This window comes from Notamacropus eugenii, chromosome 1 (genome assembly GCF_028372415.1).
Source record: "Notamacropus eugenii isolate mMacEug1 chromosome 1, mMacEug1.pri_v2, whole genome shotgun sequence".
NCBI lineage: Eukaryota > Metazoa > Chordata > Mammalia > Diprotodontia > Macropodidae > Notamacropus > Notamacropus eugenii.
In genome coordinates, this window is record NC_092872.1 from 722,153,481 (window position 1) to 722,297,659 (window position 144,179).

A 144,179-nucleotide genomic window follows, 5' to 3' on the forward strand; every position below is an offset into this window, starting at 1 on the left:
CAGAAGAGTTAAAATAGCACCTTAGGGCAAACAAAGTGTAGGTGGAGGTAAATAAGAATAGGGGCACAACTAGGGTCTTCCAGGGACAATTTGAGAAGATCAGAAGGAAAATTCCGGGATGAGGTTTGGTCCCTCTGAAGAGTAAACACCTCCAGGCTAGGCTCCCTTTTAAAAACAAGTGGCAAGCCCTGGGCATATTTGGTTTGGGAGGCTGCACTCGCCCCAGCCACAGGAACTTTTACCCCCCAGATAGTGGGGGGAGTTGGGCATTTTAGGCCCGGAAGATTGAGGGAAACTACAGATAAGAAACGCCAAACCCAGATGTACTGCAAAGAGTGGCAGGGGAGAGAAGGAACCAGCACACCCCTGGGAAATACAGAAGCAGTGGGGCAGAAAGCCTCTGGTTGAAAGCACTTGGAGATTTGGCTTTGGTTCTAAGCTAGAAGGGAGAACTGAAGATCTGGAGCAAGAGGTACCATTTTCCATACCCCAGGGCTAGAGATGATTACAAAAATTAAGCTATTACATCACGCAAAAAAAATGCACAAAGGAGAAAGAATCCAACCATATTATGGGAATAAGGATGACCTGGGATCATTTCAAAGGAGGATATTGAAGCAAAGAAACCCCTAACGAGTAGTGCCAAAAGGTTACCTGTCCAAAAAGAATTTACAGAAGACCTTTAAAAAAAAGACTTTAAAAAGCAAACGACAGATGGAGGAAAAACTAAAAATAAATAAATAATAATCCAAGAAAAACAAGAAGGTTATGAAAGGAACGTCAACTAATTAAAAAAGCAGATCTAGAATCTTAAGGAAGAAATTGACACCTTGAAAATTAGAATTGGGCAAAGTGAAGCCAGTGAAATCATAAAAGATCAAGAAATAATTAAACAAAGTATGAAGAATGAAAAAACAGAAGAAAAAGTGAAACATAAGAAAAACAACAGATTTGGAGAATAGATCGAGAACAGTAAATATAAAAAATAATCAGACTAACTGAAAGTTATGATCAAAAAAAGAATCTTGTTACAATAATACAACAAATAATTAAAGAAAATTCACCTGAAGAATTAGAACAAAGGGAGAAAGTAGAAATAGAAAAAAAATCTATCGATCACCACTTTAAAGAGATTCTATGAGGAAATCTCATAGGAATACCATAGTCAAATTCCAAAACCCCCAGCTCAAGCATAAAATATTAAAAGCATCAAGATTAAAACAAGTCAAATATGGTGGTGCCACAATTAGACTCACACAAGACCTAGTAGCAGAGACATTAAAGGATCACAGGTTTTGGAATGTAATGTATCAAAGAGCAAAAGAACTGGGGATCCAGCCAAAAGTATCATATCCTGCAAGGCTAAGTATTATCCTGAATGAAAAAATTAAAATTTGATAAACACTCAGACTTTCAAGAGTTTGTTTAAAAAAATTCTGAACTTAACAGATTTGACATACAAGAATCAAGAGAAATATAAGGTACATACCAAAGACTGATTATAAGGGATTCATAAGGACAGACTGTTTACTTTTTACTTTTCACATATATATATATATGTATATATATATATGTACATATGTATGCATGGTATATGTATGTGTGTATGTATACATATATATGAAACATATATATAATGTATGTCTAAGATTCATATTAATAATTAGTTAGGTCAGAAATAAGATTGGGGAAAACCTGAGTTTAAAAAGTAAAAACCATTTAGGAATAGCTAAAAAGAGTTATTAATACTGTTGACCTGAAAACTTGTTAAGAAAAGGCAATAGGCAAAATGCTTATATTTTATGATTTAATTAATTAATTAATCAATTCCCTATTAAAGACAACAGTAACATAATGCATTATGGAGCCAGAAATGTTCTGGCTACCCAGTGCAGAAATCTTCTGGCTGATATACATTTTGCCGTGAGCAAGGAACTCTCCTAATTGAGCAAATCGTAAATTCAGTAAGACAGGACAATTAACAAAGCAATGTTGGTCAGGCCTTGGGATTCCAGGCTGGATAAACATATGTCTCGGTGATAAGGAAATCCCACCAGTAGTGAGTGGCAGGCTTCCTGCCCTAAACAGATAACTGACATAGTAAAGGGTAAACAAAGTTCAATAGAAATTATGACCTAAGATGTCTATATTTTCTTTACCATTAATATGCCATAACATAGTATATGTCTATAAATATTAAGATATGGAAAACGTCCCATTATTCAAGATAGTGTCTTAGGTTAAAGGTCTCTTAAGGAATGTAGAGTCAGCCTTGGCTGGCTTTGTTGACATAGGAGAGGCATTCTTATTCCAAAATTTTATATTAAACGTTATCAATACAAATAAGGTGCAAGAGGAAGAATCAATACAGAGGAATTATCTGGGGGAGAAAGGCTAGTAGTTATGGTAACCTACTTTCATCAGAAATGGGTTTAAGAGGGAACAATACACACACACATATATTATATATACATAAATGTATGTATTTAGAAAAATATAAAAAGTCTTCTAAATTCAGAAGAAATAAAATGGTAGGAGCATAAGTGGGGGGAGTGGACAAGGGAGGGATCTTTAGAGGGTAGGGGGAGGGAATAGGTAAACAGGGACTGTAGAAGGATGTTTAGATTTATGTGAATGGGAGGATAGGGAAGGGATCCTTGGAGAGGGGTAGGCAAGTAATGAGGGCAAGGTAGAAGTAAAATAGAAAAGGCAGGAGGGATAGGAAACAAGAGATATGCACAAAAATAAAAAACAAAGATCAGGTATAGAATAGGTTTGGGAAAGTATATGTCTATATATGTATGTATATATGAATGTGTGTGTATATATATCTATAGCTATAGAGAAACATAGATAAACTTTATTGCAGTCTTCTGAGGGGGAGGGAGGGGAAAAAAGAGCAAAGTAAAAAAGTATACAGCAGAGTACAAAGCTCACAAGGAAGCAAAGAAAAGATGGACAATTTTCAACACAAGTATTATTTATCATACAGGCTTTCTAGAAATGAAAATTTATTGTTACATAATTTGAATCCTCTCTTATGTTCTGCTACGCACATGACATGCTTTTCTTTTTCTTTTTAACTTTGTTTTTAAGTTCCAATATTTAAGTTTATGAAACATTTTTTTTTCTTTTCTCTATTCTGTATTTGTGTTCTGATGTTTGAGTATAAAATAAAATTTTTAAAAAGTAAATAAAATAAACTGAGATCGAATTGCAAAATTAACAGAATGCCATCTGTCCAAATCCAAGGAAAATCATTCATCCATGCTGCAACCACTGATGCCAAAGGGGTCAAAACTGATCAATTTTGTGAAGATCTACAATATCTTCTAGAAGTAACATTCAAAAAGATGTCACATTCATCATGGGGGATTGGAATACTAAAAAGTAGGAAATCAAAAGATAATCAGAACAACAAGGAAATTTGGCCTTGCAGGGCAAAATGATGCAGGGCAGAGACTAACAGAGTTTAGTCAAGATAATTCACTGGTCATAACAAACACTTTTTATCAACAACCCAGAAAAATGATTCTGCACATGGACCTCACCAGGTGGTCAACATGGAAAGCAATTTGATTATATACTATACAGCCAAGGGTGGGGAAGCTCTATGTGGTCACTTAAAATAACACCTAAAGTTGGCTGTGGCTTAGATCATGAGCACCTTAATGCAAAATTCAGACTTGAAGAAAGAGGAAAAACCATTAGACCATACAGGAGTGACCTAAATAACTTCTCTTGGGAATATGAAGTGAAAGTGACATTGATTTAAAGGATTAGATCTGGTACATAGAGTACCCAGAGAACCATGGACAGAGGTACACAATATTGAACAGGAGGCATCAACAAATACGTACCAAGGGGGACAAAAGAGCAAAAACAGAATGGCCATCTGATGGACTTTTATGAGTATCTGTGGAATGAAGTCAAACAAAAGGGAAGGGAGAAAGGGAACAATATACTCCATTGAAGGGAGAATTCCAGAGAATAGCAAGGACAGAAAAAAATATTTTCTTAAATAAGCAATGCAAAGAAATAGCAGAAAACAATAAAATGGAAAAGATATCTCTTCAAGAAAATTAGAGATATCAAGGGAAATTTTCACACAAAACTGGGCATGATAAAAGCCAAAAGATGGTAGATACTTAACAGAAGCGGAAGATACTAAGAAGAAGTTGTAAGAATATACAAAAGAACTATACAAGAAAGATCTTAATATCATTGACAAACTCAGGAACTATATGAACACAGTAACAAAACACTTTTCACACAACTAAAGTCAGATCTTAATAACTGGAAAAATATCACTTGCTCATGGTTAGACCAAGCCCATGGTCTTGGTTCACAGAGCTAGAAAAAATAATAATAAAATTCATCTGGAAGAACAAAAGGTCAAGAATATCAAGAAAATTAATTAAAAGAAATGCAAGGGAAAGTGGCCCAGCCATACCAGATTGAAAACCATTATAAAGCAGCAACCGTTAAAACTATTTGATATCAGCTAAGAAATAAAGTGGTAGATCAGGGGAATAGGTTAGGTACACAAGACATACTAGTCAATGACTACAATAATCTACTGTTATAATAAACTCAAAGACTCCGGCTTCTCGGTTAAGAGGTCAGTATTTGACAAAAATTGCTGGGAAAACTGGAAAACAGTAAGGGAGAAACTAGGCATAGATCAATGTCTCATGCCACATACCATGAAAAAGTCAATATGAGTACGTTTCAAGCATAAGGATCACACTATAAGCTAATTAAGAGAGCAAGTAATAGTTTACCTGTTAGATCTATGAAGAAAGAAAGTATTTATGACCAAACAAGACAGAGAACATTATGAAATGCAAAATGGATAATTGTGATTATATTAAATTGAAAAGTTTTTGCACAAAGCCAATGTAACCAAGATTAGAAAGGAAGCAGAAAGCTAGAAAACAATTTTTACAGACAGTGTCTCTGATAAAGGCCTCATTTCTAAAATATATAGAGAACTAAGTCAAATTGATAGGAATACAAATCATTCCCCAATTGACAAATGGCCAAAAGATATGAACAGGCAGTTTTCAAATGAAGAAATTAAAGCTACTTACAGTCACGTGAAAAAATGCTCTAAATCACTATTGATTAGATAAATGCTGATTAAAACAATTGTGAAGTACCACATCACACCTATCAGATTGGCTAAGATGACAAAACAGGAAAATGATAAATGTTGGAGAAGATATGGGAAAATTGGAACACTAATGCATTGTTGGAGGAGTTGTGAACTGTTCCAATCACTCTGGAAACTATGGAGACTTTGGAACTGTGCCCAAAGGGCTATAAAATTGTGCATACACTTTGATCCAGCAATACCACTACTAGGTCTGTATCCCAAAGAGATCATAAGAAAAGGAAAAGGATTCACATGTACAAAAATATTAGAAAAGCTCCTTTTGTGGTGACAAAGAATTGGAAATTGAGGGGATGTCCATTAATTGGAGAATGGCTGAAGAAATTGTGGTACATGAATTCAGTGGAATACAATTTTTCAACAAGAATGATGAGCAGGTGGATTTCAGAAAAACCTGGAAAGATTTATATGAATTGATGCTGAGTGAAGTGAGCAGGACCAGGAAACCATTGTATACAATAGCAGCAACATTGTGTGATGACTGATTTTGATAGACTTAACTCTTCTCAGCAATACAATGATCTAAGACAATTTCAAAAGACTCACAATGGAAAATACTATCCATATCCAGAGAAAGAACTATGAAATTTGAATGCAGATCAAAGCACACTATTTTCTGGGAGGGTTTTTCTTTCTAGTGGTTTTTTCCTTTTGTTCTAATTCTTCCTTCACAACATGACTAACGTGAAATTATGTCTTATAGGATTGTATAATGTATAGCCTATATCAAATTGAATGTTGTCTTGGGAAGGGAAGAGGGAGAAAAAACCTGAGAACTCAAAATTTTATAAAAGTGAATGTTGAAAACTATTTTTACATGCAATTAGAAAAAATAAAATATTATTAAGTGGAAAAAGTAAAAACAAAATGCTTTTTAAAAAAACATTATTTTTCCTTCCTTTGGTGTATTTTGAGATTTGTTCTCTAAATGTGTTTTACAAAGAAAAGAGTCAAACAGATAAAAGTGCTGGGCTTGAGGCAGGAAGACAGGATCCAATCACAGCTTCTACATTTAGTAACTTAAAAAATTTTTTTTGAGAAAATAATTCAACTTATTTGAAACCCAATCAGGATTAGGTGGAAAATTATCAAGGTGTAAGTTGTGGCAGGTGGAGGAAGCCACCATACCAGGAGTTTCCTATCCTGTCACTGATACTACACGTGTCAATAGAAAATAGCATGTCTTACACACACACACACACACACACACACACACACACAGAGTATTTTTCATCAGCATATTACATCCCTGTGTCCCCAAATGCAGAGCCTCTGAAACTTTCCTATGAACTCCCCAACTCTTTCCCTGGTTCAGTGCATCACTTCTTTCCTACTCATTCTCAGCTTTGCAGGGATGGGGAAGGGTGGACAATTGATTAACAAATTATTGTTGAGTAGTTTCAATTGTCTCCAACTCTTCAGAACCCCACTTGGGGTTTTCTTGACAGAGATACTGGAGTGGTTTGCCATTTTCTTCTCCAGCTAATTTTACAAATGAGGAAACTGAGGCAAACAGGGTTAACTGACTTGTCCAGTGTCAAATAGCTATTTAGTGTCCACGGCTGGATTTGAACTCAGGTCTTCGTGATTCCAGGCCCAACATTCCCTTAATGCATATGTAATGTGTACCTATTTCTTCTCTAGATAAAAATGGTCCACTGGAAAGAGCACTGTCACTAAAGCTACAGGATCTGAATTCAAATTCCATCTCAGTTTTACTATTTGTGTGACCCTAGGCAAGTCTCTTCTCCATTTCCTCATCTATAAAATAAGGGACTAAGATGACTTTTATATCCCTTCAACTTTATATCTATTATCCTATAATTTCTGACCCTAACTGTTGTTTTACATGTTTTAGGTATAGGTCCCATAATGAAGAGGCTTAACTATTTCTCCTTAGTTCCTTTACCTGGGATTAGGGTAAGTGGCTATGAGAAGGCAGTGATAATTCCATTGGATGGTCCATGGTCCATTCCAACAGTAGGGTTCATGATGAATTAAGCCCAAAACATAATATCCTCTATATTTTATGGAATGTATTTTGTAAATAAGTAAATAACTTGATTGAAATAGTCAAACATAGCAACCTTACATGGTGTTACTAAACAATTTACCAAAAAAATAACCTATTTAGAGGAAGATGTAGACAAATACAATGTATTGCCTTTCTCATCATTCTTTATTATTCTAGTTTAATCTTGCCCTTTTTTTTCCATTTAGGCTTGAGAGAAACAAACCCTTACCTCCTGCTCTCACCTGCTTGCTTCTCTTCTAAAATACAAGACTTTTAAATGCAGGTACTTAGCCAAGATACTTGCCAGTCAGGCATGATTTAAGGGGTACCCAGAAGGTTGCCATTCCCACAAAATGGCAACCCCACTCTGCTGGCAATCATTTACTTCGTAACTTATTGATGCCTTTTCATCCTTCTGTCAGTCTTACCCAAACTTTTCCATGAATCCTTCATAGATGATCCAACCAATGTGCAGACCTTCCTCTAGTCTTCTTTGGATCTTGTGAGTCCCCATGCACCACCTGAGTTATCCATCTGTTTTTTCATCCTTTACTACAAGAGGAGACTACATCCATTTCTGGGCTGGTCCCTACTTCAGTGCCTTTGGAGCCACATCTTATGCACAAGCCATCACTGGTAGTATGCTACAAACAATTCACTACTGCCATGCATCTTTCCTTTGTCCATTAGGTTTCTTTAACTGAGTCTTCTGAGAATGTGGTAGGTATTCCATGATCAGCAGCCTTATAATGTCACCGGAAAAATTGGGTTTTCACAACAGTGTAGTTTGGGATCACTAAAAGTGACATATTGCACAATTTACCATATGCAATTCAACCTAATCTCTTCCCATGAAATTCTAGGTATAGTACCTTATCCATAAAACATATATCAACAGGTTAGTTGGACTGTCCTTCTAGCACCATGACAGAATTTAGAGAATGTTCATTTTTTACCCACTTTGTTCTTCAATATTGGATACAATAAGCTCTTTCACATTCCTGGATATTTCAATGTCAGTCAGTCAACAAGCATTCAAGTGCTTACTAGATGCCAGGTGGAGGTCATCTCCAGTCATCCTGTTCTATGTCTTGCCAACGAACTCAACTTTGGAGGAGAGAGGGGGGCTGGTGACTTTGCACAGCCTGGCCTCACTTAAATCCAATCCACTTACAAGTCAAGACATCATCTTCTTGATGTCATTGGTGGTCCTCAAGAACAAAGGACAAACATTCTGTGAGCAGCAGTAGCTGATCCCCTGGGGACCCAACTGGTCAAGTCTAGTTGGGCAATGCTGCTCCCTTCCTCCTTCCCTCCCTCCCTTCTTTCCTCTCTCCCTTCCTTTTTTTCCTTCCTTTCTTTTTCTGTTCACATAGGGAATCATGCACTTACATGTGGGTGCTCTGCCTAAAGGAAAGTGGATTTCTTGAAATACAGTTCTGGAGTGATAATGTTTAATATAAAATTTTGGAATAATCTCTTTGTTCTCTCTGAAGCAAACTCAGAGAGTGCCTCTTCCTATGTCAGCAAAAGCCAGCCAAGGCTGACTCTACATTCCTTAAGGAGACCTTTAACCTAAGACACTATCTTGAATAATGGGACGTTTTCCATATCTTAATATTTGTAGACCTACACTATGTTATGGCATGTTAATGGTAAAGAAAACACAGACATCTTAGGTCGTAATTTCTATTGAACTTTGTTTACCCTTTCCTATGTCAGTTATCTGTTTAGGGCAGGAAGCCCACCACTTACATTTCCGAGACATATGTTTACCCAGCTTGGAATCCCAAGGCCTGACCAATATTGCTTTGTTAATTGTCCTGTCTTACTGAATTTATGGTTTGTTCAACTAGGAGAGTTCTTTTCTCATGGCAAAATGTATATAGGCCAGAAGATTTCTGCACTGGGTAGCCAGAACATTTCTGGCTCCATAGTGCATTATGTAACTGTTTTCTTTATGGGGAATTGATCAATTAATTAATTAAATCATAAAATGTATGCATTTAGCCATGTTGCCTTTTCTTCAACAAGTTTTCAGGTCAACAGGAGCAATTTGGTATAAAACTGTGAACACCCTTTGACTGTTACTACCAGGTCTGTATCCAAAAGAGATCATAAAAAAGAGAAAAGGACCCAAATGTGCAAAAACATTTAGAAAAGCTCTTTTTGTAGTGGGAAAGAATTGGAAATTGAGGGGATGTCCATCAATTGGGGAATGGCTGAACAAGTTGTGTTACATGAATGCAATGAATACAATTTTTCCATAAGAAATGATGAGCAGGAAGATTTCAAAAACCTGGAAAGACTTACACGAACTGATGCTGAATGAAGTGAGCATAACCAAGAGAACACTGTACACAGTAACAGCAACATTTTGTGATGACCAACTCTGATAGGTTTAGCTGTTCTCAGCGATACAATGATCTACGACAAATTCAAAAGACTCATGACTGAAAATGCTAACCACATCCAAAGAACTATGGGGTCTGAATACAGATCAAGGCACACTATTTTCTTTTTTTTCTTTCTTGTGGTTTTTCCCTTTTGCTCTGATTCTTCCTTCACAACATGACTAATTTGGAAATATGTCTCATAGGATTGTACATGTATAGCCTATATCAGATTGTATACTATCTTGGGGAGGGGGAAGAGCAAGGAGAGAGAAAAAATTTGAAACTAAAAATTTTGTAAAAATGAATGTTGAGGACTATCTTTGCATGTAATTGGAAAAAATAAAATACTATTAAGTGGAAAATTTTTAATAAATTAAAGATTAAACTCAATAGAATCTAAAAAGAAAAAAAAGAAATAGAGCTCTGGAAAAAACAGGCTTTGGCAAAAACCCATCGGAATTAAAATGGAGCTACTTAATTATGCTTTAAACCCAAATCACTCTGGCTCTCACGGATTGGCCAAGAATAAGTCCCAGTCCAAGCCTCTGTTAGCCATTGTTTAGATTTTGGTGGCTCAGAGCAAGTGTAAATAGCAATTGTTTCTGTTCTGACCAGAAACTCTCAGGGTCTTTCCCTCCCTGACTGAATCTTTTGTAAAGGCAAAGCAGATCATCTTTTACCTCAATTCTTACTTTGCCTTTAACTACTGCATGGGTGTTGCCTCAGACAAACTGTTACCTGGAAAAGACCTTAGCTTAAAAAGGCCAAGGTCTCTTTATGCATCTGAGGCTATCTCCAATCATTCTGAACTATATCTTGCCACTGGACCCAAATGGCTCTGGAGGAGACAGACTGATGACTTTGCACAGGCTGCCTCACTTAAATCCAACTCACTTATATCTTAGTAGTAAGGGAGAGAGGAAGAAGCCTGGGGGTTCTCACCTAGCCCTGGTAAGCAGAGTCGAGCTTCTGATTCATGTTACTGATAGATCTAATGAACTTTATGTAATGGAATTCAAAATTAGAACAGTAGCATCTCTCTGAATGAAGGAATAGAAGTTCAATGACACCTCTTTGTCAAAGTTCCTTAACTATTTCTGATATTCATTTATTTTAGTTTTGAGTTCCAAACTCTCTCCTTCTCTCCATCCACCCCTTGAGAAGGCAAGCAATATGATATCCATCATACATTGTTTACAGAGCACTAGCACTGGACTCAGGAACACCTGCATTCAAATTTGGCTTCTGAGACTTCCTAGCTATGTGACGCTGGATAAGTCACTTAACTTCTGTCTGCTTCAGTTTCCTCAACTATAAGATGGAGGTAAAAATAGCACCCACCTGGCTCGCTTGTTATGAGAATCAAATGAGATAATATTTGTAAAATGCTTAGCACAGTGCCTAGCACATAGCAGATAGCTTAATAAATGTGCATGTCAATTAGGAGACCAAGGAAGAGCTTAACTGTCCAATCTATGGAGAAAAGAATTTATGAAGAAACAAGAGAAAGAGGACATTATAAAACGCAAAATGGATAATTTTGATTAAATTTAAAAGGTTTTGCACAAACAAAGCCAATGCAACCAAGATTAGGAGGAAAGCAGAAAGATGAAAAACAATTTTTATAGCCAGTGTTTCTGACAAAGGTCTCATTTCTAAAATATATAAGAGAACTGAGTCAAATTTTTAAGAATACAAGTCATTCCCCAATTGATAAATGGTCAAAGGATATGAACAGGCAGTTTTCAGATGAAGAAATTAAAGTTATATGTAGATACATGAAAATGTTCTAAATCACTATTGATTAGAGAAATGCAAATTAGAACAACTATGAGGTACCACCTCATAGCTATTAGATTGGCTAATATGACAAAAAAAAAAGAAACTGATAACTGTTGGAGACGTGGGAAAATTGGAACACTAATGCATTTTTGGTGGAGTTGTGAACTGATCCAATCATTCTGGAGAGCAATTTGGAACTATCAAATGTCAAAAGGGCTATAAAAATGGTGTATACACTTTGATCCAGCAATACCATTACTAGGTATGTATTCCAAAGAGATCATTAAAAATGGCAGGACCCATATGCACAAAAATATTTAGAAAAGCTCTTTTTGTGGTGGCAAAGAATTGGAAATTGAAGGGATACCCATCAATTGGCGAATAGCTGAACAAGTTGTGATACATGAATGCAATGGAATACTACTGTTCCATAAGGAATGATGAACAGGTGGATTTCAGAGAATCCTGGAAAGACTTACATGAACTGATGGTGAGTGAAGGGAGCGGATCCAGGAAACCATTGTACACAGTAACAGCAAAATTCTGTGACGATCAGTTATGATAGACTTATCTCTTCTCAGCAATACAATGTTCCAAGACAATTCTAAGACTCATGATGGAAAATGCTTTCCACATCTAGAGAAAGAACTAGGAAGTCTGAATGCAGATCAAAACATACTATTTTCACTTTTTTGTTTTTCATGGCTTTTCCCTTTTATTCTGCTTCTTCTTCACAACATGAATAAAGCAGAAATATGTTCAACATGATTGCACTTATAACCTATATCAGATTGCTTACAGTCTTGAGGAGGGAGGATGGAAAGGAGAGAGCAACTCAAAATTTTGGAACTCCAAATATTATTTTAAAAAGAATGTTGTAAACTTTATAGGTAATTGGAAAAAATAAAATACTATTTCCTAAAAAAAAAAATGCTTTTGTCATTCCACTTCAGACACAGTGAAGGTCAGAACATAGACTAGAGGACTTTTATTCTCCTGGTTGCTCTCTTCTGGACACCATCTACCTTATCAATACCTTTCTTCACAACTGAGATCAGTACTCTAGATGGGATCTGAGGAAGACAGAACACAATAGCAATTACATCCCTATTCCTAAAAGCCATGTTTCTCTCCATGCATTCCAAGATCCCTCAGATAGATATGGCTGCCATATCACTCTGCTGACTCATATAGAGCATACAGTCCACAAAGGTACCTGTCTGTTTGGCAAAACAGCTGCTCTCTAACCATGCCCCCCCATCTCAAACTTGTGAAAATGTTTTTTGTACCCAAGTCTAAAACTGTACATTTCTATCTCTTGAATTTCATCTCAAAAGATTCAGTACCATACTCTAGCCCTGGGCTAGGCAAAGTCTAGGCCATGTGTCATATCCAGCCAACGGCCTTTAATTTATAGCCCAAAAGCTAAGAATGTTTTTTGCATTTTAAAGTAACTAAATGGCCTCCAAGGTCCAGCTCAGTAGGTCCAGGGTTCCACATGTCTGAGCCTATGAGGAGAGGGGCAGTCAGCATTTGAACTCTCTGATCCTGAATCCCCCTCTCCATGTGTATATATTTGGGTGTGCCCAAGAGAAGTCCTGGATAGACATCCCTGTGTATAAGAATGAGTCTAAGTCCCCTCTAGGACACCTGCTATAAGCACTATATTCCATTTAGGGGAAAAGCACCATTTTTGTAATTTTTCTAGACTTACCTAAAGAGCCAACTTCTGTGGCCTGATACTACCAACCACATATACACATGCGTCCTGCTTTGTAAACAACAGTCTGGACAATAATCCTTCATTTTTTCTATGCTCAACACAGGCACTGGCATACAGTAGGGACTTAATAAATGCTTGTTGACTTTGGTTGACCGATGAAAAAAAGTTGTTAGGGAAGAAGGTTTTGGAGCTGTCATGGGGTAAAGTATCTGAAGGGCAGCGAGGAGACAGGCACAGAGATCAAGAGACAAAAAAGTGCAGAGGGGGAATCTGGAGGCTGCTAAGAAAAGCAATCGATGGGTCTGGCCTTGGAGTTCACAATAATTCACAAGTTACAATCCTCTCTGGTGCCTACTTTCACAAGCAAACGTCAGGTCTTTTTAGAGGTAAAGTGTCACATTTATTATGTATCTGTATTATGGTAGGAGCTGTAAGTGGAGAAGGGCTGCTCCATGCCACCTTCAGCCCCACCTCCACCTTTCTCCCATTATGGCCTGCAGCTATGTCATCACTTGTTTGTGCATATCTGGGAGTAAGCCAAACAGCTACCCAAAGCCATGAATAAGGCCACCATCCTAGATAGAAATAAGCAATTTAAACAAGATTCTATTTTCTGTCTTTAAGTGCCAAGGCTAACAGGTAAACCACATAATATTTATGGTCCCTCCTATTTCTAGTCTTCTAGGATTCTATTTCAGACTAAGTGGGAAAATATGCATAATTTCAACCTATTTAGGCCTAAGGGTAATTAATTTATACCTTAGAGGAATGTCCACATAGGTACTTCCCATACTAAACATCATCCTTCCACATGGGGAAAAACTATCATAGTATATTTATCTACATCTTTTAGTAAAATTAGTAGCTTTGATAAACATTTAAAAAAAAATCCTTTCCAGGTAGTATATTAAATCTTGTATTGACACATCAACTAATCAAGGCATTTATTAAATATCTACCATTTGTCTGGTACTGTATTAGGCACTGGGGACCCACTAAGAATGAAACAGTCCCTACTCGGAGGGCTTACATTCTGTCATCTCAACTGTCACTTAAAGAGCAGAAAGTGTCAGGACCAACAAGAACATGAAAGAGAATATAATTTCCTCTCAATGTAACAATTTAGTTGACAAAAAAAATCTCACATCTTGACCTTCCAGTATTTAACAGAGGATGAAATTTTACAAAGAATTCTCCCAAATATTAGCAGTTATTCTCCAGGAAAAAATCTGTTTAGTAAATTGTCTATACTTCAAAGGTTTGTTCCCAGAATAATTATATCTATAGGGTGTTTCTTCAGCATTAATTATTTTGATACTTCCTAAAGTTCTGAGGGCTTATCCATGTTCATTATAACATGGTATAGTGCATGGGGAAATGAACTTGGAATCAGGAATGCCTGGTTTTGATTCCTACCTCAGGCACTCACTGGCTATAGTCCAGTACCTTAATGTCTCTAGGCCTATTTCCTGATGTAAAATAAGGAAGTTGGATTCAGTCTCTTCTAGCATAACCCTAGGAAGTAAAAGATATTTTATAGATTTTTTTTAGGTCACTTCCCAATTACTAAATCATATTCATAAATTCTTTCTTCCATACGTGTGTGTGTCTACATCTGGCAAAGCTTTATTTCAGACTGAAAGATTGCTATTATTTCTTACAAAGAATTTCTCTTCAGTATGAACCAACTCATATTCTTTAATGTTTTGTTTTCAGTGATTGCTATTGGTGTTTTGTTTTTACATTTAACACATTTACAGATGACTCCCTCCAGCTTCAAGGAGGTCTCTTGTAACATGGTAAAACAATTTAGGAAAATTAATGAGTGGCCTCATCTGAAAGTGAATACAATATTCCGCATCTGTAGCATCACCCAAATTCCTATTATTTTCAATTTTTTTTAAATCAAGAAAAATCTATTTTCTCTTTTCTACCTCCCACCTAGCCCAAAAGAAAAAAAAAAACCTTAAGACAAAAATTCATAATTAAGCAAAACAAATTCCCCCATTGTCTGCATTACAAAAACAAGTCACATTCTGCAGCCTAAATCCATCACCTCTCTGTCTGAAGGGTGGCAGCACGTTTCATTGTATGTCTTTTGGAATCATGAATGGTCAGGTATTGACATGGTTCTTACAGTTTTTAAAGTTGTCTTCACAATGTGGATACTGTATTAACTTCTTGTTCTGCTTATTTCATTCTTCAATACTTTACAAAAATCTTCAAAATTGCTCATTTTTATAATAGTGATGTTAAAGCATAAATTATTCTGGTCCTGTTTACTTCAGTCTGCATTAGTTCACGTAAGCCTTTCCATGTCTCTTTGAAATCATCAATTTCCTCATTTCTTACAGCATAACAGCATTGTATCACATTCCTGTACCACAACTCATTCAACATGCATCAATTTATGAGCATCCCCTTAGTTACCTATTTTTACCATGCCAAAAAAATTTAAAAGGTGTTATAAACATTTTTATACAAAGGATTTTTTTTTCCTTTCTTTGAACTTTTCCATATAGGCATAACAATGGTATAGCTGTATAAAAAGGCACACACCATTTAGTAACATCTTGTGTATAAATTAAAAATTGCTTTCCAAGTAGTTGTACCCACTCACAGGCCCAGAAATATTGTATCAATATTTGTCTTCTCAGAGCCCCTCCAATATTTATCATTTCTCTATTTTTTTCATCTTTTCCTCTTTGATGGGTATGAGGTAGAATCTCAAAATTGCTTTAATTTCTATTTCTCTAATTAATAATGATTTGGAGCATTTTGTTTTCAAATGGCAAAAGACAGCTTGGTTGTCTTTTTTTGAGAAATGCCTATCCATATCCTTAGACCATTTATCAATTGGGGAATGGCTGCTATCCTTATAAATTTGAGTAAGTTTCTTATATTTTGGAAAAGATACCTTTGTCAGAGAAATTTAATGTAAAGATTTTCTTTTCTCCAGTTAAGTGTTTCCCTTTCAATCTTAACTTTGGGGGATCTGCTTGTGCAAAAACTTTTTTAATGTAATCAGAAATTCATATTTTATCATCTGTGATCCTCTATTCCACATGTGATCGTGAACTTTTTTATAGATCTGGTAATTGTTTTCATGTTTCTCTTGTTTATGGTGACTTTTTACACTGGACCATGAATCCATTTGAAATTTACCTTTCCATAAGTTGTGAGGCATTGTTCCAAATTTAATTTCTTCCATACTGCTGTCCAATTTTCTGAGTAATTTTTGTCAGGTGAGTCCCTTTTCCCAGTAGCTGGGGTCTTCGTGTTTATCAAACATGAGAATATTAGATAACTTGTTTCTGTACGTTGTGCATGTAATCTGTGCCACTGTTTGGTCTATTTTTTTTTTTTTCTAAATTCTGAGAACTATTACTTTGCAGTATTCATTTGAGACCTGACACTGCTAAGCCTCCTTCATTCCCATTTCTTTATTTCTTCTGAAATTCTTGACCTTTTTTGCCTCAATATGAATTTTATTATTTTTCTAACTAGTTCTATAAAATAATCCTTTGTTTGATTGGTATGGCACGGAATACTCAAATTAATTAACGAATAAAACCACTTATGACTAATTACTACTTCAGTTCACAATTTTTCCAGTCATTATTCAGAAAAGCTTTCTCTTCAGTATGGTTCCTGTTTGTTTATGGTGAGATATGCCTGAATTTTCCCACATATTCTTGGTTGTCAATGGTTTTCTCCACCACAAATGTTATTATGTGCAATAAAGCTAGATCTTCCACCTTCATGATAGTCAAAAGGTTTCTCTGTGGTATCCGTTCCCTAATATTGCATGAAGTTTTCACTCCATTTGAAAGCTTTCTCACACTGATTACACTGAAAAGGCTTCTATTCCATGGAATTAGCCTATGTTCAAAGTATTCTCCTGACTTAAAGCTTTCTCACATGCATTACACCAAAGGTGTTTCTCTTGAGCATAAATTATCTGATGTCATTAAGTCTGGACTATTGGCAAACACTTTCCTCACATTTATTAAATTCAAATGGCAACTCACTTGTGTGAATTCTCTTATGTGTTTTAAGGTTTCCCTTCTGGCTGAAGGCTTTTCCACATTCATTACATTTAAAGGGTTTCTCTCCAGTATGAATTCTCTTATGTGCAGTAAGGCCTCCCCTCTGCCTGAAGGTTTTTCCACATTCACTACATGTATAGGGTTTCTCTCCAGTATGAATTCTTTTATGTGTATCAAGCCCTCCTCTCTGGCTGAAGGCTTTTTCACATTCATTACATTTATAGGGTTTCTCTCCAGTATGAATTCTAATATGTTTATTAAGATCTCCCTTCATGCTGAGGGCTTTTCCACATTCACTGCACTTAAAGAGTTTCTCACTATGATGAATTGTTTGATGTGTTCTAAGGCGTCTCTTCTGACTGAAGGTTTTCCCACATTCATTGCATCTATAGGGCGTTTCATCAGTATGAACTTTCTGATGTTCCACCAGGAATACACTGTACTTGAAGCTTTTGCTACATTCCTTACATGCAAAGGGTTTCTCTCCGGTGTGAGTTATTTTACTTCTATTTAGGTTTCCCTTTCTGTTGAGAAATTTTTCACATTCCTTCTTTTCAGAAGGTGTCTCACCCATATGAATTTTCTTGTGTGTTTTAAGGTTTCCCTTCTGGCTAAAGGCTTTTCCACATTCATTACATTTAAAAGGTTTTTCTCCAGTGTGAATTCTCTTGTGTGCACTAAGACCTCCCCCCTGCCTGAAGGCTTTCCCACATTCACTACATTTATAGGGTTTCTCTCCAGTGTGAATTCTCTTATGTGCCCTAAGACATCCCCTCAGGCTAAAGGTTTTTTCACATTCACTACATTTATAGGGTTTTTCTCCAGTATGAATTCTCATATGTTTAATAAGATCTCCCTTCAGGATAAAGGCTTTTCTACATTCACTGCATTTAAACGGTTTCTCACCAGGATGAATTATTTCATGTATTTTAAGGCTTTGCCTTTGGCTGAAGGTTTCTCCACATTCATTGCATTTATAGGGTGTCTCACCAGTATGAATTCTCTGATGTTGTACAAGGAAGGATCTATACCTGAAACCTTCTCCACATACATTACATTCAAAGTATTTCTTTCCAGTATGAGTCATTTTATGTCTACTTAGGCTTCCTTTCCGGTTGAATGCTTTGCCACATTGATTACATATATAGGGTTTCTCTCCAGTATGGATTATTTGATGCTGTGTAAGATATGAATGGTATCTGAACCCTCTTCCACATGCATTACACTGAAAGTGTTTCTCTCCAGCATGAGTTTCTTTATGAGCACTAAAGTTTCCTTTCTGGCTGAAGTTTTCCCCACATTCGTTACATCTATATGATTTTTCTCTTGTATGACTGTTTCGATGTATAGGAAAGCATGAGATATTCCTAAAAGTTTTGCCAGATTCATTATACTTATTATTATGAGTATTTGTTCTATGGTAATAAATAAGTTTTGACTGATAACTGAAAGGCTTCCTGTATTTACTATGCTTACAAAGGTTTTTCCCTAAGGCAGTTCCATTATGTTTAATTAGGTCTGAAAACTGTTTGAAATTCTTTCCAACTCTATCAGATTTAGGGAGACTTTCTCCTATAGGAACTCTCTGATTTTCAAGAAGGATTGCCCCCAAAACAAGCTGTCTCCCAAATATATTCCATTTATGAGTTGTCGCTACCTGCCTAGATTGTCTCTCTTGTTTTTCCCTTTCCCTCTCTAATGAGACATCATGATCCCATGCTTCTCCCAACCTGGAATCCCAAGGCCCATCCTTTGTAAGTTTCTCTTTGAAAGATCCTCCTATACAAATACCCTGCTTTGGAGTTGACTTCTTGGTTTCAGATCCTGTCTTCTGAATAAGGGAATCTGAAATCAACAAAAAAGTATTATTATCTATTGTCTCCTGTGCTAGGAGAAATCAAAGTGATTTACTCTAGATTCTATCTTCTCTTTCAAAATGTACAGTGATCCGGAAAAGATAAAATGTTAAGAAAGGTTTGAAGGTTAACATGGGTAAAGAAACAATAACAGAACTAGGTATTCAGGACCTAATGAATTACGTTCCAAGGGATTAAAAACATTTGTAGATGTCATCAGAGTAGCAATTCCTAGGCAATTCTTAGGAAAAGGTCACATTGACCAGAAGGGGGAAACAGATTAATTCTGGAAATTATAGCATGAAAAGCTTAAAGATAACATCTATCCAAATTCATGAACATATAAATTAATTGCAAATACTTAGAAAACAAAGTACTGATCTCTAAAACCCAGTATCAATTCCATAAAAAGAGATGATATAAAACCAATCTCATTTTCTTTATTTATAAGATTTCTGGACTGGTGTTTGAGGATGCTATAGACCTGAATATCTAGTTTTTAAAAAGTTGTTTGACAAAGACTCTTAAGTTGTCTTTGTCATTAAGATGAACAAATAAAAATTGGAGTGTATATGACAGCAAATTTATAAAAGTTTAAGTAACCTTATCCCAAGAGAACTGAATAAGGAATTATCAACCTTGAGAATATTCTCTAGTTGTATATTTCTGAGTTTTGTATTTGGCCCTGTCCTATTCAATATGTTTATACATGGTTTTGATGAAATCATAAACGGCACTTTTCCCAATACTGCTGATGAAGTATGTGGGATAACTAATATATTGGATGAACAAATCAGAAGCTTTTTTTAAAAAAGGATAGAAGAATGGGCAGGAATAAACAACATGCAATTTAATAAGTATAAATGTAATTCCTGCAATTAGAACATCCACTGTACAAATACGGAACTGGAGAAACTTTGGCTGGGTATTAGATCATGTTCAAAGACCTGGGGACTTTAATTGACCACAAATTTAATTTGGACCAAAAATAAGAATTTGTTCCTGGTATTCTCACATCATCTGTGTGGATGAGGAGAGATAATGATTAAATAATAGTACAGTAAGGCAGACTTGGAACTGGTTAAATGACTGGAACCAAAGAGAAGTCATTAATATATTAATATCAACTTGGAGAGTGTTTTCTATTGGACTGTCCTAGGATCTATCCTTGGTCCTCTGTTGCTTAACATTTCAATCAGTCCCATGAATGAAAGCATAAGTGACATGTTTATCAAATATGGAGATAAGAAAAAGCTAGGAGGAATGCCTAACATGATAAATTACAGTTAAGATCCCAAAGGGTCATGACAGGTTGGAACCCTGAGCTCAGCTGAAGGAGTTTAAATTCATTAGAAATAAATGTAAATTCCTGGTTTCAACATCAAGAGTCAACTATAAACTGAAAGAGGCATGGAGAATCTGTAGAATTTCACTGAAAAAGACCTATGAGTTTTGATGGACCCAGTGGGAGACAACAGAGTATTATGATAGAATGTGATCTTAGGCTGCTCAATATTCTAAGGGAGGTGATTATTTCAAGGAACACCACCCTGCCAAAACCATATCTGGAACATTGCTGGGAAGACTTATGAGCTGATACAAAGCGAAACAAATAAAGCCAGAGAACAATTTACCCAGTTACAGTACTGTAAAGATAATCAACTGTGAAAGACTTACTAACTTTGATAAACACAACCACCCACCACAATCTCAAAGGACTTAAGATGAAAAGTGCTGTCTACCTCCAGATACAGAACAGAGGGACTCAAAATGCTGAATGAAACACTTTTTTCCTATTTCTTTTTCTTCTTTTTTTTCTTGGAAACAAGGTTAATGCAGAAATTTATTTTGCATAACTATACATATTTATAACAGGTTTTGCTCTTGAGTGAGAGAATTTGGAACTAAAATAAAATAAAATTGAATTTTAAAAAAAGATATGAAATGAGTAGTATCAGTAGAGAATTGGGAGAAGTAAATCCTGCAAGTTATAACAAAGAAAGAATTAAAAAAGATTTAATGTATTGGATATAGGGAGGAAAAGCTTAAAAGAATAGCAGTCCCATTGTCAGAGAGGGAGAAAGTGAAGAGGAAAGAATGATATTTTCGGAAAAGATAATTATTGCAATTGTGGAAATATTGACTTTAAAGTGAAAGTCAAAAGAACATACCCTCCTATATGCAAGTGCAGTTACAGAAGTGATGGGTCAGTGAACACATAGGACAAGAGATGTGGATTTAAAATTTTAATTAACACTATTGTTCTTTAAGAAATGATGAGCAGGTGGATTTCAGAAAAATCTGGAAAGACCTACATGAACTCATGCTTAGTGAAGTGAGCAGAACCAGGAGATCACTGCACATGGTAACAGCAATATTGTGTGATGATCAACTTGGATAGACTTATCTCTCCTCAGTATTATAATAGTCTAAGATAATTCCAAGAGACTCATGATGGAAAATGCTGTCCACATCCAGAGAAAAAACTATGGATGGAATCTGAATGCAGATCAGAGCATACTATTTTCTCTTTTTTCTGTCATGTTGTTTTTTCTTTCTCGTGGTTTTTTCCTTTTTGTTCTGATTCTTCTTTTACAACATGACTAATGTGGAAATATGTTTAATATGATTACATATGTATGCCCTATATCAGATTGCATGCTGTCTTGGGGAGGGGGAGAAGGAGGAAGGGAGAAAAAAATTTGAAACTCAAAATCTTGTAAAAGTGAATTTTGAAAACTACTTTGCATGTAATTAGAAAAAACCTATTAAACAGAAAAAATAAAAGTACTTAGAAAAATACATTAAAAAAAGAAATTTAATTCTCTTACAGTAGTCCACCTACTCCATACAAGGCACTGAAGTAGGAGCAAGACAATACAAAGATAAAAATGAAAGTATCTTCCCATAAGGATCTACCATTCTACTAGGGAGAATGTAACACCCATACAGATAAATAAATAAAAGACAATTTGAGAAGGAAGAGAGAACCTGAACATCTGAAGTGACTCAGGAAAGCTTCAGAGAGAAGGTGGCTTCTGAGCTTTGAAGGAAGATAACAATTCTGAGAGGCAGAAATGATAAGGGAGTGTATTCCAAGCAAGGGGGATGACGCAAGGCTTGTGTGAATGCCAAGAGGCCAGAGATGGCTTACAGACTTCATCATCTTTTCCCCTTCCCACTCTCTCCCTTTCTTACCATGAGACTACTATTCTTTTAAGTCTTTTCCCCTATATTCAATACATTACTAAGTCCTTTTGGCTCTTCCTTGGTTGTAAATATTTTGGATTTACTTCTTTTTCCAATTCTCTATTGATACCACTCATTTCATATCTTTTTTAAAAACCCAATTTTACTTTATTTTCAGTTTCAAATTCTCTCCCTCCCCCATTGAGGAAACAAGAAGAACAAAACCTATTATAAATATATATAGTCATGCAAAACAAGTTTCTGCATTAGCCCTATTTCCAGAAGAAAAAAGAAGGAGGAGGAGGAGGACAATGAGAAGAAGAAGGAGACGATGGAGAAGAAGAAGAAGAAGGAAATAAAGGAGAAGAAGAAGGAAGGGAAGGAGAAGAATAAAAAGGACGAGGAGAAGAAGAAATAAGAAAAAATGCTTCATTTTGCTTCATTCATGGGAAGAGCAAGCCATCCACTCTTGCTGGAACATAAAGTCAGATAAGGAATAATGTGTGATAAAGCTTGAAAGGTAGTTTAGAGTTAGACTGTGGAGAACTGTAAATGCCAGGCTGAGAAGCTTATAGGGAGCCACGTAGGTTTTTGTCCAGGGAAGTGACATGATCAGAAATCTCCCTTAGGAAGATCTACTTGTAGCACATGGATGAGAGTGGGGACAGCCTGGACACAGAAGAGTAGTTAGGAGAGTAGCACAATAATCCAGACAAGAAGTGATGGGACCTCAAGTAAAGTGGTAGTGATAGGAATGAAAAGAAGAAGGCAGATGGTAAAAATGTGGAGGATAACTGACAAGACTGGGCAATTGACTAAATGTGGTGGGGGGAGAGAAACATGAAGAATGACTCTAAGGTTACTTACCTAGTCATCTGGGAGGAGGTGGACAAACCCAGGGAATTTTGGAGGAAGGGTCATTTCAGAGGAAAAGAGTATTAATTCTATACTGGTGAGCTGAGATGTCCATGGACAACCAAGAGATGTCCACAAGGCAGTTGGCAATGTAGGAACTGGACTCAGGGGAAAGATTTAGCCTGGATGTACAATTCTGGGAAATCATCTCTAAAGAGATGATTACAGAATTCATAGGAACTGATGAGGTTATGAAAGGAAAAAGTAGAGAGTAAAAAGAGAAGAGAAAGCCTCACAATAGAAAACCTGTCTGAAGCTGTGTAGAGAGAGGAGCAGAAGGTTGAAAACAGCACTAATGAGACACGGAGAACTAGCTGAGAACTAGGGTTTGGGAGACAGAGAAGACAATTCAGGGGACAGAGATAGAACAGCTCAAGAGACAGAAGGAGAACTACGAGTAACCCATCAAGAGGATCACCACAGTAACTGCAGGTGTCAGGGACCATCAGGGTCGGCAGGTCTAACTTGTACTTGAAAATACTTTCTTTTCCAACTCTACTGACAAGTTGGTCAGCTGATTTCTATTTGAAGACTTCTAGTGAGGGATAATCAAGAATCAAGGCAAGTTATTCCTCAGCTATTACCAGAAGCTGACAGTATTTAACAGGCTTGATAAATCTTGAGATATTCTCAACCACAGCCAGGTTAAATGATGCAGGAAGACTGGAGATCTCCATATTCTTTATGGGTCTGCACTCTGAGGTCAAGCACACTGACTTTCACATAATAAGCCTTCAAATATTTGGAGAGCTGTCCTTCCACTTCTAAAATCTTCTCTTCTCCAAGCTAGACATTGCCATTTTCTTCAATCAATCCTTGTATCATATTTTGGCAGGTCAAAATTCTGGAAGGTTTGGTTTTAGGGTTTTTGTTTGGGGGGGAGGGGAGGAGGAGGATTGGAGAATGCTATCTTTCTTGCAGCAGGCTCTTTGCTTTAGCTATGTCCCCTCCTCCTGCCTGGCAAGCTCTCCCTTTTCTAAAATGATCAATATCTGGAATTTCCTTGTTGGAAGCTACCCATGACACAAAAAGTCAGTTCGGTTGCACCTGAACAAGAGCCCACCTCTTCCTGTAAAACCCTAATTTACACCACTGAGCTGCGCTAATGTATGAAAATGGGTCTCAGACAGTCCTACATTGAAAGGGGAGTGAAGAGAGCCTGGTATATCCTGCAAGTGCAAGGATGCAGAGACACCTGTCACAGAATTATGAATGCCATCTGCTGTCTTAAAAGCACTGAAATTAATCCCTGATGACAACCTTCTGTTGAGCATACCAGTGTGTCCAGTGACTGTGATCCTTATACATGCTGTCCCTTCCATTGTGACAGTTACCGCCTTATCTCTCTTGACTATAATTCAGATGTAGCTTCTGCCTTGATCCCTCTTCACTCGTCCCCCACCTCAGCCCAATGCCTTGGCCTCCCAACGCCCCTGAATATTTCCAGACAGGCCTTATGCCTTCTCTTGGGCACACTAAAATGTACACATTAGAATCACTGGCCTGTCTGCCACTTCTATGAAGACCTTGAAGGAGCTACAGCACATTGGGACAAACATGGTCTCCAATCCTCCCACATCTGATTTCCTGGTTTCCTTCCTCTGACTATGCTCCACCTTGTCCATGTCCTTCCTACAATGAGATGCCCAGAATGAAATACAATATTCCAGTTGTGGCCTGACCAAGGTAGAGTCCAGTGAGACTCTCACAGAATCTCAGAGTCAGAAGGGACCCCAGAGACCAAAAAGGCCAACCTAAGCCAGATTGAGGATCTTGAGTGAAGCCTCTTCAAGGAGTGTCATGAATGAAATGCTGCAGAGGCGAGCCAAGAGGAGGATGTGAGAGAAAGCCTTTGGAAGAGAGAAGAAGAGAAGTGCAACATCAGGAGTGGGAAAAGCCATGGACTGAGACTAGAGGGAGCTTCAGTCTGCAGCCTTGTCATGATTCTAACCAGCCAGGGGCCCACAGACAAGACAAAGCCCCTGAACCTCAGCTTCTTCTGCTGCAAAATGGGAAGGTCAATGCATGATTCACCTTACAAGGTGTGTGTGTGTGCATCCTTTGTTGTTGAAGAAGACCATGCCATCAGAGAAATGATGACATGACTTGCACTTGACTTTGTTTTGAGTGAGGAAGGGCTGTGCAGGTCACCAACCTCACTTCTCCTCCAAAGCCATCTGAATCCAGTGACCAGATATTCATCAGGATGACTGGAGATGACCCAGGATGAGGCAATTGGGGTTAAGTGACTTGCCCAAGGTCACACAGCTAGTGAGTGTTGAGTATCTGAGGTGAGATTTGAATTCAGGTCCTCCTGACTCCTGCACTGGTGTTTTATCCACTGCACCACCTGGCTGCCCCTTACAAGGTGTAAAAGCATGATGGAAGATATAAAGTTCTATATGCATGCAAACTGTCACTACCATCATGGAACTCCATAGTGACCACAAAGATCCAAAGAGCAGTGACAGACTGTAGCACTTCAAGTAGGGAAAGAGATCAGAGACATTAAAATACAGCATAGATGACATTTTGGGAGGTGGAGACTGAAGTTTGGCCTTGAAAGGAATGACGGAAAAGAAATATCAAGTTAAATAAGACAGGAAACAAAGTTAAGGAAAGGGTCTTTTTTGTTATTTTAACCATAGGGTAAATTTACCTACACCTGAGAGCCATAAGAAAGAGAGATTAAAGATGCAAGGAGGGGAGATAATAAACACAGAAAGAAGTAGGAAAGGATGCAATCTGGAGCATAAGGAGAGGCATGAGTTTCAGACTAAAGAAATGGCACTCTCTCTCTCTGAGACTGGAGGAAAATATGAAGAGAGGGAGATCAGAAGTACTTTATTTAGACAAAAGTGGAGAATACAGGACAGGACTCATGTAGGTCAGCCCCAACAGTCTTCCACAGGCCTAGGATCCTTTTAGGAGAGTTCCCTGTCTACCAGCTGTCTGACCAGATAAGCTGCTGCTTCAGAATAATCCCTATCTTTCTCCTCTTCACTCACTCACCTTCAAAAGAAAAAGTGGCTTCTTCCTCTCGTGTCCATGGTGTTTCTCTTCTTTCCAGTTTGGAGATCATCCTGGATTTGAAAACTGGAAATCCTACTAATGGGGAAATAAATGGGTAAATGCTGAATTCAGAGAGATATTCCATGAACCTTATCCACTTTCTTTTTAAGATAGAGGTCATGCTTGCAAGACCCAGATGGTGGTAGAAAGGACATCTAAGGAATGAAACCAAAGAAAATCAGTTCATCTTAACACATCTTTGACTCAAAGGCCAGAGACCTTTCTGGTCTTCAGTTACCTACAGTGTGGATCTTTAGAGGAGAACCTTTGACTGGAATGAACATTTGAGGTAGCACAATAAAGCTGCTGATTTTTAATTGTGCAAAAGGAAGATCTTTCCATTTAGAAGAGAGAGAAACATTGTGTCCCTGGGAGTCCAGAAATTTAGGAATCTCTCCCCATCATCTGTATTTGTGAGACTTTCCCTGCACAAGTCAAAAAACAGCCTGGCACTTCAGGAATCCCCCAGTCAATGGGAAATGAGAATGCAAAGACAACCCAAGAGAAGATCATAATCCATGGAGAGAAAGCTGTCCTTACCCAAGAAGACAAAATTCTCATAGTTCTCCTGCATCACTTTCCTAAACAGGTCCTTCTGAGCAGGGCCCAACAGCCTCCATTCCTCCTTGGTGAAGTCCACAGTCACATCTTGGAAAGTCAGTATCTAAAAATAGCAAAACATGTTCCTGCTCACCTCAGGACCAACTCTCAAAGGAAACATAAGGAAGACATAAAGATGTCAAAAGGAAAAGGGGAAGGTTCTCATGGCTTTCAGGGTTCTGGGTATCCAAGTCAAATATTTCTTGAGGACTTCCTGTGTACCACACTTCATATTAGGTTGGGTATAATTGAGAAAATCTAGCTTTACTGCTCAATAAACCTTACAAATCACCTCCCACTCTGAGAGAACAGTTAATCATGTACTTTACTCCTGGGTTTTCTACTTCTCCCTCTCTAGTCAGTCAATAAATAAATTTAAATATTTCTTGTGCCAGGCACTGCACCAAGTGCTGGGAATAAAGAGAGACAAAAGACAGCCTGCCCTCAAGGAGCTCATAATCTAATCGGGGAGACCACAAGCAAACAAATATATACAAACAAGCTAAGGACAGGACAAGTGAGGAACGATTAGGAGAGGGAAGGCACTGGAATTAAGTGAATGTAAATACACACTTCTCTGCTGAATCAATCAATCAAACGTATAAAATAAGTAGAAACAAGTCTTCAATTTGGGAGGAATGAAGTGCTTTAATCATTCATGAAAGCAGGATGACTCCAGATAGGAAAAATGTCGTGACTGATGGAAGAGAAGTAATCATTCTCCATGGGGCTGGAGATAAAACATGAGTCCAGGGCTTAGATTTGTCCATTGGTGAAGCCATCCATTGTCAGCAGTTTACAGGTTCAGGAGGACTCTGAGGTAGACCCTTGCACATGAACCAGAGGGCAGCAAGGAAGAGGAAATGTTCCCAGGAGTGTGGCATTACCCCACTCTGCTCCTCAGTACTCTGCCTCCCCAAAGGATGATCCATAGACTTTGATTATTACATGGCTGTGCTGACTTTTGGTACAGAACACATTCTACAGACCCAGATAAGAACATACCTCTCTTGTGGTAAGATTAAAAGAATTTAGCAGCCATGTTTTAGCATTTTACTTTTCACCTAAAATCCAGCCAGTTGTCCTCATGTCACATGAACTTCACTAAGATGTGTAAATTGTACATGGTTGGATTTTTTTAATTCCTCTGGGGTGACAGAAGACTTACTACAGAAGAACCTCATTTAGAGAACATTTGCTACTAAGTAGTGGAGAATGAAGCAGAGAGGTTTTCTATCTTCCCCACTTTTAAACTTTCTCTGTTATTAGAATCTGGAATTCAAAATCTAAAAAGAATGTTAAAATTGTTTTTATATGTAATTGGGGGCAAAAATAAAACATTACATTTAAACTGCCTGTTTTCACTTGGTCTAACCTAGCTACTTTTCCTTATAATTATTCTCTTCAGTAACAGTTCCAGCAACTGTACAAGTATATCTTGGACTGTAATGATGAAGGTCCAAGTATGGGGATTCTAGTACCCTGGATGATGAAAATGTTTGTTATAAAACTTTTTGCAGAGCTTTTCCATTTCTTCTTTGATTTGTCCTCCTTCTAATTTAGCCTTTAAATGTTCCCCAAATGATTTTTCTTAGAAGGGTTTCTTGTTAAGTTTTCAAAAACTTTTTTTCCCCATTATTGTTTCATAAGGAAATCGTGTTCATCATCATTCAGCATCCTGCCCTGTGATATTTTACAAATGAGTTTATAGTCTAGGAAATTAAGTGACACAGAGGATAATAGAGTGCTGGATTTGTACTCAAGACCTGAGTTCAAATCCTACCTCAGACTCTTACTAGATATATGACCCTGGGAAAGTCATGTAACCATTCATCGAGGAAAAACTTAAAAAATTAATTGATAGCAAGTTAAATAACCAGAACCAACCAAACAATATGCACAATGTCGTCCACAGTCAAAAGAGAAAGAGCAACAGAAACAATAAACAGATGTGATTCCTGGTTTTCACGCAGGCAGCCCAGGTGGCACCTAGGAAGCTGGGACACAGAGCTGCACTTGGGCATCAGAAAGACCTCAGCTTGAATCCCACCTCAGAACCTTACTACACAAGTCACTGACCTTCTCTGTATCTCAGTATCCTCAATTGTGAAATGAAGACATTGGGCCCCAAGACCTCTAAGTTCCCCTCCCATTCTAAATCTAATGAATGCTGCACAATAATCACCAAACTTGGTCCCATGAAAGAGCTCCAATTCAATTCTGCTCAATTAAATGAACACTTATCATGAGCCCACTCTGTGCCAGACGCTGTGCTAAGCACAGAGGATACAAATAAGGAAAAGAGACAGTCTGTGTCTTCAAGGAGCTTACAACCTAATGGGGAAGCAAAAATTGGGGGGAGAGGGGGAGGACTGGGAACAAGGAGGCGCATTGTTCTATGGAGTGGAAGCCAGGCAGCTGTTGATGGAGAATGGAGGTACCAGAAGTTGGTGGGCCTTCTACAAAGCAAGTTTTTGGAAGGAGTTTGGTGTTCTGCCCTCCAGCTCTCTGATCAGATGGAAGAGGCCACGGAGGGCAAGCTGAGAAGGGACAGAAAGGGGCAAATGCATCTTTGCAGAAGTGAGAGACTATGAGTGCAAAACATTGTACACACTGTCAGAATGAGCTGACCTGTCGTTTGGATTTCCTAAAATGCTTTTGTCTTCATCCTTTTTTTATTCTTTGTGACAAGGGTTGGTTCTCTGAGTAGGAGAGTAGAAACGGACTAATTTAGGAAGGTGGTGTAGCCACAAAATATGAAAATGAAATTAAAAAGAAAAGATAAAAAAGAAATTGGATGCCACAAATAAAAAGTAATCAGACACAGAATGTTCCTAAAGCACACTCCTCTCAGCTATGCAAAGAATGATTTAAAAAAAAGTTTACGTAAAAGTAAAATCCTGAAATTTTTGTTTGGTGTGGGAAGGGGCAACTTAACACACATTTATTAAAAGTCTACTATGAATAAGGCACTGATGTAGTCTCCAAAATATGAAGACAAAACCAATATGTCCCTCAAGGAGCTCCCATTTTACTGAGAAATCATATATATGCATGTATATATGTGTGTATACATACATGTATATATGTACATGCATATATGTGCATATATACATATACCTGTGTGTATGTGTATGTATATATACATACATATATACATATATCTCTGTGTGTATATATGCATATATACATATATCTGTGTGTATATATGTAATATATACATATATATGTATATGCAAAATTATAAGTAATTCTGAGACAGTGAGAACTGTCAGTTCAGGAGATTAGAAAAGGATGGTTACATGTAGTAAGTGGCAACTTCCTAAAAGTGGGAGGGAATATTTTGAAGAATTTAAGTACAATATGAGACAGAGGTGAGGCAGTTAACCATTCTGGACATGTGAGACCACCAATAACAAAGGCAGAAATCATGATGAAATGCCATATTCAGGCAGCACTAGGTCAATATGACAGGAAGGCAGTGGGTGAAATAAGACTATAAAGTAGAATGGAGCTAGCCATGAAGCAATCTAAGTGCCAGGCTGGATATTTCATATTTTATCTTGAGAGCAACAGGGAACAACTGGGAGCCACTGAAAGTTTTTGAGTCAAGAAGTGACATAGTTAGATCTGTCATTAAGATTAAAATTGTTATACAACAAGATAAATTTTGTCTGTATTTGAAGTGGAAGGAATGGCTGTGTGTTATGACAAGGAATAAGACTAGTCTGTTAAAAACAAAATAAAAATAACAAGTGTGATGATTTTTTTTATCAGATGAGGAAGAAAAAATACAGTTGGCAACAAAATTTTGGGAAAACTGAGTTGCTAGATTTTATGGAGACTTCTGAATGGGAATCATAAGGAATATATTTGTTTCTCAAGCTCTCATGGGATGTGCACAAAAACTGATCATGTCCTATATAATAAGGAACTCATAACAAATGCAAACAGGCAGAGACTTGAAATATAGCATTTATCAACCATAATGCAACAGAATTGTAATCAATAAAGGAAATGTGAACAAAAAACACAGACTTAAATGAAGACTGAAAAAGTATCACACTAAATAATTAACGAGTTAAAGACATAAGTCACAGAAACAAGAAAAAAAATGAAAGGGAACGATAACCAAACAACATAGCAAAATACCTAAAAGAGTGTTCAGAGGAAAATTCATAACCCTGGATCTTTATTAACAAAAGAGAAAAAGAGAAAAATAATGAGCTGAATGTATAGTTTTAAAAACTAGAAAACTCACAAATTAATAATGTCAAAACAAAGAAAATACTTTGAAACTATGAGGCAACAAATGCAGACCTGAAAAAATAACTTACCTAATACACAAAACCAAGAAACATTTCTAAAAAGAGTAACCAAAACTGAATAATCATATAAATGACAGTTATTAATAATGACTAATAAATTATTATTGTTAGAGATGGCCTTTATCTGGTGCTTTATAGTAAGTTAACAAAATCAAAAGTGAAAATTTGTAACAAATGGAAAGATATTAAGGAAAATCATCAGAAACTGTCATACTTACACTGCAAAAATACTGAACACTTAAATGAAATCAACAACTAAGAAAATGTAAATAAAGAAAGTAGGAAACAGACAACCTAAATAAACCAGTCAGAGAAACTGAACAGTAAGAAACGAACTCCCACAGGAAAAAATAAAAAACCTCCAGGTCCAAGTGAATTTTTACCAAACATTTAATGACTGCTATTCTAAACAAACATCATTATAGGCACCATAACAAATTCTATGCAGCAAACATGGTCCTGATTACTAAAGAAAAAAGGGATAAAGTAAGAGAGAGAGAGAGAGAGAGAGAGAGAGAGAGAGAGAGAGAGAGAGAGAGAGAGAGAGAGAGAGAGAGAGGGGGAGAGAGGGAGGGAGGGAGGGAGGGAGAGAGAGAGAGATGAAATTCTAACTCACCTGGGATCTAGCCATTAAGGTTCTAGAAGCCATTTCCTCTTTCTCCTGGCTTCTTCCTTCTTGGGGAAGGGCAGAATCTTAAGAACTGAAGGACAAGAAAGAAGTCAGGAAGGAGACTATTTCTGCCTTGTAGCTCCCAAACCCACTAGGATGGAATTTCCCACACATCACTTGGGTGAGATCCCCAGTATCCTCACAGAAAGGTCAAAAGGAAGCCAAGATTACGTCTACCTTCTATTAGAATGAAAGGGAAAGGCTATGGCCATCAGTTCTTAAGGTCAGAATAAAAATGACATACATGAAAAGTCAAGACATAGTAAGAAAGTGCCTAACTATCTTGGGTGACCTAAAATCCCAAGGTCTAAAGAAACTACATCCTTCTGGTACAGGAGGGTTAAATCAGAAACTTAAGCTATTAACAAACCTTAGCATGTTTTTCTCTTTAGATGGGTACACCTGTGAAGGGGAGAGTTTCTTAGAAGTCTGAGCAAGACCATAAAGAATAGGTTTTTAACACCATAAGAAATAGTCGAGGCAGCCATGAAGGCAGGGACTGTCTTTCTTTTCCTTATTTGAATTCCCAGCACTCGGCAAAGCATCTGGCATACAGCAGCTTTTAATCAACATGTATGGATCTTTCTCTAAGTGGATACCTAATATCTTTCTAAACCCAAGGGCCAGCATTATTTGTAATGGGAATAAACTAGAGGCCTTTTCAGTAATATCAAGGGTTAATCAAAGCAGTCCATTGTCATATTAGTTATAACAATATGACTTTTTTTTAAAAAAAAGAAACTGAGGGAATAAACATAGGCAAGAGTAAATAAAACAATTTACTTATTGCAGATGATATGACAGTTTACTTAGGGAACCCTAGATGATTAACTTTTAAAAACTGAAATGAAAAACTTCACCAAAATTTTAGGTTATAGAATAAACCCACCTACACCATGAGCATAATTTCTGCATATTACCAAAAAAATCTACCAAGAAATAATAAACAGAGAGATTTCATCACAAGCAACTACGGAAAGTATTAAATACTCAGTAGACTACTTGCCTAACAGGAATCATATGAATGCAACTACAAAACAAGCTTTATAGAAATAGAGATCAAAATAATTAGAGAAATATTAACTCATCAAGGATGGCAATATAATGAAAATGGCAATCATTTACTTACTCAGTACCGTATGAATCTCATTGCCAAAGGATTACTTTATACATATATGAAAAATAGTAACAAAATCCATCTGGAGAAACAAAAGGTATCTGAAAGATAATAATGAAAAAAAGTTGGAAAGAAGGGGACCTAATCAAACAATACTAAACATCAGTAAGCATCAAAATAATTGAGTACTAGGTAAGAAATGAAGAGGTCAATCAGTAGAACAGATCAGGTATGCAATAAACAGAAGCAAACACAGTAGTGTAGTGTTTCGTAACACCAAAGATTCCAGTTATTAAGAACTCAAAATTCAAGAAAAACTGTTGGGGAAGCTGGAAAGCAGTCTGGAAAAAAACTAGGTATCTCACATCTCACAAAATATGCCAAGAAAATCTCCAAATGGAAACAGGACAAATATAAAAGGTAATATCACAAATTAAAGGAGAAAAAAAATTATCTTTTAGATCAATGGATTAAGGAAGAGTTCATAATGAAACAAGAAATAGAATCAGAGGAAGTAAAATATATGATTTTGATTAATTTTTTTAAAAAATTTTTTGCACAAACAAAGCGAATGCAGCCAAAATTAAAAGAGAAGGTAAATTTGGGGGGTGGGGGAGTATGTTGCAGCAAGTTTCTCTAAGAAACATTTAATTTCTTAGATATATAAGGAACTGATTCAAATTTATAAGAATAAGAGTCATTCTCCAATCAGTACATAGTCAAAGGATATGGATAGGTTGCTTTTCAGAGCCAGAAATAAAAGCTAACAAATAGCCACATGATGCTCTAACTCATTAACAATGAAAGGAATACAAATTGAAACAACTCTAAAGTTCTGCCTCAAACCCATCAGAATGGCAAAGTTGACACAATGGAAAATGACAAATGCTGGTGGTATATTAATGTTCTGTTGTTGTTACTATGTTACTGGTCCAGCTGTTCTGAAGGCAATTTAGAACATGCCAAAAAATTATTTAACTGGGCATACCCTTTGTCACCACGATGCCAGTATCAGTTCTATACCTAAAGATTAGTTCTATATCTAAAGAGCTCAAAGAAAGTTGGAAAAGGACTTCTATGAACCAAAATAATTAAAGCAGCTTTTTGGAGCACCTCACTTTAGGGAGGCAGGCTCAAGGTTGTTTTCTTCTCCCTATTTGCCCCCAACGACACTGTTTGGGGACTTCTTTGGCACTCTCCACCATGCAAGGTCCTTTTTCTTCCCCCTCTTCTGCTTCCTTTAGTATAGTAGTCTCTTCATTCCAGGGTAAGCTCCTTGGAGGCAGGGGCTGTCCGTCTTTACGTGTGTCTGCATCCCCAGAGCTTGCCACAGTGCCCAGCACACAGGAGGCGCTTAGTAAATGTTCATTGATGGTGGCAATTAAGGCCAGGAAACTGAGGAGGTACCCCTGAATGGGGCAGGCTGTGGTCTCTGACTGATGCAGAGTTACAGCGCTGTAAGAGGAGAAGGGGGCTCAGCCACCTAAGAAGCCCTGGATGGGTTGATGCGGATCAGGGTGGCAGAACCCTGGGTCCAGCGGCACCACGCCCACCTGGAAAGCCAGACCCCCGGGAAAGCCTTCGTTGACAAGGTCCCAGCACGCTAAGAGAGGTCTCAGGGGTACAGGCTCCCATGGGGTGACCTCAGGGCACGCTGGGGGATTTTGAGGGCACGGCCAGGGGGGATTTGGGGTTTTTTTCCATCTCTGGTTTTAGCAGTTTTGTTTTCCTTTCTTTCTCGGCGGTGAGGAGGGGAAGGGAGAGCTGGGAAGGGAAAATGTAGATTTTTTTTGTAGTTTGAATAAAAATAAAAAGTTAATTTAGAAAAGAAAGACCTTTCCGACCGAGCTCAACTCCCATCACGTTAAAGAAAAGGAAACTGGGTCCTAGGGAGGTCAGGAGTTTTGGTCAAGGGGACAGCTGGGAAGCAGGGGAGGATTTGAACCCAGGTCCCGGCGGCACTATAGCGGGCAGGCGATTCCACATCGTCTATTAATATTGCCCCTCCTCCTTTTCCTTACATCTCCCTCGCCAGCCACAGACCCATGGGTCGGCAGTCCGGTAGCGCCCCCTCACACGGCTACACACAGTCCCGTCCACACTCACCTGGACCGCTGGGGACCCAGCAAGAATGAAAGGCGGAAACCTTCAGGCTGCATACCCAGGACTGCGCTTGCGCAAACGGAAAGCTGAACTACGACTCCCAGAATCCAGCGGGCTCCGGATCATCCTCGTCCGAACGAGGGCGGGGAAGGCCGCAGCACGTGCCTAGAATGTTTATTTCCCTCAGGGCTGGGTTCTTCGGTCTCATGGGAAATGTAGTGCGGGGCTATTTCTGCGCAGGCGCACTACCCAGTTCCTCCGACAATGGCTCGAGAGCCTTTCATTCTTGGCCAGCTGAGTGCCCAGCCCCGCAGCGCAGGGGAAGGAGAAAGGCGGGAAGGGGAGAGTTTCTGGGTCTGGACTGACCCCCGCCGGGAGTGAGCGTGCCGGCCTCTGCTGCCGCGTCCACCAGCCTCTGCCGAGATACTCTGGGGTGCACGTCTGCCCCGCGGGGGGGTTTCCACCCCTCCCATCCCCGCCCCCGCGATCCCTTCCCAGAAAGAGAAGAGAGTGTCGGGGGGAGGGGGAGGGGGTCGTGGTTTGGACCCGATCAGGCCTCAGTGTGCGTCCGAGCCACCTCCGAGGATTGGGGGGAAGGGACGGGTGAGCAGAGGGGGGACCAACGCAGCCTGGGGACCCCAGGACCCTCAGGCAGTTCCACGGTCTCTGGTTGTACTAATGAGATCCTCAAGATGAGGGGCTCACCTTGTAGTCATCGCCTGCAGGACCCTGGAAGATACCCGAATAAGGGGCGGTGGGGTCCATCTAGCAGTGGCTCCGTTCTGGGAGGTCGGGGGCACCGGAGCTCATAGAGGGCTGGAGGCTGCAAAGGGATCAAGACAACCGAAAGGCTTGGGCAAACTTGTTACCTCTCTAATAGGGAAAAAAAGAATCCGAGCGTGAGCAAGATCAGGGCTCTGGGTGGAGAGATCAGTGCCAGGGGATGCCAGAAGCCAGAGGTGCCCAGGAGGGTGAGGACTGGAGAGAACAGAACAGATCAGAGACGGCTGATAGATTCCAACCCATGATACGTGGGAAGTAGAGAGCTGGTCTCCTTGAGTTCTGGTCACCAAGCTCAGATGAATGACCTGTCCAGGTCCTGAAGCTATCAGTCTGCGTAACTTAACTTGCGTATGTTTGCGTAACCACTGTTGATTTTGAGAGATCACAAAAACAGGCATTTCTGCAACCCAAATTAGTTTTCTAATGCGGCTGTGTTCAAGTCACTCTTGCCTAAGAATCTTTAATCCTTCCAAAACATTCCTTACCAAATAAAATTTAAACTCATTAAATTGGCATTCTAGGGGCTTCATAATCTGGTTCCAACCTACCCTTTCAGCTTTATCCCACACCATTCTTCATTTACCCTAGATGCTAGTCAAATTGACCTCTCCTCTGCTTTGCTTTATTTTACCTACCTGAGAATTTCTTCTCAAAGTTTCTTTTGCCACTGCTCCCATCCACTAATTATGAGTATCTGCCAAAGCTCTGCCCTAGGTCCAAAACTGTTATATCTAGCCCTAATCTCTCTACTAAAATCTAGACAAATTCCCAATGATCTGCTGGGCATCACCCATAAACATCTCAAACTTTACAGGCAAACTCACTATATTTTCTTCCAATCATTTCCCACTTCCAAACTTCATTATTTCTGTTGAAAGCACCACCATCCTTCTTATCACTGGGGTTCACAATAAATTATCCTTTATTAACCTATTTGTATATGTTTGCCTCCACTGTAATGAAATCTCCCCAAGGGCAAAGAACATTTTGTTTTTGGCTCCCCGATCTCAGTTCCCAGGTGAGCACCTTGCATTGAAAACAGTTAGGAAGCACTTACTGAGTGGGGTTGATAGCACTGAAGTAACTGTGAATTCTACCTCCATGAAATCTCACCTGTTCCATTCTTTTACTCATAAAGCCTCTATTCTGGTTTGCCATCTCTTACCTGGACAGCTTTAGTCTCCCTATTATCATTTTTCCCCACTCTGCATTCCACACTACTGCCAAAATGATATTCTTAAAACAGATTATTTCACTCCCATACTCTGAAAATTTTAGTGTTTTTCTGTTGCCTCTAGGATGAATACAAAAAAGTCTAGTATTTATCAAAGCCTTCTACAATCTTGCTTCCACTTAACCTTCCAGACTTGTTTCAAGTTATTTCTTTCCATACATTGTGACCTTCTAATCATTACCTGTTAATGACAAGCACAGGTATGTTCCCCATGTCTCCTCCCCACTCTTCTCTTCTTAGAATCCCTAGCACCCTTTAATGTACAACTCTGATCCTACCTCCTATGCAAAGCTGTTGGGATGCTTGGGGGAATGTGCTTGGGCCCCAATTCTAAAATCACATTTCTCTTTAAAAATCACATTTCTTCCTAGCCTCAAAATACTATCCCAGGCAGTTTCTCCCCAGCCCAAGGACACAGCCTGCCCCAGTAGCAACAATTATCTCCCTTCCTGATACAGCAGCCAGCTGCACCTACAGAACTTATTAGTTTGAACCAGCGGTGTACTGGCTGAACAGGCTGTGCACTCAGTCATAATGACATTTGCCACTCACTGACCAATCATATGTATCCTAGACTTAGACGTACCTATACTCCCTTACATTTATCTTGTCTAACACAACATTGATGAGAGCAACCTGGTATTTCTGAGCCAGCCCTGACCGTTGGTTGACTTAGTGACATTTCAGGCCTAAAACTGCATCTCCAGGTAGCCCCCCCTTTGGGCTATTTCCCGATGAACTTTAGGTAAACTACCTATGCAGTAAATACCAAAAGTGCATGTTCCTTTAAGAACTGACCACTCCTTTAGTCACTCCCTAATCCCACCCCAAACCACCTAGTTAGCATATTTGGCACATGTTTCACTGTAGAATATCCTATATAAATTTTTATCTATACTCCTCTAAGGTTGCAGGTTCCCTAAAAACTCTTACCTGATGAAAAGTGTAATAAATTTTTACCTTGACTTCAACAATGCTTGAAGAGTCTGTGAATTCTTCTCCAGGCGACCTGCCCCTGGTACCCCCATCTTTGTGGGAATCTCACCACACCCCCCTTCCAGGCCTTATTAAAGCCTTTCCTGATCTCTCCCCAAGCCCCTCACCTTTGTGGGTCATTCTCTTTCCCTCTTCTGTATACTCTGTATTTATTTATCAGAACATATGTCATAACTCTGTCCAACACCATCCCATGTCAGTCAATCAAACATTTATTCAGTGTCTACTATGTGTCGGCTATACTAAGCATATTTTCTTCTATTCTTTGTGGATGATTACTTTGTCACTTACTAATATTGTGTGAACTTAACTAATGCAATTAGAGATACATTTGAACCCAGAATGTCACCCTGACTTCAATAACTCTGTAACTCCAGGCATGCTGGAAATAGCTACAAGGTATCTTTGGTTCCCCCAGGTCCTACTAGCTTAACACTGAAAAGTAACAAGGAAAACTTATTACAGCTGATCTCAGAGGAATTGAACGCCTTGACCGAAAGCAGTCTCCACTCCTCTTCAGGAGGAGGGAGTACCGAATGCAGAAGGGAGATCAGTTTTATACTACTAGTTCAGGACAGATTCTCCAATTGGAGGACAGATTGGTCCATTCTCTTTTGGGTCACAATCTCTTTGACACACCTACTGTATGTTTTCCCCTAAGCATGTATAGTCACGTACCCCTCCCTCATCATAGGTCCCATGATTACAAAGTGAAGGGATAATTTTATGTGGGGTGTGTCTGCTTATATGCATGAGGTTTATTAAGAAATCACAATGAAGGAAAGCTTTCATCCAGTCATTGACCCCAACTGGTCCAGGCTGATTTCAGGCTTGGTCTCCTTTATCAAGAACTTTGTGGTTTTCTGAAGGCCACTGTCTTCTGATTAGTTGGGCCTAACTGCTGCCTGCTAGCCCCCTTTTATAACTTGTTTTAGTAACTCTAGCAACTATTAATTCTTTGGAAACTTAACTCTTTGCTGTCTCTCACAGGTCCACACACCCAGGTCTTGTTGGGTGTTCCTTTGTGTTTGGCTTTGCCCCAAATTTATTAGATGTTAATATTTACTCATATTCATCTCAATTTATCTTGCCTTCAAGTTGTCCTGTATATGGGGTTTGTGTGTGGGGACCTTCCAGAACCTGGAGGAGGGAGCCACTCCACTCCTTCTTTCTTGTTCCATTCTCTACCAAATGGCCTAATACATTTATTTCTAAAACTATATGGGGATTTGTTCCCAGAAATGTCTTCTACATTTTCTCTCCATAAACATCCATTTGATTATCAGCGCCCCCCTCACCCCCACAACAACGATCATCTCTTTTTCCCTCTTCAATTTTCATGGCCACCACACTGGTACAGAACCTAATTATTGCCCTGCTGAAGTAGGAGCCTCCGGACTGGTCTTCTTGTATCCAGTCTCTCCTCTCATCCTTTCTAAGGTTCCAAGATCAGTCTTCCTCTGGATTATGTTACTCTCCTTCTCCAAAATCCAAAGCAGCCCGTCTTGGATACTGAGTAAACCCCAGGAGAAAGTAAACGGACAATAAAAATCAGAGCTCGGACAAAGGGTATTAGCATCAGTGAGAATGCAGGAATCACTCAGGAGAAATTGGCGTCAAGACTAAGTTCATGGTGAACAATCCCACGTGTTTTAATAGGAGGCCTCACCTGAGAAGAGTCCAGGAAAGCTACACACTGTGTAGGTTACTTTGTGTATCTGCTCCCTACAGGGGAGGGCAAGGCTCGTGAGCAGCTCAGACCTGCCTCTTCCAGGTCCCTGGAGCGAAAGAGAAGGGGGAAGGAAAGGTAGAGAGAAATCGAGGGAGAAAGAGAGAAGGAAGGAGAGAGAGAGAGGGAGGGAGGGAGGGAGGGAGGGGGAGGAGAAGAGGGTACAAAGAGAGGGAAAGCGAGATGGAGAGAGGAGGGAGAAAGGGGAGAGAAAGAAAGGGGGAGTGGGGACAGAAATAGAGAAAGAGAAGAGTACACAGGGAGAGAGACAGAAAGGCGGAGGGAAAGCGGGGAGGGAATGAGAAGGGAGAGAACCCTCCCCGGGTCCAGGAGAGCCCCGCCCCGTGGGCCTCCCCCTTCCTCTACGGGGCGGCGGGGGGATCCCTAGATCGAATCTTGCTCTGCCTCTGAGGGGATGTGACCAGCGCAAGTGATTCTCCTTCTTTGGGACTCAGTTTCCCCTTTCTGTAGAAAGAGAGGGATGGACTCTAGGGCTTCTAAGGTCTTGTTTCCGATTACGTACGAACCTTCTCCATTACGCACTTAGCGGGAGCTTAACAAATGCTAGACTAAAGACTCGATTGAGTAACTGCTTAGTGCACCTGCGTAGAGACCTCAGACTACATGTCCCAGAATCCTACTGGTTCCGGACCTCGTGTTTCTCTAAGACTTCATTTCCCAGAAGCCATCGGCAAGCCAACAGTGTCACGTGCATGGGGTTAGGCCCAATCAAATTCTTCCTGGCCAGTTCTTCAACTTTCCCGAAGGATTCCGGGAAGCGTAGTTCAGGGCTTCTGCGTCGGCGCGGCCCCAGGCGGGGCGGGCTTTTCTCCCTTCCTCCCCATGCGTAGAGCTGCGTTTGGCGGTCAGCAGGTGAGTGAGGGTGAGGGTGCGTCCGTGGGGGAGGGGCTCCCCCGTTCCTTCACTTCCTGCTGGGTGGGGGCGGGGGCGGGGACCTGACCTCAGAACCCGGATGCGGTGGCTGTGGGTTCGAATCCCTTCCATTCTGTTTCCTGGCTTCACATTCCTGGGTGGATCTCGTAATTTCTCCGGGCCTCAGTTTCCTGATCTGTCAAAGAAGGCATAAACCGAGCGGTTGGAACAGAGATGGACTCCAAGGGTTCTTTGGTCCTGGCTCAGCTGGACCCTGGCGGGGTCTGGACCTGGGGGACAATGGGTGAGGCAGCCCTCTGGGCCGCAGAGAGGAAAGGCACAGGCAGTGGGCTCCTAGGGTACAGGGGGATGCTTTTTGCCAGGCAGCCAGCATTTATTAAGCACCTACTGGGTGCTGGGCATCGTACTGAACACTGGGGATAGAAGGAAAGTTTAAAGAGAGAGGGAGCCGTAGACAGGCAGAAGGAACGTTGGGGCCAGATGGGTGAGGGCGGGGCAAGGACGGGGCGCCGCTGCCCATGCCCCTCCGGCCACCCGACCCCACCCCCTTCATGGGGTGGTCACCTTGGCATCTCACTCTGGCAGACTGCTCTGTGGGAGACACAGCCAGCCAGCTCTGAGTCAGCCTTGTGATGAGAGCCAAGCCCCTTCTCTCAGCTGCATTTTCCTGTATCTAAAATGGGAATCATGACCCCGGCTCCACCTGCCTGGCCAGGTTTATGTAAGGGAAGCATTTTGCAAACCTGAAGATGCTGATAGGTCTCATCCTTGTGGGAAAATTCTCAGTAATATCAATTATTATTAGGACCAACTAGCTCATAAGGTTGTTAGAATCAAAGGAGATTTTTGTCTGTATAGAAGTGATTGCACCAGTATAGAGAGCTCATAGTGAGGAAACTGCTGATTAAGATCAGCAATGGTTGTGCAATGTATGGTCTTAAAGAACTGCCTAGGTCACTTAGAGATGTTAAAACCCAGGATCACACAGAGGCTGGACTTGAACCCAGGTCCTGAGGCCTGCTTTATCCACTACACCACCCTGCCTCTTAAATTAGATGGGGTGTATAAAGTGCTTTGTAGAGCTTCAAGTATTGTTTAAACGTCATCTTTGGTCCTGAGAAACTTTTCTTTGACTCAGACCCTTCTTCCAATTAATCATCTTAGCCTTTGTCCCCTTCATGATGGTCCAGAGGAGCAAGCCCTGGATTTGGAATCCCAATTCCACTGTTTATTCTTTCCCTGGTCTTTGAATCTTTGTGTGATTTGGAGCAAATCATTTCCTTTTCTGTGCCATATTTTCCTCACCTCCAAAATAAAAGAGTCAGATAACACTATTTCTCCTTTCCTCTCCATCCTGTTTGATCTCGGGCCAAGTTTTTTTTTTCCACCCCTGCCTTTTTCTTCCTCTTTTTCCAACTGACATTCTCTCTTTTTGTCTTTCTCCTTCAGGTCCTTGAAGATGAGGTTGGACAAATTTGTGTGTGTGTGTGTGTATGTGTATTTATAGTGGATAGATGTTGGCCGTGAAGTTAGGAAGACCTAACTATTCCTGCCTCTGATAAATACTAGCCCTGTGACCACTGACAAGTTATTTACCGCCTTGGTGCTCTAGGCGGCCATCTGATAACTAGTAACTGACCAAGTCTGGCTTGTTTGTACTTGTTGGTCGGGTTGTCCACCCCCATCCACCACATTAAAAAAAAAAAAAAAAGGCAGCCACACAGGGGGAGACCCAAGAAAGCAGATTTATGAAAAGCAAGAGCATATACAGGAGGAGGAGGTGGTCACCTGTATCAGATGCTACAGAGTCCATGAGGATGAGGACTGAGAAAAGGCCAAAAGATTTGGCAAATAAGAGGTCTCTGGTAACTGAGAACCCCTCAGGTGGATTGATGAGGTCAGAAGCCACATTGAAGAGGGGCCAGACCTATGATCTTATTGGCATGTGGAGGCAGGGGAGAGTTGCCTGGGGTAGAATGAAGTTAATTGACTTAAGCAGGGTCACACAGCCAGGATGTTATCTAAGGCAAGACTTGAAATTAGGGCCCCTTGCCTGATGCTGGCTCTCTGTCCGCCATGTGGAACTGACTCCATCTGTTATTCACATTTCAAAAGGCACTCTAATATCTCCTGAGAGGGTCCCAGTGTTTTCTTGTGGGTTCTTGAAGGCTGAGCTACCTGGACACAGGGTCTGGAATATCCTCCCCATCTGAAAATAGTCCAGTATGGACTAGATTGAGCTGGTGAGTGAAGGACTCACCTGGTTGGTAACAGCACCCCCAGGATGTGTGCTGCTTCCCCAGAGGGTACACTGTGACAGGTCCTTGAAGGGTTGACAAAGCCTGGAAAGTGTCTGTCATTCTGGAGCAGTTGTTTGCTGATCTCCCCTTATTTATATCCTCTAAGGAGCATGAGTTTGAATGAATATGAGTTGAATAAATGTGGAATCAGTGAAACACTACAGATGCTTATTCGTAATCTCCAGGAAGTCTGGCCATCTGTGTAGGACTATCAGTGTGACTGAGGGTAAAGTTTCTTCCGTGTGGCTCAATCTGGTCTCTGTCTCCAGTGGTCTAGAGGAGCCTACTTTGGTGTACTTGGCCACTGACTCTTCAGGGAGATGAAGGCGTTAAGGGATAACCCTGAAAAGCAAGACACCTCAGACGTGGTAGATACTAAAATGCTCAACTGAATTGTCAATATCAAGAAAAAGTACCCGGCCGGAAACCTTACTTACCTAGAGCTTCAGTGCAAATGAGTTACTGGTGTTACAGCAGTTTTCCCATCCTTGCTGAGTATACTATACTTCTGACTTTTGTCGGGACATCAAGGAGAACGTGAAAAAGGGAGTCACTCTCCAGTTTTTGGACCTGATGCTTTCAGAGGGAGGTTAGGGTTGAGAAGGTTTAGGTGGGAGGAGTCAGTGGGGGAACTGGGCAGATTGAGAAAGAGAACACAGCTAAAGGGAAGGGATGTGTGAGAATGAACCTGATGCTTGATGGCACCATCACCTCCCTCAAACACACACCCCTTTCTCTGGCCCTCTTCCACCTGGGCTTTGAGCTGCTCAGTCCCCTGGCTACCACCATCCTGGACTAAAGGGTCACTGCCCATGATGGAGAAAAAGCTCCTTTCTTGTGTCCAGAACGATGCTGTATAGTTTTGGTTTTTGTTTTTTTACTAAGAAAGAGGAACACGGAAATAAAAATGCAGATACTTCCAAACACAGAAGGGGACAAAGAAACTTTTATATTGACCATCCACAGTTCTTAGTCTGCTAGGAGTCCCATAAAATGACAAGGGGTTTTTTCACTATGAACCTGTCATTCTTCCCCAACTTATGTAGTTGATTTTTTGAACCCTAAAGTAGGGATTGATATTTATTTCTATATAATTTCAAATTCCTAGATTTGGCCTCGGGTTCTAGGCTGGCAAAATCCTTTGAGGATATAAATCTCCCCATCTAGTATATCCAATTTAATCTACCTCTTTACGTTATTGAATCTTGTTCCTGGATTTGCCTTTGGAGCAAAGGAGAGAAAGACCAGCCCTGTTCCACTGTTCACTGTTCCCTCTTTCTCTGTTCCATTGAGCAGTCCTTTGGATGCTTGAAAGAAAGCTATTCACTCCACCCCTTCCTACAAGTCTTTTTTTTTTTTTTGTATGTAATCTAGAGGCCCATCCCCATATCAAAATCTCTGATTTTAAGGGACCTCAGTAGCCTCCTCATCCAATCTTTATCTAAAAGGAAGCTTGGCTTTTCTCCAACTTACGGATGTTGTCCCTAACTTGATGTCCAGAACTAGACCTAGTAGTTCAAATTAAATATACCCATCTAGGGGTAAAAAACCATAGGACTCTTGTCTCTCTCATTCTGGGTAGTTTCCTTCTCTTTCAGCAACCTGAACTTCAACTATTTTGGAAAGGGGAACAATGAGGGTGGTGCCATTCCACACAAGTTAGGAGCTTGTGGCCCGCTAAAATACCTAATTTTTTTTATAGTTGCTGTCTAGCTATACTTCCCCTTTGTTTTACTTGTAAAGTTGGTTTTTGAACCCAAGTATTAGACTTTATTCTAATCCCTATTACATTTAATCTTTTTATAATCAGCCTAATGTTCAACCTGTCAGGATCTTTTTGCATCATGACCTATCATCCAGAGCCTTAGCAATCCTTCCCAGACTTGTTCCGCCTGAATATTAAATAAGCCATCTGGCTGTGCCTTTGAGTTATTGATGAAAGTATTAAATGGCCAAAGGATAGCTCCATAGGGCCTCTCAATTCCAAATGGACTTACTCTTCCTCCCCCCGCCCCATCTTGGTGCTTCCACAGAACCTTTCTCTGTAACTTGGAAAAACAGTTAAGCAAAATCAGATAGTACAGCAGCTACACCTGGCAGATTATGAAATATTTTGCCTCGTGGTTCTCTAATAAAAGAACTGAGAAGGATGTTTCATAATCTGTTCTTCAGGACCCAGATTGGTCATTGAATCTAATGGCAACGAAGGACGAACACACACAGATCAGCTGTATTTGAAAGGTGTTTATTTGCATTATTGTAGTCATGCTTTTTTCTGCATCTGTTCATATGCATCTTGTGTTTCTCAAATTCTTCATATTTTTTATTTCATAATATGCAACTTTATTCTGCCACATTTTGTTGGCCATTCCCAAGGGCGTGGAAAGACTTTTCCACATTTTTCTCTCCAGAGTTTGGCTACCACAGATAATACTCTTAATGGGATTCTGATATCTCTAGGTACTTGATTTCTGCCCACCTTGATTTGTATGCCCACTGTTATTTTGGTGACTCAACAAACATAAACGGTTTACTTACTTTTCTTGCATGATTCCAAACTGTTTATAAGAACACTAGGATGAAGTCACCCCAAAAGCATCAGGGTATTAGTGTTCCTGTCTTCCCACATCTCTGGCATTCATTCATTCATTTAATTCATTCAGCATTGATTAAATACCTCCTACGGTCCAGGGTCTGCGTTAGGCTCTGGGGACAAAGAGATGAAAACCAGATGTCCCTTCCCCCAGCCTGTTCTGGGTTGGGGCTGATGCTGCTTCTCTGTGACTTTTCTTTGGTGCTTTCCTGGTTGTAGGATGAAACGATAGGTGATAATGATTTTTTATGTTGTTGATAGCCCTTTTTTTAACATAAATGTTTATTGGGAGCCTTTGGTTTTATGTCACCCACGTTTCCCAACATAGTCTTTTCTCTCCCTGGCCATAAAGCTGTCCCATGTACAAAGAATTTAAAAAGGCAATTCAGCAAAACTGGCACAGCAAAATGTATTTTTGTTCTTTTAAAAAACTGCCACTGCTTTTTTTTTCCGGTTGTTCCCTGATTATCCCTTCAATAATGTTCTAAAGTTTTGCCAAGTATCACAGTAGAATTCATTGACTTAGTTTGCAGGCTATAGTCTATCCTTCCCACCTTTTTTTTTTTTAATTGATCCAGCCTTTGCCCTTTTCCATCACTGAGCCCTTTCCATTCTTCAGGATCTTTCAGAAATTAATAGCATCAGTGGTTGACCTAGGTAGTTCTTGTAGCTTGAACTTTGCTAAAACAACTAATTAGGTGTTTTCTTACTATGTTCATACTTAGCTTCAGTTTTGACTTGCTCTTAACCATTATTCCTGTCCTTTCACCAAGCTTACCCCCAAATAATTCAGCAAATTGATTTCTCACATATGCAGCAAGCCAAGTAGGAGATAAGAGGGCAACTGAGTTGCATACTCAATATCATATAGCACATAATGAGAAATGCTGAGCATTCAACCCATGTCTCTTGATTCCCCTAAGAAAGTTCTGGCCTTTGGAACTTGCTTTGTAAGAGATAGAATCACTGTCTTAGTAAGTAATATCCATGGTCCTTCCCTCTGATTCTAGGATGAGGTCAGATTGTTACTGGCTTCCTTGAGACTTCTCTCTCCATAAAGGACCATGGAATTACACCCAGATAATGTGGAGTTAATTTCATCTTGGTGAGTTTGTGAGCAACAAGGCAGAGTTGGATTCTTTAATAATGTATTTTTTCTTCCTCAGTTCTAGCTTCTCAAGACTCTTGTCTTCCCTGCCAAAGGAGAGTGAAGTAGGAATAGGACGAAATGACATCTGTGCTTCTGACAGCTGGGTCCCATGTGAGTTCGCATTTCTTTTCATTCCTGATATGCTTAATCATTCCTCAGAGTGAGAGTACATTTCTTTGCCTTTCCTTTCATTTCTGTGCTCAACCAAGTCATATCCAAGGACTAGAGACTTAGTGTTCTCTCTCAGAAGACTGGAGCTGATTGTATGGTGCTATTGGGTTCCTGGAGTCCATAGATTATTAGATCTAGAGTCTCAGGAATCTTGTGATCCAAGCCTGATCTGATACATGAGTAATCTGAAGTCAAAAAGGGTGAATGTCATACCATGGAAAGTTTGTGGGATTTAGAATCTTCCAACCGTGTCATTTAGTCCCTGCATGACTTTGGGTAAATCACTTAAGCTTTTGTCCTTAGTTTCTTCTTCTGTAAAATGAGGGAGTTAGCCTAGATGATTTCTAGGGCCTTCTCCACCTCTAAGTCTAGTCGCCTGTGTTCTTACTCAAGTTCGCCAGTTGCAGAACCTTGACTAGAACCACCTGGTCCACTCCTCTTTCCTTTAGGGAGAGAGCCTAACTTGATCCATCATGATTCTCTTGAGGCCTCGAAGTCTGGATCAAGGTGTTTTTCTTTTAATTAACCTGTCACTGATACAGTTCTGAATTCATATATTCTTTTTCTTCCTATAAACAAACCCTACAGAAATGCCCTTGAAGTAAATGAATATAGTAGTATAGCATTTGATAAGCCCAAAGACTTCAACTCTTGGGCACGCGCTCACTATTTGGCAAAAACTAGAAAGAAGGCTGGCAGAAACTAGGTATAGACCAACATTTCTCACCTTTTACCAAGATAAGCTCTAAGTGGATACTTGACTTAGACATAAAGGGTAATAGCATAAACAAATTAGAGAAGGAAAAAACTACATTTCATATCTTTGGCTGTGACCAAACAGAGGATAGAGTGGATCACAGAAAATAAAATAGGTATATTAACTTTTTTAAGGTTTTGCACAAAATAAACCAATGTAGCTAAAATTAAATGGAAATCAAGAAAACAAGGGGAAATAACTTTATTGCAAGTTTCTCTGATAAAGGCATGATACTAAATGAACTGATTCAAGTTTCTAGGAACAAGAACTATTCCCTAGTAAATACATGGTTAAAGGATATGCATGGGCAGTTCTCAAAAGAAAAAATCCAAGTTATCAACAGACATGAAAAAATGCTACAAAGCACTAAGAGAAATATAAATTGAACAACTGTGAGGTTCCACTTGGCATCCATCAGATTGGCAAAGGCAGCTGTAAGAAGGTTTGTACCATTTATGGAACTGCTAAATGGTCTAACCATTCTGGAAAACAGTCTGGAACTATTTCTCAAAAACACTGAATGTAGAAGAGTCACTGAACTGGGTCTTTGACCCAGCAATACCATGACTAGTTATATCCGCAAAAGGGACCAAATAAAGAGCTACACGTGCAAAAATATAAAACTGATAACAAGAGAGCAGGTTATACAAAGACTACAGCACTGTAAGTTAGATGTGAGCGCACTCTTCTCTATGCAATAACCATGCGTAGCTCCAGAACGAAGATGCGTCAAACTTCCTACATCTTGGCAAAGTCATGAGGGACCAGAGTTGCAGAATGAGTGTATATCCTTAGACATGGCCAGTGTGTGGGTGTGACCTGCCTGTCTGGGACCCTGGGCTCTGATAGGTGAACATTGCCTTACCTTGCTGGGAACCAGGCCTTCATGTCACTTGCCATCTCTTTCTAAACCATGCCACTTTGCATGTGTCCTGTGATATGTAAAAAGTCCAATAGACATAATTTCCGGGTAATTTATCATTTTATTAATTGTTAGCAAATAATAAAAGGACGGTCAACCAAAGATGGATTACTGACACTTATATGCCCTTGGAAGAGTGGGTGTTCCTGACAGACAGCAGTCTACTCTGACTGTTTAACAATTAATGGGAAGAATGTATATTTAAATGGGAGGTAGACTCATTCTAAGGAAGAAGAGGGAGACCTGGCTTTGATTATGTTACTCTTACTGTCAGATCACCTCCACCCCCAGGCAGTCTAGACAAAGAATCTGCCCACCTCCCTCCCCTCCAAACTTGACTAGAAGATAATAGGCCTCCCTAGTGGGGTGGGGTTTGAATAAGATTGAGGAGAAAGTTAAATCCAATCTCATGATCAGCCTTATTCTTCCACAGCTGATTTGACCTAGTAGAGAGTAAATAGGAAGGGGGAAAAATCCTGGATCTCCCCAAAAGTAGTTGGTTATTACTATAAGAGAGAAACAAGCATTTCTCTCATTCCTCTACCCCTTTCTAACAGTTCCACTTTATATGTTGTTTTCCTCCATTAGATGTAAGTTCTTTGAGATCAGAGCCTATCTGACTGGCTTGTATTTGCCTATCCCTACTATGCTTAGCAATTCATTTGTTACTAGGGAGCAAACCAGGAAGATATAGGGCTTATATTTCTCTTGGGATGGGGAGAGTTTGTGGAGCAGGTAATGATGGGGTGCTCAGGAGAAACTGAACTTTTTCCAGTTCTTTAAAAGATAACCCAGGGGCAAATTTTTTCACATTGTAAAAGATTACCCCATTTCTTTGCTGGTAAGCCTGTGAAACCAAAAAGCACCTGCAGCCACTTAGGTTCCCTAGTGTCCCAGAGAAATTAGAGAAGTGGGCGTATGCTTCCAGATAGGGCAACCCCTACACAGTGGAAGGTGTGCCTAGGTTCATTGCCTCAAACAACTTGACTGAGAGCTTGAGAGCATCAGGCCCAAAAAGCATCTCCACGTCTTCCTAGGTACTTAAAGAGTTGACCCCCAACTGCAGGGAGAGAAAATGATAGAGAGGAGGCTTACTAACCATCTGATCTTGACAGGAGGAGGGCTTGAGAGTCATGCAAGTTTGTACTGGACCACCACAAAGAAGAGGGTTAGGGGTGCTGGAACCCCAAGAATGCCAAGGCAGGGTTGCCTGGAACAAATTCACATACTCAAGCCTTCTTTTAGTCTAGTAGCAAAAAGTTTATTGAAACACTTTAGCAGAAGTGAACAAGGGTCCTTAGGGAACCTAAAAGCTAGTGAGGATGATGCAAATGGAAAAGGGGCATGGGAAAGGAATGCCGGGGATACTAATTAGGTAATGCAAGGGGTCTAAGGGTCTTTGGGAGTTGTGGATGGGAAAATGCAGAGATAACTTTGTTGATACTGAGGGAGTTGTCAAAGGCATGGACTTTGGGGATCTGGTGCCAAGACAGTCCTTGGGCCAGGCCCCTCTCTGTCTCTTCTGATAAGAGAATGTGTTCTGCAACAAGAAAAAATTTTCTCCCATGACAGGGGCCTACCAAGAAATTGGGAGGCTTCCAGAGATATGATCATAGGACTGAGGCATGAGAACCCCATCAGTAATGATAATGACACCCCAAAAAAGGATAAAAGAAAAGGACATCAGTGAAACAGTCAAAGCACAAAAGGGAGCAGAAAGAAATTCAGGAGGAGATGCAGACAAGCAGGGCAGCGTTGGAGCAGCTTAGTCAGATTTGACACCTGCTTTAAAGAAACAACTGATAGCGATCAAGTCTCTGCAGAGACTCAGATGAGAGTCACATAGTCAGCTTTCTCTGCTCTAAATAATAATAATAATAGAGAAAATTGAAAAAGTAATCCACACACATTGGTGAAGTTCCTCCGAGTTGTGGTGTGCACTCATGGTGGAATACTGCAGTACTACAGCAAATGGTGAGCTTGTTGATTTTAGAGAAACATGGATAGACCTGCATGAAGTAATGAGAGTGAATGAGCAGATCCGGGAGAATGCTGTGCGCAGTAATAGCAATACTGGTTTAAGAACAACTCTGAGCAAACAAGTCATCTTGACTTTTATAAATACCCAGATTAACTGCAAAGGTCCTGTGAAAGAAGACACTGTCTGCATCCAGATAAAGAACTGATAAATAGAAATACATAGAGAATGAGTTTACATATATGTGTCTGTGTGTACATATATATATGTATGTGTGTATGTATACACACACGCACACACACACACAAGATTTGTGTCTAATGGTAGCCATGAGGGGTGGGGCAAGAGGGAAGAAGAAAAAGTTACATGCTAACTTTATTATATATTTAAAAGGAATAGCAAGTTGTGCACAATAGATTTGCAGCTTAATGTGCAATAATCTTTTTCTTAAAAAAAATTCTGTGTCATGGAAATGCTTGTTTTATTTCCTAAATTAAAAATAAAATAATTTTTTTAAAGTTCCTAATATTTGCCAGTCATTATGCTAGGTGCTGGAAATACAATAGCTAAAACATTATGTGATGATTAAGAGGAAATGCTTGATTCTCTGGGAGGTTGATGTAGGTGAGAATTGGAAAGTTTGACCTTGGGCAGTAAAATGAAATTATTAATGTGATATAGAATCTAATATAAGATGAGATACAGAGTAAGGTGCTCAAGAAAGAGGTAATTTAATGCCATGATAAACGCTTCCTCTCCGTCCAGCCATCTTTATATATCCCTCATGCTTCATTGGAAAAAATCCCCTGGTGAGCAGGAATATCTTTTGATATTTCAGAAAGCACTGACCTTCCAAGATGTGGCTGTGGAGTTCACCCCAGAGGAATGGAAGCTGTTGGAACCTGCTCAGAAGGACATGCACAGAGATGTGATGCTGGAAAACTATGAGAACTTTGTCTCCCTGGGTAAGGACAGGATTTGTCATATGAATCATCATTTGGCCATTGGGGTACCTTTGTATTCTCCCATCTTCAGGGCTTTGGGCTACCTGAAGTGTTTTGTTGACTTTTGACTTGGTGAATTCTCCTGAATGCACATAATGTGCAAAGATTCCTAAATCCTTTGGTGTAGACTCTGCAGTCTCTATGGTCAATGTGGAGAAACACACAATATTGTTACTACCTCTTTCCACATGAAAAAAAGGTCTTTGATTTTTGAACAGTTTGAAATGAGCAGTTTTATTATGATGTCACCAGGACAATTCCTCCCTGGCTGTCTGTTAATCCAAGTCAGAGATTCTCCACTAAAGTCTTAAAGACATGAATAGTTTCTATCCACTTAGCAGGAAAAATGTTAAAATGAGCTCATTTGAGCCCACATCAAACCCTTTCATCCATTCCCCATATTTCCTAGAAGCATAATATAGAACATTTTTCAGAGGTCCTTCCTAGTATACCCTCTAATTCCTAAAGAGGCTAAGGTTAAATTCTGAGATCTTAGATGCTCTGGTCTCAACACTTTTCCATTCATTTCCCCATGAGCAGGCCTTCCGGTTCCCAAACCAGCTCTAATCTTCCATTTGGAGAGAAGAGGAACACCATGGCTGCCATCAGGAGAAGTCTTGAGAAGTACCTACCCAGGTGAGCAGTTAGTAAGCATGCAGACCAGAGGCATTGCAAGCAACAGCTAAGCTGGGTAGTGAGGTTGTTGGTAACTCTCCTTAAGGCCCTCAGAACCATGGCCAGCCAGCCTGAGATTCCTCCTCTACTCTCATCATCCACTCTCTTCTCTCATATTTCCATCCGGTTTGAGAGAAAGACATGTTCTTCCGGAGTGCTGCCCTTCCTGCTTTACTCTGGGTCCCATCTTTTTTGTGTTCTCTCCTGTCATTCTTCTGATGACCTTAATCTCTCTTGCTTTCAGATATAAATAGCCTGACCTATATTTAAAAGACCTATATTGCTTGTCCTTGTTTCCTGTTATCAGTATTCTAATTCATCTCTCTCCTTTCATTGGCAAAACCCACATGCATTTGCTCTCTACCCTCTACCCTCATTTCCTCTTATCTCTTTTCTTTCTTGAAGTATTATAGAGCAGACTACCTTCTGTTCCCATTGCTTTATGGAGAATGAACTTGGAATGCCATTTAATTCCATGATACTAGCAGTAGCATGTGGATGTAGTTTACAAAGTGCTTTCCAAGCCTTCATGGGAGGTAGTGAGAATACTCATTTTCCCCCTTGGTAGATGAAGATCATGAGTGAAGCTCAGTGAGCTTTTGACTTGCCCGTAGTCGTTGGCGAGTAGGGCCTCCAGGCCACGTTTTTGTTCTCTGAGCCCAGCACTTTGTCCCCTTTCTCTCCACTACACATAGGACATTCCTGCTATCTGCCTTATTGTTCTTCTAATGCCGCAGCATTTACAATTTTCACTGGCTATTTATGAAACTTTAGGTCACATTGTACACGAGGGGGTCACCTGGGTACAAATTATACTAGATGACCTAACAATTCTGAGAATCTTCGACAGTTGTCCTTAACTCTGCTGTGGTCAGGCCACTTCTAACGTATTGTGTGCAGTTCTTTCTGCTCTTGTTTTGGAAGGAGATAAACAAGCCAGGCTACTGTACTAGGCTTCATGAAGCCAGACTTCATGAGAAGTGAAGCCTCAGTCTTACCAAGATTGGTGGAAGAAACAATGAATGAAGAAAAAGAAGACTTTGGAGGGGCCATGTGAAGGGCAGAGAAAGGGGGATTTCCTCGTTCTCCTCCACTCCAGAGGGCAGAACTAGCAGCAGCGGGTGGACATCACAGAGAGGAAAGTTAACTCCTGATGCAGAGAAAAATTTTGTATTAATTGTCACTTTCTGTTGGTGAAATGAAGCCCCTAAGGTGGTGCTTTCCCCCTAAAGAGCAGGCAAAACTTAAATCAGGCTAACTAGTTCTTAAATTCAAGTCCCAAGTTTAAAATGCATGCAGTTCTTGGGAACTGGAAAATCCATTTAAAACCAGCTTCACAAATTAAAGGACAGTCTTCAAAGTTTAAAAGGATGTAAAAAAAATACTGTCATTGTTGTCCAAGTTTTCATCTCAGAAAGCTTAAGAGAGCTTCTGGAAGGCAGTCACCTCAGTAATGAACCAGCTTAGAGATACCCATCCCCACCCCCATCCCCTCCTCCAACTAAGTTTCTTAAACCTTCCTGAGCAGGAGGGAAAACACAAACAAGCCATAACATGATAGGGGTAGTCAAGCTTTCAGACCCTGGACTGAGGAGTTCATCTGATAACAGGTGATTTAAATTCATCAATGATACTTTGGTGTGCTTGTATCCATGCAGGCATCTAGAGGGATGGTCTCACCATCATGAGTAAGGTACCAAGATACCAAAGAAAGAGAGGTCCGTGCCAGCTTGCTAGTAAATGGGTTTTACTGGGAGAGCTTGCTTACAAGGCAGATGCTCCGTGGTGACAAGACAGGGGTAGTTATCTGTACCACACTTAGACCAGACCAGATATTGTACAGAAACAGAACATGCATCCAAAAGTGGATGCATGTAAGTTTTCCCATAGGACAGAGCTGTTTTTTGTTTCTTACATTAACCATGATACCCAATGTCACGTTCCCGCAGTCTTGCTCCTACCGCACAGTACTCTGTTACTATCTTCTTCATTATTCCAGGTATTAACTCCCTATTATCCATTTTTGTTCTCTCATTTCCAGAAGCCAAATAAGAACTGAGCACTTCTGCCTTTTTTCTTCTATCAGCTATCATCCTCCCATCTACCCTAAGCATCACCCTTATCCCTTCTTTTATCCTTTTTTTCCAAGTATGCTCCAGCAGAGCCAAACCATTTTTGTTGACTCTTCGCTTTAGCATTCTTGACACAATTTTTACAGAACCAGTCCATGCTCTTGTATCCATGATCTATTGCCTGCTCTCACTTCTATCTTCTATGCATATCTCTTGATAGTCTCAATTGGCTGGTGAGTTCCATGTATATTTTCGTCCATTTATTCCATTAACTCTCTTTTTTTCCTTCTCTTTGGAGTTCTTTCACTAGTTGCTTTCTTTTCAGCCCAGAGCTTGAGTGGATGTTTGGATAATTGAAGGTTCTCATCCTTACTATATTATACTTTCAGTGCCAGGCTTGTGATCTGTTTCCCAAACACATAATCTATTACCTTTTTCTGTTTGGGAGTTTTGTAATATTAAATAGATGTGTCTTTGTTTCAACAAATTTCAAAATCTCTGGTCATGAAAGGAAGTTTTTATTTTTATTGACTATGGCTTTTAGCTTCCTAATTACTTTTTGCCTCCCCTACTCTTTTCTTTTTCTTTTGATGTTTACTAAGGGATCCCTTACCTTGTATTTTCTTTGGTTCCATGTTATCATTCCTTGGCTGACAAGAAGCTTCTTCTCCCTCAGGCCACACATACAGCTCTCTTCTAGTCAGAAAGAGCCTAGGGTTTGTTTGTTTGTTTGTTTAAGCTCTGGTTGTACTATTGTCCTTTCCTTCTACCACTATGTGACACATTCCTCTACTCAACAGCTTCTTGACAAGGGTCAGGTGTCTTCCCTATCATCTGAAATACCTTTCCTGCCCAGATGTCCCACTTCTGCTTTTTTTCTCTCTTCTGGGAACACTTCATTTTCCTTATTTACCCGTAGTTTGGAGAGATGCCCCTCATGCCCTTTACTATCTCTTCCAGAAGGGAGACCAGCTTACACTTGGAACATAAGTTGTCCCTTGGCAATGGCAAAACAAACAAACATGGTGCACTCAATGCAAATCATTACGATTGATCTCCATTCTCTCTCCCCTTAGAATTTCTGAGCTACTTGTGGTTATTACCTCACCCTCAGCCCCCTAAAGACCTCTAAACCTTTATCACTTCTTAACCACTTGTTCTTTCTTATCCCTTCCTATGGATCAACTTCTTTTCATCCCAAGTGAACGCAGATTGTATCTTTACTGAAGAGATCCTCGACTTTGCCCAGGTTTGGCTTCAGATTTTGAAGTTTGTAGTTCCCCTTTATGGAAATTCAGACATGCATGAAATCTTTGCAGTTAGTTGCTTTCTAACCATCTCCTGAGTTATCCTGGGCTTCAGTTCCTTGTTAAAAAATATTGGCTCTATGATGTGCAATTCTAATGACCAAGCTCTACCCAGGAGAAAAGAGGAGAACATTGGATTTCTTCCTTCTCTTGTGCTGGTGACAGATGTGTGGTGTGAAATGTTGGCTTTTCTGAACTTCTTTTTTGCCTTTATTTCTTTGCTGCAAGGGATGGCTTATTGGGGAGTGGAGAGGGTGAGATATATTTGGAAATAAAGATGATATGAAAATAATATAAAGATTTTAAAAAAGAAATATCTCATTTTATTTATAAAGCACTTAACACAGTGCCTGACATATAGCAGCTCTGTATAAATGTCAGCTATTGTTATTATTGCTGTTATTTTTATTAAACTGTACCAGATTGACCATGGATAAAGGAGACAGTATCTAGAACTAGTCTATATTTCAATAAAAATCAATAGATATTTTTGTTATCATCGTTAAAATTTATTACAATGAGCCTTAGCTATCTGCGGCTTTGTTGTTCCTGACACAGTTCTTATAGGGCCATGGCATCCTTTGGATTCATTTTTGATTACGTGCCCTTGGAGAGCAATAAGTATTAATAGCACTTCTGTGGTTTTCAGATTTCCCTGTACAGAAGACACATTGGGAAACCCCAGAGTCAGCTCTAAGACAGCATATTTCTACAGGAGAATCACCCAAGGAAAGAAGACGCATAAAGGAAAGTCCCTGGGATTCTAAATTGGAAGAAGCTTGGGATTGTGATGTCAGGTTAGAGAGGCAGAACACCAACCAAGAGAGACCATCCAGACAATTAAGAGTCATTCCCAGGAATACTTTTAATGAGTTAAACACTAACAAATATAATACATGTGAAAAAGAGATCGATCTAGGGTCAAACCTCATTCCACAACAGAAAATTACTGTAGGAAAATGTCTACACAAATACGATGCACTTGGAAACAGTGTCAGACCATGTTCAGACTTAATTAAGCAAAATAGAATCTCCCTGGGGAAGAAACTTCCTAAGTATAATTGCAGGAAGCCTTTTATTTACCATTCGAACCTTATTCATTACCATAGACTACATATGCGAGGAAAAGACCCTAAGTATAATCAAAGTAGTAAAGATTTCAGCATCAACGCCTCGTGCCCTACTGTACATCAAAAAATAAATACAGAAGAAACCCCTTACAGATGTAATGAATGTGGGAAAGCCTTCAAGAGGAAGAAGTACCTAACAAGACACACGATAATTCATATTGCAGAGAAATCCTTTGGATGTAAAGAATGTGGGAAAGCCTTTAGCAATAATCATAACCTCTCTCAACATCAAATAATTCATACTGGAAAGAAACCATTTGAATGTAATGAATGTGGCAAAGCTTTCAGTAGTAAACGATACCTAGTTGAACATCAAATAGCTCATACAGGAGAGAAACCTTATAAATGTAATGAGTGTGAAAAAGCCTTCAGCTGGCATGCAAGCCTCTACGTACATAAGAGGGTTCATACTGGAGAGAAGCCTTTTGAATGTAAGGAATGTGGGAAAGCCTTCAGCAAGAAGGTATATCTTATTAGACATAAGGTAATTCATACCGGAGAAAAGCCCTTTGAATGTAATGAATGTGGGAAAGCTTTTAGGCACTACTCTTCCCTTATGCAACATCAGAAAATTCATACTGGGGAGAAACCGCATAAATGTGACGAATGTGAGAGAGCCTTCAGGCAAAAAGCACATCTTGAAATTCATAAGAGAATTCATAATGGAGAGAAGCCCTTTAAATGTAATGAATGTGGGAAAGCCTTTAGGAACAAAGTGTACCTTAATACACATCAAGTAATTCATACTGGAGAGAAACCCTACAAATGTAATGAGTGTGGGCGAGCCTTCAGACGGAAGGCACACTTGGAAACACATAAGATAATTCACACTGGACAGAAGCCCTTTGGATGTAATGAATGTGGGAAAGCCTTCAGCAGTAATCACCACCTAAATCAACATCAAACGATTCATACTGGAGAGAAACCTTATAAATGTAACGAATGTGGGAAAGCCTTTAGCAGCAATCACTACCTAACCCAACATCAAACAATTCATACTGGAGAGAAACCTTATAAATGTAATGAATGTGGAAAAGCCTTCAGCACAATTGCCCGCCTTCAGACACATAAACTAGTTCACCCTGGAGAGAAACATTTTGAATGCAATGAATGTGGGAAAGGCTTCAGGTATAGATCAGGCCTTATACGACATCAGAGGACTCATACTGAAGAGAAACCCTATAAATGTAATGAATGTGGGAAAGTTTTCAAGCGGAGCTCATCTCTTATGCAACATGAGATAATTCACACTGGAGAGAAGCCCTATAAATGTGATGGATGTGGGAAAGCCTTTAGCCGGAAGGGAAACCTTGAAATACATAGGAGAATCCATACTGGGGAGAAACCTTACATATGTAGTGAATGTGGGAAGGCCTTTAGGCATAAAGGAAGCTTTAATGCACATAAGAAAATGTATACTGGAAAGAAACACTTTGAATGTAATGAAAGTGGAACAGCCTAGACAAAGATTAAATTGCTGTACATAATAGAATTCATAGACCATAGATACCCATAGGACTATAGGAAAATTTGCATTGGAAAACAGTCATGAAATTCATATTAAAGAGAAACCCAATAAATGTGACTTGACCTTTAGCTATTAGGGAAACCTTACTGAAAACTAACACCTGAGAAATATTTTTAGTGTATTGAATGTGGGAAAACTTCCAAATGATGTAGAAACTTTAAGGAATATTAGAATTCATGCTGGAAAGAAACTTTCTAGATGTAAGAAATTTGGAATAGCCTTTAGGAAGAAAGCAAAGTTTGTTGAAGGGAAACAGTTTCAATGCAGTGAATGTACAGGCTTTCAAATAAAACTGAAAGATTACATCCCATAAGAGAGTGCATTCTAGAGAGAAGCCCTTCTTGAACATCATGAATGTGAGAATACTTTCAGGTTTAGACAAATCTTTATTACACATAAGAAAATTCTTACTGTAGCAAATGTGTTTGTTTTATTTTGATGTTCAGTGTGTTTGGGAAAGCCTTCTAGAGGGAGCCTCTTACAAGATACTGTCTCCTTAAATGTTATTAATATACTTTGGAGCTCATCAAAGACTACATATTGCAGCTTTTTATGCAGTTGTAGTTTTCAGATAAAAGCTTCAGAAAATTTCACAGAATTTCAAGATTGTAAGGATTCTTAAGAGCTCATGTAATCCAACCCATAATTGGAAAAAAATCCCTTCTATAATATTGCCAAATGGTAAACTGGCCTTTGAAAGCCTCTAATTAGGGCATATATCCCTTCTCTTTGTCTGCCATGCGGACCTTGGTGTGTCTGTTGTGCAGTTCCAGCACTAAGAGACGCTAATGATCCAGTCCAGTGCTTGAGGACCATTTAAGCTGGTGGCAAGGTCTGGAAGAATTCTTAGTGGTTATCTGGTCCAACCTGATTCACCTGAGTTTTCTTTTATCTGATCATCTACACATGACTTTAAATTTTAAAAAGCTCAGTGCCAGCAAACATTAAGCACCTATATGCCTTTTGTTGTTTATCACTGGAAAGAAAAGAAATAAAACACTTATCTCCATCCCCCTCCCCAAATCCTCCTCTCTTCTGAACTTCCCTATTACTGTGGACACCACTGTCCTCCTAGTTATCAGACTCACAAACCTCATTGTCATCCTTACTCCTCCCCTGTTATTCACTCCTTATGTCCAATCTCTTGCCCCACCTTTCTACCTTCTCACAATGTCTCCCATGTCTCCTCTCCACTTCACTCTGTAGTCACCACCATATTTGAGACCCATACCACCTCTCACTTTGTTACAGTAACCTAATTAATCTCTTTCTCAAGACTCTTCCCCATTCCAGTTGATCTACCAACCTAGTACTAAAGTGATTTCCCTGAAGCACAGGTCTGATCATGTCACCTGCCTGCTAAAACAACTCCAGTGACTCCCTATTACCTATAGGAACAGATAAAAAGTACTTGATCTGTGTTTTGTGAGAGTCCCAGGGCGTAAGGGAATGCTTCCTAGAGGAAATGGGGTTCCCACTGAACCTTGCTTTCTGTGATTGAACTCACAGTGCCATGCTTCCCCTGAGTCACTGCAGCTATCAATAGGCTAAGTCTTTGTTTCAATGCTTGGTTTATGCCTAAGGAAAGACCAGTGGGTTAGCTTGAGAGGTCAGGAAAACAAGCTCGAGTGCCAAGAATAACATGTAAAACAATAGAGTCTGTTCAAGGCAAAACTTCCGTGGCAGGGAATTGGCAAGGAAATAGAAAAGGAGAAAGGGATCCAACAGAGAACTCAGATACACACACTAACAGGGTGTATAAGGATAGCACTGCGTTGGGGAAGAAAAGAGAGAGGTCTGTTTACCTGGAAAGGAGTGCTCCAGCCGGTAGGGATGCTTCCATACTCCTGAAGGTAGGGTACTTATGCCCTCATTCTGGGTGGCCACCTGGAACTGGCCATTTTCATGTCAGCATTCAGGACACACAGAATTGAGAAACAGTCTGGAAGCTGGGAACATTATTTTGGGGTATACAGTTGCACTAATCTTGGGAAATTTGTTGCCTGTATTTTTCCATTACTAGCTTCTCTGATCTACAGCCTCCCCTAAGGGGAGACTTATGGTAGTCTCAAAACCACCAGGTCTAGTCATATAATGATATAGAAAGCGAGAACAAACAGGGGACCATATGTCTTCCTGGGAGCAGTTCCCCTATTCCAGACACTGTCACAAAACAGTTGGGTGTTTAAAGTTCTTCAGAGCCTTCCTATTTTTTCCAGTTTTCTTATACTTTACACCCCTCCATGAACTGTACAATCCAGCTATGCTGGACTACTTGCCATTTCTTATGGGTGAGCTCCACTTCAGATCACTGTGTCTTTGCATTAGTGACCTAGGCCTGAAATGCTCTCCTTCCTTGGCCCTGGTTTTCTCTGGCTTCTTTCAAAATGCAGCTCAAATGCTACCTTCTACAGGAAACTTTTTGTTGTACTCCCAGCTTCTAAAGCCTTTTCCTCTTAAGATTGCTTTCCATCACATTGGTATATATCTTCCATGTACCTATTTTTTACATCTCAGAATGTAAGCTTCTTGTTGAGGGTGTGCACTGTTTGTGTGGGTTGTGTCTCTCCTGGCCCACCTAACACTTACTGCAGTGCCTAGCACTGTCTCAAGGAGCCTATGTTTTACTGGTAGATATGGGGAGAGGACACTAATCAATATGAGGCACAAAGGGAGAGAGATTGGGGAAGATTGTCCCAAAGTAAATGGTAATTGAGCTAAGTCTTGAAGGAAACCAGGGATTTTAGGAACTGGAGGTAAGGAGAGCATTGCAGCTATGAGGGACAGTTTGCCCAAAGGCATGAAGAGCAGAGACCATGTTAAGGTCAGGAAATAGCCAGTCAGTCAGTTTGGTTGGAATAAATTGAATTAAAGAGGCTTAATATGAAATAAATTATAGAAAGGAAGGTGGGAGTCAGATTGTGAAGAACTTTAGAATACAGGCTGGGGAGTTTGCATTTTGTTTCAGAGATATAGGTGTCCACCGAAGATTTTGTTTTGACATGGGTTACTTCCAAGAAAGAACTCCCCTCTACCACCACCAAACTGTCATGGGCCTAACCAAAACAAACAAAAAAACCTGATGGTTAAATAAAAGCATGAAATTCAGTGATTGCAAATGATTGTACAAGCAAAAGCTACTTTTTATACCTTATGTGTTTAACAGAAAAAGGCTGTGCTTTAGTATTAATAATTTAAGACCAACCTTGTAACTTATGACCTTAGTTTCATTGTGTTTTTTACACTGTTTTCATTTATAATGTAGTCATTATGACATTCTTCTGATTTCTTTTTCACCCTTTAGTCAATTAGTAAACATTTATTGAGCTCCAGCCACTGTGCTCAGAGGGGGGGATACAAGAAGAGTTAAAAGACAATTCCTGCCTTCAAAGCACTCACAAGCTAATTACTTCATACAAACCTTCCTGTGTCTCTCAATTCTTCATGTCCAGATTTCCTTACTGTACAATAACATTCCTTTATGCCAGGCCTGAGGGCTACCCGAGTCTTACCTTACCTGTATTGCAGGTCTTCGGTTGGCCAAACCGGATAAACGTATGAGAGAAGAGACTTTCCGGAGTCGAACAAGGGTTAAGCTTTATTCAGGATCCTGGTTACAAGTGCAGGGGAAATTCTTCCTTAGGAGGGAGCGAGGAATCTCCCAAGGAGGCAAAGATCTTACAATAAGAGATTGGAAACAGAAGTGTAAGTGGGAAGAGAGGGGGAGGGGAGAGCGAAGAGAGGAAAAGGGAGGAGAGGCCTTCTGTCTGTCAGGGCCCCTCCGCGCTAAGAGCGCTTTCAGGCTTTCCTGACCTAATTAAGCTCTCCCGGCCCTGTAGTTTGCACCTGAATACCGTGCCTGTTAGATAACAATAGGTGTGCCCAGATCCAGGACAGTCTCGAGAGCGGGAATGCTCCTCCCATCACGTATCTCACGGGAAGAGGCGGAAATCCACAAGATCTCACTCCTCAATTCCCTGTTGTTTTATGGGGGGCCTCATGAGAACTCTAAGATTTAGAAGTTCCCACCTTTACCCGCCCGAGACTGTCCACATGGAATTGAGCTTCCATTCCCAACACCTTTACATTCACATAGCACGGTTTATTTTGGTCATTCCTGAATCATTAGGTCTATTATGTGTACCCAGCTTTTCATTATTAGAATGAGCAACTGCTGTATATATTTTGGTACACGTAGGATTCTTCTTTCCATTCATGACTGTCAGGCTATCAGTCCAGTAGTGCAGTCAGATGGATAGAAAGCTATCAACAATTTCCTAACTTCTCTTGTACCATTCCACATTGTTTTCCAAAATAGTTGAACCAATTACCACTATCAGTGAATGTTTGTCCGACCTCCTGTTTCTTCTCAGTAATTGTCATTTATTTTGAAAACTCTTTGTTTATATCTTTTAACTATTTGTCCCTTGGGGAATAGCTCAGAATCATCAATTTTGTGTCAATTTCCTACACATTTTGGATGTCAGATTTGTAGCACAGATGTTCAGTGCCAAGGTTTTTATTATATTCTGTTTCTTTTCTCCTTTTGGCCACGTTGATTTATGCAAAAAGCTTTAAATTTTTGCAGGATAGCAGTTATCTGCCTCCCACATTAGAACTTAAGTTTATTGAGGGCAGGGATCCACTTGGCTTTTGTATTTGTATTTCCAGTTCTTAGCCTAGTGCTTGGCTTCACTTTTTCATTCACTCATTTTTTTCTATCCTGTATCTTATTATGTTTTCTTTTCCTATCCACAGTGAATGGTATAATTAATCTTCCAATCTCCTCTAATTGTTTTGTGGTTTTATATCTTCTACATGAGTTGTTTACTTATTTGAAATTTGTTGCAGTATGTGGTATAAGGATATCAGAATCTCAGAGTGAGAAGGCATTTTCAAAGCCATCTCATCCAAAAAATAGCTGAAAAAGACAACTCATAGCATCCCTTTATGATGTATTTTCCCTGTGGAAGATTCTAGTTAAAACTTTTTCTGCTAGGACAGGATATTAAAGTATATAGATACCTTGTTCACACTCAGTTGACCGAATCATAGGATTTCTAGAAACTATACCAAGAAGTGGACAGAGTTTATGGAGCATGCATGTAATTAAGCTTTTCCACACAACAGGGTCTCAATATTGTTCCTATTTATGAGATGAACCAGTACTTCAATGGTCCCGGCCCAGATGGGGAACACCAGACTGATCGGTTATATCTGACAACTCAATTCACAATGGGATTTATTTCAACGGATATTTCCGATTCTGCTCTCCTTTGAAATAATGTGCTGTCCAGTCACTGACATCCATTCCTATTCTTTATTATTCGCATTTTTGTGTGGGTATAGAAGTATCTTGTGCTGCTCAGGTACAGCTGGAAGCCTGGCAGAGCCAGGAATGGCTCAGGATGTGTAGCAGCACTGACGAGGGAAATAAGGATACAATGTGTACTAGGAGAGCGGGAGATGAAAGTGACAGAGGAAGCGCTTGACTGGCAGAGATGAGTGCAGGAGAACGTGGGGGAAGAGGAGAAGAAAATTTAGCAAAGTTGACCAACCTTGCAAAGAAGCATTCAGTGTGCTAACGGTGGACTGGCCCACCGGAATCTACCGGGCATTCCCTTTCTATCAGATCTTTCACACGGACAGGGACGAAGACCATCGGAGATGGGGGACGGGCCTCTCCGTGGTCTCGGACCCTAGGCAGCCTCAGGCCCCTCGGAGCACCCCGACCTCGCAGAACGAAGCCGCAGCCGCTGGGCGAGCACCCTACGGGGCCCCGCAGGCGGTGGCTGCGGAGGTAGCGCGGGCACACACCGACGCCTCCTCCGCTCCTGCCCACGACTCCCGACACCCTCTTTTCTTCCCGGGCAGTCACCCCGCCCCCCGCGTGCCCCGGTGCAGGCGAGTGGGGGTGGGGCGGAGAGCCCGAGGCCCCGCAACGGCGGCAGGAAGAATGCGGGGCTGGCATCGCTTCGGGAGAGTGAACGCAACGGCGGAGGCCGGCAGGGGCTACTCGCGGCGGTAAGCGTGGCCCTGGAGACCTAAAAGGGCAGGAAACTCAACAGGAGGAATAAAAGCCTCTCGAGCAGATACTGAAAGATTGGGTAGTGCGCTTGCGCAGCGGCAGTCCACTGACTACATTTCCCAGGAGGTTAGGCGTCAATGAGTCCTGGAACCATAATCTACTTCCCAGAATCCACCCCGAAGTAACCGCTCTAAGCACGCATGTCCTGCGTGTTTCCATTCGACTAGTCCCCACCCCAGTGCCTTCTGGGAATGGTAGTTCTGGGCTCAGTCAGCGCAGGCGCAGTTCGGAGGTGAGTGGGCGGGGCAGGGCTTTCCGCCCTTACTTCTTCGCGGAGCTCTGTGCAGGTGAGCTGGTGTGTAGGGTGGATGTGTGGGCGCGCACGTACGTGTGCGAGAGGATGAAAGCGAGCGAGTGAATGTGAGTGCGGGCGAGTCCGGGCGGAGCCGGCCCAGGAGATAGTTAAGGCGTGGGGGGGGGGGGGGGGGGGGGAGGGGCGCTAGGCGGGGCACTGTGTGAGTGTGAGCTGCTTGGGGGGAGGGGCGGGGCAGGGGCTCGGCTGGGCCGGGGTCCTCGGTGGGGGGAGGGGGAAGAAGGAGGAGGGAGAAGCGAGGACGTGCCTGAAGGGGAACTTTGGGGGTCATATTGTCAGAGTGGAACCCGCACAGCCGCCTTCTGTGACCTTCCAGACCCGCACTTCCTTCTCCCCCATCCCCCCTCTCACCCCTTCACCCATTCTTCTTCTCCCCTTCCCCCATTCTTCTCCCCTTTCACCCGTTCTTCTCCTTTCCCCCTTCCTCCCTTTTCCCCGATCCCCTTTCACCCCGTCACCCCTCTACCCTTCCTCGCCTTCGTTCCGTCCCCTCTTTCCCCTCTTTGTCCGTCCCTCCTTTTCTTCCCTCTTCCCCTCCTTCCCCTTCACTCCTTCCTCTCTTCTACTTTTTCCACTTCACCCCTTTCCCCCTTCGTTCATTCCCTTTTTCTCCCCTTTTGCCCTTTTTTCTGGCTCTTTGCCCCTCCCCCCATCTCCTCCTTCCCCCCTTCTCTTCTCCCCTTTCATCTTTTCTCCCTTCTTCACTCCTTCCTCTCTTCTACTTTTCTCCCCCTTCCCCCTTCTCTCCCTGGGTTCCTTCGCTTCTCCCCCTTCACCCCTACTCTCTGCTTCCCCCTCCTTCCCTTTTCTCCCCTTCTCTCCCTCTCTGATTTGAGTGCTGTGTTTGCTGCCTAATCCGTTTTCACTGTTTGTGGAATAGCCATGTGAGCTTAAACAATCTGATCATCGTTTATTAATCATCTGCTGTGTGCCTTGTACTGTGCTGCTGCAGTCATCCAAAGATCGAGTCCTGTCATAGAACTCAAGAGGTGGAAGGACCTCAGAGGACTTGTAGTTCCATCCATGCCTTCCTTGTTAAAAGAATCTCCACTAGACCTAACCCAACCAATCTCATCCTGCCTTGATTGAGGACTGTCCAGGAGGAGCAGTTTCCCACTTCTCTTGGGGCAGCTTATCCCAATGTTAGACATCTCTCTTTGTTAGAAAGCTTTTCTGACCTCAAGCCTAAATTTGCTCCTTGTCATCTTTCACAGATTCTTAATTCTGACCTCCCTTGACATATAGAACAAGCCTAATCCTGTTTACATGGGATAGACTTTCAAATAATTGAAGATACCTGTTATTCCCTTCTTAGTCTTCCATTCTCCAAACTCAACATGTCCAGGTCTTTCAGCTGACTCTTCTGACATGAATTCAAAGCCTCCAACTATTCTGATTGCCCTCCTTTGGACAATCTGGCTTATCAATGTTCTTAACTTCTGTTGGCCAACAGAGCATAACAGATGAGGGCAGAATATGAAGGAATTTTCATCTGAAAGTTAGTCTTCCCTTAATGAAGCCCAAGATTGAATGAACTTTTTTGGCCACCACTTACCTGTGGTCTCATTGAATCTGCACCCCATTAAAACTCCTAGCTCTTTTGAGTCTTGTTCACTGAGTTTTCAGATAAACTATTGTCTTCCCCATCTTCTCCATGTGAACTTGATTTTTTTTAACCCAAGTAGATAAATCTTTATATATTTATTGTTATGGAATTTCATCTTGTTTCATTCAGCCCAATGCTGTAGCCTACAAATACATACTATGCAAAATAAATACATTGTATTTGTGTCTAATGATACAGCCTCCCTGGTTACTCTTTGCAGCATTGGTTTCACTTTCCATTCATTTTCCCTGGTAAAAGGGGGAGAGTTGGAATACGTATTGCTCTCCATCGCCATTTCTAGGCTCTCCTACCACCATCATTCAGTAACATCTCCTGTGAAGTTCATTCAGTCCATATTTATCACCCAAACAAGATTCTGATGGCAGACCCCCCCTCCAAGATGCTTTTCTTTCTGCCTGAGTTTTTCTCTGCTCCCTCCCCCAGCTCCTGCCCTCATACCAGGGGCATAACCATAACATACTGATATTCCTTCAAGCACTCTAGCCTCTCAATTCTCAACTTATTCATTTCTCGTGACCTACTCCTCCACCCCACCTTAGCCACACACAAAGATGATCACACCCTTGATTTTGCCACAGCCTGCAAATGAACTACCTCCATGTTCATGAACTCTAAAATTGCTTTATCTGATCACATGGCAACTGTTGTTACTGCACTTTTCAGTCTGTCTTGCAGCCTCCAAACCTAGTCTTTGTCTTCCGTGTGACCTCTGACCTCATGACCCCTTAGTTCTTTCCCAAGCCATCCCCCCTGCTTTGGCTACACTCTCCATCCTTCCATCTTGACCCCTTGTCAAACAGTACAATCCTACACTTTCTCTCGAGTGCCTGGTTCCCTTATCCTGTCCTTGATCTTACCTTGCCAAGCCTTAGCCCTGGATTATCCCCACCATGCACACTGACTTCACTCCGTATATGTGCTGCTGAATGAATCTTAAGAAAATCATGACAACATGCCAGCAAGGTCAACCATGATTGATATTGAATAATCCCACCTGGGCTACAATGCAGTCCTTTATCCCACTCACCACAGCCACTCTTCCAAATCCCTGTATCCCAGACCTCCTCTCCCAGCTGAGAACGTTCTCTCATACTTCAGTGAAGAAAACCATTCACCTAGATCTCCCTTTTCTCCTTTCCTCATTTCACATCACTAAGTCACCTTCTACCACTTTCTCTTCTTTATTTCACATGAGGAGGTGGTCTTTGTCCTCGTGAGGCTACCCCTTCGACATGCACCAAGTGATCCCATTACTTCCTGTCTTCTCCAGCAGATTTCTCGCTCTACCATCCCCACTCACTCTGTCTTCCAGCTGCTTCCCTACTGCCTACAAACATGCTTGTGTCTCCCCTACCAAAAACCCCCTCACTTTATCTATCCATTCCTGCTAGCTAACTCCTGGCTTAACTCCTTGAGAAGGCTTGTTTGCAATCAGTGCCTCCACTTTCTTTCTTCTCATTCTCTTCTTAACTCTTTGCAATCTGACTTCTAACTTTATTGCTCAACTGAAGTTGCTCACTCCAAAGTTACTGGTGATTTCTTCATTGTCACATGTAATGGCCTCTCAGTCCTCACCCTTCTTGACCTTTCTGGAGCCTTCAACACTGTCAGTCCCCCTTTTTCTTCTGGATGTTCTCATATTTCCAGGTTTTTGTGATACTATTCTTCTCTGGTTTGCCTCCTTCCTGTCTGACTGTTCCTTCCCAGTCTCCTTTGCTGGATCTTCTTCCTAGTTCTTTCCTGTAACAATGGTGTCCTCCAACGCTCTGTCCTTGGCCCTCTTCTCTTTTCCCTCTCTCTGTATTGTTTCATTTGGTGATCTCCTCACCTCCCATGGTTTTCACTGTCATCTCTATACGGATAATTTGCAGATTTGTCCAGCCCTAACCTCTCCTGAACACTAGTCTCACATTTACAACTGCTTAGTAGACATTTCAAACTAGATGTTTCATAAACATCTGAAACAAAACATATCCAAAACTGAACCCATTCCCTTTCCCACCAAACCCTGCCCTCTTCCTAAGGTCCCATTATCCTCCCATTCGCCCAAGCTCACTATCTAGGTGCCATCCGCAACTTCTCACTCTATCTCACTCCTCGTAACCAATCAGTTGTTAAGCCCTATTTCTTCTACCTTTATAACATCTTTCTCCTGTCACCTTCTGTCCTTTGACACCAGGACCACCCTCATCATCTCCCACCTGGACTATTGAAAAGCCTGCTGATTGATCTCCCTAGTCATGTCTGTCCACACGCCAACCCATCTTCTCCTCAGCTAGCAGATTGATCTTCCTAAAGCACAAGGTTAGCCATGTTACCACTCTTTATTCACTCAACTCCTATCATCTCCAGTATCACTGTTTGATATTCAAAGCCCTTTATAGCCTGCCCCCTTCCTTTCTGGTCTTCTTATACCTTAAACTCACTCCACATTCTCTTCAATCCGGAGACCAGTGACACTGAGAAAATGTGGGAGAGTTGGAACATTAATTCATTGTTGGTGGAGCTGTGAGGTAATCCAACCATTCTGGAGAGAAATTTGGAACTATGCCCAAAGGACTACAAAAATGTCCATATCCTTTGGCCCAGCAGTATCGCTTCTGGGACTGTATCCAAAAGACATCATAGAAAGGAGAAAGGGTCCCACATGTACAAAAATATTTATAACAGCTCTCTTTGTGGTGGCCAAAAGCTAGAAATCAAGAGGATGCCCATCAACTGGAGAATGACTCAACAAGCTGTGGTATATGAATGTAATGAAATACTATTGTGCTATAAGAAATGATGAACACAAAGACTTCAGAGTGTCCTGGAAAGACTTGTATGAACTAATGCTGAGTGAAAGGAGCAGAACCAGGAGAAATTTGTACACAGCAGCAACCACAGTGTGCAAGGAATTTTTCTGGTAGACTTTGTACTTCATTGTAATGCAAGGACTTCAAAAATTCCCAATGGACTCTAGAGAAAAAACCTTTTTCACATCTCAAGAAAAAACTATCAAATTGAATTGTGAATCAAAGCAGACCATTTCCTTTTGTATTATGTTTTGTTTTCTTTTATGGTTTCTCCCATTCATTTTAATTCTTTGCAATATGACTAAGGTGAAAATGTATTTAATAGAAATATATGTGTAGAACCTATGTAAGATTGTATGTTGTCTCAGGGAGGGCTTGGGGAGGGTAGGTGAAGAAGGGGGAAGGAGGGGAAAAATCTAAGATATATAGAAGTGTCTGTAGAACACTGAAAACAAATAAAATACTTTAATTTAAAAAATGGATTCAATTTATCTCTGAAATGCCAAATTTTCTCATGACTGCCCTAAAATATTCCATGGCTCCCTAGAATGAATCCTGCCACTGGCTTGCTCTCTTAACTGAACTCTACAATTCCAGTGGGTCACCTTTTCTGTTCCCTCTCCAAGCTGTCCTAGCTGGTAATCTACTTCACTGTTCCAAAATTGCTTCTGAGCCATTTTTGCAAGACTTTTTGGAAGGGAATTTGGAAAAGCCCAGGAACGTTACCTCCTCACCTTCCCATCTTAGATCCAGAAGTGTTCATGTCTGTTTTTGCAAGAAATATTCCCTCCATAGCTCACATTTTCTTTAAAAGATCTTGTCTTTCCCATTCAATAGTTTTCTTCTATTTCTTTGCGTTTCTCATTCAAGAATACCTTCTTATCTCTCATTCCTTTTCTCTGGAATTGTGAATTCATTTGGGTTTATCTTCTCCCATTTTCTTTTCTCCTTCCCTTTCCTTCTTTCCTTATCTACTTGTAAAGCCTCATCAAACAGGCATTTTGCTTTCTTGCTCTTCTTTTTCTTTGGAATACATTTAGTTGCTGCTTCCCTTTCAATTTTAGGAAGCTCTGTCTATGGTTCTTCAGGCAATCTACCACCTAGATCTAATCCCCTTAATATATGCATCACTTCCAATTCCTGTCCATAAGTAATGTTATGTAGGTCATACCTGTAGGGTGTAATGATTTTCCCTATTTTTTTTTCAATTTGAGTCTTATTTTTCAATAGGAACCTAACAATCTGATCCTCAGACATCTCCTGGTCACATTTTGACTGATTGTATAGAACTTCACCACTTCTGCCTTTTCCCTGGAAATTGTTTTGGCCTTTCATAGAATTAAACAAGTTTGGCCTCTTTTGAGTCAGGGCTTGGAAGACAGGCTTATTACTGTGATGTTGAATGATTTGCCTTGAATTTGAACAGTAATTGAGTATACATTGGAAAAATTTCACTGGAGGTAAAACTTAGGGATTTAATTAGCAAAGTTAGGCCTCTTGCTCAAGACCTCATTAGATTTCCCAGTTTAAGAGACTTCATTAAATATCCACAACAAAGTATTGTGCTAAAATCCCTATAAATGTTATAGATTTTTCCCCCTGAAATTCTGACATTTCTCATTCTTCAATAATATTCCTTTGAATTTATCAACTATAATTTCTTGAGCTATTCAATAATTGAATATTGGTGGGTGCTCACTTGTTTTCTTGTTCTTTGCTGGCACAAAATGTTCTCATGTAAATGTTTTGATAACTGACCAAAATCAGTCAAGAGTATCAAAATCAAGAAAAAAAGCTGGGTAAAGTGATTTTCTTTGTAATATGAAAATTTTGTGAATTGTGTGAACTGATATCTTTCGATTGATATCAAGGTTTTGCTTTAAAATTGTCTTGTCAAAATACTAAGATGTGCTTTAAATCTGTAATGTTGCTTTTGTTATAATTATGCTTCAAAATTTAATTGTGATTTTGGAAAATCATTTGATAAGTAATATTTACTTTAAAAATCATACCAGAGGGTGATACAATTGTATTCTTTGGAAATCAACTTCTCTTTATTTCTGGATGCTCTGAAATGATGACATAAACTGTTAGGGAATGTGGTTACAGTCTTTAAAAACTGCTATTTGTTTCATGGAATATATTTTGTCTAAAACTTTAAAAAAAATTACAGACCTTTTGGGTAAAGTAGGAAAGACTTGTAGATTTTCCTTCTCTGGGATGTTCTTCAGGGACTGAGAAAATGCTTTGGGACCCTCTTTTTGGGTAAAGTTACAAAATCTTGTCAGCCCTGGGAAAAAAGTTGCTTAAAGAGAAGGTTGTCCAATTCTAATGTAATGAAGTGTTTTACTGAGTAATTAAGACCTCCAGCAGCCAAAGTAGTGTTTGGGGAAGGGGAGCTTTCAAGATTATCTATAATATCCAAGTATCATGAGAATTTTTGTGGCCACCAATTATGAAAATTATGAAATTTCATATATGTGTGAGTATGACAGTTACTACCCATTTGAACCAACTTAGTCTCAACAGGCTCCAAGCAATACAAAATGGGTCTCCTTCCTTGAGTAAAATTGATAGGCAGATCTTGGAATGTAGAAAATCAGAAAATGACTCCAATCCTCAATATCTGGAGACTCCATCATATTAATTCAACAAGGCATGATTACTTGCCAGGCTCTGTGTTAGGTGCTGGGGTAATCAAGTAAGGTGAACCACCCCTTCCCTACAAGGAGCTCATATTCTAAAGGATTTAGTCAAGTCATTAAATCAACAAGTTTTTGGTAAACAACTGGTATGATCTAAGCAAGTAGTAGGTTCTTGGGATTCCCAGAATGCAAAAGGAAAATAGGCTACACCCCGCAAACACACACACAAACAACACAGAATCACTAGGACATACAAGGGATAGACTGATTGGCCTAGAGTTTTTTTAATGTAAAATAAAGGTGAGGTTTTCTAGGAACCCAGAAATCCAAGGATACAGGGTGGGGGTGGGGTCTTCCTCAGAAGAATTCAGGCTCAAACCATCTTTCTATTTAGCAAGTTTATTGGATCACCAGTAGAAGCCAGTCTGACTCCTAGTAAGTCTGCCCTATTTCTGATGCCAACACAAGAGGGCTAGAATTTAAGAATCTGCATTTGATGAAGTTGGGACGATATTTTTGTACATAAAAAGTGGGGAATGATGTGAATGTGATCTGGTGGTGGCAGGTGGTCTGGGGTGGTGTGGAAACAACAGAGGAAAGAGCCTGGATGGGATGAAGGAGTGCAAAGTAAGCTAATTAAGTAATGGACATGGTCTGAGGAAAGCCAGATACACCAGGTGAAGTCAGAGCCTGAATTCCTGAAATTTGTGGGAACATTCAAACGAATTTTGGAACACCTCCTTACAACCAGTCGCTCCCTTCCCTTGAGTCAAGAGGACACCTCATTATGACTGCACCATTTCACCCCAGGTCAGATTAAGAAAAGCAAGTTTCACTTTTTCCCCCCAAAGTTTAAATTCACCTTCCCCCAACTGGAAGAAGAAAGGAGGGGGAAGGGGCAGCAGCTACATCCTGGAAGTATCCAGATTCAGCACATAGCCACAATCGTGGATAGAGGGTGAAGAAGGAATGGGTCAAGGTAAAGAAGCCAACTAGTTGCTGTCTGCACTTGGTAAGACAGTCCATCCTTCTGTTAATAATTTTTATATGATATGGAAATGCAATTGATGTCATTGGAAGTTTATTGTTCATGTTTATAACTAAAACAATTTGGTGATCTCTTATGAAAACTGAGTTAAAATTAAGTTTGCTGTTTATAGTTTTAATGCTAAAAATACACCATGTGTTTATGATTAAGTCTGGAAAGGAGCAGTCCTCAGGTTAGTCATAAAGTATAGCCCCAGCAGCTCAAAGGAGCTTGTTTGAGTCATGGTGTTCCTACAGAAGGATTTTGCTTTGGTGAAGATTTGAAAATGTGTAGAAGTGATCTCTAGTGATTGGCTTTTAGGACAATTTTAAGATTTAAGATGTAAGTCCTGGTAAAATTTTTCATGAGTGGAATCTGCCAAATGATGCAAATGCCTCTGAGACCATAACTAATTAAGTTCCACTTGGAAAAGATTGTGATTGTTCCAGGGAGAAATTTGCCTCAGGGGACAATCCTGTCCTCAGCCTGGAATGGAATCCTTCTGACTATTTCCCTATTCTGTTCCTCTGAAAAGGAATGTTTTTCTTCTTGACTATTTCTTAGTCTGGTTATAAAGTGCAGATAACATCTAATTAGGTCCTTGCTTTTCCTCTTCTTGGCATGTTTCTATAATCAAAGCAGATGGTTTAAGATGTAAACACAATGCAAGTAGTGGATGTAAGGGACTTGTTGAGGACCACAGCAGATCAAGAGGATAGGGATGTCCTAACAGGCCCTCTCACCTAGACTCCTGAGCTAACTCAGCTGGTTCGACACCCCAAGGAATTACAACACCCTCACAAGTTTGAGGGTAATGAGAGCACACACTTGGAGCACTTAAGAGAACACACAAGTGACCTTTAGAATCATTGGTTGGGAGTATATGAGCATGAGCTAGCCACGAGTACGGAACTAAGGCTGAACTGAATATAAGGCTTGTAACTGCATTCATTAAAGGGAGCTTCTTACATCTTTGTCTCCCGCCTCATCAATGCGTGCCTGAGATCCAGATGTCCTGGGGACAGGATTCTAACCATTGAGGCGGCCGTAACAAGTGGCACCCAACGTGGGTCCCCTCAAGAATCAGAGGAAAGACATTGACCAGACAAAAGAGTCCAGGGCTCAGCCTGAGCCTCACCCACAGATTCGGACTGAGACACATGGTGGTCACTATAAGCAGCTTCCCGAGAGGAGGAAGTCTCCAGGCAGCACTTCGGGATGGCAGCAGAGAAGGTAAGAAAAAATTTTCTTACTATAGGGCAGAAGTTGGGAACCAAAGAAAGGCAAGCCTATGTCAGGGTCATTTTTAAAATAGTGAAAAAACAGGGCTGAGCAGTAAGCCATGCACAGGTCAGAAGGTTCCCGAAAACATCACATAAAGTATCACCCTGTCTAGCAGACCACCCTTCACCGTCACTTAGACTCATGGAAGTTGTTTGGGAACAACTTACAGATTATCACAGACAGAACCCTGAGGAGAGACTGTTAGACAGTTTCTTTTTGTACAATGTGGTCAAAGCAAGGATGTCAGAACCATTAGACTTAGAAGAGAGGAGAAGCGTTGAAGCTCAAACTCAGACTTCCTCCAAGGCACCTTCTGGCACACAGACCCCCGCTAGAGAGGCACCTAGCAATATAATAGCACAGGTAACAAGAGTATTCAACACTCTCTACCCTGATCTTTCCACATTCCGGGAAGGCAGGGAAAAAGAGATAGATAGATGTAACAGAAAAGAAATACAGGATTTAGAGAGCCAAGTGAGACAGATCCAAAACAGACTTGCAGGTTTGAAGTTTTCCTGTGAGAAAGGGGAAGTAGGCTGTGGTGGGAAAGCGGAAGTAAGCTACCCAAGGGAAAAGGAAGTATCTGCTCCCAAGAATGAGAAAAGGGAAGTTCATGTATGGGAGCCAGAAAGTAGGACAACACTGCCATCTGGTAGCCAAGGGACAAATTACACACAAAATTTTACAACACTGCCATCTGGTGGACAAAGGGCAAATTACACAAAAAATCTTAGTTCTCTACAATTGATGACAGCCAAAGGAAAGCAAAGAGGGGACGATCTCACAGAATTGAGCTTTGATCTCACAGTGCCAGTACTAGAAGATGAAGAGGGTGATCCCAATAACCCAGAGCAAAGATGCTGAGTAAGGAGGCATACACCCTTAGAAACAAACTAGTAAAAGAACTAAAGAAAGTTGTAGTGACTTATGGGGCAAAATCACCTTATGTGATGCTGCAACTGAGATCAGTAGTTCAGTATGTTCTCACCCCAAATGATTGGAAGGTGCTAATAAGAGCAGTATTGTCTCTGGGACAAGCCATTGCTTGGGCAGCTGCGTTTATGGAGAAGTGCAGAACAATGGCACTACATTACAATCCTGGCAATCCCACGAATGCCTCATTGTACTTTGAACAGCTCAGCAGCACAGGGAGGCACTCCACAAATAATACCTAAACTGAGTTTCCCATTGAGACATAGAGAGGATAGCAGCATGTGTGGAAGAGGGGTGGGGAGTCATCCCGGTAGCTGGGGATTCCATCCCGGTAGCTGGGGATTCCAGGGAACCCTTCACTCAGGTGAGACAAAAGCCACAAGAGCCATTTGTAGACTTCCTTGCCTGTGTACAGGACGCAGTGGCTAAGACCATGGGGAAGGTGCAAGGGACCAATATAGTTATAAAACAGATAGCTTGGTCAAATTGCAATCCAGATTGTAAAAAGGCCATGCTAGGGTTAAGAAAGGATGCCACCATAGAAGAGATGGTATAAAGGTGTGAACAGGTAGGAACAGGTCTCTTCCAAGTGGAGGTATTTGCTCAGGCTGTCCAACAAGCCACAGGGCTGTCCCACAAAAGCCGGGCTGTTATAAGTTTGGTAAAGTAGGTCATTTTAGGAAGGAGTGTTGGCAGTCGCAACACCAACCTCAAAAAACTAAAAGAAGTTGGTCTGTGACTCCGTGCCCAAAATGCAAGAAGTTGGGACATTGGGCCTCAGAGTGTAGGGGACTGTTAAACACCAAGGTGTGCCCACTCCCCAGGGCCCAGGGAAACAGCACATGGGGCATGATGGGGGCCCAGGAGCAGCCAAGTGAGGCAGTGCAGGAGCTGAGGAAGCAATAATACTCCACTCTAACAGCCTCTTGTCTGCCTACAGGGTTTTAAGATTGAAAAGTGCAGGGGACTTCCGGGTCGGGGCATACATGCCTGTCAAAGTTCCTCTAAAAGAAAGTGAAGGGATAGAGGAAGGAGAGATAGGACTATTGACTTCTACCTCTATAAATGAATACACAGGATTGCTCTCCATTACCATGCCAATTCGGGGACACATAAGAAAAGCACCCATGATAAATACCAACCCAGAGCAAGTTTATATTGATAAAGACCAGTGTACAGCACAAGTACTTATACTGCCCAAACAATAGTACTAGCCAGAGGACACGATTATGTTCACCACATGGTCACCACACTCAGGCCAATGCTCACAATTAAGCTAGAAGGGTACAATTTTGAGGGGCTCATAGACATGGGAGACAATAAGACAGTCACTCCCCAGGAACAGTGGCCACCGTACTGGCCCACACAATCAGCTTTCACCCACCTGATAGGTATAGGAGGGATGCAGGACACAGAGGTATCACAAAAATACCTTACATGGAACTTTGAGGGACAAACAGAAAGGGTGTGGCCCTATGCGATAACAGGGCTACCAGTAATCTTGTGGGGAGGAGATACTTTGCAACAGATGGGAGTGAAAGTGACCACGGATTTCTAGTGGGGGCTGCTGTTGAGAAAGGAGGGTGCATCACTCCACTGTCTATACAATGGAAAAGTGATGTGCCTGTATGGGTGGAACAGTGGCCCCTGAATGCTGAAAAGATTCAGGCACTGGAGAAGATAGTAAACAAACAATTACAGCAAGCCCACTTAAAACCCAGTACTAGCCAATGGAACTCACCAGTTTTCTGTATAAAAAAGAAGTTGGGGAAGTGCAGGATGTTAACTGACCTCAGGCAGGTGAACGCATCAATGTACACCATGGGAGTCCTTCAACCAGGGCTCCCTTCACCCAATATGATAAGGAAGGCAACCCCTTATGGGTCACTGAAATCAAAGATTGCCTTTAGTCCATACCCATAAGACCAGAGGATGCTATCAGGTTTGCCTTCTCAGTACCCGATGTTAATTTGGCTCATAAGAAATAAGTATCCAAATGCCACCATCATCCATTATATGGATGACATATTAGCCTCTCCTTCAGATTGTGTGGTATTGGAACAAATACTCTGAGATACCACGGAGGAGCTTGCTTGTCACGGAGGAGCCTGCTTGGCACAGTTTCGCTGTAGCTCCAGAGAAGGTACAAAGTAAGGCTTCATTTCAATACTTAGGATATCAGGTAGAGGAGGGCATAATTAGAATGAAGCCCCCCAAAATGGATCTTGACAAGATAAAGGCACTAAATGACTTTCAAAATATTATAGGAGACATCCAATGGCTACGGCCAAGAGTAGGCATCCCAAATGAGAAAATGCAACCTCTGTACAACCTGTTAAAAGGAGACCCCAATGTACAGTCAATAAGGGAATAGACACCAGAGGCATTAGAAGCAGTAAAGACATTTCTAGAGGCCATGGAAAGGGAGTACACAGCACGCTATTCCCCAGCTCAGGGTATAGAAATTTCAGTACTTGAGACATCAGACACTCCCACTGCCATAATTCACCAGGGACAGGTCATCTTAGAGTGGGTGTATTTGCCTACAGCAAAGAAAAAGACACTTACCAGATACATCAACATGATTGCACAGGTAACAAGGAAGGCTAGGGAATGAGTATTGCAACTCAATGGGAAGAAACCAGAAGCCATTTATATACCTTTGACAATAGAACAGTTACAAGAATGCCTTAAGGAGGAGTATGATTGGCAGATAATCACCAACAACAACTTTCTCCACGGATCCCTGTTGGGAATCAAACTCACATATACCCAATGGTCGTGGAAATTCCCAGTCATAGTGCAACCATACCTGGTGCAGGGGTACAATGTGTTCACTGATGCCACTAAGGATAATAGGGCTACTATGTATATACCTTCCCTAGACATCTTACATGTCTATGAAACTCAATTCACACCCACACAGCAAAATGAGCTAAACGCCATATTAGAGGCGTGCAGGGTACCACACCCCATCAACATTGTCACTGACAGTCAGTATGCTGGTGGGCTAATACAAAGACTTGAAGAATCAACCATAAGGCCAAGTGAAAGCAACATTATCCACCTACTTCCAAGAACTGCAAGGGGTGATAAGGAACAGAGAGTTCCCATTGTATTGCACACACATCAGATCCCACTCAGGTCTCCCAGGTCCATTGGCTGAAGGCAATGACATTGCAAATCGGGCACTTATTTTCCCCGTTGCAGAAGCGCAACAAGCTCATCAGAAATTTCATATTTCTGCAAAGTCCTTAAGACTGTACAAGATTAAGAGACAAGAAGTGAGAGAGATAGTTAAAAGCTGTACACAGTGCATTCCTTTTCAGCCAGCTCCAGCCACTTCCACTCATAATTCCAGGGGCTATGCGCCTAATGTGCTCTGGCAAATGGAAGTCACACATATTCCCACCTTTGGCAAACAGCGCTATGTTCATGTTTGTGTAGACACATTTTCAGGGTTCACTATGGCCACCCCCCAGTCAGGAGAGTCAATGCAGCATGTCAGAACACACCTTTTAACTTGTGTTGCACAGCGTGGAGTGACAAAAGCTATCAAGACTGATAATGGCCCAGCATACATATCTAATGCTTTCCAACTCTTCTGCTCAGAGTTTTCTATCATGCATGTGACAGGGATTCCATACAACCCCCAGGGACCGGACATTGTGGAAAGGGCTAATAGGACCATTAAAACATTCCTGCAAAAACAAAAAGGGGGAGAAAGCAATAATATAAACAGGCTGAACATGGCACTATATACAATTAATTATTTAAAATTCAACACAGACAATGTGTCACCAGCTATGAAATACCAGGTGAGCCCCAAAACAAACAGACAGTGATGAAACAGCTCATGCAATCAACAGATAGAGTGATGTGGAAGGACAAGGAAGGAAAGTGCGTTTCTAAAGGCGATGGAGAACGGTGGGTTCCTGAAAGGGCTGCAAGGATTGTGCTTGAGTGGAACCCAGAGACGGGGAAAGAGGAGAAAGTCAAGAACAGTCAGGAGAAGGACCCACTGGCAGGGATCGCATGAGCAGCAGACCATCACAAAGATCCTCGCCATTCCGGCTACTTTGACCCTACAGGCATCAGTAGAGGGAAGATCAATAGATCAAGGGAGTGTAGAAAAAAGGGGGGAGTCAAGATGGGGCTACATTCCTGAACCACCATGGGTGAGAGTGGTCACATGGGGGGAGAGGATCCCAGAACCCGTCCTTCAGAACAACATTACCCAATCAATCCAAAGGAATTTAACTTTACAACCCCTGAACCCAATCAAAAAGCCAAGGCTAATTTGCGGTTTAACTTCACGGGCCTAGCTAGTCAACCTCCAGTATGTATAATGAAAAACAGTTTAAGAGATAATTCAACTTGTGTCCATATTGTTCAAGTTCAATATCACATCCATTACGGCATATATGCCAGCACAAGGTATTGGGTTCATTTAGAGACATGGGGACTGAAAGTGGGACCATGAAGAAACTCAACAAACCGGATGATGCACTGAGAAAATTGCCCAGTTAGCCCCCACCTTCCTGGGTACCACCTGCCACCTCCATCCTTCATCTGCTGCAACACTTCCAGCAGACAGTTCTTTAAGATTCATAACCTCACGCTACAATCGTGGCACAATGTGACATATGACAGTGAGACTTATATTCAGGGGTTTCCATCTCCAAATTGGGTCACGCAACATGGGAAAACCACCCCAGGGCTGTGGAAAATTATTTTAGCCATTGGAGGAAAAAGCAATCTTACTAATGAGGACCGCACAAGTCACCACCTTCTGTCTGGAAAATGGAGCTATGCGGGGAGGGTCTGTTTAGGGAATCAGTATGCATTCATGTGGGGAAGGAGTAATGTCACCTGTAATGATTCTACTGGCTTGTATAATATCACTTGTAACAATTGTTCGGTTGCCAAATGCACTGGGGAAAAAACATGAAGTGATGTTTTATCATAACAAGACCACGTCTAGCACTGGCTTCAGTTAAGACAAATGGATGGTATGCTTCACGCGCAGACCAAATCTTCAAAGGAATAGGGGAAAGAATTCAGGTATTGCGCTCAGCACCTAGGGTTACAAGATGTATTAGCTGCATTATTTTAGGTGTAAGCCTATGAGCATCAATTATCACTTCTGCAATTTCTCTTGCTATGTCTGTATCTACTGCACAAAATCAAATAGTGCATGCACACTTTATGGAGGATCTTGCTAGAAATGTGTCTGCAGGTTTTCAGGAGCAGAGGAAGATAGACGAGAGATTCCATGAAGCCATACAAGAACTCTGGGATGCCATTGTGGCATTTGGAGATGAGGTAGAAATAACTGAATTTTGTCAAAGGCTTGTGTGTGATTATAGATGGGATTTCCTTTGTGTGTCAAAAGCTTTGTACAATTCCTCAGCATTCAATTGGAATAGAATCTGCAATCACTTAAGTGGGGTCATTGATGATCCCCAGACAGCAGTGGATATCAAGGCCTTGTATGATATTGCCAGACACATATATGATTCGGCCAACACTGATCTCAAACCTCACCATACAGCTCAAAACATCATGGACTTTTTCAAACATCTGTCTATACCCAGTTTCACCACTCATGTACTTGTGATGCTCGCAGCTGCTGTCGCAGTGCTCATCATACTAGCTATTATGGCTTTTATTCTGAGGCTAGTCATACGAGTGTTCACTGAGGCTCTTGATGTAGTGCATTCCTGAACCTGGACAGCCCACCATCAAAACAAAAAGGGGGAATTGTAAGGGACTTGTCGAGGACCACAGCAGTTCAAGGGGATAGGGATGGCCTAACAGTCCCTCTCGCCTAGATGCTTGAGCTAACTCAGCTGGTTCAACACTCCAAGGAATTACAACACCCTCACAGGCTTGAGGGTAATGAGAGCACACACTTCCAAGCATTTAGGAGAACACACAAATGACCTTTAGAATCATTGGCTGAGAGTATATGAGCATGAGCTAGCCACGAGTATGGAACAAAGGCTGAACTGCATATAAGGCTTGTAACTACATTCAATAAAGGGAGCTTCTTACATCTTTGTCTCCTGCCTCATCAATGAGTGCCTGAGATTGAGACGTCCTGCTGAACAAGATTCTCACCACTCAGCCAGCCATAACAGTGGAATCTTGCTGTTTTCAATTCATTGGGTAAATGGGAACTCTGATATAGTCTTGTGAAAGATTAAATCCCTGAAATTGAATATGAATGAATATGAAAAAATAGATAAAGAAAAGGAAACCAAAGTATAAATGTGATGTTGAATCATTGTTTCATAGAACAGGATTGGGATTTAAAGTTAACTGCAACTGCATGGAATTGTTGAGGTTACAGTTGTTTGGAACCCAACAATAGCAACACGTTGGATACTGCCCAAATGAATTCAACCCAAGCCTTCTTTTGACCAAAGAATGGGGAGCTAAAAGAAGGGAGGGAAGACTGAGGGAGTCGGTGGTCAAAAAATAAAACTCTATTGTGGAGGGGAAGGGAGAAGGGAGAACTAAAAGCATAAATGGGGTAAAGAGGATGGAGGAAAAGAAACAGATAGTAATCCTAACTGTGAATGTAAATGGGAATGTAAACTCCCAGAAAATGGAAACAGATACCAGGTTGGATCAAAAGCCATAATCCAACAGTATGTTGTTTACAAGAAACACATTTGAAATAGGGTGATACAGGGTAAAAGTCAAAAGTTGGAGCAGAATATATTGGCTTCAGCTGATGTAAAGAAAGTCAAAGTTTGTTAAGGTTTCTCAATATTGGGTGGACTTTTAGGGAATCTGAGCATCTGTATCATTTGTGTCTACAGAGGGACACTGGGGAAGGAGTCTGGGGTGGCCCCAAGTGATCTGGGGGGTCAAGAGATGGTCTTAATGGGAATGACCAGTAGAGCATAGTGTTAGGGAAAACCTTATGGGCCTCAAGAGAGCCAATTCAAGTGGGGAAATCGAAGGAGCTTTCAAGGGGAGGTTTTCCAGGGCCCTTTTAGACAAATGAGACTAAATCTCTTTGGGGGTAAGGAACAGAGATCCCTACTTGGAACAAAGTCTTTACATGTTGCAAAGACTAATTGGGTAAATAAAAATGACTGAATCAAATTACTGAGACTAAATCAGAGACATTTTCAGTTTGAGAAAAAGGATTTTAGTGTAGTTTATTCAAAGCAGGTAACCTCTGGTAATATTTTGTATTGATAGGAAAGTTAAAGGTTTCTGTTTTGATCTGAATTAATTTCATAGACATAAGTTGAAGTTAGTGTTTGAACTTATCATATATATGTACACCGAGTATGTTTAGAAAGGGATAGAGAAGCCTGAGAAACAGATGTAAGTCTATTAGAGCAATAACTTATGATGATTGTTATTTAATCAGGAACTAGAACATGTGTAAAAAGGCATGCAAGTTCCTTAAGATTCACTTTCTTTAAAGATATTGCTCAGCAATGTGAAATTATAGTCATATCTGAAACTGATTACTGGAACTTGGATCTTATGGCACTATTAACTGACTGTTCTTCTGACTCTAACTCCAGGTGTGGATAGCAAGAGAGGCTGTCTGAGTCACTGATGCATTGGTGCCAGTGAACCTATGAGATGTTGGTATGAACTGCAAAAAGGTGATCTCATGGGAAGGTTGAGAGAATGGCTGTTCAGCTTGAGCTGAGGTAGGAGTCTCCTGCCTCAATTTCCCCACTGACACCTGGCAGACTTTTAAGCCTGGCTGAATGCCAACTGACAATCTACCCCTGTCTGGCATTGACATGAAGTTAGGGATATGCTGTTTCCCTGAAATGTTCCTATTCTTAGTGACAATTTCCTGCAACCAAAAGTTGTATAAGCATAATACCATATCTATTGAATAATAGATTGTTGGTAGGGGAACATCTGAAGTTAACTCCAAAAATTTAGATATTACTTAGGATTTTAGACCAACAACAATAAGTTAGGGTCCTTTAATTCTTAGTAATAGTATGGAGACAATCAGGTCAAGGGCCTGGGAGGTTAGCATACGTAGTCATTATTATTTTTGTCTCAGTGGGTCAATGTTAAAAGAAGAATGGTTTGTGGTCTTTATTGTAAATGCTTTAAAAGAAGCATCACATGACCAGAAGGTGGAATTGTTTTATGAAGTGATATGCACTGTGCTAAAAATGATTACTTATTGCATTTATGTATGTACTAAGGCCTGGTATTAATTTCTTAATGAAATCTCATCCCCCTGATGGGGGAAATGAATAGTGAATTCATATAAAATATAAAAGCTGGGTTCTCATGTGAATTTCTTAAACATGACAATTGGCCAAAGTTGCAATTTTGATTTTGTAAGAATGATAAGAGTATAAAGCTTAGGAATGGTAATTTAAAATTGTATTAATATCAGTTTTGCAGGAGAGTGGACATCTGGATTACTATGAGAAGGTTTGCCTTGATACCCTTTTGTGTGTCAAGCACATCTCTAACATAAAACATGAACAAACTTCATTAACCAGTGTCATAATCTCAGAACTCATCTAAGGAAACAAAGTTCCAAAGAAACCCAACAAGTAAACTGAGTCAGGTTGTAGATTAAATGACATATAAGGGATTCACAGATTGACTGAGGAGGAGGATGTACATATAGCCAAGACTCAGGGACAGTTGAGATTCTTCCCCTGGTTTCTCTTCTAAGGAATGCTTCAGGCTCTGAATAAATTTGCTCATTCCATGGGCCAGGTTTTAGTCAGGTGAGGTTAATATTAACCCACAGTTTCCTTTTGTTTTAAGCAAACTTTTGTTGTATTGTACATTTTCTCATTAAGAGTATGCATTGATCACATCTAAAGTGCCTGTCTCCTTCTGCTTCTTACAGAAGGAAGGCAGCATAGTACCAAGTATCCTCTAGAATCATGGGTGGTTACTGCTTTGTTCAGAAATCTGAAGTCTCTCCAAGTTATCCTTAAAATGTTATTGTCTCCTAGATTTGCTTGCTTCACTGTGCAACAGATCAGTTTTCCCAGGTTTTTCTGTAAACCATCCATTTTACATTTTCTCAGGGTCCAGTTGTATTCCATTGGACCATCATTTGTTTATTCATTCCCCAACTGATGAGCATCCCCTTAAAGTTCTTTGCCATTACAAAAAGAGCTACCATGAATAATTTTGTTGATATAGATTCATCTCCTACTTCTTCAATCTCTTTGGGTTATAGACCTTTGTGTCAATGCATATGGATTGTTTAGCTATATGTTTGAATTCATTTTAAATTTCTTTCTAGAATGATGAGATGATTTACAGATGCTCCAACAGGGCAGCTTCTCCAATAACTGTCATTTTCCTTGTCTGTCAGCCTCCTTAATCTGATGAGTATCACTTTCACCTGAGGTTGCTAGATGGTAATTGCAGACTGATAGACAGGAGTCAGGAAGTCCTGAGTTCAAATACAACCTCAGATCCTTATCAGTCTTCTTAATCTCTGTCCTCCTGAGTCACCAGACCATGAACATAAGATTATTCTGAAAATACCAAAATAGAGGACATATTTGGTTGTTATCCACTCAGCACAAGGGAAGATTCTTTGTGGTGTCCATTCTGCTTCAAGCTGCCAGGAGGTGCACAGGTCAGTATCATGGAGGTGGGTGGTGATACACTTGGCTGCAGTTTGATCCCCAATGCCTAAACCACAGTTTCAAGAGAAATAGAAGGAAATTTAAAATTTTCCTATCAGTAGAAAGATAGTGAGCAGATGGTGAGCAGGTTGTCTCTCCCATGAAAATGTAAGCTCCCTGAGGGCAGGGACTGGTTTGGTTTTGTTTTCTTATATCCCTCTGTATCTCCAGTTACTTGCTCTCTGAAACCTTTTTTTTTCCTTAAGGACCAGCTTTAACCCCAAATAGTTTTGTCTCTCCTTCCCTAGATAACAATAGGTCCCAGGCCAAGCTCTGTTTGGTCACTGTTTGGGGCCTGATTGGCTCACAATGAATGCAAATAGCAATTGTTTCTGTTTTGGCCAGAAACCCTGAGGGTCTTTCCTACCCAGATTAATTTTTGACTAGGTTAAAAGGCCATTCTCTGCCGCTTTTCTTGTTTAGCCTTCTTCACTGAATGGGCATTACCTCAGTCAAACTGAGACCTAGTAAAGACCTTAGCTTAAAAAGGCTGAGTTCCTCTACTTCATCCTGGGTCATCTGCAGTTCTCCTGATCTATATCTGGCCACTGGACCCAGATGAGTGTTGGAAAGAGAGTGAGGCTGGTGCCTGTGCACAGCTATCCCTCACTTAAATCCTATTCTCTTGAAAGTCTTGGCATCTATTTCTTGATGTCATGGTCCTCTTGGAGATCGAAGGAGAAAGAGCAACAACAATGACAACATGAAACTCAAGCAGAAAATAAGTGAATGCAAAGACAGAAAAGAATAGAAGTGTAAGAATTCAGTTGGTGAAGAAATAGCAAAATTTACAATAATGATAGCTAATATTCATAGAGCTCCACTATGTTTCATGCAGTTTACAAATATAATCTTATTGGATCCTTGGAACCATGGGAAAGGGTGCTATTATTACCCTTACTTTACAGATATGGACATCAAGGTAAAGAGAGGTATTGTACCTCACCCGGTGTCACCCAGGTAGAAAGTGTCTGCGTCTGAATTTGAACTCACTTCTTCCCCACTCCAGGCATACTCTGTCCATTGTGCCACCTGGCTGCCTCCTGGTGCAAAATAACTTTGCATCAGAGTGGATGCTTCAACTAAGGGAGATAAGAAAATAAGAGACTTTTAAGATAGTATTCCAGTCAGTCATCTGGGACTGGGATTGATGGAAGAACAGGAGGAGTGGGGATCATCCTCTTTCAATGATCAATTAATAGTGTTGAGCTCATTCCCTTCCCTTCCCTTCTTTGTATTTCTAAGGACTAAGGAAGGAACAAAGAGGAAAGCTCAGAGGATAGCATGGAGAACATATAATGAATTCTCACAGTAATATCTGCACGGGATGAATTCACCTGTATAAATGGAAGGTATGTAGCAGAATGCATTAGAAAACAGAACTTGCCATGTTGTGTAAAAGAAATTGCTTTAACACAAAGATTCACACAGTCTTCAAAGGAAAGGATGACATTCCATAATACCCTTTGGAATTTGACCCTTAAAGTCACTCCACTATATGCCCTCTGACCCCATGGTAACCATTAGACATATAAATAAAAGACTTAAATGATCCATTTGCACACCATTGTGGGAAACAGGTAGTAAGTTTTAATTCCACACTGCTGGTTGATGGGGGGGTGGGGGGGAGGTTGTGTGACCAAGTACAGTGAAAATCAGAAAACTGCTGCATATGCTCAATAAATTGTTTGAGGGAAAGCCTATCAGAGGAGAACATGGAGTCACATGTCCAGGGGATGGTATCAGGGAGATCCAAAGTTTGGATATCTGTAAGGGTCCTGCCTCTTCCTAACCTGGTTGCAGTCCTTCCAGTGGCCATGTTGGAAGTTACCTGTTCCTTCAGGGGAAGGAACATAGATGGCCTTCCCTCCTCTGAACTCCATTTTTAATAAATATTTCTTGATACCTTTTTCTGTGTGTCAAGTTCTTCTCTAACAAGCATGGCCCCCAACGTGGGGCTCTCCCCATGAAAACAGCAGTACCTGACTCATTGCCTTGGAGGAAGTCACATAAAATTCATGGGAATGAGTGCTCCTGTAAAAAAGTTCCCAAGGCAGAAGGATATTAATAGGACAACAGTATTCATGTGCCTAGACCATGTGCTCAGGGGAGTTTACCCCCTCCCCCTCCCAAATGGAGCTGTTTGGGAAAGTTCCTTGTATGGTGGGCATCAGAGTGGGGAGGGGAGCCAGAAGATGGCATTTCAGCTCTTTAAGGAAGTAGAGTAAAAGGAAGAAGGCTATTCAGAGTTGAAAATGGCCAGCCACTTGGTCCTTTAAGGGAAATTTTCTTTTAAGTAGCAAGAGTATCTGACTTAAGAAAAAAAAGTTAAAATGTTTATCATTAGTGATTATAAATTCAGGTTTGATATGATTCAAGTTAAAATGTCTCCTGAAGGAATACAAAGCAACATCTGAGTATACTGTTCCTATCAGGATTCAGCAGAAAAAGATATTGCTATTTGGCATTTGTGATTGTAAAGTGCTTGACACAAAGATGGGCATATGTTAGATGCAACATTAACCTAATGTAATGGTTACACATTTATCAAATTTGGATTTTGTTATATATATATATAGGAATATTAAAAGGACGTGACAGAAATTTGATCATTTGAAAATCATATTTGGTTATAAATAAGTATTAATAAATGATTAATTTGATATAATAATTAGTAGCTCAATCAAATTTGAGATGACTCTATCTGATCAGGTGATAGAGTGTGCCCACATGGTGGTAAAGAGATGAATTACAGTGAATTGCTAAATTAATGATGAATTGGTTAAGAAGCTGTTATGAATTTTGTGTAAGACTTTCCTTATTGTAGAATTCTTGTTGAGAAAATGAAAATTCTTTTGAAAATATACACATATATTTATATATATGAGTGTCATTTTCAGACATGTTCCATCTAAGGATGCATTAAATATGTTGAAAAGTTTATTTCTGCTATTAAGAGGGAAGTGTTAACTAAGATTGTTTTTGCTGTTGATCAAGCATTTAAGGAAACTTGTTGAATGTACAAAGACCTTGGTTTTAGGTATTTTCTTGTAATTTTTGGCAGTTAGGTTCAAGAGGGTTATGTGATCAATTGTAAAGTGTTCTTAAGAGAGGAAAATATTTTTTATATGAAGAAATGCTTTGTACAATCTTTTGTATGATTTTTTTGGAATGCCCATCTAATTTGTATTTGTAAGTTAATTTATTATATAAAAGTTTTACAGGGGTTGGAAAATAAGAGACAAGGAATTACAGCTCCTCTCCAGTCAAGACTGGAAGGTATGGAAGCCTCTCCCTTTCCTTTTCCCCTTCTCCCTCTGCAAGTACCTTGGAAGTGGTTCTTTTTTGGGGGGGGGGGGGGGGTGACCTCTCAGGTCCTGGTAGGTTATTCTTAAATATTCCTTTGTGGAGGAATAGACTTCCAGCCCCATGCCTAAAATGTGTCTATTGCTTTGAATCCCCAAAAATTCACCTTTGGGTTTGTCTTTTACAAAATTTCAAAAACTTGAGTTTCTGTGAGGAACTTAAAGAGAAAAAGCTGATGCTCTTTTGCAACACTGTTTGGCCTTAGTATCACTTGGAGGGCCATGAAACATGGCCTATTTTGGGGACTTTAAAAATGAATACTCTTACTGTTAGAATTATATTGTGTGCCTGCAAGGAAATTGTATAGAAGTTTCCTACATAATGGCCTTTGTTGAGCTCTCTCTCAGAACCCTGATTTCAGGCAAGATTGTGAGGTGCTTGTAGCTAGAACTTCCCCTCAAAGGAGGGGCATTCTTGATGATCCCCTTCTTATGGCCCTCAGGACTTTGGCCCTCTCCCCCTCCCCTAACCCCAGTCATGGGTTTTATTGAGGAATGACCCATTGCAGCTTCCCTCCTTGAGGCAACACCCTCTTAGTCCTCAGGCCCCACTCCCACAGCAGTGTCTGGGTATCTCCCCTCTAATCCTTTCCTCTCCTCAGGTGTCAGCTGATCTTTCCCCTTGCTAGCCTGATCACCTTGCCTTGCAGTCTAATCCAGTTCAGGCAGCATTCCAAGCCCCTCCCTCACAGGAAGTGGGACTTCCTATATCTCTAACGAAGCCCCCATTCCCACTGGGTCATCAGGGCTTTTTCCACTGAGGGAAGCACCTGCTTCTGGTGGGAGAATTAGAGTGCATGTTCTGTTCTCCATCTCAGACTTCATTCAGGTTAGGGAGAAACTGGGGAGATACTAGGAAGGCCTCACTACCAAAGGTTTTAGGGACATATCCTTACAATTGCAGCTTTCTTGGGGTGACAAGCCTGAAAGTTTGATCATCGTTTGGCTAGTGATGACCCCACAAAATATTCTCCAGGAGCAGCTGCTGTTCCCACTAGTGACCCAGGATGGGATTATCAGAAGAGTGAGCATAAGGGAAAGTAAGATCATATGATAATTTCCCTGTCAGAAGGTCTAAGAACTGCATTTCAAAAGGAATAAATTTTCAAAAAAATTAAGGAAATTACTCAAGGAGAAGAGGAAAACCCTGCCCTTTTTCAAGACCAGTTAGTAGAAGCTATTAAAAGTATACAAATTTGGATCTTGACTCAATAGAATGGGCAACAGCTACAGCACAGAAATATCTAGGTTCAGCACATAGTCATATCCATGGATAGAGGATGAAGGGGGATGGGTCAAGATAGAGAAGCCAGTCAATCACTGCCTGCACTTGGTAAGACAACTCATCCTTCTGTCAATGTTTTTTTATATGATGTGGAAATGCAACTGTTGTCATTTGAAGTTTAATGTTCGTGTTTACAGTTAAAACAATTTGTTTATCATTTATGAAAATTGTTGGTTTGCTGTTTATAGTTTTAATGCTAAAACTTAAAGCTGATACACTGTGTGTGTATGTACGGAAAGGAGCAGTCCTCAGGCTAGTCAAAAAGTACAGCCTCAGCAGCTCTAAGGAGATTGTATGAAGAACTTGCTTTGGTGAGAATTTGAAAATGTATAGAAATGATCTCTAGTGATTGACTGTTAGTATAAATTTAAGATCTAAGATGTAGGGCCTGGTAATATTCTTGATTAGTGAAACCTGCCATTCAATGCAAAGCCTTTGGGAACAATACAAATTGTGTTCAATTACTCAGAGAGGAATGTGACTGTTCCAGGCAGAAGTTTACCTCAGGGCCCAATTGAGTCCTCAGCCTGGGATAGGATCCCTCTGACTCAGTTTTCCCATTGTGTTCCTCTGAAAAGGGATGCTTTCCCCTTTGGCTATTTCTGAGTCTGGTTATAAGGTGGTGCTATCTACTTAGGTCCTTGCTTTTCATCTACATGGCATGGTTCAATAATCAAAGCAGATAATTGAAGATGTCAGTAGAATGCAAGTAGTGGAATCTTGATGTTTTCAATTACTTGGGTAAATGAGTGCTCTGGTATGAAAGAGAAAATCCCTGAAATAGTGCATTCTTCTGGAATATTATGGGAATGATTAGATAAAGGAAAGGAAACCAAAATATAAATGTAAAGTTGTTCTATACAACAAGACTGGGATTTAAAGTTAACTGTAATGGTATGGAATTGTGAGGTTAGGGTTGCTTGGGACCCAAAGACAGTGACTTGTTGGATCCTGCTCAAATGAATTCAACCCAAGCCTCCTTTCAACTAAAGAAGATCAAATTTTGTTGAGATAGCTCAACAGTGAGTGGACTTTTAGGGATTCTCAGCATTTGTAACGCTAAACCAAGATGTATCTTATCTACAGAAGGACTCTGAGGAAGGAGTCCAGGGGTGACCCCAGGTGGTCTGGGGTTCCAGGGATGGCCTTGAGTGGCCAGTAACCTGGAGATTTGGATTGATAGGATCAAGGGTGGGAAACAAAACAGAGATTTGGGCATAACGATATGGAAAAGCTTATGGGCCTCTAGAGAGCCAGTTCACATGGGGAAATCCAAGGAACTTTCAAGGTGAGGTTTTCAGGATCCTTTTAGACAAATGGTACTATAATTCATTTGGGGTAAGGGATAAAGGTCCCAATTTGGGATAAGGTCTTTATATGTTACAAAATGATGTAAAAGCAATTGGTATTAAAACAATTAACTGAATGAATTACTAAGACTAAATCAGAGACATGTTCAGTTTGGAGAAAAGAATTTCAGTCTAAGTTTCTTAGAGGCAGGTAACTTCTGGTAATTTTTTGCATTGACGGAAAAGTTGAACGTTTCTGTTTTGATGTGACTTCATTTCATGAACTTAAGTTGAAGTTAGTTTTTGAATTTGTCATATATGTAGGTCATTTAGATTGAGGGTGGTTAGAAAGGTATAGAGAAGCTTGGCAAACAGATGTAAATCTATTAGAGCAATAATTGATGGTTTTAATGGTAAATTTGATTTTATGATTGTTATTTAATGAAGAAGTAGAAAAGTGGAGAAAGCATGCAAGCTACTTAAGACTTGCACCAAAAGATGCTCCTCTGTCAATGTGAAATTATAGTCATATCTGAAACTGATTATTGGACCTTGCTGTTTTAAGATCTTATGGGAGTATTAACTGACTGTTCTTCTGAGTCTAACTCCAGGTGTGGATGGTAAGAAAGGTGGTCTGAGCCACTGATCCATGATGCCAGTGAGCCTGTGAGATGCTGGTATGAACTGCAAAGGGGTGATCTCATGGGAAGGTTGGGAGAACAGCTGTTCAGTCTGAATTGAGGTTGGATTCTCTTGACTCAATTTCCCCACTGACACCTAACAGACTTTAAGCCTCCCTGGATGCCAGTTGACAATCTACTCCCGCCTGGAATCGACATGAAGATAGGGAGATGTTGTTTCCCTGAAAGGTTCCTACTCTTAGTGGCAGTTTCCTGTAATCAAAAGTTTTGTAAGCATAATACCAGATCCATTAAATAATAGACTGTTGATAGGGGAATATCTGAGATGAAGTCTAAAATTAAGCTATTATGCTTAGGATTTTAGACCAACAAGAATAAGTTAGGGTCATTTCATTCTTAGTAATAGCATGGAAACAGTTAGATTGAGGACCTATGAGGTGAGCATAGATAGTCATTATTATTTTTGTCTCAGCTGGTAAATGTTAAAAGAAAAATGATTTGTGGCGTATATTGTAAATGCTTTAAAAGAAACATCACATGACCAGAAGTTGAAATTGTTTTATAACGTGTTATGTACTGTGTTAAAAATGATTGTTTATTGTATTTGTGTAAGTACTGGAGCTTAGTATTACTTTCTTAGTGAAATTTCATCCTCCTGATGGGAGAAATGAATAGTAAATTAATGTAAAATGTAAAAGCTGGCTTCTAAAGTGAATTTCTTAAATGTGAAAATGGGCTAAAGTTCTGATTTTCATTTTGTACGAGTTATAAGTATATAAAGCTTAGGAATAGTAATCTAAAATTGTACCAAGGTCAGTTTTGTAGGAGAGAGGACATCTGGATTTTTAGAAGAAGGTAAAAGGAAGATGATGCTGAGAAGCTGTGCTGAAGATGGATTGAACAAGTGTCCAGACCAGAAAAGTGTCTCAGATGATGTTCCTCCCCAGACTGTTGTATGAGATGGAACTTCTAAAAGAACACTTCACTGATTTCCTTTTTTCTTTTGAATCTCTTTATCTGTATTAATAACAACAGGACTGTCCCCTTGTAATTTATCAATGCATCCGTCAAATTTACCCCCTTTCCACATTACTATAAAGGGAAGATAGATGAAGGGAAGAATTCATAGGGGAAAAAACGTAAAGAGGTATTGACTGATTGGATTTTGGTGTGGAAACAAAAATTTTAATAAAGAGAAAAGGTGGGAGTTTGTGGGCAACAGGAAGTAAGTTTTATTTCCACACTTCTGGTTGATGGGAGGATCAGGGTGTGTATGACCTAGTGAGGTATAGGTCACAAAACTACTGCACATGCTCAATAAGTTGTTTGAGGGATAGCCTGGCAGAGGAGAACATGAAGTAACATGGTCGGGGGATGATATTACAGGAGACCCCAAGTTCAGAATTCTGTAAGAGTCCTACCTCATCCTGACCTGGTTGAAGTCCTTCCAGTGGCCATGCTGGAAGCTACCCATTCTTTCAGGGGAAAAATTGTAGAAGGCCTTCCCTCCTCTGAACTCCATTTTTAATAAATTTTTCTTGATACTTTTTTGTGTGTGTCAAGTTCATCTCTAACAACATGAAATTGCAGCAGATGTTTCTTGTTGCTGCAAAGATCTGGATACAAAGATGGTGCTTGTGAACAAGGAAATGATTGAACAAACGATTATTTAAGAATATAATGGAAATTGATGGAGCCATGAGAAATGGTGAAAGGCACAGTTTCAGAGAAGTTGGGAGGAGTCCTCTGAACTGATGCAGAGAGAAATGAGCAGATCCAGAAAACTTTGTACTATTACAACACTGATCAGAACAGTTGAACAACCAGTACTGCAGAGAAGTAGTTTCCCAAATCTTGAACTCTTTGAACTCCTTTCAAGAAGTAAAATAAAGTGGTCGTGAAGCCTTATAATTAATAATTCTGCTAATCATAATATTCTCTTAAATTTATATATTAAGTACTTATGAGAATGACCAAGAAATATCTTGCCCCAAAGGCTTCAAAATAATATTTTCATTCCACAGTAAAATATAACATTTTATTCTAGTGTAAATTATAAAAATTTCTAGGACTTTTTTCTTTATTCTCTATCTCTTATTTGGTCATGTATTTCTCCATTCTCCATAATTCTGACAAATACCCAATTCTTTGCTTCCCTAAATTGTTTACAGTATCAGTTCTTATACATAGATCATGTTTTTATTTGGACTTGATTCTTGTGTACGATGTCAGACATTAGTCTATACCCAGTTACTGCCACACTGTTATTGAGTTTTCCTAGCAATTTTTATCAAACAGGGAGTTCTTATCCCAGAAGCTGGGGTCCTTGGGTTTATCAAACAGATTTTGTTATATTCACTGACTACTGTGTCTTGAGTATCTAACCTATTCCACTGATCTACCCTTCTGTTTCTTAGCCAGTACCAAGTAGTTTTGATGATTGCTCCTTTATAGGACAATTTGAGATCTGGTTGGGCTAGGCCAGATTCCCTAGCATTTCTTTTCATTAATTCCCTTAATATTCTGGACCTTTTGTTCTTCCAGATGAGTTGTGATATTATTTCTTCTAGCTCTAGAAAATACTTTTCCTGGAGTTTGATTGGTATGGCACTGAATAAGTCAATCAATTTAGGTAAAATTTTCATTTTTATTATATTACCTCATCCTAATCATGAGAAAATGATGTTTTTCCATTTATGTAGATCTGGCTTTATTTGTGAGAAAAGTGTTTCATAATTTTGTTCATACAGTCCCTGGGTTTGTTTTGACTGGTAGACTCTCAAATATTTTACAGTGCCTACTATATCTTTAAATGGGACATCTCTTTCTCTTTCTTGCTGTTGGGCTTTGTTAGTAATATGTAGAAATGCAGAGGATATATGTGAGTTTATTTTGTAACCTGCAACTTTGCCAAAGTTTTTATTATTTCTAGTAGTTTCTTTACTTGATTCTCTTGGATTCTTTAAGTATATCATCCTATCATCTTCAAAGAGTGATAACTTAGTTTCTTCTTTGCCTATTCTAATTCCTTCCATTTCTTTTTCTTCTCTTATTGTTGAAGCTAACATTTCTAATACTATATTGAACAGCAGTGGTGATGATGAACATCCTTGTTTCACCTCTGATCTTACTGGACATGCACCTAGCTTACCCTGTTGCATGTAATGGTTGCTAATGGTCTTAGGTATATACCTGCTTATTATTTTATGTAAAGTTCCATTTTTCCATGTGCTGTCCAGTGTTTTTAATAGGAAAGGATATTGTATTGTTGAAAGCTTTTTCTGGATCTACTGAGATAATCATATGGTTTCTGTTGGTTTTGTTGTAGAGAAGATCAATAATGCAGATAGTTTTTTTAATGTTGAACCACTGATGCATTCCTGGTGTAAAGCCTACATGATCCTAATGTATTATTCTCGTGATAAGTTGCTGTATTCTTTTTGCTATTATCTTATTTAGAATTTTTACATCTACATACATTAAACAATTACAAATTGGTCTGTAATTTTTTCCTCTGTTTTGACTTTTCCTGGTTAAGGAATCAGAACCATATTTCTATCATAAAAAACATTTTGGTAGCACTCCTTCACCAATCTTTCCAAATAGTCTACATAGTATTGGAATTAATTGTTCTTTAAATGTTTGATAGAATTCACTTGAAAAACCACCTGGCCCTGGAAATTTTTTTTCTAAGGATTACGTTAATTTCTTGTTCAATTTCTTTTCCTGGGATGGGGTTATTTAAGTATTCAACTGACTCTTCCATTAATCTGGGCAATTTGTATATTTTTTTAAAAATTCATCCATATCACTTAGATTGTCAAAGTTATGGGCAGACTCTTGGGCCAAGTAATTTCTAATTATTGTTTTGATGTCCTTCTCATTGGAGGTGAGTTTACCCTTTTCATTGTTGATATTGGTAATTTGGTTTTCTTCTTTCTTTTATCAAATTGACCAAAGATTTATCAATTATATTCCTTACTTTTCATATAACCAATTCTTAGTTTTATTTATTAGTTCAATAGTTTCCTTAATTTCAATTTTATTAATCTCTCTTTTGGTTTTCAATATTTCTAATTTCATATTTACTTGGGGTTTTCCATTTGTTCTTTTTCTAGCTTTCTCAGCTGCATACCCTGTTCATTGACCTCCACTTTCTCTACTTTATTCATGGAGGCTTTCAATATTATAAAACTTTCCCTATGATCTGCTTTTGCATCATCGCACAAGTTTTAGTAGGCTGTCTCGTTATTGTCATTCTCTTGAATGAAGTTATTGATTGTTTCTATGATTTGTTGTTTAACCCACTCCTTCTTTAGGATTAGATTATTTAGTTTCCAATTCATTTTTGGTCTATCTTTCCATGGCTTTTTATTACACATGATCCACTAATGCCTCTAGTAGAAAGGGTAGGAAATGTATGATAAAGCTATGAATATCAAGCTGATGCTGGGCTGGCCTCAGCAGAGATCCTGTGAAATCTGGAAGAAGGTTCCATTTCTGAGTTTGGGCAAATCCTTGTGCTCAGTTGGAGGATTTCCATCTGAGGGTGAATATTTCTCATAGAGATTTAAGCATGGAGTATGGAGAATAATTCTTCCTACTGGCTTCATCACCCCATTGTTGGATTGTATCAACCCCTCCCCAAAATGAATTGGCCTTTTACTTTCAGTCTGTCTCTTTCACAGCCATCAGCCACACTTATCGCAGTGAGATTTCTGAATCAGTTATAACCATGACACTGTACCTCTAATCAAGTTCCAGTAACTTGCTTTTATTTTTAGGATAAAATGCAAACTGCTCAGCTTGACATTTAATATTTTTATCTTCTGTTCTGATTTTATCTTACAAGATATTGCAGTTTGCTCTCCTTTAGTAATTTTTATGGGTCAGGTAAGTAGTCAAGTGCATAAAGTGCTAGGCCTAGAATCAGGAAGACTTGTGTTCCTGAATTCAAATCTGGTCTCAGACTCCTCCTGGTTGGGTGACCAACCAATGTCACTTAACCCTCTTTTACTCAGTTCTCTCATCTGTAAAATGAGCTGCAGAAGATAATGGCACACCTCTCTAGTATATTTACCAAGAAAACTTCTAATGGGGTCACAAGAAGTTGGGCACTATATAAAATGACTAAAGAGCAAAAGTAATTTAAGGGTTAAGCAAAGTGACAAAGTTTGCTGTCCCTTACAAATGACATTGATTTTTGCCTAGATACATTTTCTCTTTCCTCCTATCATAAGATGCTAGTGAAGTTTGTGAGGAAGTGGAAACAGGTGTGAGATCCAAGTACTAAGAATACAGCCATTAAAATAGCATTATTGCTTATCTTTCTTGACACCACAGAAAACAATGAAACATCCTTTCCATGTAATTTTTGCATGCAATCTAAGTTCTGGTTCAGGAACCTGCTAAATCCCCTTTTCAGACCAAGTAGTGTGTAAACTGTAGGATATTTGCTGCAACTCTGACAAGGCTGGGAGACAAAGGTCAACTTCATTACATGTGCCCAGAAACAGGCTCACCAAACCTCTACATGGCTTAGTGTCAGGGATTCTAAGAAGTTAGCAGGGGGAACATTGCACGAGATAGGTGATTTGTCCCTGCACACAGGAGATGGGAGGTGGTATCCTGTGAGGTTCTCTAGAAGGTGGCCACATCCCAACCAGTCAAGCATCATGAAGAATAGTGATGTAGATATCTGAACAGATTTGACTCCAATAGTTATGAACACCATATGCCCTTATCTAGAGAATCTGTGTGGCACTGGAATTCTCTTCTCCAGAATCCACTGAAATATGTATCAGTTAATAATGTAATAAAGTAATGGGCCTGGGTCATGATGACAAAGACTTGAATCCTCCTTTCCCCTGAAATATGAACTCTCCAAAAGGTTTCTGATCCTCTACTTCCTCCACCATGAAATGACTTAATAGGAGCACCCACCTTCCAGGTTTGTCATAAGGCCAAAGATCTAATATGGAGCAGTCTGCAAATTAAGCATTTCTGTATGGATGTGAACTCTTGCTCTACTCCTTTGCTCACCAAACTTGATTAGCTCGTGTCCAGCATAATAATGAATGAATGGATCTTAACCATGTCCTAAATGATTTTTTTCAGATCCCTATTTTAGCTTTAAGAATCCCCATTAATGGAACTTGGAGAAAGGATGTGGAACATGAATAACTCCTCTCTGTCCTCGCTCTGACCAGGAGATGGCACCACTGATTTTCTCATAGCCACAGACTTTTTTTTTTAATCCTTCCTTCTCAGAGAACCAATGACATCAGGAAGATGATGTCTTGACTTTCAGGTGAATTGAATTTCAGTGAGGGAGAGCTAGGCAAAGTCACCAGCCTCACTCTCACCTCCAGAGCCATCTGGGTCCAGTAGGTAAGACATACATCAGGACGACTGGAGATGGGCCCATAAGCTAAGGTTTTTCTCAGGTCTCAGTTTGTCTGCAGCAATATCCACTCAGTGATGAATTGCTGCATGATCTAAGAATGAATCCCATTAACAAAAGACCCAAGAACTGTTCACCATTTTTAGTTACAATGTTGTTGGTGTTTGTGTGAAAAAGGATTTTGTCCATCTTCAGAACATTAAATAAAAAGGATTTAAAGAGGTATATCAGGACACCTCAGAACAGTTTGAATCTGAACTCATTAGAACAAGATGAGAAAAATGAGAGTAATAAATGCCAGGCAGGATCCCTTATGTTTTAGTAGTTCTTAAGAGTTTACAAAATAGTCTTTTTTTTTTTTTTGCTTATTGTACATGTTTATTCGTCTTTCTTTTGTTATTAGTATAGAACTCAGACCTTTAAAATAGACATTCACATAGTAGTTATTATTTTGAAATCATGAAAGTCAAATGAAAGGTATGTCAAATATGTTTTCAGCTGCTGTTAATATGATACTCTGTAAGCCAACTATAACTCTCTTGATGAATTACTTCATTGAAGTCTGCAAAATTCCAGAAATAATCACACCCAGGTTTACAGAAATTCCTTCAAATTTGTGAGAAAGAAATCATTTTTCTTATTCCTCATTATGCCTGTGTTACAAACTTATGACTAGTGGCAGCCTTACATGGACAACACATGAAATTCGATGCACTAACAACATATGAAATAAAGATGAATTTAAGGTAAAAGTTGAACAATGTAGTCCATAACTTCTCTCCAGGATTTATCATTCCCACTTATCATCACTCTTCTAGTTTTTTTGCATAGGGTAGTTTCACGTTGCCTAGTATTATCCACACAAAATCATATATAAAAAACATGAGCCAACAGGAAACAGGCAAATTTCTGACACGTTAGAAGAGAATGTGATTTGTTTTACTTGATGGCTGCCAACAATAATAGCAGCCATGAAGAGGTCGCTGATTATAACCGTATTGTCCATACTGCTGATGGTAGTAAGGTTCTTGTCTGTGCTGCTGATAATTATTTCCCCAGTGTCTTCCATGCCACTGATTAGATCTGTTGTCACTTGGCTGACCACATCTGCCATGCCTTCCTTGAAAGTGTCTGTTATCTTGCAGCTGACTGCCTCTTCTTTTTTGATTACCACTAGATCTACTATTCCACTCTTCAATAATTGGAAGGGAATCTGCAGGAAGTCTCAGGTACTCTTGATACTCTCTATCATCTTCTGTGAATCAACTGGCAAACATCTCTTCAAAATCTGGAAGAGCATCAGGAGTGTCAGGCATTCTGAAAATTGTAAGAAGGTGCAGAGGGGTTAAGATTTCCCCTGATGGAGGGAAAACCTAGACAGAAGTGTGATCACTTGATCCTTGAAAAATTGAAGTAGAATTTATAGGCATTTTTTTTTAAAGCTCAGTGGCTTAGGGCTGTTAAGCAGTTTGGTGGCTTTTTCTTTTGGTGAAGAAATGTGAAGTCTGGGAGTCATAGCCCCAGCTCTCTAGAAGTTTTTCAGATTTTTTTTTAGACTTCATTGCAAAGGAAGGGGTGATGAGGGGTGCCTGTTCCCCCAGTTCATGCACAAACTGTCCAGGATCATGGCATCTCTGCAGGTAGCCCTGAATCTGCTGCATGGCTCAGCTTCAGGGCCCAGGTCAACCTGTGAGCCACCCAAAGTAGTCATAAACTCAAATTATCTTATGTGAATTGTATATAATTTTTTCTTTCCAGTTTTTAGATTCAGAAATTGAGTTTTATAACACTTAAGTGAATTTTCCCAATGTTGCATTACCAGTCAATGGCTTTGAAATGGATTGTTTAGATAAAAGAAGGTATGGTGACATCCCATTATCTATGTTTTTAGGTCATAGAGAGAAGGGAGACTTTTTGAGGGAAACCATGTAAGGGGCTGAGGGAAGGAGGGCAATGTTCTAGGGCAAAAGCAGCCTTGCTCATGTAGTGAATGTCTCATTTGATCCCTTGAGGAAGACTCAGTGTTTGGGGGCTGCAATGTGACTGATTTCTGACAGGGCTGACACAGGGAAGAACTGCTTAATGTGTTCTGAGATGTAGAGATGATAGGATGGCCCCCATCATCCAGGTGTTTTGCATTCATTCTTTCCCCCACACTGCTCCCTGCTGCTGAAAGTTTCTATAATTGGGCTTGTCTTTCTGCTGGGGAAGAGATCAGCACTGGACAGAGCTCAGTGAGGAGATGGAGTTCCCAGCTCAACTCCTTTGTCTCCTGCTCCTGTGGCTCCCAGGTGAGACAAGAGCACCTGGGGAGGAGATCATGGAAATGGACAGGAAGCTGAGAGAGAGAGAGCCGTTTCAATCTGAGCTTAGCTGAATTCACTGTCTCAATAAGAAGTCTTTGAGAGATGATACAGGAGTTATAAAAAAAAAATCCCTTGCTTAGAAGAGTTAATCAATTACAATTAACAGAGATTGAAGGGAAAGTTTGGGAAAGAAGAGAAAAAAATCTTGGTTCTATAACCTCAAATATTTCTTGATTAGTTTTAGGTTGACAAGGGGAAGGTGTTCTGACCCAGTCCCTAGCCTCCCTGTTGATGGCTCTGGGAGAGTCACCATCAACTGCAAGGCCAGCCAAAACCTCTTACACAGTGATGGGCACATTTATAGTGGTACCAACAGAAACCAGGACACACAGTTAAGTCACTGATTTATGAAGTCTCCAATCTATTCTCTGGGGTTCCTTCTCAATAGTAGCTATGGGCCTGAGACAGATTTCACCCACACAATCAGCAGGCTGGAGCCTAAGGATTTAGCTATCTCTTACTGCCAGCAAGAAACTCATTGGTCTCCCCTACAGTACTCCATCCCTGAACAAACATCTCCCCATATCCTTCAACCCTGAGTCCAGGGGAATAGCTACTCTCACCAGAGCCCTAAACTCATTGCAGCTGCTGTTCTAAGTTCCAGACAGGACTCCTGGTAGAACCTCTTACCATCATTTACTCCATTGCTCAAGAAGCAACATGAGATGATAGAAACAGTCCAGGACCACAAAGGACTCTCGTTCTACTTGCTGAAATGATGGGTTATCTCAAAATCAAGAGCTAACATTGTATGTAAAGGAGAAACACTAAAAACATTTCCAGTAAACACTGAAGAAAAGCAAGGATGTCCATTATCATGGCTTTAACTTGACATACTTTTAGAAACTCTAGTTATAGCAATCAGACAAGAAAACTGAGGGAAAAAACAGGGGAAATGTAGGCAAAATTTTCTTTGTTGAGGATAAGATAGCTTACTTAGAGAATCCTAGACACTGAATGACAAAAATCAATTAAAACAATTATGATATGAACAGGACCACAGGATCCTAGTTATAGAGCTAGAAGGGAACTTTGAGGCCACAGCACAGGGTGCCCTTATTTGGAGATGCGGAAACTGATGCATAGAGAGGTTAAGTGCCTTTTTTTTTGTAATTGAGTAACTTTAGCCTAGCGAATAGGAGGTGTAAGAACAGAGGACATAATAGATGTCTTCAAATATTTCACAGAATGCAAGAGTTTCAGATTGGAAAAGGACCTCAAAGACTAGTTTTTTGGAATCCATTCTCAAACATGAACTTTTTTGTTTTTATAATTGTCAAATAAATGATCATCAAGACTCAGCTTAAAAAAGGCATTGAAGAACTCAGTGCTTCCAATTCCATTCCACTTTTGATCTAATTGCTGGAATTTTTTCCTGGAATGAAGCCTAAATTGTCTTCTTATCCATTTAAATCCTCTGTTCCTAGTTCTGCCTTACAGGAGAGGAACAAGTCTAGTTCCTATTTCACTTGAAAGCCCACTGAAAATAGCTATCATAACTGGCAGTTAGGTAGCATAGAAGAAAGTGTACTGGACTCAGAGTCAGGAAGACCAGAATTCAAATCCAGACTCAGATGTTACCCTTGTGAAATTTGGCATGTCAATTAATCTCTGAATCTTCCTGGCAAAGAGACTGGAGTGGTTTGTCATATCTTTCTCCAGCTCATTTTACAGATAAGGAAACTGAAGCAAACAAGGTAAAGTGACTTGCCCAGAGTCACCAAAGTTAGTAAGTACTGAAGTGAAGTTTGAACTGAGCTCTTCCTGATTCCAGGCCCAGTGGTCTATCCTCTGTGCCACCTAGCTGCCTTGATTAATGCCTTTACTGTGTGCCAAACACTGCAAAGATTTAGAAATAGAAATTCAGATACACAGACAGATCATGCCCTTAACAAACTTCCACTCTGATATGTGGAGGCAGCACTTATGGTGACTAGTGACCCACAAAGAGGACTTTGGTTTGGAAAACTTTGAGATAGTAAGTGGGGGTATTGGGGCAGAGATGGACACCAGGAATAGTGGTAAAGTGGATTTTATTATGAATGGATGGAAAAAGCATGTATTAAATGTAATGACTCAGCCTCCAGCCTTGCTGTCTGTGTTGACAGGAGAGAATCCCCTTTAGGGCAGAGCCAATTCCAACACTGACAAGTGAAAAACGTGATACCAGCTGGAACCATGGCAATCACCCAAACTTCTGATCTCTGAAGCTTCTTACCTCCATTCTGGGGTCCCTGCATGGTTCAGTGACAGTGGGGCTGGGACAGATATCACTCTCACCATCAGTGCAGTGGGTGCTGAAGATGCTGCTGACTACTTCTCCTGGAAATGTAATGATGTTGTTCTCCCACAGTGCTGCAACCCTGAAAACAAGCCTCCCCAGGCTGCTCAGCCCCTAAGCTCTGGGGAGGAGAGGGTTCCCCCAGGTCAGTCAACTATGGGAGGAGCAGCACAGGCCTCCAGTGGGATGGAGCCTGAACTGGGCTTCAAAGGAAACTGGGGATTCTGCCTGGTGAAGCTGGGGAGGGCCTGCATGACTGTTCCCATTGTTACAATGCCATCCTCTCTTAGAAGCCCCAAGTTCCCTTGAAAAACCCTTAAAAAACTCTGAATTCTCAGCTGAACAGTAAGCTTTGCCCCCAAGACAAGCAGATATATAAACACACACACACACACACACACACACACCCAGGTGAGGTAACAAGAACCAAGGTGATTTCCTACTCTGCTCCTGTACCTATGCCTCAGGCTAGATAAAGAACAGGAGGGTGGAGACTGTCTTTACTTCTGCTCAAAACTAAGTCAGAAGGATCATTAAGGATTCTGTGCTGAGGTACTGAGCTCCCCCCACCCCCAACCTACATTTGGTCCTTCTCTGGACTCTTCTCTAATTTCCTGCTCTCCTTCTGCCCCAGAACCAACATGTCCTGCTTTCTGCACATCTCCCCTTCCATTAGAACCTGGGGTTTGAGGGGTGAAGAGGGAAACAGTGGGACCTCCGAGTAGATGAATTTCTGTTGCTTAATCAGGTGACAGCCAAACCTCTAGACTTGGAGGCAGATGCAAAGGTTTATAGAAGTGGGTAGAGAAAGTTTATAACATGTACTATTACATATGCCTTGGGACTCAGGTGTCCTCAGCTCTCATTGAGATCCAGCTGTCTCATAAAAAGAGAACATCTCTTGAGAAATGAAAACAGGACAGAGGGAAATGCCCCCTCATTGTTATGATTGGAGTCTGGAAGGTCAAGAATGGAGATGGGCCAAGGTGGTAAATGACTTCAGTTTGGAGATTTAAGTGGGAGGGGGCAAGTTTGGATATCAGGCTGTAGAGAAGAAAGTGGGGGCAGAAGGAAAAGGGGATAGAGGGAAGGAAATGGATGAGAGAACCAGGAGAAAAATAGGATGGACATATTGTGGAGAAGAAGATGAGTGTGGCGGGGGAGAGCAGGAAGACCAGGAGATTCTGGTGAGGAGTTTCAGAGCAGAGTAAGGGATGGAGGAAGAGAGGTGGTAGAGCAATGGCTATGGGGATCTCTCTAAGATGATTAGGTTGGTGGTTGATTCTTTCCCTGGGGTGAAGATTGAAAGCCTCAGAGGAGAACAAAGAAGAGTGGTCATTCTAGTAGGTAGAGGGAAGGGTAGAATGAGATTATTGGGTTTAAGCTGACCTACCCTGAGGAGGTTGGTTGGAAGCAGAAGCACTAGAAACTGAGAGATCTGTGCCTTCTGGGAGCCATCTCAGCAGAGGCTGATGCCAGGTAGGTCTGAACAAAGACCTCCTCCCCACCCCTCACTTCTGCTGGCTACCATTTGCATTGGACCTTTTCTTCCCCCTCTGACCTCTTGGTGAGTGTATCCTCCAGCTTTGCCAGGAGCAGGCTTTCCTCCAGGTCCTCCAGGCTCCCAAGGTGGGCCCTGCTACTTGTCCAGGCTCCCTGCCATATCCCAAATTACCTAGGGTGCCATCTCTTGTTTTGTCTTTGGGTCATAATAGCCTGACCCACATATCTAACCCACAGTATCTGATGGAGGCAGAGCTCCTGGTCTGCAGTCACAGTGGTTCTGATAAGTCTCATCCCATCTCAAGCCCCTTCTGTATCTTGGGTCTCTGTGGGAGTATGGAGGAGGGGTTTAAGGCCTAAGGGAAGGAGTGAGAGTGTGTGGCAAGTGCTGTTCCTGCCCAGCCCAAGGTGTCTTTCAAGCCTGACCCTCCCTGCTGTCCTCAGATGTTAGTAGGGGTCTCTCCTCTGAGGGCAAGGCAAAGTAACTCCTGTGAGACCTCACCTTCTATGATGTGGAGCAGGTCAGCATCCACCCTAAGAAAAAAAAGGTATAAATTATAAGTCTCCATCCTCTGCCTTCCTTGTCTTGTACCTTGCCAGTTCAGTCTGCAGAGGACCAAAGTTTGGAGCCAGAGAGAATGGCCTCTAGGAACCAGAAATGCTCTTCCCAGGGCAGGGAAGTTCATCCACAGAGCAGACCAGCATCAGCAAAGATGGAATCCAAGACAGCCAAGAGAGATTCATCTTGTTAGACACAGGTTGACTTTTGCAGTGCTGTCAGCAGAGCAGAAATTGTCCTGCCTCAGATCACACATATCTTCCCAAGTCTCTCTGAATTCCTCTCATTTACCACATCTTAGCTCAAGTCAATAAGCATTTAGGAAGTGGCTGCTCTGTTCCAAGCATTGTGCTAACCTACTGGAGATGCAGAGAAAGTTTAAAAAAATAACAGCCCCCGCCCTCCATGAGGTCACAGTCTAATTGGGGAAAACATCTCATCAGCTGTGTCCAAATCAGCTCTCTACAGCATGGATGGGTGGCACCTGAGAAGGAAGGCTCTGATACTTTCCTAACCTGGAAAAGCTTGTTTTCAGAAGATGAGATTTTAGCTGAGATGTGAAGGAAGCCAGGATGCTCAGGTGAAAGAAGAGGATGAGAGATAGCCACTGGAAAGGCACAGACAAAGGAAAGTCAAGGATCAGCCACTAGGCCAGTGTCCCTGGTCAGAGAGGAGAAGAGGACCAAAGTGTAAGAGAATGGAGGTTAAGGGGCTTGTTTTATGGTGTCTGTTATATGCCAGGAGCCATATAAATATTATCTCATTTGAAGTCACACTGTACTGATGGAGGGGCAGCAGGGGTGTAAGCAATGCAATAGAGCTGGAGCTGGGTGTTCAGCCTAGAGGCCGAAGGGCTACCCGAGTCTTACCTTACCTGTCGTCCAGGTCTTCTGTTGGCCAAACCGGATAAACGTATTGAGAGAAAAGACTTCCCAGAGTCGAACAAGGGTTAGGCTTTATTCAGGGTCTTGGTTACATGTGCAGGGTGAATTCTTCCTCAGGAGAGAGGAATCCTCCTCCTCCTCCCAAGGAGGCAAAGATCGTACAGCAAGAGAATGGGAGTGGGAGAAGGGAGGGACCCTCTGCCCTCTAAGGGCCCTTCAGCGCAAAGAGCACCTTCAGGCTTTCCTGACCTTACTTAAGCTGTCCCGGCCACATAGTTTGCACGTGAAAACCGTGCGTGATCTCAGCCTTTAGCTTAGTCAACAATAGGTGTGCTCAGAGCCCGGGCCAATCTCAAGGGTGGGATGCTCTCCCCAGCACGTATCCCACGGAGAAGAGGCGGAGATGCAGGAGATAGCCTGTGTCTCATGCCTCAATTCCCAGCTATTCCCTGGGGGGCCTCATGAGAACTCTGAGGTTAAAAGTCCTCACTTTTACCTGCCCGAGACTGTCCACATGAAACTGAGCTTACACCCCCAACAGCTGGGTTTCAAAGGAAGCTGGAGATTCTGCCTGGTGGAGGTAGGAAGGGCCTGCATGGTTGTTCCCATGCTTGGAATGCCATCCCTCAGGTGGTCTAGCATTACCAGATCTCAAATTGTATTATAAAGCAGCAATTATCAAAACCACTTGATACTGGATAAGAAACAGAAGGGTAGACAAGTGGAATAGGCTACATACTCAAGATGCAGTAGACAGTGAATATAGCAATCCACTGTTTGATAAACCCCAGGACCCCAGCTTCTGGGATAAGAACTCACTGTTCAACAAAAATTGCTGGGAAAATTGGATAACAGTGTGGTGGAAACTAGGCATAGACCCATGCCTGACACCATACACAAGAATCAAATCCAAATGGGTACACGATCTAGGTATAAAGATTGATACTATGGACAAATTGGTGGAGCAAGACATAGTGTGTTGATCAGATTTATGGAGAAGGGAAGAATTTTTGACTAAAGAAGAGATAGAAAGCATTATCAAGTGCAAGATGGATAATTTTGATTACATTAAACTGAAAAGTTTTTGCACAACCAAATCCAATACAACCAAATTTTGGAGGACTGTGGAAAATTGGGAAAGAATTTTTACAGCTAATGTATGTGATAAAGGCCTCATTTCTAGAATATATAAAGAATTGAGTCAAAGGTAAAAAAATACAAGTCATTCGTCAAGTGATAAATGGTGAAAAGACATGAACAGGCAATTCTCAGAGGAAGAAACTAAAGATATTTATAACCATATGAAAAAATGCTTTAAATCACTTTTGATTAGAGAGATGCAAATGAAAACAACTCTGAGGTACCACATCACACCTATCAGATGGGCAAGCATGACAGAACAGGAAAATGATCAATACTGGAGAGAATGTGGGAGAGTTGGAACACTAATTCATTGTTGGTGGAGCTGTGAGCTGATCCAACCATTCTGGAGAGCAATTTGGAAGTATGCCCAAAGGGCTACAAAAATGTGCATACCCTTTGACCCAGCAATAGTACTTCTAGGACTCTATCCCCAAGAGATCATAAAAATGGGGAAGGGTCTCACATGTACAAAAATATTTATAGCAGCACTCTTTGTGGTGGTCAAAAACTGGAAATCAAGAGGATGCCCATCAATTGGGGAATGGCTGAATAAATTATGGTATATGAATGTAATGGAATACTATTGTGCTATGAAAATTGATGAACAGGAGGACTTCAGAGAGGCCTGGAAAGACTTATATGATCTGATGTTGAGTGAAAGGAGTAGAACCAGGAGAACTTTGTGCACAGCAATGACCACAGTGTGTGAGTTTTTCTGGTAGACTTGGAAATTATTAGCAATGCAAGGACTTAAAAAAATTCCCAATGGTCTTCTAAGGCAAAGTGCTTTCCACATCCAGGGAAAGAACTATGGAATTCAATCACAGAATATAGGAGATCATTTTTTTTGTATATGTATCACATTTTGGTTTGTTTTATGATTTTTCTCATTCATTATAATTCTTCTACACAGCATGACTATAGTGAAGATGTATTTAATAGAGTTGTATGTGTAGATCCTACACAAAACTGTATGCCTTCTTGGGGAAGGAGCGGGGAGGGAGGGGGAAAAATCTAAATTATATGGTAGTGATTGTAGAACACTAAAAATAAATAAAATCCATATTAAAAAAAAAAGAATGCCATCCCCCTCTTAGAATCCCTGCGTTCCCTTGAAAAGCTCCTTAAAAAGCTATTAATTCTCAGATTAGAAGTAAGCTTTACCACCAAACCAAGCAGATATATGAGCACACACACACACACACACACACACACACACGCACACACACGCACACAGACACACACACGCACGCACACACGCACACGCACACACACACACACACCAGTTGAAGTAACAGGAAACAAGGTGATTTCCTACTCTGCTCTTGTACCTGGAGGATGAAGGTCAGTCTATGCCTCAAGCTCCACCCTCCAACACAGTAACTTTTTCACTCTTTAAACCCCTCCCTGCCCACCACTGCCTCTTGCCAGACAAGGTCCAGGAGGGTGGGGACTGTCTATACTGTTTTTTAAAAACAACTGCCAAAAGAAATCCAGGAACTGTATGAACACAATTACAAAACAGGTTTTGTACAAATAAAATCAGATCTAAGTAATTGAAAAAACATCAGTTGCTCATGGGTACGCTGAGCTAATGTAATAAAAATGACAATTCTACCTAAATTCATTCATTTATTCAGTGCCATACCAATCAAAGTACCAGAAAATTATTTTCTAGAGCTAGAAATAATAATATCAAAATTCATCTGGAACAATATAAGGTCTAGAATATCAAGGGAATTGATGAAAAGAAATGCTAGCCCAGGTGGCCTAGTCACACCAGATTTCAAATTGTATTATAAAACAGCAATCATCAAAGCCACTTGGTACTGGCTAAGAAGTAGAGGGGCTAGACCAATGGAATAGGTGAGGTACACAGGACATAGTAGACAATGACTACAGCAGTTTATTATTTGATAAACCCAAGGACCACAGCTTCTGGGATAAGGACTCACTGTCTGACAAAATCTGCTGGGAAAACTGGATAACAGTGTGGTGCAAACTGGGCATAGATCAACACCTGATACCACATACAAGAATAAAGTCTAAATGGGTACACGATCTGGGTATAAAGGGTGGCACTATAAATACATTAGGTGAGCAAGGGATAGTTTATTTGTCAGATTTAAGGAGAATGGAGAAATTTATGACCAAACAAGAGATGGTGAACGTTATCAAACAAAAATGGGTAATTTTTGATTACATTAAACTGAAAAGTTTTTGCACAAACAAAGCCAATGCAACCAAGATTAGGAGACCAACAGAAAATTGGGAAAGAACCTTTGCAACTAGTGTGTGTGACAAAGGCCTCATTTCTAAAATATATAGAGAACTGAGTTAAATTTACAACAATACAAATCATTCTCCAATTGACAAATGGTCAAAGGATATGAACTGGCAGTTTTTAGAGGAAGAAATTAAACCTATCTATAGTCATATGAAAAAAATGTTCTAAATCACTATTGATTAGAGAGATGCAAATCAAAACAACTCTGAGGTACAACACCACAACTATCAGGTTGGCTAACATGACAAAACAGGAAGTTGTTGGAGAAATGATGAAGATGTGGCACAGTTGGAAGACCAGTTCATTGTTGCTGGAGCTGTGAGCTGATCCAACCATTCTGGAGAGCAAGTTGGAACCATGTCCAAAGGGCTACAAAAATGCGCACACCCTTTCACCCAGCAATATCTTTTCCAGGGCTGTATCGTAAAGAGATCATCAAAATGGAAAACATCCCACATGTGCAAAAATATTTATGGCAGCTCTTTTTGTAGTGGCCAAGAACTAGAAATAGAGAGAACACCCATCAATTGGGTAATGACTGAGCAAGTTTGGTATATGAATGTAATGGTATATTATTGTGCCATAAGTAATGATGAACAATCAGACTTCTGAAAAACCTGGAAAGACTTGTATGAACTGATGTTGACTGAAATGAGTCAAACCAGGAGAACTTTATACACAGTAACAGCCACCAGTTTCTTGTTACTTCAACTGGTGTGTGTGTGTGTGTGTGTGTGTGTGTGTGTGTGTGTGTGTGTGTAACAGTATCAGCTCTTTCTGATAGACTTAGTCCTTCACGGCAATGCAAGAACCTAAAACATTTCCAAAAGACTCCCTCCCAAGAATGCTGAGATTGAGAAGAGAGGAAATCTTCCCATCATCCCCACAACAGTCCATGGGAGTGTTACATGGGAATTACACACTTTACGTCTTTATGAGGACTTTTGTCTTTATGAGGATTTTTCTAGAAAGAGGGTACTTGGATGTACCCATTTCCACCCTAAAAAATGACCCATCTTTTTTTTTCTGGTTGGATGACCCAAATGGTCCCAGTCACTTGGTCCCATTAACTGCCCCTGAGAACCATTAAGAGAATCTACATCCAATCAGATCCTGGAAATCAATGTTTTGCTTGTCATACATCCAGCGGTTATACAGATGTGCAGTACTAACATCCTTTCTGTCCATGTCACAGCTGTTGTGGTGTGCTTATGAGATGATAAGGTTGTAGAGAGCCATTAATTAAGTCAATGGGGGATGTTTCAGGTCTTCTGTTAACCTACCTATGTGTCCTTGATTGCTCTGCCCTCTGAGAAACTGGCAGTATAATCCTTTCCCAGATTGGGAATTGGGACCAAACAGAAAAAGAGGTTTAATTTTACCACAATTCCCAGCACATCATCTTTCAATGTAGAGGTATGGTGAGGGGATGCTGTATGGAAGAGGATGGAACAAAATCCTCAAAAATGCTAAACAGATTTCCCCAAGATCCAGACAGTGGGCAGATTACAGCCTTCTGCTCTCTCTCTTTTCTACAGAAGTGCACACCATGGTTTTCCTGTACAAGTCTTCCATGAATGGCTGTAATTCAAGTAACCAAAAAAGGATGCACCAGATCAGCATTGAGCTCCAGCAAATTAGAGCTTCATGGATCACCTTTGTTTTTGTCTCCTACCCAACCATGAAACCTATACAAACCTTGTTACTGTTCCTTCAAGGAGTTATTGACTTTCATGGTGAGATTCTCCTTTTGGGGAAGTCAATGAATCTTAGATAATGAAATTCAAGTTCTTGGCCAGTCTCCTATTCCTATCATGTGTAGGGGGCATGAGAGCAAAGAGCACAGGATGGTTCCCAGAAGTCCTTAAGCATGGTTTCATAGCATTTATTTTTGAGGACTTTGGGGAAAGGTGGGGGAGAAGATCATGGAGCCAAGGGGGAATCAGAAAATTTGATCACTGTGCACCTTCCTCATAGGAGGATGGACCCACTGCAGAATTTCCATTATCTAGAAATTAGAGGCAGGTTGTAGTATAGTGGAGAGAGGCCTGGGACTAGAGTGAGGAATATCAGGGTTTAAATCCAGCCTCAGACAGTTACTAACTGTGGGTCTCTGGAAAAGTCACTTAATCTCTGTTTGCTTCAGTTTTCTCAAATGCCAGATGTGGATAACAGTATCAGCCAATAATATAATAGTGTAAAGAAAGGACTAAACCCCTCAGCTGAGGAACAGCAGGTGAATAGGAAGGCTTATTGGTCTCTGTCCTTTCCCACCACCTATACTGGGCAGTGGAGGCAATTTAAAGGAAGATTAAGGACAAATGTGTGACACTAGGCACAACCAGAAACTGGGAGTTACAAATTGATGCTTCTCAAAGAGAAGGATATCCTAAATAATTGGCCCATCCCAAAGAGGAAGAGGGTACAAAGAAAAGTAGACTGAGCACTTTTCTGATATTTGGCAGACAAAATTAAAGTCCAGAGAGAGGTTGGGCTAAATAATCCAAAGGATAAGCTCTACATCTGAGATGCTTCAACGCTGATCTGATCTTTGACCTCAAGCTACCTAGAATTGGCATGAGACAGCAACAGGAGCAAGAAAACATATGTTATCTTCACACAAGTTATGAACCTTAGAGGAAAATCATGCAGGATAGTGTATCTCAGAAACATAATATCAGACCATTTCCCTTTCTAGTAATTGATAAATGCTCCAAAGTCAGTACACTGAAGAACAAAGAAAGATATTCCCTTTGGTAGCAGACTGAGAGTGGCCAGGGGAAATGTCCTTACCCAAGGAGATCAGGTTGTGGGCATTCTCCAGCATGACCTCCTTGTAAAACTCCTTCTGAGGATTGTATAAGAGGTCCCATTCCTCTGGGGTGAAGTCCACAGACACATCCTGGAATGTCACCAGCTCCTAAACCATCAAGAGTCACAAGATTTAGACCTGAAAAAGACTCCAGAATTCAGGCAGTCTAACCCTCATCAGGTGAGAAGAGGAAACTGAAGCCCAAAAAGGGGACCGACTAAAAGTCAAATCCTTCTGAGTTAGAGGCAACACTTAAATCCATAGTCATTAAAAGTTCACTGAAAAATTGAGAAAAGTATTTGATATGATCAGTTGGAATAAAGTTGAGGAATGTTTTACTCTGGAATGTTTCTAGGGAATGTGGGACAATGTGTGCATTTTATCTGTGACTTTGAAGGATCTCAAGAGAAGAAAGAGATGTGTGAAATTTCTTCCTTATTTGAACTGATAAAGGCAATGTTATATATAATATCATGTCAGATTTGTGAGAAGCTGGCAACTACAATGAATTCTGGACTGTGAGGGGCAGAATGTTTGATTACAGAAAAGAGAAGAAAAAATATCTAGTTAATTTCCTGACAACCCAAAACAACATGTTATCTAGATAAACCATGAAAAGGATAAGATATACTAATGACAATCTGGACTCAACTGAGATGAGACTTCCAAGTGAAGGAGAATTATCTGTTATTACTTTGAGTCTTGAAGCTGCCCTGGGTATAACCTTTCATGGACAAAACATCTCATGCCTTCTGTTTGTGATTGCTTTCATCTGTCAATAATATATCATTTCATTATTAAACTATTTAGTTACAGAGTTGTTCATTTGTGTTGTTCTTTGCATTCAAAGCAGACCAAAAGGACATCAGTATGTAAGGGTTAAAGCAGAATGTGTTTGACCATGGAAGATCAGACTAATAGAAGCTGAAAGGCTCTACCACTGATTGGGAACAAATAGTCCACGTTAATATTTGGGGTGGAGATGCCTCTTAATTTGCATGCCTCACTGTTTTGAAATACTGCAATTCTGCTTTACTTGCACAGCACAGCATGTTCTTTGATGTTGATAAGCTGTGCTGGGTGGTCCTTTTTCAGTGTCTTCCACTTCTCACCATTGATTACAAAATTCTTCAGAGACACCTTGGGAATGTCCTTATATTATGTCTTCTGACCACACTGTCAGGGCCTTCTTTGCATGTGTTCTCCATAAATATTCTTTTAGGCAAATACTTTTGGCATTTCAACATGGCCAGTCCAACACAGTTGTGCTCTCTGCAGTAGAAAGTGAATGGCTGACAATCTAACTTAAGAAAGGACCTCAGTGTTCAGTACTATGCCAGATGACCTTCAGAGTCTCCTTAAGACAACTCAAATGGGATTTAAAGAAGATCCACAATTTCCCCATTTGCTGCAGTCAGTGGATTGTGCCATGCTGAATGGTGGAGAACCTCTAGTTTTTGGGGGTTTTTTTTACATTTTCTGAAAAATTATTTCCCCCTACATTTTTTTAATGTTTGGTTTTTTTTTTAAGTTTTGAGTTCCAAATTCTATCCCTCTTTTCCTCTATTCCTTCCCCGATAATTTAGATAGTAAGCAACCAGATATACGTTATACATGTGCAAGTATATGAAACTTTAAGTATTAGTTACTTTGTACAAAAAGACTTGGAAAAAAAGAAAAAGAATGTAAGAAAAAAAGGTGACAAATAGCATGCTCCAGCCTGTATGGAATAATATCAGTTCTTTCTCTGGAGGCAGATAGTAGATTTTGGCATTGGTCCTTTGAGCATTTTCTTGGATCATTGTATTGCTGAGAATAGTTAAGTTATTCAGTTCTTCACTGAACCATATTGCTCTTACTGTATATAATGTTCTACCGCTTCTCTTCACTTCATTTTGCATCAGTACATTTAAGCCTAGGTTTATCTGAAATCATCCTCCTTATCATTTCTTATAGCACAATAATACACCATTACAATCATATACCAGAGATTTTTTAGCCATTCTCCAATTGATGGACATCTCTTCAGTTTTCCCATTCCTAGCCAACACAATAAGAGCTGCTGAAAATATTTTTGTTACATATGGGTCCTTCCCTCATTATTTTGATGTCTTTGAGCTATAAACCTAACAGTGGTGTCATTGGATCAAAGGGTATGCACAGTTTTATAATTCTTTGGGCACAGTTCCAAATTGTTCTCCACAACAGCTGGATCAGTTCATAACTCCACCAACAGAGCATTAGTGTCCCAGTTTTTCCACGTCTCCTCCAACCTCCCTCATTTTCCATTTTCATCATATTAGCCAATCTGATAGGTATGAGTTGGTACCTTAGAGCTGTTATAACTTAGCATGTCTCTAACACAAATTCAGAGAATTGGTTTCATGATTACAGATAGCTTTGATTGAATATTCTCAAAACTGCCTGTTCATCTCCTTTAAGCATTTATCAATTGGGAAATGACTTATATTTTTATGAATTAGGATCAGTTATCTATATGTTTATGAAATGAAGCCTTTATCAGGGATACTTGCTGAAAAAAAAATGGTTCTGTGCTTTCCTTATAATTTCTGTTGCATCGGTTTTATTTGTGCTAAAACTTTTTAATTTTATATGAACAAAATCATGGATTTTATATTTTGTATTATTCTCTAGAACTTGTATGGTCATAAATTCTTCACTTACCTGTATGTGGGATACATGATTCCATGGTCTCCCAATTTCTTATGGTATTACCTTTCACGTGTAAATCATGCATCCTTATTTTGGTATACAGTGTGCGATGTGGGTCTATACCTAGTTTCTTCTATGGTGTTTTCCCATTTTTCCAGCAGTTTTTTGAAATATGGAGGTTCTTTTTCCCCAAACTCTTGGATGTTTGGGTTAATCATATACCAGGTTAGCGGGGTCGTGTAATATAAGATGCTTTATACTTAATGTATTCCATCGATCCATCACTTATTTTTAGCTAGTACCACATTGTTTTGATAATTATGGCTTTATAATACAGTATGAAACCTGGTATGATTAGAACACCTTCTTCATTTTTCTTTTTATTGATTCCCTTGATTACCTCATCCATTTGGTAAACCCATATTTTCTTCTTACTGTCAGGACAAATTACCACAAACATCAAAGAATAGACTCATATGCTGCTATTTACTTGCATAGAACTAAAAGTAATTGAGGAGGGTTCCATCATACATGTAAAAAAATCAAAACTTAATTGTTATAGTTTGCATTTCAACTAATTCATCAGAAAGATATTCAGTTTCCTGTGAATTTCTCAAAAGAAATAAAGGATTTAAACACACCTCTAAAACTCTGGAAACTTGAGAGGACAAAAGCCAAAAGGACAGACCATATACAGAAGAGATGAGCCAAATCTGATAATGCCTAGATACTTGGGAACAGTTCTTTTTATTTCCAATCTTATTCATGCACAGTGAATGCTTGGTCAACATGTTTGGAATTTGTTGGCCTTAAATTTCCATATAAAGATATGATTCAATTTATCACAGATTCTGACATTTGGGAATAGTTCTCCATCAAAATTATCCTTTATATTTTATTATTGTGTTTTCTTCTTTAAAACACCTGACTCATGGTCTATTTTTAACCTAGATATAACCTTTTACTTCCTTTATTATTTTTCTTTGGAACAATTAAGGTGTTTATTGGTCTTTGAGATTCCCAAGAGTTTATAATCCTTGTTTTTCACTAGGGTCTCTAGAGTTACTCTTCTTCACTGCAGAGTATTCACCATATGGCTTTCCCTTCAGGAAGACAGCCCTCTTATTTATCAATAACTGATCCCTGATTGTCTAACTAACACCCAACAAAAGTTCTTCAAACCCTCTGTCCTTTGCAAGTCTTCCACATTCATCTCTCCCTACCACAGGATGGGGATTATGAACTCCAAACCTCTATTGAAGTAGAAAGCCCAATTCAGATATTTCATTTCTCACCTAGCTCAACATTTCTGGGACTGAGCTCTGAGCCCCTGAACTGGGGCACCTTCACCTCACTCTAAAATGGTTATCATTTGTGCATTTGTGTGTGTGTGTGTGTGTGTGTGTGTGTGTGTGTGTGTTGTCATCTTCTGTGATACTGCTGGGTCTTTGAGGCTAAGCGACTCCTAAGAGTCATCAGGAGAAAAACTTTCAAATGCAATGAAAACAAAAATGAAATAAGCAAGACTATTCCAAACCCATTAGATATGAGGAGGGAATGGAACAATGTGTTCTAGAGAGCAGTGAAGCTCAGTATGCAGCCCAGGGAGATTTATTCTGCAAACAACTTAGCAGTGAGGGACAATGATGTTCAATGATAAAAAAAGCTGTCAAATATCTTTAAAAAGAAAATCAGAACTGAAGACATTATTTGTTTCTTTGCACCCATTGGAATTCTTGCAAAAAATAACTGTGGACTAGAGAAGAAAGACACTGCAAATATACATAAAAGGGAAGAAATTACCAATATAGGCTTTCATTCTGTAATAATTCAGCTTCAGGCTCTTACTAGCTATGTGATCCAGGCAGGTCATTTAATTCTGTTTGCCTCAGTTTCCTCATCTGAAAAATGAGCTGAAGAAGTAAAAACCACTGCAGCTTCATTCCCAGGAAAACCTCAAATGGGGACACGAAGACTTGGACATGGCTGAAAAATATCAGTAATGATAACAACAAAATTATGAAGGACATATTTCACAGGACTGAATAAAATAACAACATTTATTTGGAAAAATAAAAGAACTACTATAATATCAAAGGGGGTGATGAAAAGAAGTAAGAATATGGAAGGAAGAGCACTTCCAGACACCAAACTATATTATACAGCTCCAGTCATCAACACCATGTGGTATTGAGAGAAGAGACAAAAAGAGAGGAATGGAACAGATTAAACAAGGGAGACTCAGAATCATTAGAACTCAGTAACTCCATGTTTGGTAAAGTGAAAAATAGACTGATGAAGGTAAAACTCCTTATTTGGTTAAAAAAAAAAGTGCTGAGAAAAGTAGAAAGCAGTCAGGAAGGATATTAGGACTAGACCAACATCTCATATAACACTCTACAATACATTCTATACGGATGTCACTGTTGCTGTCAGTTGCTTCAGTCATGTCTGACCCTCCATGACCCCATGTGGTATTTTCTTGGCACAGACCTGATATCTTAAGAACCAAAGGGCAAAACACAAATTGAAAGAATCCACCAATCACCTCCTAAAAAAGACGTGAAATGAGAACTCCCAGGAAGATTATAGACAAATTCCAGAGCTCCCAGGTCAAGGAAAAAAAGAGCAGAATCAGCCAGAAAGAAGCAATTCATTATGTCATGGAGCCACAGTGAGGGTAACACAAAAATGAGGAACTTTTACATAAAAAAAATCAGAGAGTATGGAATATGATATTCAGCAGGACAAAAGAACTAAGATGGTGACCAAGAATCACATACCCATAAAAAGTGAATAAAATCCTTCAGGGGAAAGAAAAAATGAACATTCAATAAATAGAGGATATTTGAGCATTCCTAAAGAAATGACCAGAGCTGAACAAAAATTGTGTCTGGAAATACAAGACCCAAGAGAAACATCCAAAGGTAAGTAGGAAAGAGAAAACAAAAGGCTCCATGAGGTGAAATTGTTTATATTCTGACATTGGAAGAAGATACCTGGAACTCTGAAGAACTTTATGACTATTAGGGCAATTAGACAGAGTATACGTTGACAGTACACATTAATTGTGATGGGGTGGCATTCAAGAAAACAAGACTAAGGAGTGAGAAAGAGAATGACACTCCAAGAAGAAGGAAGGGAAAGATACATGGGGCTGAATTATCTCACGTAAAAGAAGCAAAGAAGAGCTATTACAGTGAAGGGGGACACAGGGGAGGTGGGAATGGAGGGCTTGAGCCTTTCTCTTATCAAAATTGGCTCAAAGAGGAAATAACACACATGCTGAGATGGGTACAGATATCTAACTCATCCTACAGGGATGTAGAAAGGTACTTGGATAAGTGGGGAGGGGAGAGACTGATAGAAGGGTAAACTGGAGAAGGCACTGGTCAGAGGCAAAACAATGGTGAGGAGAGAGGGGAAAAGGTCAAAGAAAGAGAGAGTGAGAAGGGGAAATAAGATGGAGGGATATATACAGGTATTTTAACCGCAAATATGAATGCAATTAACTCAATCATAAAATGCATTAATAGATGTGAAACAGATAATTTTGATTGTGCTAAATTTAAGGGTTGTTTTTTTTCAGAAATAAAATGAATACAACCAAGATTACAGGGAAAGTTGACAACTGGGAAAAAAATTGATAAATATATCAAATATTTAGATAAGGTACTGAGTCAAAATTTATAAGAATGCAAATCACAAACCAAGTGATAAATGGTCAAAGGATATCAATAGGCAGTTTTCAAACAAAGAAATCAAAGCTATTTATAATCACATATAAAAATTCTCTAAAGGAGTACTGATTAGAAAAATGCAACTTAAAACAACTCTCAAATTAAAACCAAACTCATACCTATTAAACTGACTAATAAAACAGAAAAGGGAAATGATAAATATTGCAGGGAAATAAGAAAATTGAGGCACTAACACACTGTTGCTGGATTTGTGAACTGATCCACCCATCATGGAACTATAGTCAAAATGTTATATAAGGTGGATGCCTTTTAACCCAGCAATAACATTATGAACTCGCTATCCACAAAATACTTTTTTTAAAAAGATAGAAAAGGACCTACTCATATGAGGTTATTTATAATAATTCTTTCTGTGGTGGCAAAGTATTCGAAATTGAGGAGATGCGCAGGAATTGAGGAATGCCTTTACAAGTGGTAGTATATGATTGCAATGGAATACGATTGTGTTACAGAAAATGACAAGCAGGATCATTTCAGAAAAACCTGGAAAGAGTGAAATGAACTGATGCAGAAAAAACTGATGCAGGATGACATTTTATAAAGTAACAGCAATAATGTAGGATGAACAACAGTGACAACTTAGCTATTCTCAGCTGTATAATAAACTAAGACAATCTGAAGGATTCATGATCAAAAATGCTCTCCCACCTCCATAGAAAGAACTGATTCAGAATAGAGATGTAAAGCATACTAGTTTTCACCTGCTTTCATTTTCGTACATTTCCCCCCCCCCATGAAATGACAAATATGAAAATGCTTTACATGACTGCATTTGTAGAACCTGTTTTGGATTGCTTACCGTATGTAGGAGGGGTAAGAGGAAGGAGGCAGGTAGAAAACTGTGACCTCAAAATGTAGGAATAAAAATATTTTTATATGTAATTGGGGAAAAATGAAATATTGCTTCAAAAAAGACGAAAAGCTAATGGCAGCTAGGAGACACAGTAGATAGAGTGCCAGCCAGGCCTGGAGTCAGGAGGATCTGAGTGCAAATTTAGCCCCAGACATTTGCTAGCAATGTGACCCTGGGCAAGTCACTTCCCCCTGTTTTCTCAGTTACTCCTATGTAAAATGTGCTGGAGAAAGAAATGAGGAAACACTCCAGTATCTCTGCCAAGAAAACCCCAATGTATCAAAAAGAGTCAGACAAGACTAAAACAACTGGAAAATAACAAATAGCCATTCCCTAATAGATAATTTTTTGTTCAGATCATTTAACCATTTATCAGAAGCAACTGCCAAGTATTCCCAGCTAGATGAATAAATGCTCCAAACTAAGAAAAGAAAACCACAGCACTGAGAATTCATCTCACACTCTGCAAAAGTGACAGCAATGACAACAGCACCAGTCAGTGTTGGAGGAGCTGTGGGAAGCTGGGCACACAAACACACTGTGGATGGAGCTATGGAAAGAGAGAAGATCAGGGAAATCAGAGTTCAAATGCAGCCTCAGACACTGACTAGTTATGTGACCCTGGCTGGTAACTCACTGAATCTGTTGGCCTCAGTTTCCTGAACTGTGAAATAAAAATAAGAAGAGCAACTACTCTATACGGCTGTTGTGAAGATGGTTAAAAGTAAATTTGAGGGAGAAAGTAATTCACTCTCCTGGGTCTTTACCTGTGAGCCCTAGACCTGTTTGATAAGAACTGAATGTCTCCTTTAGGACAGCCCTTTCTTTCCCAGCCCTTGGAAAAGAAAACTCCCAGAACTTTGAATAGTTCCCCAACTCAGTCCTTTCCTATATCCTCTCTAACAAGGGAAGTGCTAGACCCTTAACAAATGCTAATTAAGTGACAGCTAAAGAAGGCCTCCTTTTCTTTGTCATGGTCCAAATAGTTCTGGCAAAGGTCTTAGAACATGGGAATGTGAGCCCGAAGTCAACTTAACCTGTCTTCTTCGGCTTCCATATTATCCAGAAAAACAGGACCAGAGTATGCAGGAGGCCAGGAACACCTCAGCATCTGTGCATAGCATTTACTCCTGTTACCCCTGACTGCCCCCTCACAGTGCCCTTGATGATGCTGACTACAGGACAGTGTGGAACTGACAGATGAACTATTTGTGCAGATCAGACCATGGAGGATAAGCAGAGCATTCTGTTTTCCAGGTCTGCAAGGGAGAACTTAGCCAAAGAGGCAAAGGTGAGGAGGGGGGAGCAGTCCTATGGACATGTGGGATAGGGGTGGTAGCCATGGATACAGGAGCAAAGACAAGACCCCTACAGAACAGAGAGGAATGAGTGAAGAGGTCTTAGAAGGGCAGCCACTGGGGATGAGGGATTGTGATGCCAATATGCCATGGATTAATTCAAAGGACAGAGAAGAGGATGGTGTTATTAGTACTGTTTTCAATGTCCTGCTTTTTTGGGTAAAGAACCAATCCATAAGGAGATTGCCAGCCTCACAGACAAGCCTCTTTATCTATGGAAATTGATTCTTTGGGGGTCAAATCCGTGGACACAGTGCACTCACCTGGAGTGAGGGTCTGCAGCTGCCAAGGGCCATTCCTTCTGACTCCACCTACAGTCCCAGATTGGGCCTGGCTTTGGACTTCTGGAGAGTGAGCTGGGGAGAGAGGATTCCAGGGCAGGAGGCTAGGCTATGGGGATTTACTTGGGATGAAGCCCTGCCCTCAGGAGAGAGAATAAAGCCAAGAGGTAGGGTCAGGTTGAAAAAGATGGTCCCATCCTCTCCCATGCCTTTTCCTCTCCCCAGTTCTCATTCAGATCACCAAGAGGCAGAAGGGGCTTCGGATCCCACATGGGATAAGAGCAGTCAGAGCCTCAGTGGCTCCTGAATCAGAGACTTCCCTTTGACTAGTGATAATGTTTAATATAAAATTTTGGAATAATCTCTTTGTTCTCTCTGAAGCAAACTCAGAGAATGCCTCTTCCTATGTCAACAAAAGCCAGCCAGGGCTGACTTAACATTCCTTAAGAGACCTTTAACCTAAGACACTATCTTGAATAATGGGACGTTTTCCATATCTTAATATTTGTAGACATAGACTATGTTATGGCATGTTAATGGTAAAGAAAACACAGACACCTTGGGTCGTAATTTCTATGTGAAACTTTGTTAAACTCTGTTATTTTATTGTATTTACAACCTACGCCATTAAGAAATTCCTTTCTAATGGTCTAGTTAATCACTCATGGAGATCATAAATCTGAAGGACACAGAACACTTCTTTGTCCTAAAAACATATTTAAGGCTGCCCAATTCTTTGTATTGGTAGCCAGAACATTTCTGGCTCCATAATGCATTATGTTACCGTTTTCTTTAATAGGGAATTGATCAATTAATTAAATAAATCATAAAATGTATGCATTTAGCCTGTTGCCTTTTCTTTAACCAAGTTTTCAGGTCAACACTAGCTATGGGACTAGGAACCTGAAAGGGCAACCCAGCTCCGGAACTTTCCTCCACACCACCATCTACATACAAAATAATCGCTTCAGTTGCAAGTCATGGTGGTCCCCACCCAGCCCAGCCCTTCAAAGTGGGTCACTTTGGAATCACCCCAGGCTATTAACCTTCATCCAGACCCCTTCTCCTATACCTCAGGATCACCACAGGCATTTTGCCACCCCTCAAACCTATCCCTAATCTTCATAACATCTTTACCTTTTTTCCCTATAAAAGCCAATCTCGACCCCACCAAATAGGCAGATTAAAAAACAAAACAAAACAATCTCACCTTCCTCTATTGGCAACACAATCACTCCATCTCTGAATGAAAAAAGGCATGATGGGGCCCCAGTCCTTGGAGGCAGATCCAGGCCTTCACAGAGGCATTTCCAGGGTGACTCAAGCCTTTCACTTGTGTTTTACTCAGGACAAGATTCCTGGATCCCTGAGGGGAATTTTGTGAAAAGGTGACAAAATCTTAAATGCAGTGTTCAGGGGGTAGCCCCAGATTCCTGAGAAGTGATTGGGAGTCTGGAAAAGAGATAGCAGGAGGAAGCTTGTCCAGAAACCTGGCTGGGGAGGAAGGATTGCTCCAGGGGGACCTGCAGCTAGACTCACCACAGGGTCAGAGGGGGAGGATGAGACCCAATGGGAGGAAGAACCAGCAGGTCTGTGGGGGGCTGGCTCAGACCTACCTGGCACCTATGCTCAAAGAGATCACCTCCACAAGGCAGAGATCTCAGGTCCAAGAGAAGACAGTGTGATCGAAGATCTGAAGAAATAAGGCAGAGGGAGCTCAATTCCAAGGGTAGAATGCAGAACAATCTCAGCACAAGTTCCGGTTTTCAGCCAGCCCACTTTGGGAGGCTTCTCCCAGCCTCTGAGGCCCCCAGGAAGGGCCCTTTCTTCCAATCACATTCAAGGTCAGGCACTCAAGATCCTTTCTCACTCTCCTCTCCAAGACCTGCCCTCTGACACCTGGACAGCCTAGACCACTGGGATGACCCCTCTTCTGCCCTAGACTCCCCCCAGGCCTCCAAACTCCACCCCAGAGCTCCTGTTCCAACTGGACCACCACACCCCAGGCTGGTCTTCTCTGAGGGCTCCTCCTCCCCCATGACCCTCACACCTTATTTCTTCTTGGAGGAAAGATTCGGGACTTTAGGCGTTGAGAGTGGGAGAACAAGGTAGAGGCAAGCTGGAGATTTCCAGGTGAGCAAGGGCTTCACAGCCAAAGGGAGCTTAGTTTGAGAATGGAGGTTGTTCACCAAATGCCAGCAGTTTGATTGGTACTTTCTCCTAGTTTGAATTAGAATGTGGCTCATTGCAAGTCAGATCCCAGCAGGATATTTGGGATATTTGACCAGCTAAGGGCAGATCCACCCTTAATGTGAAGTAGACTTAGAATTCGGCATTTAAGAGCATGTGTTAGTGATGAGGTGGAGGGGTACACCGGGTCCTGCTTGAATGAATTCCACACAAGTCTTCTTAAAGCCAAAGAAAATAAAGTTTACTAAAGATTCCCCACCTTCGGTTTTCTCTTAAGGAATGTAAGCATTTGTACAGCTTGAGGAATACAAGCCAGCCAGATAGAATCTTAACTAGGCAGAGCCTGAGCTGGATTGAATCTGAGTGCCTTCATGGAGGCAACATGGACCTTAAATACAGAAAAGAGTGTAGGAGGGATTTGGGGGGTGGTCTGGTAGTCTTGAGTGATGGGAGGAGGGCTTTAGGGAGGGTCTTGAGGAGACTGGGGTGACTAGTGATGTGCTTGGATGGGATGTAGGTGGGGCAATCCAGAGGTAACAGACAATGGAAGGCCTGACTAGGCCAAGGGAAATCGATTTGAATGTGAAAGATTCAGGAGGAACTGTCTACAAATTTGAGTATGAAAGGCCAGGTTAAGTGGCAAAATTAGGGGGGATCCTATCTGCAAATCTGAGTATGAAAGGCCAGGCTAAGTGGCAAGATTCAGGGGGAACCTATGTGCAAAGGCCAGGTGGGGAGCTTCAAAGGGAGTTCAAAGAGGTTTCCAGAGTCTGAACACCATCTCTGGCACAAACGGAAGGGGAATCCAAGGAGCCACCCCGCCAAAGGCCAGACTTTCTGGGGGCCTTTTTCAGATTAATGGGACAAAAGGCCTCCCGATCCAAGGGAAAAAAGTCTTGCCTTGGGCTTGTACCTCATCATTGCCCCCTCAAACAGAGCAGACCCAAATTCTTTTGTGGTAAGGGGCGACGGTCTCAGTTTCTAAAACTTTTTCCTGCTGGCTAGGGGTGTAGAGCTGTCCCTGGAAAGCCTGAAAAGACTTATATGATCTGATGCTGAGTGAAAGGAGTAGAACCAGGAGAACTTTGTGCACAGCAACGACGACAGTGTGCGAGAGTTTTTTCTAGTAGACTTGGAACTTCACAGCAGTGCAAGGACCTAAAAAAATTCCCAGTGGTCTTCTGAGGCAAAATGCCCTCCACATCCAGAGAAAGAATTATGGAAGTCAATCGCAGAATGTGGCAGATCATTTTTTTTGTGTGTATTATGTTTTGGTTTGTTATATGATTTCTCCCATTCATTTTAGTTGTTCTACACAACATGACTGTAGTGAAAATGTATTTAATAGGAATGTATGTGTAGATCCTATATAGAACTGATGAGGTTCAGACTCTGGGAACTTCCTTGAGCTCCCCTGGAATTTCCTCACTAAACCTGGCTTTTCATACTCAAATTGAGCTCTCTTTGCTTCTCCTCACAGAATCTGGCCTTTCATAGACAAATCTGTGAACATTGTCTGTTATCCCTTGATTGCCCTACCTGCTTCCCACCCAAACCCTCCATTGTCTTATCTCCTGATAGCCTGCAGGTGTTCCCAGTCTTTGACCCTCCTTGGACTTCTCCTCAAGACCCTTCCTAAACCCCTCCTCCCATCACCCTGGACTACCAGACTATCCCCCCCACCCCCCCAGATCCCTCCTATACTCTTTTCTGTATTTAAGTCCCACCTTGCCTCCATGAAGGCGCTCAGATTCATTCCAGCTCAGACTCTGTCTAGCTGGGATTGTGTCTGGCCCGCTTGTGAGTACAAGCATTACAAATGCTTAGGCTCCTTAAGAGGCAACCCAATTAGGTGAATCTTTAATAAACTTTGTTTTCTTTGGCTTTAAGAAGGCTTGAGTCGAATTCATTCGAGCATGACCTGGACCGACCATCGGTATTTTGGGGTCCCCCATCACCCTCCAAACCTCGTCAGAATTGTATGCCATCTTGGGGAGGGAGAGGGGAGGTGTGGGGTAGGTAGGGGAAAAGAAATCGAAGTTTTATGGTAGTGATTGCAGAACACTAAAAATAAAAAAAAAAATTGGCATTTAAAGGAATGTGTTTGGGAGCTGAAAGAATAAGAATTCAGTGTAACTGGATCAGAATGACCCTTTGCTCCTCCCTGAATGTAGCAAACCTAGAGGTCAAACGCATAATTGGGCAAAGTGGTTTTCCTATTTAAGATAATTCTGACTAAGATAATCAGATGAACTGATGTTATTTGACTGGCGATTTTGTTTCGTGTATTAACATTCTAACATCTTTTACATTGTTATTACGCTCCAAAATTTTCTCAGTTGGGGAACCATTGCATATACGCTTTTAATTTGAAAAAAATTTTTTTGAAGGGATATGCAATTAATTGTACCATTAGAAAACGTAATTTTCTTTTTATCTGAATGCTGTGAATTTGTGACAAGCTGTAAGAGGGTGGATATGATGTTTCCACACTGTTCTCTATTTAACTGGGTATATTTTGCTTTAAAATGTAGGGTAATTTACTCTTTGAGAAAAGTACCTAGGAGCTGGTAAAGTTTCCATTCAGGCTTTCACCTTGATTAAAAAGGCAAAACTCAGGACAAGGAGAATTAAAAGGAGTTATTTATACTTTGTCAATGTAGAAACACATTGAGCACTTGATCACCTTAGGTCAGCAAGGAATTCAAGATGCAACCAGCTTTTATGGATACACTCCCATAGTAGGATGAAAGAGGGGGAGTGGAAGTAGATAGACAGAAGAGGGAGGAGGAGCTCTGAGTGGAAACCAACATTTTCCATTTTAGCCCAGGTAGAATTTGATCCCTGGGGTTTAAGTTGGTAAACCCGGACAAGGTCAAAGCAGAAGAAGGGTGACTCCCATGGCCCTGACATTACAGTTGGTGGAGACCAGGAATAGGGTCAAAGAGGAAATCAGGGTTTTCAGTTTCTGGCCATCAGAGTTGAATGGAGGAACAGAATGATCCTTGGGTCCCAGGACTGAGACAGAGAGTGGTCCTTGAACCTTCCCAGAAAAGGGTTGACCCACTAAGGCTCTTGGGGCTTCTTCTGCTTTCCATATACTGTACCTTTCTGGGCAAGTTCTGCCTTGGACTCCTCTTCCTGCTAGACCTCCTGGTTGAAAGAAGTAACCCTTTGAGTTGGTGCTGACCCAGAGGCCTGACTATCCTGCCTGGGGAGATCTCTCAACCAGCCCAACCCTTATCCCCTGGCTGCAACTTCCTGGTTACTTTTATGCCACACCCTCTCAATCTCTTTGAGAAAACCCATAGGATTCCCTTCCTGTCCTGTTATTCTAAGAAGGCACAAAGGGCTTAGTAAATGCTGCTTAGCTACCTAATTAATCAAGCAGCTACAGTTTTCTTCAGACTAGTATAAGTAACTGTGCTTAAGGCCTTTGTAACAGACTTTTCTAACTATAACTCTAAATTCCCATTTTTTTTTTTTTTTTGCTTTTGCTAAAATTATATCTTTCAACGATAGCAGAAAGGTGCAAAACAATCTTTATGCCAAGTGTCTTTGAAAAAGACCTCATTTCTCAAATACATAGAGAAGTGAGTCAAATTTACAAGAAGTCATTCCCATGTTGGTGAATGGTCAGAGGATATGAACAGGCAGTTTTCAGGTGAAGAACTCAAAATCATCCATGGGCAAATGAAGAAATGCTCTAAATCACTTCTGATGAGGAGTGAAGGAGATCAAAAAAAAGGAAAAGGACATGCATATGGCAAAATCTTTAGAGCACCCCTTTTTGTGGTTGGCAAAATATTGGGAATTTAGATGTCCATCAACTGGGGAATGGCTGAACATGCTGTGGCATGTAAATGTAATGGAATACTTTTATGCAATAAGATATGATGAACAGTCATTTTTCAGAAAAACCTGGAAAGATTTGTATAAACTGATGCAAAGCAAAATGAGCAGAACCAGGAAAACACTGTACACACTGTCAGCAAAATTGTGTGATTTCCAACGATGAATATCAGCTCTTCTCAGCAACGCAGTGATCTAAGGCAGCTACAAAGGACTCCAGACTTCATCTGTCCACAGGCAGATGAAGGACTCATGGACTCTGAGTGCAGATCCAAGAATACTTCTTGCACTTACTTTATTCTTTTTTTTTTTTGTATTTTTGGCCTTTAATCTGTTCTTTCTTTCACAACTGTGATTAATATGGAAATATGTTTTACATGATAGCACTTATACAACCTATATCAAATGGCTTCCTATTTTAGGAAGAGTGGAGGGCATGAAGGAGGAAGAGAAATGTGGAACTCAAATTCTGGTAAAACAAAATGCTGAAAATAGTCTGGATGTATAATTGGTGAAAAATATTATTAAATTGTTAATATGTTTAAAATTAATTAATATAATAATATTAATAGTAAAATAATTTTATATACACACACATGTATCTGTCTCTACATCTGTCTATATGAATGTGTATGTGTATGAGTGTATATACACAAACACAAACATACACATACCTACACATGCAAATATGCCTTTCTCTGCCTCTGTTCTCCAGCCTGATCTTACCCAAAATTTCTTTTTTATTTTATTTTATTTTATTTATTTATTTAACTTTTAACATTCATTTTCACAAAACCTTGGGTTCCAAATTTTCTCACCTTTTATCCCCTCCCCCAACCCCAAAACACTGAGCATTCTAATTGCCCATATCACCAATCTGCTCTCTCTTCTATCATCCCTCTCTGCCCTTGTCTCCATCTTCTCTTTTGTCCTGTAGGGCCAGATAACTTTCTATACCCCTTTACCTGTATTGCTTATTTCCTAGTAGCAAGAACAGTACACGACAATTGTTCCTAGAACTTTGAGTTCCAACTTCTCTTCCTCCCTCCCTCCCCACCCCTTCCCTTTGGAAGGCAAGCAAGTCAATATAGGCCATATCTGTGTAGTTTTGAAAATGACTTCCATAATAGTAGTGTTGTATGAGACTAACTGTATTTCCTTCCATCCTATCCTATCCCCCATTACTTCTATTTTCTCTTTTGATCCTGTCCCTCCCCATGAGTGTCCACCTCAAATTGCTCCCTCCTCCCCATGCCCTCCCTTCCATCATCTCCCCCACCCTGCTTATCCCCTTATCCCCCACTTTCCTGTATTGTAAGATAGGTTTTCATACCAAAATGAGTGTGCATTTTATTCCTTCCTTTGGTGGAATGTGATGAGAGTAAACTTCATGTTTTTCTCTCACCTCCCCTCTTTTTCCTTCCACTAATAAGTCTTTTGCTTGCCTCTTTTATGAGAGATAATTTGCCCCATTCCATTTCTCCCTTTCTCCTCCCAATATATTTCTCTCTCACTACTTGATTCAATTGTTTTAAGATATGATCCCATCCTCTTCAATTCACTCTGTGCACTCCGTCTCTATGTGTGTGTGCATGTGCATGTGCGTGTGCATGTGTGTGTGTGTGTGTAATCCCACCAGCTACCCAGATACTGAAAAGTTTCAAGAGTTACAAATATTGTCTTTCCATGTAGGAATGTAAACAGTTCAACTTTAGTACGTCCCTTATGACTTCCCTTTGCTGTTTGTCTTTTCATGCTTCTCTTCATTCTTGTGTTTGAAAGTCAAATTTTCTTTTCAGCTCTGGTCTTTTCATCAAGAATGCTTGAAAGTCCTCTATTTCATTGAAAGACCAATTTTTCCCCTGAAGTATTATACTTAGTTTTGCTGGGTAGGTGATTCTTGGTTTTAGTCCTAGTTCCTTTGACTTCTGGAATATCCTATTCCATGCCCTTCAATCCCTTAATGTAGAAGCTGCTAGATCTTGTGTTATCCTGATTGTATTTCCACAATACTTGAATTGCTTCTTTCTAGCTGCTTGCAATGTTTTCTCCTTGACCTGGGAACTCTGGAATTTGGCCACAATGTTCCTAGGAGTTTCTCTTTTTGGATCTCTTTTAGGTAGTGATCTGTGGATTCCTTGAATATTTTTTTTTCCCTCTGGTTCTAGAATCTCAGGGCAGTTTTCCTTGATAATATCATGAAAGATAATGTCTAGGCTCTTTTTTTGATCATGGCTTTCAAATAGTCCTATAATTTTTAAATTCTCTCTCCTGGATCTATTTTCCAGGTCAGTTGTTTTTCCCATGAGATATTTCACATTATTTTCCATTTTTTTCATTCTTTTGGTTTTGTTTTGTGATTTCTTGGTTTCTCATAGTGTCATTGGTCTCCATCTGTTCTATTCTAATTTTGAAAGAATTGTATTCTTCAGTGAGCTTTTGAATCTCCTTTTCCATTTGGCTAATTCTGCTTTTGAAAGCATTCTTCCCCTCATTGGCTTTTTGAACCTCTTTGGCCAATTGAGTTAGACTATTTTTCAAGGTGTTATTTTCTTCAGCATTTTTTTGGGTCTCCTTTAGCAGGGTGTTTGCTTCTTTTTCATGTTTTACTTGCATGCCTCTCATTTCTCTTCCCAGTTTTTCCTCCACCTCTCTACCTTGATTTTCAAAATTCTTTTTGAGCTATTCCATGGCCTGAGCCCATTGAGTGGGCTGGGATACAGAAGCCTTAACTTCTGTGTCTTTCCCTGATGGTAAGCATTGTTTTCCGTCATCAGAAAGGAAGGGAGGAAATACCTGTTCACCAAGAAAGTAAACTTCTATAGTCTTATTTTTTTCCCTTTTCTGGGATTTTTCCCAGCCAGTGACTTGACTTCTAAATATTATCCTCACAGCCACTTTGCCTCCAGATCCACCCAGCCAGAGCTTGGGGTTTGAGATTCAAATGCTGCTTCCTAGCCTCAGGGCTTTGGCCAGGGGCAGGGCTGCTATTCAGTGTGAGATCAAGTTCAGGTGCTCAGGTGGGGGCAGGGCCGCCCCATGGGCTCAGTTCCCTCAGGGGATTTATGCAGAGACCTTCAACAATGGATCCCAGCTCCTGCCTGCTTGGGGAGCCCTGGTCTGCTCCCGCCTCCGCTGCTGCCTCCCGAGGGGGCCTGAGTTATGAGGGCACCCCACTCCCCTCTCGACCCACCAAAGAGACCCTCTCACCGACCCTTGTCACCTGGGAGTAGAGGGACCCACGCAGCTGCTGGAGATTCTGTCCCTGAAGCCTGGTCATATCTGCTCCTCTCGGTGCCGCATGGCCAAGGCAGGGCTGGGCTCGGTTCTGGGTCCGCAGTGGGAAGGACCTTTTGTGAGAGGTTTTCAGGCTTTCTGGAACAGAAATCTCATCTGCTCCATTGTTCTGTGGCTTCTGCTGCTCAAGAATTTGTTGGGAGTTATTTTTTACAGATATTTTATGGGCTGCGGGTTCGGAGCTAGCGTATGTGTGTCTTTCTACTCCACCATCTTGGCTCCACCCACTCCCCCCCAAACTTCTTTGTAAACCTGCCTACAAGACTTCAAAGTATGAGTCATGTAGCTCAGGAGGAGAGACTGTCTCTGTGTCCTCTGTGGAACTCTGAGACACATACTTTTATCTAAAGAGTGTCACACTATTGAGTGGATAAATAAACTGCAGTTTACTGCCTATCTGTAACCTATGCTCCCTTATTCTGGCTGTCCCTAGCAAGGACCCTGAGGAAATCCTCCCAACAGGATCTAATGAGATAATAATTATACGGTGCCTGGCAGACAGCAGACACCATAAAAGCAGCCTCAAACTTCCATTCTCTTACACTTTGGTCCTCTTCTCCTCTCTGATCAGGGGCACTGGCCTCCTGGCTGATCCTTGACCTTCCTTTGTCTGTGCCTTTCCAATGGCTGTCTCTCATCCTCTCCCTTCACCTGAGCCTCCTGGCTTCCTTCACATCTCAGCTAAAATCTCACCTTCAGAAAACAAGCTTTTCCAGGTCAGGAAAGTGCCAGAGGCTTCCCTCTCAGGTGCCTCCCATCCATACTGTAGAGAGCTGGTTTGGACACAGCTGATGAGATGTTTTTCTCCCAATTAGACTGTGAACGCATGGGGGGCAGGGGAGGTTATTTTTTTAACCTTTCTCTGAATCCCCAGGGGGTTAGCACAGTGCTTGGCAAGGAGCAGTCAATTCCTAAGTGATTATTGACTTGAACTAAAAGATGGTAAATGAGGGGGATTCAGAGAGACCTGGGGAGATGTGTGGTCTGAGGCAGGAGGAAAGGAGCAGAAGCAAGAGGACAATTTGTGCTCTGCTGACAGCACTGCAAAGGCCAGCCTGGGTCTAACAGGTTCACGCTCCCTTGGCTCTCTTAGATTCCATCTTTGATGATGCTGGTCTGCTCTGTGGATGGACTGTCCTGCCCTGGGATGAGCATTTCTGGGTCCTAAGGACCATTCTCTCTGGCTCGAAACTTTGGTGTTCTGCAGACTGAGCTGGGGAGGGATAAGACAAGGATGGCAGAGTGGGGAGCTTTGTTCTTGCCTTTTCTTCCTAGGCTGGATGCTGACCTGCTCCAAATTACAGAAAATGACGTCTCACAGGAGTCACCTGGTATTGCCCTCAGGGGAAAGAGCCCTACCAACATCTGAGGACAGTAGGGAGGGTCAGGCTTGGAAGACAGTTTTCCTTGGACAGGAAAAGGATTTGCCACCCACTCTAATTCCTTCCCTTTGGCCTTATACCCCTCCTCCATACTCCCACAGAGACCCAAGAGGCAGAAGGGGCTTGAGACCCCAGATGGGATGAGACCAATCAGAACCTCAGTGACTCCAGACTGAGAGCTGTGCCTCCATCAGATACTGTGGGGTAGATATGGGGGTCAGACAACTGTGATCCAATGATAAAACTAGAGATGGCACCTGAGGAAATTTGAGATATGGCAGAGTGCCTGGACAAGTAGCAGGGGCAGCCCTGGGAGCCAGGACCAGGAAGAAAGCCTGGTCCTGGCATAGCTGGAGGAGACTCACCAAGAAGTCAGAGGGGGAAGAAGAAGTCCTATATAAGTGGTAGCCAGTAGAAGTGAGGAATGGGGAGGGGTCCTAATTCAGACCTACCTGGCACCTGCCTGTGCAGAGATGGCTCCCAGAAGGCAAGGCTCTCTTAGCTTCTAGTGCTTCTGCTTCCAGTCAGCCAGCTCAGGGTAGATCCTCCTGATCCCAAGAATCCCACCCTGCCCTGCCCTACCCTCCACCTTCTAGAATGAACTCTCTTTTTCCCTGTCCTTTTCCTAGGCTTCCAGTGTTCACCCCAGGGACAGAATTCCCCTAGGGCTACCACATACAAGCCCAATCATCTCTCAGAGCTCCCCTACCCCATTGCTCTACCACCTTTCTCCCTCCATCCCTCACTCTGCACCAAAGGAATAGCCATTTCACTTACAAATTACAGTATCTCTTAGTCTCATTTTTATGGAAGAATCAACTAAAAATCAAGGATCTTCTTAAGTGTCTCCCAGGACTGAGAAGATGATTCTCTGGATTGAATGTGAGTAGTTTCATGCAGGGTACATTTTTGCTACTAAAACCCATCTTTCAAAATACCTATAATCGCCTAGGAATCTCAAACGGTCATGGGTTAGGGAACACAGTAGTCTCAAAAAAAGGCAAATTATACTTTAGCTAAAACAATGGAGAGAAACCTAGGGATCTTCAGATTAGCAGACATCAACAGCCAATGGGTCAGACTCCATGAAATTTCAAATTCGTCTTTCAAAAATATTTCACCCTGTTTATTGCTTACTTCGATATATTCCATCACAACTCACCTCATTCCACAGTGTTCTTCTAAACTCCCGCATTGAAAGTCTCACTGGAGTCAGTGAAGGTCATTCTCAATTGTGATGGTCCTATGCTCTGAGGGGTTAAATCAAGTTTCCTAAGGAATGACAGAAAAAGCAATGTAATCTTCATTGTGAGCCTATAGGGAACTCTCCAGGTAAGGGAACTGTTGGATGAACAGTAAAGTATAAGGCTCTATATCGTGGCACCAATCCCCTATTGAGCAGATGGTTAGAAGAGGACATAGTGAGCCAATGTCTGTATTAAAGCAGGGAGCAGCACCCAGGGGAAACAGTCCTGCCTCTTTCCCATCATTCTTCCTCTTAACTCAGTCCATGAGGTTCTACCATTGGGTCTACCTCACAGCTGGAAGATGGAGATGGGAAGATTTCTCAATGGAAGAAGTTTTACTGAATGGCACACTTGACAGCCTGATGATCTGAGGTTTGAAGGTGAGACTCAAAATATTGCCCTTCTTTTGCATTTACAAAGTCAGTGAAAGGAATTTCCATGAAGAATCACATACAGGTACAGAGAATGCAATTCCCCTGCCTGTGGAGGTTGTGGCTGAGCATGAGATGTCAGTCCCAGTGAATATAAGGGACACTTATACACACACGAGCTATCTGAAACACATTTCTAGGGAAGGAAGCTTTCTTCCATAAAGTAGTACCAGTCTTTGGGGTGTCTAGGTCTAGATGATGGGATATTGGACTGGTTAATGGATGGTCAACTGGTGGAAAACCATTGGGCTGCTGGAGCCTCAGCCCTCTACCCCCATTTCAGCCTCCTGCTGTGATGGTACCTTCAGAGTTAAGTCTCCTTCTTCCTAATTCTTGCTGCTTCCTTCACACTTCCTCATTCCGTCATTCTTATTTGGTAATTTAGAAAAGGTTTTCATTTTAGTGAACCAGTACACAAAATGGCAGTTCCTCCCGGGCCTCTGAAAGTATCTCTGTAGCAAATGAGTGTCTCTAGTCCTTCCACAGCTAACCATAGAACTCCTCATGTACCTGGAACATGGAAGGTGCTTAATAAAAGCTTATGGACAGGCTGATTGATTAAATTAGAATGGTTTCTTTGGGTTCCTAGGATAAAATACAAAGCACTATGTCATCTAAAGACTTTGCCAACAAGCTCAGCATCCCTTTCCAGACAAATTATGTGATATATTCCTTTATTTCTTCTACAATCCAAACTAATGAATTTTCTTGCTCTCCATCACAAATGATATTTCATCTCCTATCTCCACACCTTTGTGACTGCGCCTTATTCCTGAAAAGCAGTCTATGCACCTCTGCCTCTGGGAAAGCACATTGTTCTTTAAAGCTGAGCTCAAGGGCCTCCTCTTACAGGAAATCTGCTTTCCCTGGCTGACGATGGCTCATTTTCCATATCAACTATTTTCCATATCAGCCTTTCAATAGGCCTTCCCATGGTTTCATTTCATATAAGAAAACTCTTACATGTAAGGAAATTCATGCAAAGAAATTCAATGTAAGCAAATGCTTGTACTTCATGCAAGCCCACTCCTGGGACTGGGTCCATCAGAGTGAAGGAAAGAGTGTGGGAACAGGATGGGGAGGATGGGAACTCAAGACCCTCTTGCCATGAATCTAGGAGTTGAGCCAATGTCCTCTTCTTTTTAGTGACAAAGCCTGGCTAGAAAGCCTTGGAGCAGTACTGAACCCATTTGTGTGTTCTTGGTCCTAAAGGGAATGGACAGGGCCTTGGGCCATCATACAACCAAGAGATACCTTGGGGCAGAGAGGAGAATCAGAGACACTTCACAGAGATAGCCAGTGAATGGGTGTGACCCTGCCACCAGCTCTCTAAGGAACTCTCAACATGCCTGCTGGGATGTCCACTCCAAACCTCCTGGTACACACATTACTCTTAGCCCATAAGGCTATTGTTCTCCAGATAAAGGAAATGATGAGTCTTTCACTGGGCAGTGGCTGGGTGAGCCAAAGCATTTACCTTGCCATTTGATCAGGCCCAGATCATAAAGAAGCCTGCCCTGTGAGCCCAGTGTGGCCAGGACTGGAGAAAAAGTCATGTACTCTATATCATGGCAGCCAGGTGGCTCAGTGGATGGAGTGCTGGGCCTGGAATCCAAAAGACTCATATTCCTGAGTTCAGTTCTTACCTTCAACACTTGCTAGCTATGTGAGCATGGACAAATCACTTAACCCTATTTGCCTCAGTTTCTTCATCTCTGAAATGAGCTGGAGGAGGGAATGGCAAACCACTCTAGGACATTTGCCAAGAAAATCCCAAGTGGGGTCACAAAGACTCAGACACAACTGAACATTGGCAACCAACAGTTTTCTATCATTTGCTACAGAGAACTAGAGCAAAGCCTACTCACCATAAACTTAGGCCCCAAACAAGAAAAAAAAAACAACATTATGAGGAGGCAAAGAGATCAAGTGAACTACAAGTGTCAGTATTTCCCCCATTTGGATTTTCCCCTTTGTTTCCCAGGGGCTGGGCTACCTTCACTCTGTCTTGGCTGTGCAGACAGTGTTTGTGATTGACAAGGTTTCCTTAGAAGGAGGGGACCTATAAGCCCTGGGAGATGTGAGCCTGCACAGAGGGCAGGGCCTTCTCTGTCTTGGGGAGTACAGAGGAAGCTGCTCTGAGCTGAATCCCCTGAATAGCCTGGGAAGGTTTTTGTTCAGGGCTGAAGCACTGTGGGAATGGGGAGAATCTAAGCTGCAGACAGTAATAATCTGCAGCATCTTCAGTGTCCAAGCTGCTGTGGATGACAGTGAAATCTGTGTCAGACCCACTGCCACTGAACTGGGCAGGCAATGCCAATTGCTGGTAGCAATTGATGCCAATGGTGTAGCATAGTAGATGAGGAACCTGGGGGTTGGCCAGGCTTCTGCTGGTACCAATTAACATAGATAATACCAGACTTATTAGGCTCTTACTGGCCTTGCAGCTGATGGTGACTATCTCTCCTGGAAATGTAGACAAGGATCCTGGAGACTCAGTCATCATAATGGCTCCTTGGAAATCTAGGAAATGAACAAAAGTAGATGACAGAAATAAGTCAATGTCCAAGTCAAAGTGTAGGGACAAGAAGATTTTCTGGAGACAAATGAAATTGTAAGCAACTTGCAAGTAATTTTATTGACTGTCACCATGAGACAGAAACCATCTTTCCCATAGACCTCCCAATGTTTGTAACCTGGTGCTGGTCATGCTGGTCTACCCCCATCTGCTTCTGTGGAGCCTAAGCTTGCTCACCCACTGGATTGAGGGGCCATCGAGTCTTTAATCCCTTGTAACCTGTGATCTTCTAAACTCTTCACTGCTCTGCTGGGTCTCCCTCTGAGCCCAGAGCACCAGTAACCACAGGAGCTACCATTGGGAGACCATCCTGGTCTTTAGACACCTGCAGAGAGAGCACTCAGAACCCTGGGAGGGCAGGAAGGAAGAAGCTTTGATATCCTGAGCAGAGCACACTACCGATCCCTTGGGGCTCCATATGCCAAACAGTCCCAGAGCTGGTAAGAGCCTCACCTAAAGGACCCAGTAAGCCACACTGAGTCACACTGGCTGAGACTGGTTCTGGGGGAGGAGCCTCACTCTTTTATGTCCCCAACTCTGTTACATCAAGAGCAAAGGCAAGCTCATGTTTAGTACTGGTACTACTTGTTTGGGTAAATGAGGAGAGGCTTCTCCCTGTGTCCCTGGACTAGATTCCCCATAACCATGAGAGAGCTCCAACCCTGGGCAGATGGCAGAGACAGCAGGAGCTCACAGCTTGGAGACTTTGGAGGTGCCTCCACTGACACCTGCTCCTGGACCTGCCCCACTACCACCCTCTGCTGGAGAAGGTGTGAACTCAAGGAGGCAGTGAGGAGGGTGAGACTCATGGACAGATCCTCGCCTGGGCCCCTGGGAAAAGCCCAGCAGAGGCTCTTTCCTAGGGAAATGGGTTTCGCCAGTCACTAGATGACATTACTGTATTTGTTCTGAGCATTGAGGAAACAAAGGTTATATTTGCCCTTGTCCCCATTTTCCCATTCTAGACTTGTCATGAAGGTGAGGACCCTTTCTGCAATCCATCCCATACCCTGCTTGTGACTCTTTCCAGAGGTGTGGATCTGTGTCAATCTGTGTGCCAATGTGAGGACATGAAAGTGAGAATGATTGAGTAAGAGACACACTGGAGAGTCATGGATTTCTGGATAATCACTTCTGTCCTGGGGGGATTAAAAGAGCCTCCTGTTTGGCATCCCAGCCCCCAGCTTCTGCTTTCTTTCATGGACCAACAGTGAATGAGCACAGGAATAAGCAGTTCTGCTTTTGAAAAATATTTTATTTTTTCCAATTATATCTAACAGATATTTTAAACTTTTTTTTTTTAATTTCTGAGTTCCGAATTTTCTGCCTCCCATTCCTTTTCTCTTGAGAAGCCAAGCATTCTGACATATGTTATACACGTGCAGTCAGGCAAACCCAGTTCCAGATTAGTCATGTTGTAAAAGAAGACACAGACCAAAATACCCAAAGAAAAGCAAAGAATAAAAAGTTTGCTTTGATCTGCATTGGAAATTCATCAGGTCAAAGGACATTTAAAAAAGATGGGGAAAAAACCAATGCTAAATGCTTGGGACAAAAATGAAAAAGAGGAATGCTTCATGCTCCAGAGGGGTTCATAATCTAAGGGAGGATGTGATAATAATAATATTAATTACTATTATTATAAGGGTGACATTTTCGATTGCCCTCATGTTGGCAAAGTACATTGAAATTTTATCTCCCTTTATCCTTAGAATTGCACTAAAAGGGAGGTGCTACTAAAAGATAGCACTAATGGGGGGACTGACCATTTTACAGGTGAGGAAACTGAGACACTCAGAGTTGAAATGACATCAAGTAAATCTCTGAGGCAAGATTTGAACTTAGTTCTTCCTGAATCCAGGCCCTGGTTTCCTTGCACTGCACCACCTTGCTGTCTGCAATGTATCTATAGAGGCACTGATTCATCCAGATGTGATTTGGTGTGAGCAATTCCCATACACAAACATCAACCTGTGCATCTTAGAATATTCTCTATAAAGCAGAGTCCTGAGGAGTTGTGTTTAGCACTCAGAGGTTAAGGTGAAGAACACAGCCAGCATGGGTGAGAATCAGGATTGGATGCTGGGTTTCTTGACTCTCAGGTCACCTCCCTACCCCTCATTCACAGTGGCCTCATCTTTATCACATGTGTTTATTTCATTAATATCTGTATTTGTATCATCTGTCTATATTACCTATCTATCTTCTGTACCTTCCATGTCCATATCTGTCTATGCTGGGAGAGGAAGTGAGGACAGAAAGAGAAGAGGAAGGGCTGAGGATCCTTCCATTTATTTTGGGGAACACAGTCCTGAGAACACCAAGGATATTTGGGGAAAGAGTGTAAGCCTTGGGATGTGACCTGGCTGAGTGTCAGCTCTCTCCCTGAGCAGCTGTGTGACTGTGATGAGATGACTCAGCCTCTCTGAGTAGTCCAAATGATGGGAGAACAAATGTTTGTAAGAGTAAAAGAATCTCTGAGTGTGAAGGGTTTGTTGAAGGCATCTAATGTAACACTCTCTGAGGTATGAGTGCTCACGCGGGATTTAAGTAATGAATAAACATACAGAAGAGGAACTGAAGGATGATGGTTCAGCCTAGAAAGAAAGGGAAGAGAAATAAGAATGAGCTTCAGGAATTTTCCTTAGAAGAAAAAGTGTAGAAAAAGAAAAGAATCAAAAGTCATAGAGGAAAAGGGATCGTGAATGAAAGACTTCACTTCAAGAGAGAAAAGAAGGGGTCAAAGGGGGCATTACATAACTAAATAAAGAAGGAAGAGATAAAGAAATCAGAAAATAAAACTAAAAACAGGGACATGGTGGACAACTAGGAGAGAAGGTGGAGGCTGAGGTGAAAAGAGCCAGTGGGAAGAGAGTTGGGTTAAAATAGATAGAAGAAAGCTAATTATCTGGATAAAGCAGTGCCTAAGAGTGGAAGGGGAAAACAGCCAGAAAACTGAATTCAGAAAAAAAATACACCAAGACACAAATGATGCTTAATGAATGTGAAGAAAATCCCTCAGACCCCTCTGACTGGGTCCACTCCAAACTGATGCTCCACAAACTCACTGGGGGCTACATTGCTATGAGGCAATATTTTACACCTTTGTTAACTCACTATCTCACTTAGCATCTTTGTTCTTCAGGATGTTTTCATCCTTCAGACTTTCAGCAGCTCAGTCAACCATGCTTTCTCAGTTGAGAACCTGCCTTCATATTCTCCTGAAGAAAATGGAAGTCATTCTCAGAGAGCTCCCTGTTCTTTTCTCCTCATCTCCCATTTCCAGGCACCTTCTGCCACTGTCTCCTCCTTCACCCTGCCTGACCCATATGAGGAAGCCGTGCTCATGTCAAAGTCAACCTGTCAACATTCCTAAGCCACCCCATTCCATTCTCTCTCTTTCAGCAGATGACACCTCCTATCATCAGAATCCTCTCATTTATGTTCAGCCTCTCCCTGCTTCCTGATTGTTTCCCTCCTGCTTACAAGTAAACAAAAATGTCCAGCCTCTCTCCCTGTTACCTGCTGTCCTAGAATCTCCCCCATGGCTGGTAGGAGGCATACTGCATCACACTCAGGTGCACACACAGGAAGCCTCAGGCAGCCAACGAGGCCTTTTAAATCCCAGAACCAGAGACTGAAAAGGCAATGACTGGGGTGGGCCATTCATCTTTGCTCCTTGGCCCTGCCTAGGTCATAGGAAGCCCAGTTCTGTGAGGTGAATGGGGGCAGCTCTTGAGAAAAACAAATTTAGTCTTTGTCCTTGCTGCAGAGAACTGGAATGGAGATTCCACCAAAGGAAATTGGGTTTGCAATGTTGACCTGAAAACTTTGTTAAGAAAAAAGGCAATAGGCCAAATGCATACATTTTATGATTTAATTAATTAATCAATTCCCTATTAAAGACAACGGTAACATAATGCATTATGGAGCCAGAAATGTTCTGGCTACCCAGTGCAGAAATCTTCTGGCTTATATACATTTTGCCATGAGAAAGGAACTCTCCTAATTGAGCAAATCATAAATTCAGTAAGACAGGACAATTAACAAAGCAATGTCAGTCAAGTCTTGAGATTCCAAGCTGGGTAAACATATGTCTGGGTGACAAGGAAGGAAATCCCACCACCAGTGAGTGGCAGGCTTCCTGCCCCAAACAGGTAACTGACACAGGAAAGGGCAAACAATGTTCAATAGAAACCCAGGATGCCTATTTTTTCTTTACCATTAATATGCCATAACATAGTATGTGTCTATAGATAATAAGATACAAAGGAAAGTCCCATTATTCAAGATATGTCATAGGTTAAAGGTCTCCCAAGGAGTGCAGAGTCAGCCCTGGCTGGCCTCTGCCGACACAGGAAGAGGCATTCTCTGAGTTTGCTTCAGAGAGAACAAAGAGATTATTCCAAAATGTTATATTAAACATTATCATTCCCTCCTTTTGGTCAAAGGCAAGCTGAAGGCTTTGCCTGTAGACCAACAAAGATATGAAAAAAAAAAAACCTCTAAATAACCAGTAGTGTGAGAGTTTACTCTTCATGCAAGTCTGGTCCAGGCTCTTGGGAAAGTTGTCGATGTCTGATGGCATCTTCTTCAGGCCTCTTCAGAATTGGAGGGCATGATCCACTCAGGAGCAGGAGCAACAGAGGTGACAGATGGATCCAAAAGTCTATACAGAAAACTTGACAGGGTCTCCCAGAAAACATGATTTGACAATTGAGATGAAACAATACAACATAGTTAACATGGCTAAAGACACTTAGCAATAGTTCAGTTTCCCAGCCATGCAGGGCTAGGTTCAAACAACACAGTGAAGTTTTTTTCAGTTCACAAATTGCATTTTTACATTGTCAGGTACAGATTAAAACTAAGATGGCTCACAACAGACTAGTTTTGAAAGGGAGATTTACATGTCACCAACATAAACAAGAAAATTAAACATGAACCATACAAATCAATGCAATTATTATTTCAAAGTTAATTAACATTAAGTTCCTTGTATCCCAGTTATCCATTCTTAATTTTCATTTAACTTTGAATCCCAGATTTCTTTGACAATAGGTTTTATTCTTGGGACAGTTCAAAAAAGAGAATTCTGCCTTTCTGGTTCAAATCTAGAAGTTCCCAGATACTTCTGACAATGTAAATTAGTACAATTACTTAAAATTTGCTCTCCATTTTTGAAATTTCAGAAAATTTCGGTTCACATTATTTACTGTTTCCATCTTTACCTAACTCTTGTACATGGAATAAGAATCTTTTAAAATGTGAGGGTTCAACTATAAAATGAACTCATCTGACTTTTAACTTATTGGACAGATATTTTAACGGAGAATATATAATTTCATTTACTTTACTACTATCCTATACAAATTTTATGCAAAAATCCAAATTTGAGATCTTATTATCAAAAGCATGACAAATTTTAGAAGTCAATCATAACCATTTGCATATGATTCTTAGAGGAATCAGGCTGATCCTGTTGTTTTTCCTCAAAATTTGCTACTCTAATTAGACATCTATCACATTACATCTTTGTCTTATTACCTGATCTAATCATTTCCTTGATGTTATCTCTATATTATATTTATTTATTTGGCCAGGAATATAGGTTAAAGTTGTAAGCTATTCATTCCTGCACCCCATTATAATAACAGAGATGTTCCAATTTCCATTTATTATTTGATGGACTTAGTATTGTACTTTCAGAACTTCTTGATTATAAAGATTTGCTATAAAAGAGATAGAGGGACAATGTCAACAGAAGGAAAGGATCTCCTTAGTTCTGGTTGATTCCAGGAATAAGCCATTATCTGACATGTAATCATGAGGTTACAAGGTGCTGAAAGCAGGGCTTAGAGGTAATCAGGTGGGGAATTTCCTTTCTCAGAAAGGAAATAGCACATTTGGAAAATAAAGTTAGGAAGATCCTACCTAGGCCATGTCCAAGGTCGTCTTCAAAACCTTTCCAAGCATCCACCATTAGCCTGCAGCACATGTCAATTGGCTTTATGATAACTTAGACAAGTATTCCTGTAATCAGAGCTTCAAACAATAGTAAATTGCAGTCCCAGTCTTATATAGCAAATAAATATTGGCTGGTATCCCTCAGGTAAAATACTTCCTCACTCTTTAAACCATCTGAAACTGACACAAAAGTGTCCAGAACAACTATGGAGGAGCAAGAGGGGTTTAGAAAACCCATATTTATTCCCAAATCTTATCTGCCTTTCATAGTTTCAATCAGAACTTAATTTATCTTTCCAAATCTCTCAATCCTATTCTTCCACTTGCTTTTACATTTTAACCATAAGACAAGATAGCTCATAAGTTATTACTTTTTACTAGCATAACTGTACTGGAATCTCATTCCAGCTTAAACAAAACAAAGAGGTTAATGACTAAATTTATAGTTTGATGGAATTATGTCTTTGTTTCTCAAGTTGTTATTCTTCCCTAATTATACTCACTCTGGAAGAATGAGATACTTCAGGAATTAAATCTTTTACATAATAAATTCAAAAGCAAACTTTAACTCTGACTTAGGCCATAGAATGACTACATATTCAGATCAAAACAGCTTAATTTAACAGTATATTATTTTGAAACTTTAGTAGGCCTTCTAAGAATCACACATGATTTTTCAAAACATTTTCTTCTAAAAGTATTTCCCTTCTTTGAAAACAGTTTAAAATTTACTCTGATGTTCACTAAACTCTTATGAAGAAACCTAGTTGGAAACTCTTAAAATGCTTGATATCTCTTTTTTTTTTCTTAAGCAAAAATAAGTCTTTAAAACTGGAATTCATTAAAGCTGAGTTGCTACAAAAATGTTCTTAAGTAATATAAATTTCCAAAGTATTATAACAAACTGAATTCTTAATTATTGCAGTATTCTTACATATAAGAGACTGACTCACAGAAAAACACTTGCTTTTAAAATCCTTTTAAACAATGGGAACATCTTAAGGTGAGTCTTAAGTAGTTTACATAAATTTCTGCATATGTTCTAATTTCAGATAAAAATAATATTAGATTTCTCAGTAAGATTACACAAAAGGCTCACATGTTTTGCTGGTCACTTGTTATTGACCACAGAAATTTGCTATAGAAGGGAAAAGCAGGGACATGTGACATACCAAATATGACAGGATAAAACATCCTTTACTCTGTTTGAATTCAGATACGAGTGAAATTCTCCAGTCATGCAGTATCTGTTTCATAGCCAGGTTCAGGAATAGGGAAACTGAGCCAGGGGGATCCCATTCTAGATTGAGTTTAGAATTGCCCCCTCAGTGTTTAGTCAGGTGAGAAATATTCCTTTGTGGCATGAGTCTCAGATACTGATTTAATGCAGACAATTATACCCAAATTCAGACTCAAAACAAAAATAGTTATGGTCCCAAATGCCTTTACCTTAAACAGCAAGTCTCACTAATCACAGCTTAGAGTCAGATAACAGTTATTTCCACTCTCTTGGAGTTACAATAAACAATAAAGATTTACCAGGACACACACACACAAGGGATTCCATTTAACATCTTTCCTTCTCAGAGTTAAAACTTTACTGATGTAAAAGCCTATTATTAAAAATTTTCTCTATCTATTACAACTTCTGCGCAAGTAATATTCATTGTTTGGAATTTGCATTAACCAACCAAATTCCTTTACTAAGACTGATGATCTTACCCACAGGAATGGGAGGACTGTTCTGAATGAACAGAAGGAATTTAAATAAACTTTTCACTCCATTCCCTCCTTTCCATACACAGGAATCATTTAACAATGTTAGGTTTCAACATTCAAACAGTAATCCCAAATAACTTAGTTAAAAATCCTACAACTTCATAGAAGATAGCCAAATTCTTTAGCTTTAACTTTTTTAACAGACAAAAGGTGAAAATACCTGGTATTCTAAATGACAATTACAAAACATTATAAGACAAAGTTAGCAGGACTGATAAAGTAACATAACTGGTGTTGCACAATTTTCCCAACATCTTTTAGTTTCAACAAAATTCAAATTAAAAGTTGCTTTGTCTAACACTATTTCTAGATTACAGTGGTCACTCAGTTTTCACAATCTAAGAGAAATTCAGAAATACAATTCTAGAAATACAGTTTTAACACAACAATAACTGCAGATGGTATAATTTGCATTTCCAGAAATTATTGATCTTATTACTTTTAGCAATTAAAACCACTTCAAAGGTAACAATTACATTTGAGAGATAATAATGTTGTATGTAACATATACCAGTCATTATGTTAAGCATTTTACAATCATTTTATCATTTTGATCCCATAACAATAAGCATAATTATTTTTACAAATCAGAAAATGGGTCAAACAGAGATAAAATACTTTTTGCAACTGAACAGAGAAGTGAAGCTTACCAAGAGCAGAGAAACTGATGTCCCAGTGGTGACTTTCGCAGGCAGAGTTTAGAGAATGCTCGCTACAGGCCTGATTTGTCCACGTTTACCAATTCCCCCCACAGCAGCACAATTTACTGAGCCCCTAAGGCGATATGCAGGTGCTGGGACAGGGTGGGCGGAATGTCTAGGACCTAGAAAGGTGGGCTACTCACAATCTTAGGAGTAATTTCAAATGATCAGTTCCCGAAATATTTCTGATTAATTTCACAACATACAAATCTGCTAAAATGCTTTTACCTAAGATGACCTAACTTTCCATTGTAATTCCAGGTTGGTCCGACCAGAATGACAAGGAAAAGTCTCAAAGTTTTGTTTGTTTATTTCCCTAGCTGCAGCCCTTGAAGTCTGGCTGCTTGCACTTAAATCTTACAAGATAACACACTCATTCACAGCACACATGATATGGACAGGGACATACACCAACAGACAA

General features: G+C 40.6%; 2 protein-coding genes and 1 pseudogene across 13 annotated transcripts; 1 reads left to right on the forward strand and 2 right to left on the reverse strand.

Moving 5' to 3' along the window:
* Positions 1 to 14,695: 14,695 nt before the first annotated feature.
* Positions 14,696 to 35,343, reverse strand: LOC140521607 (uncharacterized). 2 transcript variants are annotated; one of them, XM_072636845.1, is made up of 6 exons: positions 34,994 to 35,337; positions 32,900 to 32,988; positions 31,717 to 31,801; positions 26,713 to 26,836; positions 26,113 to 26,208; positions 14,696 to 18,985 (listed from the first exon to the last, which is right to left on the reverse strand). In XM_072636845.1, the coding sequence occupies exons 3-6, from the start codon at positions 31,747 to 31,749 to the stop codon at positions 17,073 to 17,075; spliced, it is 2,166 nt and encodes a 721-aa protein (XP_072492946.1). In that variant the 5' UTR covers positions 31,750 to 31,801; positions 32,900 to 32,988; positions 34,994 to 35,337; the 3' UTR covers positions 14,696 to 17,072. The 2 variants fall into 2 exon arrangements, with proteins under 2 accessions (XP_072492946.1, XP_072492947.1); XM_072636846.1 differs by lacking the exon at positions 26,713 to 26,836 and having other exon boundaries at positions 34,994 to 35,343.
* A 5,121-nt stretch (positions 35,344 to 40,464) lies between these two features.
* Positions 40,465 to 92,714, forward strand: LOC140521606 (uncharacterized). 11 transcript variants are annotated; one of them, XM_072636843.1, is made up of 8 exons: positions 40,630 to 40,909; positions 46,686 to 46,780; positions 51,336 to 51,462; positions 52,042 to 52,137; positions 56,205 to 60,066; positions 73,719 to 85,942; positions 87,807 to 87,869; positions 88,860 to 92,714. In XM_072636843.1, exons 2-5 carry the CDS (start codon positions 46,748 to 46,750, stop codon positions 58,145 to 58,147), a joined length of 2,199 nt encoding a protein of 732 aa, XP_072492944.1. In that variant the 5' UTR covers positions 40,630 to 40,909; positions 46,686 to 46,747; the 3' UTR covers positions 58,148 to 60,066; positions 73,719 to 85,942; positions 87,807 to 87,869; positions 88,860 to 92,714. The 11 variants fall into 11 exon arrangements, with proteins under 11 accessions (XP_072492935.1, XP_072492944.1, XP_072492943.1 ...); XM_072636842.1 differs by having other exon boundaries at positions 73,719 to 84,541; positions 85,836 to 85,942; positions 87,807 to 92,714; XM_072636844.1 differs by having other exon boundaries at positions 73,719 to 82,610; positions 84,418 to 85,942; positions 87,807 to 92,714.
* Positions 92,715 to 97,949: 5,235 nt separating this feature from the next.
* Positions 97,950 to 98,954, reverse strand: LOC140521611 (RNA guanine-N7 methyltransferase-activating subunit-like protein; annotated as a pseudogene).
* Positions 98,955 to 144,179: the final 45,225 nt, after the last annotated feature.

Bases quoted from the DNA above. Each gene is read 5' to 3' on its own strand.
- LOC140521607 (XM_072636845.1), bottom strand. From the start codon at position 31,749: ATGGCTTCTAGAACCTTAATGGCTAGATCCCAG. The intron at 26,837-31,716 runs GTGAGTTAGAAT...TGCTATTTTTAG, and splicing joins CCTTAATGGCTAGATCCCAG to ATACTGACTTTCCAAGATGT. The intron at 18,986-26,112 runs GTGAGTGAGTGA...TGTTGATTTCAG, and splicing joins AGCCACTTTTTCTTTTGAAG to ATTCCCTTATTCAGAAGACA.
- LOC140521606 (XM_072636834.1), top strand. From the start codon at position 46,748: ATGACATCTGTGCTTCTGACAGCTGGGTCCCAT. The intron at 46,781-51,335 runs GTGAGTTCGCAT...TTGATATTTCAG, and splicing joins TTCTGACAGCTGGGTCCCAT to AAAGCACTGACCTTCCAAGA. The intron at 51,463-52,041 runs GTAAGGACAGGA...CCCCATGAGCAG, and splicing joins TGAGAACTTTGTCTCCCTGG to GCCTTCCGGTTCCCAAACCA.